This window comes from Pinus tabuliformis, chromosome 6, assembly GCF_031772625.1.
Source record: "Pinus tabuliformis cultivar Carrire ecotype Pingquan chromosome 6, CPIR1, whole genome shotgun sequence".
NCBI classification, from domain to species: Eukaryota; Viridiplantae; Streptophyta; class Pinopsida; order Pinales; family Pinaceae; genus Pinus; species Pinus tabuliformis.
In genome coordinates, this window is record NC_142292.1 from 1,234,969,272 (window position 1) to 1,235,113,450 (window position 144,179).

General features: G+C 38.0%; 1 protein-coding gene across 1 annotated transcript; it reads left to right on the top strand.

The window, feature by feature from the left end:
* The first annotated feature begins 18,877 nt into the window (after nt 1-18,877).
* Nucleotides 18,878-101,482, top strand: BUG22 (cilia/flagella-associated protein). The gene is made up of 6 exons (XM_089425835.1): nt 18,878-19,206; nt 40,044-40,119; nt 40,254-40,285; nt 48,803-49,044; nt 100,883-101,119; nt 101,205-101,482. Exons 2-6 carry the CDS (start codon nt 40,067-40,069, stop codon nt 101,211-101,213), a joined length of 573 nt encoding a protein of 190 aa, XP_089281961.1. The 5' UTR covers nt 18,878-19,206; nt 40,044-40,066; the 3' UTR covers nt 101,214-101,482.
* The last annotated feature ends 42,697 nt before the right edge of the window (nt 101,483-144,179 follow it).

The window sequence follows — 144,179 nt, forward strand, 5'->3', positions numbered from 1 at the left end:
TGGAGCCCAGCGGCAGCCGTTGGTTGAGTTACTAGTCCTGGAATCTGGGTTGGAACAAACACTCTAGAGCCCTAGAAGGCTTGGATGGACACCAATCTAATGATGGTTTTGTGATGTCCGACTGTGAGGTGGAATCACTGTTTGATGGGTTGAGGTGGATGGCCTCTGGAAGCTCTAGATGAGTTTTGATTGATGTGTTCTATGAGATATCACATTCATGCTTGGAATATGGCAGGAGGGTGAATGGTTGATGAGAGATTTGGCTCAACCATTCTACGGTCGGGTGGAACGTGGAAGTTCCATCTTGGATTGGATTTTGCATCATCAATAAGAGGTTATTTCTCCTTATATTTCTATGAGAATTATACTGGATTATATGAGGTTTATATGGTGGTGAGTTCATTGGTATTTTTATCCCTAGTTGGTTATGTATGTGTTGTATAACATCAGCTATGTATGGATTTCATCATGTTTTTACTTGTAATTGAATGATCAATGTATCTATGACCTAATGGATGGAATGACAGTTGATGTGTTGAGGCATCAATGGTCTTAGTGATTCTCAACTAAGTATGAGACCCTTATGCTCAGATCTGTTATTTATACTTGTAGTTTACATATTCATGATATGTTTGACCAAATGCTTATCATGGCTAGTAGGGGTCCAGTCAAGGTCTTAAATAAGTATTTTCTTTAGTACTGTCATTTCCATGTTATTTTCAATTTCGGGCAGTGACCTGGACTCTGGGCCTGAAAAAGTGGCTCAAATCCTGGGGACGCTAGCATAACACGGACAAAATGAGTCTCTAGACGCTGGCAGGCAAGCCTATGAGAGGGAGTGGAGGTTTCTGAACGATGTCATGCCTATGGCATGAGAGCGACTAAGGCTTAAGTTGTCCAAATCTTAGTGGGACCCAAGGGCAAGCTGTCTGGATTGGTTCCTAAGGGTCCCGAAGCTGATGTTGAATGTCTATATGGTGTGTTTCCATCGGTTCCAATTCCTTAACGTGACTTAAGAGTTCAAATCATATCATAGTGGCCTCTCGTCCCATGTTTACCCCGGCTGGCCGGTTGCTTGGGTAGATGTGGGAGGAGGGTGTTATAGGAAATAGGGTTATGTGATGTTAAGCCTACAAGTATTGTTCCAATATAAAGGAACCAAAGGGTAGGCAATGAAGGAATTTCAAAGAGTCTAGACAAATTTATGGTTTATAAAAAAAATAACGGAAGATTCAAGTAGATCTGGATCTGTTTCTTCAACTTGTCCTGACGATGAACCACACTAGTTGGTTCGAAACGCGTCGACAAATGTATGTCTACATGTGATTTACGCCGAAGTTTTTCTTGCAAATATTATGGATCACAGAAGCCTCAATTCTACTATAGATTCAAGTAGAGTTAGAATTTGGGTGGAAAATGGGGGCCTTTCATACCATTGTTCAAACTTTATCCATGTGGAGAAGAATAAATATGAGCCCACTCAACCTTTCAAATTCAACTCAATTTCACTGAAAGATATGAAGTTTTGTTAAATTGTAGAGGGATGAAGATATATCTCAATCTTTTCCAACGAGTTGGTGATGCTTCATTCTATAGAGAATTTAAGAAGAGTGAAAAAGAGAAACCTAGGAATGGTATAAAATAAAGTGTCGATCTTTAGAGGACAAATTGGTGAAGGTGGAAGGAATGCTATCTCAGATGTATGAGCTAAATGACATGTGGTATTTTTCTATTGAAGAAAATACACAAATCAAGTTGTACAAGGACAAAAAAACGATTTTTTTAGAGTGGGAAGACTCCAAGTGGAGGATGAAAGTAGAGCATTGTAGTTGGAACAATGGGATGATAACACTAAGGTCTTCCAATGTCTTTCTAAACATAGGAAAAATACCAACACCAAATGGGAAATGCAATTGGAAGATGGGATGGAAAATGGAATATTTAAAGAGATAATAGATCTATGAGTGTTCCACTTCAAAAGTTTATACAAGTAACTAGATAGAGAAAAATGCAGTTGTCTATAACGCGACTTTTTGAAAGCTTTTCCGGTCGGTTTTTCCGGTGAAAATCCGGCAGCAATTTATTGGAATCGCAAGTTTGATAGCTAGTTTCTGCACAATCAAAGTGTCCCAGGGGTTTTTCAGGGTGCTGAATCCGAATATGCAGTTAAAAAACCATTTTAACTGCAACAAATCATGATTTAATCTCAATTTCTTCCGCCGGATTCCGTCACCGGAATCTCCAAAAAGTCGCATTATAGACAACTCCGAGAAAAATAACATATATAATAAACTTGACCTCTTACTTCCCCAAATTTATACATGAGGAGACAAATGAGAATATGGAGTCTGAAACATCCAATATATAGTTAAAACTAGGGGTAGAGTCTTTTCAAAAGGATAAAAGCCATGATCCAAATGAATGATTGATCAATTTTTCCTTGGGATTTTATGATTCTTATAAGATATTCCTAAATTAGTTAAAGAGTCCATACTGTTAAGATAAGTACTTGAAAGCTTCAACTCTACAATCATGGCCCTTATCCCCAACACAGATTACCACAAATGTTTCATGGAATTCAAGCTCATATCATTATGTAATTATTTTCATAAAATCATTTCCAAAGTAATTGCCTCGAGATTGAAGGGAGATTTCCCAAGCCATTTTAGAAGAGAAATTTGGATTTATAAGGACTACACATATTGCTAATGATATAAAGGTAGCTACAAAAGATTGATACTCGGTCAATGCTAAGAAGACATGATCTATGGTGATCATAGTGGATCTCTCTAAAGCCTATGATATGGTAAGTTGGTTGTATATAAGGTTAATCCTCATTCATATAGGATGCAATGTTCCCTTTGTCAATTGGATAATGGATTGTCTCAATTCTACGTCCTTCCAAGTTTTGATCAACAGTGAGGTCTCTAGTGTTTTTGAACTTGCTAGAGATGTTCAATAGAGTTTCCCTTTGTCTCCACTCACGTTTCTTATAATATCAAAGGGTATGCACAAATTTTCATGGAGTATGTAAGGAATGGCTTGATTAGAAGTGTATGATTGGAGGGTAGTTGGCTATGTTGTTTGTTGATAATGTTTTTATTTTTTTTGGGAGTGGTACTCCGAGGGAAGCTCTCAAATTTATGGAGATTACGAATTTATATAGCAAAGCTATTGAGATGGAAATCAATACCCAAATATTTGTTATTTCTTCTAGTAGAGTTGAACAAGATTGAAAAAATATAATAGTAACTTTTTTCTTTATAAAGGATTTAATTTAATAAATGTTTCAAATATATAGGGTTTATGATTAAGCCTCATGATTATGATTTCAATGACTATATTTGGATACACCCAAAAATGGATAAAAAGGTTACTACTTGGTGCAATCATTGGTTGTCCAAGGGAGCAAGATTGAGACTAATCAAATCCATCCTTAAAATATATTCTTATTACTACGTCAAATGACATGTATCTTGGTAAACATGTCGGAAGAAAAACAAAGAAATGTTTTCACATTTTATGGACATGGAGAAGAAAGGAAAAGGATGGAATGGCACAATAAATTAGAAAAAATGACTAAACCAAAAGCAAGAGGAGGATGGTGGCTAAAAAATATACATTATGTTAGGAGGCTTGTTTTGCAAAACACATTTGGAGGTTTCTACATAGTGAGGACCTAAAGTGACCCTCTTGGTCACTTCATTTGAGAATTCATTATAACAAGGACAAACCCATATTCCCTAAGGGATAAATAATTATATTTGTTATTAATTGACATGTTCTTCAGATATATTGGGTATGCATATAAATATGCATAGGGGTGATAAATCATGTCCTTGGCAAAGGGCATGACTAATCATTATTACATATTAATGACTACATTACATAATAATTGTCCTATGATTATTATTACATTATATTTATAACATGATATTCATTACATTATGACAATAGATCTAATATACCTTAGGTATATTACAACCCCACCGCACCAAAATGATTTGTCCTTAAAAGATAGGCAACGAAAAACTTCTTCTAATACAAGGAAAAATCTTTTTATAAATGTTATTGATTATAAAGTTAAGAACACAACGTGAGATGACATTCAAAGCTTTGAGGAATATGGACTCATCAAAAAGTGATCAATCCATTCAAGGTGGATTCTTTCTATAACTTAATGATGATAATAAGTTGGATCCAATCTTCTTTGTTCTTGAGATTGAGGCACATAAATCTCTGAAAACTTCAATATGTAAATATGCTAATGACTTTTGTTAGGTACCTTTGAATATGGGTACATTAATTTTTCTAGATTGCTACAATTTCTGTGATTTGGGCGTTGATATGATGCCTTGATAAGACGATCATTATTATAATTTTCATGCTTTACTTGAGTCAACATGCTAATATGTGATATTTTCATATTTACCTATGCATCAATGGCTTCATTAATGATTGATGGAACGTTAATCAACACTAAATATGTAGATGTTGACTAGTTTTTAAATTATTTCTTTAACTCATTTTCGGATGCTCTTTCAATGATAAAATTTGTCAGTAATGCCACTTTTTTTATTAGTGTTAATAAATTTCATTGAGGCCTATTTATTTGTAATATCAACTTCTTAAAATTTCCTTGATACACTTGCATCCATGGATGTCTATTTTTCTTCTTTGAATATTTATATATCCCAATGTTTTAATTTTTTTTACATCCATAAGCAAGATTTGGAAATGATTCTTCAAATAGTTTCCTTATCTTCATGTAACCACCCTCCTCCCACACTTACCCAAGCTAACCGGTCCACCAGGGTAAATATGTGACGAAGAGTTACTATGATGACTCAACCTCCTAGATCACCTTAAGGAAGTGGAATCGACAATCCAAAACCTTACTGACCTTCCTCTAGAGCTATAGGAGCTAAACCACCCCTCGAGGTACCCAAACCTTGAGTCATATTGCTTTTTCACAAAAAAAACCCCCAGTTGCATGCACAAGCTTGCATCCATGCGACTATAGGCCTCCAGTCACTCCCATAAGCATGCAAGGGAGAGATTGCAATGTTTTTCAGCCAATTTTGTGCTTGCTACCGCGAGATTTGAGCCACTTTTTTAGGGCTAGTCTCTATACCATTGCCCAAAACTTGATGAGACTTTCCAAGACAATAAATAACACTAAGACAAAGCCTCTAACACAAAAATTGATCAAGGACTTGACCTAACCAAGCCTGACCATGACAAACATTCCATCAAATACATGATGAACATGAAATATACAAGTCATAAATACACATATGGGCATAGGGGTCTCACACTTATCTGGGAATCATCAAGAAGGTCTAATGCCCTACCATATTAGCTGCAATAAAATATATTAGGTCATGCATTCGATAATCAATCACTTATTCATATAACCAACATATACATCATATAACCAGCTAATAACCAACATATAAACCAACAATAACCAACATATAAACCATGGAAACTCAGCCATAATGTCACCATCATAATCAATACATATGCTCATAGATCACAATAGAAAATACCTCTTATTAACATATGAAAATTCCAACCAAGTTAGGGACTTCCACATACCACTCGACCATAGATTGGGCTGAACCAAATCTCTCTTTCAGCCAATCACCCTTGTGCCATATTCCAAGCATGAATGTGGGATCTCATGGAATAACCAAAACAAAACCAAACCAAGGCTTCCAGAGGCCAAAATACCTCAACCATCAACTAGTGATTCCACCTCACGGTCGAACATCACTAACCATCACCAAATTGGTCTCTACCCAAGCTATCCAGGGTTCCAAAGTGTTTATTCCAACCAAGGCTTCTAGGACTAGTAACTCAACCCATAACTGTTGTCAGACTCCAGAGCGTTTGTCTAACCAGGGCTTCCAAGACTAGTAACTCAACCCACGAAGGGCTCCAGAGCGTTTTTCCAACCAAGGCTTCCGGGACTAGTAACTCAACCCAAGTTGTTACAGGGCTTCTAGAGCATTTGTCCAACCAAGGCTCGAGGAACTAATAACTCAACCCACAGCCATAAGGAACATCAACACCAACCAAAAAACACAGATAAACCCACAACACCATGGTTATCCAAGAAATGGCAAGGCTAGGCAAGCCACTATCAATCTAGGCAATCCTCCATGCCAATGACAGATCATAACCAAGAAACCACATGCATGCCAAAACTAGCAAGGAAACCATACATGCAATTCGGTACTCGCAAAGAAATCTAGCTATAGTTGTTGATCCCACTATCCCCTTGCGCTTTCTTGCTTTTCCTTTGCCTTCTTGCTCCAAATCCCAAGTATGCCACACTCCTCCAAGAGTGCTCCAAGAAAACTCTAAGTGTTCAAGAGTATGAGAGAGAGAATAGAATAAAGAGCTCCAAACTAAAACTGACAAAACCCCATGAATTGATCCTAAGAAGCATTTTTATCATTGAGGCCTCTAATTTCTTCATTTTCCTTCATTTTTCCTTCAATTTACTCCTCACATGCAACATGTAACCTTTCACCTTCTTTTTCTCCTATTTTCCTTTATTTTCATAAATAAAATGTCAATTAATGCCTCTTTGCCTTTGCCAATTTCCTTATCCATTAATAAACCGAAGTGACACCCCACTTGGATGTTTTGCCCAACATTAAGCTTGGAATACATGTCCCATAACCTTGGTCTTATTTATTTTTTACAGGGAAAATCAACCAGGGTTGTTACACTTTATGTGGCAAGATTATATCAATTTTTCTCTTGGCACCTTTGTTATGAAACCAGCTCACAAAAAGATAGAAAAGATAGATCAACACCTTAGAATTCAGCCTCTTCGAGGGGGCAACCTCCTTTACATTACACAAATGAACAATTCTTGGATGATACAAATGAAAAGACCTCCTTTCTATATATAGGAGTCTAAGGGGTAATCATATAATCGGAGCCGACATGACAATAATAATGTAAGGGCACAATAATAACTATAGTGGGCTTCTATGGGGCACAATAGTAACAATATGGGGATTACATGGGTAAAACAATATAATAAGGGGGTTGTACCAATAACAATAAGGGGTTACACTAGTAGTATAGGGGCCTAACATGCCCCTCTCCTTCAAAAAGTGTTGTCCTCAACACTTGAGTAGTTTTTGATGCTTCTGTATAAAATTCTTGTCCTCCCATGTGTAATCTTCAGCGGGTAAGTTGTTCCACTTGATGAGATACTCTGAAATTGATCGATTTCGTAGCTGTCGGGTTCTTGTTTCTGTGACTGCTCCAAGTTCCAATATGATTTTTCCTTCCTCTTCAAGTTCTGGCAATATTGTTTGAATTGGGATCTTCTGCAACTTTTGAATGACTGGCCATACTTCTTTGTCCTTATTCCATTCATCCCTTGCTTCGTTTATACAATCTAGTTGGATAATAGAAATAGCACAAAAAAATGCTTCCACATCCTCATCCTTTCTTGAGAGTGCATCTGCAACAAAATTTTGCTTCCCTTTTCTATAGATGATGTCAAAGTCATAACCCAACATATTTGTGACCCATTTTTTTCGTTCTTCTAAAGATAATAGTTGTTCTAAAAAGTATTTAAGACTATCATGATCCATTTTTACCTTGAAGTGTCTTCCCATTCGGTGAGGTCGCCATTTCTTAAGTGCATGTAGTATTGCCAATATTTTCTTCTGATAAATAGCTTGCTTGAGATGTAGCAGTAAAAATACCCAATCACCTACATCAAAACATTTTTCACTACGATGTTGATCTACCTGTTGTTTCATTTGATTTTGCACCAAAGTGGAATTATCCTTTAAAAGTTGGAGAACTTGTTGTTGATGCTTGATTTGATCTTTCATTGCTTGAACTTTTTTCTTCTTGATATGTCCTTCTATCTTGATGGTTTCAGGAGTGGTAATTCCAGCCAATGCATTACAAGATATGCTAGGATTCATTTCTTCTTTCCCAATGTTATCTTTCACTTCTTGAGCATTTTTCTTCCTGATATGTTCGTCTATCTTGAGAGTTTGAGGCATGGTAATTTATTCCAATGCTTTACAAGATATGGTCAAATTCATTTCTTGATGCTCGATGTGATCTTTCACTTCTTGAACATTTTTCTTCTTGATATGTCCTTCTATCTTGATAGTTTGAGGAGTGGTAATTCCGGCCAATGCATTACAAGATATGGTCGGATTCATTTCTTCTTTCTCGATGTGATATCTCACTTCTTGAACCTTTTTCTTCTTGATATGTCCTTCTATCTTGAGAGTTTGAGGAGTGGTAATTTTTGCCAATGCTTTACAAGATATTATCGGATTCATTTCTTCTTTCTCTAGGGTTGGTTCCTGGTGTATATCCTCTTTTTTTGATGTTTCTTGATCCTTTTCTTCCTCCTCTTCATAATCTATGTAAAATATTTTCTTCTCAGTGCACTTATGACCTTTAGTGCATTTGTTATCACAATTGTAACAAAGCCCTTTTTCTCTTTTTTCTTCCAATTGTTGTGGTGTAAGCCTTGTAGGTTGTGGAAGGCTAGGAGAAGAAACACTTCCATAATTATAGTCATGAGTGGTGGGATTCCTTGTTTTCATAATTTCTCTTTCAATTTTTCTTGCCAACTCGAATGCCTCCTCCAATGAATCAGGTTCCCAAAAACGAACCTCATGTTGAACATTATCCTTTAAAGTCCCTATGAAGACATCAATCCTTTGCTTCTCTGGAATATAATTTACCCTTCTATTCAATTTTTGAAAGTCTTCAATGTGCTCTTCCATTGAACCCTTTTGTTTGAGATTTATCAATTGGCTAAAGAAGGAGTTTCTCTTTGTATCCTCATAATGTGCTATCATTTCCTCCGTGAAAATTGACCACGTGACAAGTGGTTTACAAGAACAAAGCCCTTTATACCATAAAAATTGATTCGGTTCTAAATAATTAGATGCAATACATACCTTTTGTAACAGTGGTACACCATGTAGATCAAAATATTTCTCCATCTGTAGTATCCAATTTACCGGATCCTTGCCATCAAACTTCTTCATCTTACTTTTTCTTGATTTTAGGAGCTCGATATTGAGATGACTATAACTCTGTAATTTCGGATCTTCCAGTTCTGAAATCGCGACCTGTAGTATCCCTCTATGTCCTCTTTCCAATGCCACCAGTCTGATCGAATCTAGATTCTCCAAGGTCGAGTTATGCACAATCTCCCAAGATGACTTGATTATAGACCTCTCCAGAAGAGCGAACTTGTATGAAGTGCCACGTGTCACTGTTTTGACCTTAGTAGCTGAAAAATGTACACAAGAAACTACAGTCCGTCCTTGTTCTGTAACTTCTGACGAAATTTCAATCTGATTCTCAAAACAAAATTTATGACTATTTTACCAAGGTCACCTGTTTGGAATGTAATTAAGGAGTTTACAAAAAGGCTAACTTCCTTAGATCATATCTCCACAAATATAGTGTGAAAAGTTTTGAAATTTGGACCCGAGGTTCATAACGATTTCAACACAAATGGGTTTTGTTCTTAGTGTTTGAAACGTCGCAAAAAGAAAGTTATAGCGCAAATGCCACGATGACCTATTTGGAGCAGCAAAACCCTAGAATTCAAAGCTCTGATACCAAATGTCATGAAACAAGCTCACAAAAAGATAGAAAAGATAGATCAATGCCTTAGAATTCAACCTCTTCGAGGGGGCAACCTCCTTTATATTACACAAATGAACAATTCTTGGATGATACAAATGAAAAGACCTCCTTTCTATATATAGGAGTCTAAGGGGTCATCATATAACCAGAGCTGACATAACAATAATAATGTAAGGGCACAATAATAACAATAGTGGGTTTCTATGGGGCACAATAGTAACAATATGGGGACTACATGGGTACAACAATATAATAAGGGTGTTGTACTAATAACAATAAGGGGTTACACTAGTAGTATAGGGGCCTAACAACCTTACTTCTTATGATATTATTAACCTCATTGAATTGCAACATCTTGTCAAATCAATAATTGGTTTTTTGCTTGTACATCATAATTATCTTTCTCTAATGGCTGTAATTATTTTTCAGCTCTTTTGTATTGTCAACATTATTGATAGACTATAGATTCTTTGACTTTTCCTCTTTTAACCTTTTGATTTCTTCATGCAGTCTTTGATTAAGGTTCCTTAAGCAAAAAAATTCTTCATATTTTTCTAACAGTTTCATTAAGATACATTGAACTTTCTACTAATCAATTCTTTCTCATTTTTCAATTCTTTGGTTCATGTTGTCAACTCTTGATTACAATTTTTTAGGTAAGAATTATCTTCTTTTATCAAACCATGTGAATGTGTGTTGGTATCAATAACAAGTTGTAATTTTTAATTGCTCTCCACTACTTTTTCTATTTGTAAAGGAATATCATGGATTTTGGGTGTCACTTTGATGATTGGAGGACCAATTTTCTCGATATATATTTTAAATCAATTAATGCTAAAATATTTCCACCTTTTTATATATTTTAATACTTCCACCCTTTTTTTAATATTTACATATTATTTACTTTTTATTTACATCTTTCCATGTTACTAAGCTATTAATATTTTCCCATTATTCAATTATCATTTACAACTTTCAAGGTTATTTAAGTTACTTATATTCTCACTTATTCACTTTTATTTGAAAACTTATTCTCTATGTAGAGAGAGATCCACACACACACACACACACACACTTTTATTCCTTCATGTAAAAAGATATTTATATTTTCGTATTATCGCTAAATGCAAAAGTTCATCCACTGTGAAATCTTTGTTTGTCTTATACTTCTTCATGTGCACTTTTAGATTGTACTTTGAAATTTTTCATTTTTAATTATGTTTTCTTATGAAGTACCTATTCCAACTTTACTTATTGCTAACTATGAAATATTTGTTTGACTTATACTTCTTTGTGTAGCACTTTAAAAATGCTTGGATATATATTTTTTAAACAAAGGCAAAAGCCACAAGCCTAAAAATTGTTTCTATAACCTCTCTCTCTCTCTCTCTCTCACACACATAAATGGAAAAATAAATGTGATCACGTAACAATGGAACGACTAAAAAAATATATATACTTGACCACAAGCCAATGGAAAAGAGATTTAATACTAATTGAAGTGAACCTCTTGGTCACTTCACCAAAGAATCCATTATAACAAGGATGGATCCCGTATATTCGTTGAGGGATAAATACTTGTTCTTCTTTATTAATTGGCATGTTCCTAAGATACAATGATGTGAATATAAATACACTTGGGATGATAAGTCAGGGTCTTGGCAAAGAGCATGACATTTTTATTGTATATTAATGATTATATTTTTTTTGAAGAAAAAATCATAATTTTATTCAACCTTAAAACAAGGAACAAAAGTACATTCAGTAGATGTTGTTAAGCATTCGATCATGTCAGCCTTTTGATTGATGAACAATAAAAAGGAAAAAACAATAAAAAATTACATTAGCATTGACAAGGTTAAGTGTGTAAAAATCACTTAACTTCCCCTTTTTGCCCTTCTTTTTCTGAACCTTTTGTCAAACCCCATGGGTGGGTTTAGTTGTTACTATTGCAAATTAATTTTTCAGCTGCCTGAGAAGGAACTTATTTGTTTGAGTTTGAACTCTCAAATACATGGGTTCTCTTTATACCCTCCATACCTGTTTTGTTGAGTGTTTCCTCTTTCTTATGCTTTGTTGCTTTTATATTTCCCAATTCAATACCCTTCTTAATGTGGGACTAAGTTCCTGACTGGTCAATGCCACCCCCATCTGCATGGTTATCATGTTGCACCCGTGCTTCCTTATTTGGATCGTCCTCCATGTTCTCTTCTTCTTTTTCTTTAACAAGGAGAGGGTCAAACACCTGCCATCCTTTAGGCTTTTGTGCCTGCCCATTTTACTTTTTAGGGTTATTTTTTGCTTGCGAGAAAGCGTTCTACAAGTGACCTATTTGAAAACACATTCGACATCTAAATGTCATGTTGTCATAATCTAAGACTTGGGTCCACTAAAAGTTTTTATGTTTTAGATGGATGCAATTAGGTAGACCTTTATCGAGGTTTATCTCTACACAAATTCTGGAAAAAGTGAAGATACCTTTTTCTGTTCGGTCAAGGTCCATCTTTTTGAATTTTCCTAGTGTATTTCCAATATCTTCTAGGACTTGATGATGCCGGAAAGGGAGGGGGATATTTGGTAATATCACCCAAACCAAAATTATTGTGACCACCATGCTTGTGGTATCGAAATCTGGGAACCATGGGTTATAAAGAGCCACGTCCTACCCCCAAAACCATGGCCCCTCATTTAGGACGTTCTCCATATCTTTTTTTGTATCAAATTGAATTATGAAGAAGCCTTTAGAACATAAGTATATGTCACAGTTGGGTGTCTATGAAGAAAAAAACCACTAGTGTAAATATTCATATCTTGGCCAAAATACATTAAACTTGCAAATTACAGCCTTAGATTGAAGATCAGAAAAAAGCAAGTCTGCCTCAGTTTTTTTTACTTCCATAGCTGGGGCTTGTTCTGTTTATTCGATAATGTAGGGTCCTAGAAAATTTTGGATTTGGTATGTAGGAATGGGAGCTTTCCCTTTCATGACATCCTTGAATGAGATTGTTCCATTAAGGTTCTAAAACATGAAGCTCCACCCATGAGGTTTCTAGATCCATCAACTTCCTTGTAAGATCTTGACGCTTCTGGTTTCCTAGTACTCCTGGCTCCACCACAAATCCTTGCAACCATGATAATCATGGAGTTCCTTGAAATTCCATAGTCGTGTAATGGATAAAAATCCATTAACTGCTTCCCTTCATGTAATAGATGTTGCATCAACATAGGAATACTAATCTAATTCTCTAGTTTTTATTTTGCATCCAAAATTCGATTAATTCTAGAAACCCAAAAAAGGAGTCTGTTCACATTTAGGGTTTTAACGAAGATCTAAAATCCCTCCTTTATATTCAATTTTTCCTTTTGACTTCCTTTGATTTGAGGGAAGAAAATCTATGTGAAACTCTACTTATGACGTAAAAAACCATCTTCGATACAATATGACATTGACATAAAATTTTCACTCCAAGGGAACCACCTTACTGTAGCAGTTGATTGGTCCCATAAAAATATGGAAGTGGGGAATCCCCCTTCTGATGGATATAGGGATATGACAGATGGCCTGAGAAAATTAGCCCAACCACACCAACCTTGATAACCAACGTTGCCCTCCACAAAACATGTTAGAAAAAACCATTCAACATCTTCTAGGTTATGAACAAACCAATGACTTGTCTAATTTACATAGTAGATTAATCACTTGCCCACAATAAATGCTTGTGATCTAAAAACAAAAATACTCATGATCCCCCATTTCTTATTTTTTGCAGAGATACAAAATATTGCGTCAACAAATCATTTGATGTCTATAAGGATCCAAGGATCTTCACCTTCACTCTAACACAAGCCCTTGAGCCATATTGCAGTCTCTGAATCATTGGCGCCTTAGATGGATGTAGAGATAAGCAAAACCCTAGCATTGCTCATGTACTCCATTTCGACTCCCTAATCTAATTCTTTGCATCAGTTTCCATATTAATGACCATATTACATAGTAATTGTCATATGATTATTATTACATGATATTTATTTAATACATTATAATAATAGATATAATATACCTTATGTATACTAAAGGGCCTTTGAAACAAGGTTATTTTACAAAAATGCACAAACCCTTTGTCTTTTGAAGACTGGATTATAACATTAGGAATAACATATACCAACGCCTCGATAACTAGAAAACATTGGTATCGTCCTTCCCTCTTGTAGGGAATAGACTAGCATGAAGGATTGGCTATGGAAAAAAGGTGAGGTTTGGCTTGTACCCTTGCATAGGTAGCATTGGACATCATCTTCTTCTTTGATACGATATTTAGAATGAGAATCCTCAACAATGTTGTTCTTTCCAATGCAATATATATTATGTACAACATTGTAAGGTGACATGGATGGAAAATGGAAAAGGCACATGGTTTAGAATGCAGGCTAAGAGGCTATCATAGGTTCATATTTAGTTTAGTATAGAAGAGGACTCACTAAACTGATCCAAGAAACTATCTCAGGATAAGTACACAGTGAGATTAGGGTATAAGGCCATGTTTTTGGAAGAAAACAAGGAAGAAGTTGGTGGTGGAGTAAAATTTGGAAATTAAAGGCATTGATGAAATCTAGAATCTTCATGTGGTTATCATTAGCTAGAAAAAAATTGACATGAATATACTTGGGAAATGGGAAAGGCACAAACTTAATATTTGCAACCTAAGTGCTCTCTTTTTAAATGGATATGAGTTCGAGATTCATTGGTTGAAAGGGAGATTTGGGTAATACATTGTGTTGTGTTGAGATCCAGAGAAAAAGAATATATAAAGGGCCAGTATCCTTCCTCTCCCTAAGGTTGAGCGTTAAATCACATCCTCACCCTTGCCCTTCTTAGGTCTCTTGAATGACTCCACCATACCTTGCACTCGACAATCAAGTAGCTTTGCAACATTGTATTATCAAGTAGAAGCATGTGGTGGCTTGGCTTGGGTACATATATTGAGATTTAAACAGGCAGGGGATAGATTAATATAACTAGGGCTACATCAAAAGAGTCTAAATAGACTAGCATGGGCTAGAAGGATTTGACTGGCAGCTAAGACATTGATCGCTTGTTGGTTTGTTGTGATTACACAAAGAAGGAATGAAGTTCTATATTGGGTTTGGTGGAGGTAAGGAAAGGTGGATGAGGGTTCGCTACTAGAATGCACAAATAAATGGTTTGAAGAAAAATGCCTCAAGTAGTTCATAGGTTTACCCTTAATTGTATATTAGCCACGTGGTTAGTCGTGAATGCAAGAATTTTTGAAGGCAATGAATCCTCTCCTTTCCAACTACATTGTCAAATAATGTTTGTTTTTGAAGGATCAAATAGGCACCCCAAATCAAATGTCCAAGTAAGTTAGGAAAATTGAAGGTAGATAAGAAGATGCCATGGGCTTTTTTGATGGTGCATGTGAAGGAGGCATGGTTTATGTGGTACTAGAGGAGTGATATATTTCTTAGAACCAAACACCATTTTTTGAGAGTAGGACTAGGGGAAGGTATTAATAACACTACATAATGGAAGGCATTGGCAATATTGTTCAGATTGGCTAAGGAAAGAGGCATTTCTCACATTCAAGTGATGGGAGACTCCTAGTTACTAAATTAAAATGATCCATTGGAACAAAAAACCTTAGCTCTAAGCATTTGTTTGACCAAAGGAAGGCAATAACTTCCTTCTCATCCATTTCAATTTCACACATCTACAAAGATTTTAATATGGAAGCAAACTCATCATCCAAAAAAGCTTCAAATTTTGCAAAGGGCACAAGGGAGATTAACGAAGAGGAGTTGGGGTAACTCTCTTAATTTATTTGAGATCCCCATATGCCTATAACACTTTACTTTTCTAGTGCGAATAAACCATTTTTTTCATATTCACTTGGGATCAAATTATGTATATGATGGTGAATGTGGCTCAAATCCCTATTTTAGTTTTTAGATATATAAATAATTCTATGTAACAACAGAATATGCTCATGGAATTTTAATTTTTTAATGATAACGTGAATATGAAGTTTCACTCCAACGCTGTGTGAGAGATGATGAATATAGAGACACAAGCTCTTTAAAGATGTAACCTTTTTAGATGGACATATAAGTTTATAAATAACTCCAAGGGAAAAAATGAAACATGGTTGTAGCTAAAAAAATAAATCAACACTCCTAGAAATTATCGAGCTAGTTGCATATTATTGCTTTTAATTAAAATTTTTAGAATCCAATAATAGATGGAGCCAAAATACTTTTATAGACATTGACCCAAATGGTGCACCTAAATTTCAATGCAAACTAGTTCTCAATGTCACTAAAACCATATAAAAAATATACTATATTTAGAATGAAATGTATATGTGCAAGAGCTCACAACACTTAAAAAACAAATTTATATCACAATAATGCACATATTTTCATTTGTATATCGTAGCATTGCATTGTTTTAAAGATCCATGAATTTGTAATTGAAATAATGGTTGTACAACAAAAATAACTTAAATGAATAAGCAATATTTCTATGTAAGTCTAAAAGCTAACCATGAAGTGTAAGTGAGTTATGGATCAAAACCATAGTTTAAAAGAAACCCAACTTTGGTGGTTTAAATGAAATAGGCTTCAAGTGCACAACAACATTTGATGTGATATGTAATGGCATGGATTTGGAGTAACAAAAAGAGTTTTGATTAACAATGCAACCAAGCTTGGATTACAAAGATTTCACTGGAGATTGTCATACATGATGATAAATCCTCCTCTATGCTTAAATAACAAATTACTCGCTTGGCAATGAAAGTCAAAATTATATAAATAAATTGTGTTGGTTATGGATGTAAAGGTTTATACACTAACCCTAACCTAAACTTCTTATTTCTTTCAGTCTTATGCAGAGAGAGTTAGCTTACAAACATATCCATGGGAATTTTAACTCAAAAGATTTTTGAAGATCCCTTTTTAGGCAAGTGGAATCTTGATATCATTATGACCTTGCTAATGAAATATTATTCTTGAACAATTCAGCTTTGCTTGATTATCTAACCAAAGAGAAATTCACTTCACGAATTAACCGTAGAAGTGTTCCCAATGCTAGGAATCATTAGACAATGACAAAACTTTGCTTAAATGTTAAAGTCAAGAGCCAAATGATTTTCACCTAGAAGTATATGTAGTTAGATAAACATGTAAGAAAATTGGTCACATCATTGTTGGAAGGATGAAATGGAATCTTAGCAAATAAAACTTCTCTCCACTAGAAAGGTTTTTCTCATGGCTAGAGTTTCTCATAGGTCTAGATCCATGGCGGGAAACTTACTTTCCTTAACACATTATCCACAACAAACATGAAATGCATGAGAGAGTGCTAGTTTGAATACCTTGCTTCCTTCTAATACCCAATAAGTGTGAGTAAATAACGCAAATGCATAATGATGTACCTTATCTCTATGTTATATCTATTATTGGATGATACACACCAATGTGGTTCATTACAAGTTGTCATCCTCAATATTTCTCTTCCACAAACAAAATGCCAAAATTTGGGGATTCACCTCTCTTTGCTTGCCCTCACAAATACATGAATAGACAATTGAAGTTGGAAACCTTGGATTTACATTAAAAAACAAGAAGGAAATTAGCCATGCACAATTGGAAATTATATTAAAATAACCAAAATGATCCCCCACAAGACACTCACCATAGGAAATAATAACCTTAAAAGATAAAAATTTAAACATGAACATAGAGTAGATACAACTACAAGAAACAAACAATAATCAAAGAATTCCACCAAGGCAACCTAACCTAAAGAAACAATAACCACAATGTTTCAACATGAACAAAAGTAGATCCAATCGACACAAGACAATGACCACATTCATTAGTGAACACAACTACAAAGCCAAGCTCCCTTATAACCAACTAGTGGGGCTCTGTGCTCACCCACAATGGAAGAGCCATCTCATAATCATCAGTGGCAATGCAGTATATAGAGGATGTTTGGTCTCCCTCTAACACCATGCCATATTTTCTCTAAGCCTCTACTCATGACATGTCTCTTGCTTGATTTCAAATGAATTTTATCAGCAAGAAGGTCACCTTTTGCCCCCCCCCCCGTCCCCTTCCCCTTCATTTTCCCTGCATTCTTCATTCTCACTACTTCGTTGTTCCATTGATTTGTATTTGTACATGTGCAACTCATAAAGATGGGGCTCAAGCTCATGAAAATGTTTAGGGAAGACTATGTGACCACGTGTGAAGAAATTATGGGATAATTTATGACTTTGGAAGAGGGGATGATGGTGATCCACTTAGAGAGGTTCTTCTTCTTTGGCGAAAGGTTGGTCTTACTAGATGTGCCACTTGTGTCCTTGGTCTCCTCGCTGCCCTCATTTGAAGCCTTCTAGGAGTTGGAGTTCCTTGGATGGTCAATGCCACTGCAAACACAAGTGGTTGGACACCATGCGAGAGAATCCTTAGATGGTTTCCTTCATTCCTATTGCTCATTGGATTTTCAAGTGCTTTGCAAATATGAATCAACATATTACAAACCATTATCGTATGGAGCTTCAAAAATTTAGAAAATGCCCACACTATTTCAAATATAATTATCACACTAAACTTTGATACAACAAATAAACTTTAAATACCACAGAGTAATGCTAAATGATTATTATTATAATGTTATTAATCATTTCGTGCCCATACCATTCCAAATCAAAGAAGTATGTACTACCACTATATAGATCCACATGAAATTGCACACAAAACATCCACTAAAATTTAAAACCCTACTTCCAATTCAAAATGTCTCTAAAATGAATAAAATTAGTTTCAAAAGAATAATAATAAAAAAGGGTAACTAAGACGAGCCCTCGTGACACAAAATCAAATCCACGAATCAATTATTTATAAACCCATAAACAATTAGCTCACGAGGACTACACATGTGACAAAGTGAGATCTAAATCTAAATAAAGAAAATGACAACTTTTTCCACCAATATATATATTTAAAACAAAAAACTACCCATAGGTTTTTTTCCTTTTCTTAAAAAACTGCACATGGGTTTCAAATTGGGGACCATCAACCTAACGTAAAGTACTTTAATAAAACATCCATTGACCAACTATCACTGCATAAAACTGCGCTATTATAAAATATATATTTTCGGAGTTTGATTTTGAATTAAATCAATTTATGGCTATTAAGAAAATCGGTCACGATTCACTGGTCTGCAGTACTGACTCCAATAGTCCCCGATGGTGGCGGCAGAGACTAAAATTTCAATAGATTATTAATTTATATGTAGAACATGTGTGAGTGAAAGTGGTATAACAGATCAAGATTTGCTCGGTAAGAGTCTTGTGGCTTCTGGTAGCCGGGGGGACGAATTCATCATCAATTAAAAGGATAGAGCTATAACAGGCAAAGCGTTGCTCGGTTGAGTCTTCTGGTAGCCGCGGAGGACGAATTCATCATCAATTAGAAGCCCTTCTTCTCAGAACCAAAATTTTCACGCAGGTACGCAAAAGAGACTAATTGTTTTTGTTGAGATTGATTCGTGTTCTGATGCCACATCTCTGGTGAATATTATTTCTGTTATTGCCAATTTCTTTGTCCTGTTGAATCTAAAGTAACACAGCAGTGAAATTATTCAGAAACCCTTGTTCTTATGCAATCCTCCATATAGACATCTCGGGAAAGCAACCTTCCAAAAATAAAGATTAGGCAATACTGCAAACAATTGTACATATACCTTGAAATGGTGATCTACTCCCTCTCTATTGTCATTCCAGATTAAATGGTGAAGCTGATCAAATAAGGTTATGCTGGTTTATTGATTGATTGATTTTCAGTCATGTATTTCTGCCGACAAGATGGCCTAGCTGCTAAATGAATGTCTATGCCTTGGAGTTATGCCTTTTATTTAATATTTTAATGCAATGACATCTTCAGTCTTTAGCGTTATTGTAGCTGTTTCTTCTTCTTCTCTTTTAGCTTTTTCTGATTTTATGTTTACAATTTGTTTGTAAATTGCTTGAATTTTCATTTAGGAGTCGATGCCAGGGTAGACTGCCCACCTGGTTCTATTCTTGCATTGGTCTACCCCATCCACATGGTATGAATATCAAAGGTACGAGTCTGTGTGCAAGTCCGCAGCAATTTTGGCAGAATAGATGCCCTCAGACTTGGTACATAGGCTGAAAGAACTCCACTGTTTGGTGGGAATCCCTTGGAGCATAGTAGCAAGATTTGAATATGAATACAAATTCAAATACAATTCTATATGGAAAAATACGTGAAAAAAATATCCTGTACTGGTCAAATACAGAAGAATACATCTCATTGATATGAAAATATGAATTTTGCCCCAAAATTTAGAATAATTCAGCCTAAAAAACGTTCAATGGATCAGGAAAAATAACTGATTTCTTGAAAACATTGTGCTTGGTTTATATTCATAGATGCATTTAAGGGTATTCCAAAATATTATTGAAGATTTTGGGTATATGAGTTTTCAGGTATCAATGAGTAAAATACACGAGTTATGTTTTTTTTCCATTAGGCTCAAGGCCGTAGAATAACCATGGTCAAGTCATGAGCTCAAAATGTCACTTGCGGGAATCGAACATAGATGCTATGCATACAGGAAAGCATATACCAGTTTGTTTGCCAACTACTATCAGTGAAATACTTTCCTCAACTCAAATTGAACCAACATTGCAGCTTAGCTAGGAAGTGTTCATTTGATGATGGCGCTCACAAATTTTCTGCCTGGGCGTGCCATTAGCCCGAGGATTCTGTTTTGAATGTCATATATCCAGAGATCCTGTCTGGAATGTAATCAGTTGAGATTAAAACTATCTGATGGAGTATGATGATTCTTTATAGGCCAATGTTGCATTGAAAGTTTGTTCAATGTCAGATTAGGAACCAAAATACACAATTTATTTTTAGTATTCTTAATTAACATGATGAAAGGCTTTTGAAGCCGCAGGATTGTACTTTGGTGCTTATAAGCATATCCAGTGGTCCTAAATGTCCCAAAAAGACTGAAATGAACAGATACAGCTGACATTTTATTCTTTTTGTATGTTGTCAAGTCACTGACCCAGTTAAGAGTAAAAAAGACAGATTTATATATATTCTGATTTCAACCTGTGAAATATCGAATATAAAGTGTTTTCAGGGAAAACAGATTTTAATCAACGTGATGGTTAATTTGGTGGGAAGAACACATTTCATGTTCATTGTGGAGTGTGGTTGTTATCTTGGGAAGGAAAAAATTAGAATCAATTAACACCCTATTCTCTACACAATTGTCTTCTTAAATGTTGCATTGGATTTTCCTGAAAACTTAGCACCCAACACTTAAGTCCTAGCAGATTGCAGATCTACTGATTAATTGCACAACTAGGTTCATTAACACAATAAATTCAGCGAAAGCAAAATATACCAATCTCAATCGCGATGACACAACAGATTCTACCCAATCACAGTTCTTTATTAACTTTCAGAAGTTACTTGGGCTCCCGTCATGGGAAAATGGTCCAATTGAGAAATATTATAGATTGCAAAAATGCCTTTGATCTGATACAGCAGATCAAGCCCTAGATCGGTGCTTGATCCCCTTGGTTGATTTGGATCGCCAAGCTCTTCTTCTGCACTCCATACTAGAGTATCACACTTCTCATTGAGATGCCTATGTCAATCTTGTGCTGCTGGATAGTGTTTCTTCTCCTTCTCCTTAGCCTTGCTTTTATAACATTACATTGAACTACATCCCTAACCCTAATCTCCAAAGTGATTGACAACTAAGATTAGATCTCACCTCACTTGAGATAAAGGAATGAGATTAAAACATAATAACTAAAGTAATTAGTTTACTTTTCCTAAGTTTACTTTAGCTCAATAAGCCAACATAATAATTATGTGCTTTTTCTAAGTTGAACTTAGGCTAAGTTACTAATGTAACTTGCTTACAATAGAGCAAGTGCCCAAGGAGACTTTAGGTGATTTTTGCATGCCCAGACACTTAGGCTTGTGCATAATTACCTTCCCGAGCTACGAACCTTGCTACTCCGTCTTAGCGAGTGAGGCACTTCTGCCACCTAGAACTGACCTCAATCCTGGAATTACATCTGCTGCCATGGCTGCCCCCTCTGAATTGAAAGCCTTCCTTGCCACTTGGTTTGAAAGCATCCTCAAAATCTTGCTCTCCTTAGCGTGGTTCCTAGAAGCCTCCTACTCCTAAAAATCCTGTAAGGTCATCTCATACTAAGAGACCTTGATAGATTTGGAGGAATTTGTCGACTGCTCCTCCCCTTCTAAATTTGAAGGCTAACTCCCTCTGAGTTGCTTAACCTTCAGAGCTACTTGCTTCTTTTTCTCTGTCACTGCTTTGCTTCATGCCATTGCTTGAATAGGTTAGCCCTTTAGTCTATACAAATTGCTCTTAACCTTCATAGCCACTTGCTCCTTTTTCTCTGTCATTGCTTTGCTTCATGCCATTGCTCAAATAGGTTGGCCCTTTAGTCTATACAAATTGCTCTCTCTAACTCCAATGACATGTCCCTCATTAGAGCTAGATCCCCTAGGTTCAATCAATACCTTTCCCTCCTGGAATGCTACAATGAACCCCATCTTGTCCATTGCAGAGACTGAGAGCAAACTTCACTTATGACAGGAAAAACACTTGACCTTAGTCAAGTCCTCCTTCTTGGGCTGTAATGTTTACTCCTCACCCCTACTACTTGAACCTTTGCTCCTCATTGCCCAATTTTTAAGAGTAAGAATCTCATCATCCCCATTCTTCTGCCATCCTTTAGATAATGATTTCTCCTAGATCTCCATTTGGGTGAAGTCATCCCATAGTCTGTTCCATTATGGTAGCTTTTCTCATGCTAGAAAACCCGCCACCAAGGTAGCCCAAGGTTTTGAGAACCCACTTAAAGCTGTCATTGCACGCTTATCATCCGGCAAGGCGATTCCAACAGCTTCGATCTTATCTTGAACTTGCTAAATCTTAGTGACGTATGATGCCACGATGTCTGATTTTGATTGTCATTTTGATATAGGTTCATTAGAGCAGTCCACATCTCCTGGGCACTATTCTTCCTTGAAATGTGAGGGATCACGTGATCCTTCAGCCCATCCATGATGGTACGTCTGGCATTCACATCTTACAATTTGTGGACTGCGAAAGCTGTAGTGTCTGAAGGAGTTGTAACCTAGGTGTTTACAAACTCCCATAGGTGGTTCTCCTTGAGAACAAACACTATTCTCTCCTTCTATGGACTAAAGTTGTAAGCGCCATCCAACTTGTCCTCGAGCCTTAGATTGGTTGATTCCATCTCAAAATTGGAAAATCAACTAAAAACTTTTGACTATTATGCCTTGATTGGTATTGTCTCCATTTGCTCCTTTGAAGGTTGACTTCCGCTAATCACGTTTGGTTTTGATCACACTTTTGGCTTTCTGCGTAGGTCTATCAATTGCCCACACCTCGATTGTCTCTCGTTTGGTTGCAATCTACTCTCAACACGTCTGCATGGTAGCATCTTTACCAACAATAGACCTACGAACCCTATGAATTGCTTGGTTGTGTTGAACCCTTGGCGACTTAGTCTCTTTTGTTGATGCCACCCTTGGTAGCAATGTTCATGAAAGTGGCAAGATTGATGCTGCATGACCTCTTACTTTGGGCACGCCCAAGCACCCATATGGCTCTCCTCGTGTTCGACAAGACTGTTTGCTTGACCTTGACACGACCCAATTTGTTGGCCATCTTGCAGTTGATTCGCCATGCTTAGCCTATGGGTCCTTGTATCCACCTCCTTGGTGGCTATAAATTATGCAACTACACTCTCACCTACTTGAGCCTATGACAACTGATACATTTGACTCATTGTCGTCGTCGCTATGAATTTTTTGGCCCCCCATGTATTGTTCCGATTGTGCAACTTCTCTTCTCGTGCCTACTCCTTGTCCAAGCACCCTGTGACTTGTTGTGACTTCTTTTTTGCTCTCAAGCAATGTTTGCGCCGTTTGCTGTTTACTAGTCTTGCCAATGATTGACTGTTGCACTGACCATTGTTTAGCAGTTGCCCCTCATCTGTTGGCATAACTAACCACTTTCTTTGTTTCCTGTCGCAACCCGTTTGTTTCCTGGATTTACACAAATATGCAAAGTATCTCATATATATAGCAAGGGTGCATATAACCAAAATTGCATGGAGTGCAATCCATCTCTGAACCAAAAATAATGCTATAACAAGGACCTGCATATCATCAAAATCATTGCCTATATCGGGATCCTCATCATCAATATCACCCTCTAAGCGTTAAAACATGTCAAATTGAAATTTTGTTTGAGTGATGGGTGCATTTTTACTAGGGTCATGACAGGGTAGTTCACTACCAATGCCACCAACACCGAGGTACATGGAGGGTTTGGTGCTCTTAATTAAATGTCAGTTCCAAACCCTCATACATGATAAAATATAATGGAAATGTTACAATCCCCCCATCCTGAAATCTGGAAAATTGTTAAAGTTTGCTGGATTTTGAGTGGAATCTAAAATATTACTTTCTCCATGTGAAATCCAATGAGATTGGAACCACTCTTAAACATCTGGAAAGAATTAATGGTAATGTTAAATTTTTTAAGTAAAAGTGACACTTTAAGCATTTAGCATTACCATCAATTACATAGCATTAGTAGGGCCTTAGGGTTGAATATTAGGCTATCACACTCATAAATTATGGCATAAATTACGTTTCGAGGGTCCTTAGTCGCATTGTACAAAATTGGCTGGTTCAATAGCAAATCAACCCTTTTCAGTTCTCTGCCATCGGTTAGACCAAATAGGGCTTGAAAACGGTCGAACTGGTTGGTTGAATGGGCTGGTCTAGTTCTGATAACACTGGCTTCGTTTTGTCCAATATTAATAAGGTGGGAATCTTAATTGCCTAGGTCCATGCCCTCCATCATTTAATGCATTGTCTTCTTCCTTGGTCTTCTTGTGCTGAGTTGACTAACATTCTATAATTAGAAGCAGCTGAGTCTTTACTCAAATTGCAGACCATGTTTCTTTAGCGTGGAACATTTGGCTTCTAATACTTGGATTTGTTGAAAAATGTAGCGAGAATGGGTTCCTTGTTTTGTGCCTTAATTCAAGGAGCCTCAACGAGTTTCTCTTTGAGCATGCACAAGTTCCTATGAGTTAGGAGCTAATTCCTAAAATTTAGGGTGAATTCCTAAAATTTAGGAAGTGTTCATGAAGTAGTTAACTGATGTGTCAAAGTGGAAGGCTGAGTTATCAATCTTCTAGTGCAAGTTAATTGAGGAAAAGAACTTGTGGTTGAGTCTCAAGAGATAGGACAAGTTGCATGAGTAGTTAACTCATGCTAACTCAAACAATCACAAAAGCAAACTCCTTAATTAGAAACTCACCAAATTTGGCCATTTGAATTGCTTTAAAAGGAGGAGCGAAGGCACATTGTTACTCATTGTTTTGTGAGCATGGGCTAGTGAGACAAAGCAATAAGAGTACACACAAGGTTGTGTGTGAGCTTGTGAGGAAGAGTGTGCAAGAGAAATTTGTGCATAAAATTATTTTGAGGAAGAGTTCCTAGGATTTAGGGAGCAGATCAGGCTACAACAAGTGCGTTTTTCAAGCCTAGGCGAGGCAAGGAGAAGGCTGTATTTTCTATTGAAAACAAAGTTGCATTGTAAGAGATCATTCCTCAGTTTCTATCAATAATATTCTCAACACGCATAGGGTTTTCCTAGTTGGGTTCCCTAGAAATTTTGTGTCTTGCAATGTGTGAATTGTGTTATGTTCCTCTTCCGCTACAAAGTTTAGTAGAGGAATTTTGTGTTTATATGAAAAGAAATTATATTTTTGAGATTGTTCATATTAGAAGATCAAAATTTCGTGGATTTTCTATAGGATTTGTTGCTTTTGTTGAATTGGAGTATTCATGGCCAAGGCATTCTAAGAGAGACACTGATGTTCATTTTCATGAACTTTGGTAGTTACTGAGAAAATTGAAGTTTTGTTGTTATTATTAGAATTCTCATATCAGCAGGGAACTTCATGAAATTCTTGGGATTCCTTGTAGTACATATTGAGACTGTTACCCACCACCTGTGGGTAGTGTATATAGGAGAATTTTTTTCTCTTAGATTGTCCTCAACCGACAACTAACAACCTCTTGCAGCCACCAGATAGCTCGATGTGCCATTTTCTTTGCCACCTGAGCCAACCATGTGGTCCTTCGCCCATCTATTATGAATGTATGTTTAAAGGTGGGCCTCCTGACTTCGAGGGTATGACTTTTCATTGGTTTAGTTGAGTAATTTTGTTTACTTTTCATGGACACTTTTGGGCATGGATTAGTGGGGGGATTCAACAGAAAAAGTGGGCTAGGTCTGTGCTCTTGTTTCTTCTGCTTGATTTGGTGTTTAGCCTTGTATCCTAGTCCCATGCGATCTCCTTTACTGACCACTAGCTTTAGGGTTGGCACTATATGAGAAATCCCGATTTTGGTTGCGTGGTCTTGCTTCCCGACACCATATACATACCCCCTTTCTGCTCATTTGTACCCCATTCATCATTTATCCCGTCCAGGTCCACATGTGTCTGTTGGGTCCACATAGGGTTAGCCTTCCCTTCCCCTTGCCCACACCTTGAGTCGGGCCTGGAACGATGCCCCGAAGGTTGATGCAGCTAAAAAGAAAAGAAAAAACATAATTTGGCCACTCTCAACAGGAAAATGTACCACAAAATGCCAAAAATGGTTGGGACATACAAATTTAACATGTGGGCAAAAGCCAAACATAAGCTCTACCCCTCATATATGGCCATCGCCCTAGTTCTTATGGGCCTAGATGAGCCCCCTCCACATTAAGGAACCCATGATTGTCCTAACCCTTGGTGGGTAATGAAATGCCCCACCTTAAAAGGGGGTACCTACTGCAATATACCACGCATCATGCTCTCATCCCCTGGAGCCTCGAGCAGTTACGAAGAAAAACAATAAAATGCAAAAGGAATATGAAGAAGGGTGGAAAAACAAAGGCTGGGGTAACTTATGTACCACGATTTCTCCCTCCTACACTCATATACCCAAGTGCGGGCTTCCCTCATTATAGCTACACTTTCTCCCGTCACATGTGGCTTGGATCATTCCCTTGGCCCCCACTCCATTCCATTATTATGTCACTTGCCACCTTCCAGTTGATGGATGTACCATGGACATGTCACCCCCTTTAAAGGCTGAAACCACCTAATAGGGTCCTTGGCTACCCCCTTATTGAGCTTGGAGACACTTGTACATGCCATAGCCCACCATGGAAGGGCGTGCCACCATGAAGTGCCTCATTGATTCCATGATTTGTAAACTCTTTTACTTGATTATTCTAATGATTTGTTGTATTGGAAGGCAAGGGGATGCATTGGATCTTATGCAGGATTGTAGGTGGGTTTTCATTTGGGGTTTGGTTTCCATATACGGGGTCCCAGCCCTTGAGAGGGCCACATGGAACTTGTAGGGTGAGCATTGAGAGCCATGGGCCTCCACCATAATAAAGATTACTTCATGGATCCCCAACATGTTGAATTTCCACGACCTTGGGTCTAGGTTAGAGTCTTAAAATCACTGACACTACCAAACCAAGAATCTCAACCATAAACTACTTTGCACAGGGGAAATATAAAGCAGTAAATCACATATGCACAATATACATAGTTTTAAACAAAATTGTACAATAATGTACAATCACCAATCTTCGTTATATTAAACCAAATTTGAATAATACAACATTCTATGGTATACAAGATATAATGACAAATGTCGCTGCAGCTTCAATGTCGTATCTTGTCCTGTCGGTCCTTCGCTCTCGTACTTCTCACTAGTAGTGTCTTAGTCCTCTTATCACTGCTGCAAGTCACGTCTGCTACAATGAACACGAGCTCATCAAATTGCTCTCCAGGTTGGCCAATTCCTGAGCTCCAATCTGCCTTCTAGTAGCCTCTTTTGTCCATCAAAGAGCTACTCATAAGGCTACAATCCTTGACCCAATCATGCATCAACAATGTCCTTTTTGTCTGTTGCTCTAGGGCTACTTTAGGTAGCCAACACGTTGCCCTCCAACAGAACTATGACACCCAATCCACTCACTGTTGAATCTGCTCCTGGTATGACAATTCACCACCTCGGAATGTCATACACATGTCATCAACAGGCTGCTCAATAAACTGATCCAATCTGGTCACACCTTGACCCAATACACATCTCCAAACACTGCTGTTTCACCTTGTTGCACTGCTGCACCACTAGTTAGGGCACACCACGCTGCCCTCCACCCAACACATAGTCAGCTATACAAGCCTCTAAAGGCTGCGATTCACCCTAGAAGAAGCCTCCTTGTGCCACACTGTCCCTTTCTTGCCCTGTCCACCTAGACGCAACCCTTAAGGGCCTCCAACTGCTGGCTATGGCCTACGGCCTAGCCCAGTAGTTGACTGTAGCTTCGGTCCTCCTCAAATAGTGCCACAACTGCCTTCCTAACAGCAGTCCCTTGCTCCTTTAGACTGCGGCCTTCTCTGCCCAACAACCCGCATTAAAACAACCCTTAAACATGCCCTTAGACAACCTCTAATCCACCTCGCTGTCACCTACAACAGCTCAGTCTCCCCACAACTGTACCTCGGCCTCCTCACGCTGTCTTCTAGCTCCTTTGCTGCGACTAAGCCTCACGAAAAATTCAGAGCTCCCTTTGGTGTGTATTGCCCAAACTTTGGATTCTTTAAAACACATCACTTCACCTCATATTTATACACACATGAGGGCTTCAACGAACCTTGAAGAGACACATCTATTGGAGTTGTTTTACACCAAGCCTACATGACTTGGTAACCAATAATTATCTTGTCAACTTCAAAAAATCATTTCTCGCTAACAACAAGTCGGATTTGGATGATTCTTGATGTGTTGGAATTGTATCGCCGAGCACTATCATCCTCATCCATCACATGTCGTACCTCCATCATGATTTTGGGCCAAATCACGATGGGTGCAAAGCCCCACACTTGGGTTCCAAGCCCACAGGTGCTTTTCCCCCCAAACCCTAAACCTTAGGGCTTGGATTACCTCCCAAGCTACACAAATGAACACAACACTGGTCATTGATTGCTTATGTTCCACCTTTTGGATGAGGATGATGCACCTGGTTCATTATGCCCAGTTGGCTCCACACTTGCACCATACACTTGGCAGATGGTCCAGGATCCAGAGGAATTCTCTCACTACAGTGGGAGGGCTTATGTCATCATGCTAGCACTTACATATGGTCTACAGGCACTTTCGGTCCACTTGGAGACCCATGAGGATGTCCTTGTGCACCCACACCCACTTGGGAGCACCACAGGTTCTTGCTTGAAAAACAAGGGGCCAACCCCTTGTCCATTATGTTTGGAGTGCATTCTCTCATCATGGCACACTTTGGTCTTCATTTGGCCTTCTCAATGGCCCAATTATGTGTAGTATTCCTAGTGGAAATTACAATGATAAACAAAGCAAACATACAAAAACACACATGAAAATTTACAGCACATTAAACAACCAAAAATCTCCATAAACTGCGTTGAGCTGAGCCATTTTATTGATATAATTGCTGGGTACAAAGGTAAGATCAGAAAGCATGCACCTAGGCTTGCCCAAGGCAAGCTAACAATGTTCAGGTGATGAAATCAGCATGCCCTAACATGCAATGTGGCCGCCCCCAACAATCTCTATGCTATCCCAGTGAAAATTGCATTGATGGTTGCAAACAATAGTTGCTAGGGCCTCCTCCGGTGCTCATAAAATTTTGGGAAATTAACCTCGGGCTCTCCACCAATAACCCACAAAAACCCACGAAGTAATTGGCCAAATGTTGACCTTGGAAATTCGGCCCAATTTCCCCTAGCTCCTCCAACTACTAGGTATTTCGACCCATCTGTGAATAATGTTGCCAAAGGCTCCCAAAATGACTGAGAAACTCAGCGAAACTCCCTCCCATGATGCTCCCATGATCTTAGCCCCAAAATCGAACTCCTCTAAGTGTCCCATGTGTGGCAAGTGAAGGGACTATGCAAGCCTACGTTGTCTCTGCTGAAGCTGCTCCAAGAACATGCTGAAATGCCCCTGGATCGATCTGAAGCTGAATGGAATTCCCTCTTAGGGCTGGCACTCAAAGTCCACTGAAGCAAGGGGTGAGATTCTCGCCTGAAAATCTCTTGTGCTCAACATCACATGCAGACTTGGCCTCCAACTCAAGCGTGCTAGTCAAGGTAAATGCTCAAATGATCAAGAATGCCAAAAATGAGTGCTTTCTCCTCTTTTGTCAATGTGCTTGCCCAATTGCTCATGTGGGCCCAACCATTCGACTCCCCATCAATTTCCCTCTAAGGAGTGTGTATTTCCTAGGGGGGCTGTATTTCTCCATGAGTGGTCACCATCTCTCACTAGCACTTCGATTTTCTTCCCTTACTCTAATGTTTGGGCCTTTCCTTAGTTTCAAAATTAAAGTGGAGCTCCACAACCCACTTTTCTTAAGTACAAAATGGTCAAAATTGATATTTCCCCTTAACAATATTGCTAAGTGGGAATATCATAGTCCTCCCCACCAAAATGTTGCTTGTCCTCAAGCAACTGCGATGAAGGATGCTAAAGTATCTGCTCTCCCTTCCAAGTGGCATCCTCATTAGGTAAACTCCTCCCCCTGATAAAAAATTCATTGATGACGTGGTTCCACAAATGTCTCTCATGGGTATCCAAAATAGCCTCAGGCTCTAGAACCAAGTGCCCCTCATCGTCCATGGGTGGTAGCTCTGTAGCTGCTGTCACTCGCTGACCCAGTGCCTTTTTCAGGCAAGACACATGGAAAATGTTATGAACTCGGCTCCCCTGGGGTAGCTTCAACTCATATGCCACCTCCGCTGGTTCTGCATAGTCTATAGGTTATCTTTGAGAGCCCATAAGATATCTTGGCTCTCCTGAATCCAATCCTTGGTCCTAGGGCCTTGCTGTCTCCAAACATCACGTCAGCAAAAGATAATGCATCATAACCGTATAAATCTCTAAATAGGGACATACCTATGGACATGTGGTACATTGTGTTATAGCAGTACTTGCCCAAACGCAACCACCATATCCATGCATGTTGATGGCCCATCACATAGTTACGTAGGTAGCCCACTAGCCATTTGTTGACTATCTCTGTCTGCACATCAGTCTGGGGATGGTAACTAGTACTTGGATTGAGCTCTGTGCTCGCCAATCGAAACAACTCCTGCCAAAATCCCCCCATGAACCTGTTGTCCCTATCATTGACAATGGTCTTTGGAAGACCATGAAGCCGAAATACCTCCCTGAAAAACAGTTCAGCCACCTGTGAGGTTGAAGACCAGGCTAAAATAGCGAAGAAGTGGGCAAACTTCATCAATCTGTCTACCACCACGTATATGCAGTCCTTGCCTTGGACTGTGGGCAACCCGGTAATAAAATCCATCGATATGCTCTCCCATTTCCCCTCAGGGATAGGAAGAGGCTGTAGCAACCCAACAGGGTGTGTCTGCTCACCCTTGTTCCTTTGGCACGTATCACACTCTCGAACATGCCTCAGAACATCATCCTTAAGGCCCCTCCATGCAAAGCGCTCCCTGATAGCCCTGTATGTCTTGGTAAACCCCTGATGCCTTGCTAACGATGAGTCATGGGCAACCTGCATGATCTTCTCCCTCAACTGGGAGTTGGGCACTAAATAAATTTGGTCTCGAAAGTAAATCACCTCGTTCATCACCCTATACCGATCATCTGTCACTGCACCATCAAGGACCTCACATGCAAATCAGTCCTTGGAATACTCCACTAGCAACTGCGCCCTCCAATCTGGCGCAATGCTCATCAATGAAATGGTGGCTGACCTCTTGGACAACGCATCAGCTACCACATTGTGTTTACCCTTGACATACTCAATGTCAAAGTCGTATGCTTGAAGCTTGCTCACCCACTTCTATTGCCTCTCCTGTAGCTGCTTCTGCTTAAGAAGAATGAGAGGCTGTTGTGATCTGTCTGCATCCGGAACCTATTTCCCACCAAGTACTGCTTGAACTTGGTTAGCGCACGCATGATGGCTAGCATCTCTTTGTTGTAGATGGAGTACAATCTCTCGTGGGGTAGTAGCTTCCGGCTCTCAAAAGCTATCAGGTGCCCCCCTGCATCAATACTGCTCCTATGCCCTCCCCTAATGCATCGTACTCAAGTACAAAGGGCTGCGCGAAATCTGGAAGTGCCAACACTAGGCAACTGCTCATAACCTGTTTGAGGCACTCAAAAGTCTCCTGTGCCCCATCTATCCACTCAAACGCCCCTTTCTTCGTCAAATCAGTGAGTGGAGCCACCAACTTAGAGAAGCCCTTCACGAACTTCCAGTAGAAGGTACAGATACCTACGAAGCCCCTCAACTCTGTCACATTCCGGGGCACTGGCTAGTCTCAGATGGCCCTGATCTTCTCCTCATTTACTCTCACGCCATCCTCCCCAATAATATGCCCCAAATAGAGCATTTCTGTCAACTCGAACTCACACTTGGACAACTTGGCGTAAAAATGTTTCTCCTCCAAAACACACAACACCGTCTCCAAGTGCTGCAAGTGCTCCTCTTGTGTTCGGCTATAGATCAAAATATCATCAAAGAACACCAACGCAAATTTCCGCAATTGCCCACGAAACACATGGTTCATGCAGGCAGCAGGACTGGAAAGTGGCTGGTTCGTTGGTTAGCTCGAAGGGCATGACCAAGAACTCGAAGTGCCCATAGTGACACCTAAAGGTTGCCTTAGGGACTTCCTGATCCCTCACTCTGATCTGGTGGTACTTTGAATGCAATTCGATCTTGGAGAAGAACTTAGCCCCTCTTAGCTCGTCCATCAACTCATCTATGTGTGGGATGGGGTAACAGTTCTTCAGGGTCTTCTTGTTGAGGGCCTGGTAGTCTATGCACATGCGTAAGGTCCCATCCTTCTTCTTCACCAGGACAACTGATGAAGCAAAAGGGCTGGAGCTAGGCCTAATATGCCCAAGTGCCAACAACTCAGGAATGGCCCTCTCAATCTCATCCCTGTAAGCCTAGGGATGTCTCTATGGGGTGGTAATCACGACCTGTACTCTTGGCTCTAACTCAATCGTGAGCTCAAACCTTTGATCAGGTGGCTGCCCTGGCGGTTCGTCTTTAGACACTACTGGGTACCTATCTAAGATGGCTTGTACATCAGGATGTAGTGGCTTGGGCTGACCCCCACCCTCAGAAATCCTCAACTACACTGTCCACTCAATATCACTATGCCTCAGGTCAACCTCCATCCTGTGTGCTGAAACTGTCTGTGGTGGGTAAGAGGGCATGCCCCTAAGGACCACCAAGTTGCCATCTAGCCCTATAAAGTCCATCTCCAATTTTCTCCAATCAGTGGTGACCCGACCAAGGGAATATAGCCACTGGACATGCATCACCACATTGGTGTCCAGTACATCCACCACGAAGAAATGATCAGTGACTGAATAGTTCCCCATAGTCACTGTTAGAGCTGGAGCATAGCGTGTACGCTGCATGGTCTTGTCCCTTGACACAAGGATTGTGAACCCCTCAAACTCCTCGGTCGTGATCCCTCTCCTCTTCACCATCTGCACATTAATGAAGTTGTGGGTGGCCCCACTGTCCACCAAAACTGAGACACGCTGCCCCTGTACTGTGCCTTTGATCCTCATCGTCAAAAACTTCGGTATCCCACATAAGGACGCAAGGACCCCTCCTATTGGTGTGAAAGGGGCTCTCGCTGGCGGCGGTGGTGGTGGTCCCCTCTCCACGTGTGCCACACTGTCATCTCCACCTGCCTCCAACTCTACATCGTCCTCATGGTCATTGTCAGAGTAGACCTCAATGTAGTGGGCCTTGCCCACTGTGCATCTATGCCCTAGTGCCCACGGTTCCTGACAAGTGAAGCATAACTTCCTCCTCCAGAGATCTCTCCGGGTCTCCTCATCCAACTATCCTCGCCCCTGGTTGGCTCTCGGTGGTGGAGCCCTAGTGTCTCTCCCCCTCTGCTGGAACCCCTGTCTAGGTGGTACTGGCGCTCTGGTCTTGGGTAGGGCATCCTGCAAGTCTCGTGCTCTCCAAATGCGTCTTATAAGGTGGTGGGCTTGTTGGACTTCACCAATCCCCTCAGTGGCTCTGCTAGCCCCTCTACGAACATGAAAACCCTCCTGGCCTTTGATAGGTTAGGCACAACACTCCTGTCTGCTTGGGCCTTGTCAACTCCTCAAAATGCTCCTCTGGGTCTCTCCTCTCAAATCGCTCCAACACCCTCCTAATGAAATCCTCATAAGCTGTAACCCCTACATGCCCCATCGTGGTTAGCCCATGGAACCACCAGTGGTGGGCTTCTCCCTCTAAATGCAACGTGGCAATCTTAATTGCCTCCCCCTTCGTCATTTGGTTGAGTTGGAAGTAAACATATAACTTCTCAACCCATGCTTTCGCTGAGCTCTTGGACAAACCATCGAATGTTGGGAGGAACAATCTCCCCATGGTGCACTGCAAATCGGTACCATGCGTGTAGCTTCCTTCGCCTTGCCCTTTTCCCTTGTTATTACCTTTCTACTCACAAAAGTCCCTGAAGGTAATGTCCTCTCTAAAGTCAGGCCCATATGACTGATACTCCACAAAATAGTCCCCCATGAGCATCTCCTCTTGCCCTTGCGGCCCTCCAGCACCAGATGCTATAAATGTGGGAATAGTGGACCTGGGTGGTGTGCTGGGAATGAGGGGTGCATTGGGGCCATGACCCCCTTGGTGATGCAAAGTATCAAAGCCCTCGCCAATTTGGAATTCCCCTTGAATCCCTTTGCCCCTGTTGTTACTGCAATTTTGCTACCTCAACTCCTCAATACCCTTAGACAAATCCTGAACGGCCTTGAGAAGATGTTGGGAAAACTCCTCCTCTTTACTCCTTTTGTCTCCCTCATTATCCCCCATGTTTGGCCTTTCAACCTCTGGTTCAACTATCACTGGATCTAGGGTAATTTGTAGCTGCCTCTCTCTGCTCCTGTACCTCTGCCTCTGGTAAGTCACGTTCTGTTGGTCTTCTGGTGTCATAGACTGATGCTGCTCCCACAGGCTGAGCCAAGACTATGAGCTCTGATACCACTGTAATATTCCTAGTGGAAATTTACAATGATAAACAAAACAAACATAACAAAAACACACATGAAAATTTACAACACGTTAAACAACCAGAAATCTCCAATAACTGTGTTGAGCTGAGCCATTTTATTGATAAAATTGTTGGGTACAAAGGTAAGATCAGAAAGCATGCACCTAGTCTTGCCCAAGGCAAGCTAACAATGTCCAGGTGATGAAATTAGTTGCTCTAACATGCAATGTGGCTGCCCCCAACAATCTCTGTGCTGTCCCAGTGAAAACTGCACTGATGGTTGCAAATAATAGCTGCTAGGCCCGCATCCGGTGCTCAAAAAATTCCAGGAAATTAACCTCGGGCTCTCCACCAATAACCCACAAAAACCCACGAAGGAATTGGTTAAATGTTGACCTTGGAAATTCGGCCCAATTTCCCCTAGCTCTTCCAACTATTGGGTATTTCGATCCACCTATGAATAATGTTGCCAAAGGCTCCCAAAATGGCTGAGAAACTCAACAAAACTCCCTCTTGGGCTGCTCCCAAGATCTCAACCCCAAAACCGACCTCCTCTAAGTGTCCCATGTGTGGCAAGTGAAGGGATTGCGCAGGCCTACGTTGTCTCTGCTGAAGCTGCTCCAAGAACACGTTGAAATGCCCTTGGATCGATCTGAAGCTAAATGGAATTCCCTCCTAGGGTTGGCACTCGAAGTCCATCGAAGCAAGGGGTGAGATTCTCGCCTGAAAATCTCTTGTGCTCAACAGCACATGCAGACTTGGCCTCCAACTCAAGCGTGCTAGTCAAGGTAAATGCTCAAATGATCAAGAATGCCAAAAATGAGTGCCTTCTCCTCTTTTGTCAATTTGCTTCCCCAATTACCCATGTGGGCCCAACCATTCAAACTCCCTTTAAATTTCCCTCCAAGGAGTGCATATTTCCTAGGGGGGCCGTATTTCTCCATGAGTGGTCCCCACCTCCCACTAGCACTTCGATTTTCTTCCCTTTCTCTAATGTTTGGGCCTTTCCTTAGCTTCAAAATTAAAGTGGAGCTCCATAACCCACTTTTCCTAAGTACAAATGCAAAATAAGACAAATTGGCCAAAATTGACATTTCCCCTTAGCAATATTGCTAAGTGGGAATATAACATTATGTTGATCATTCTGCCCTCTTGAGAGGGTTATCTTTATGTTATTGAGCTATTTGGTGGGCTTGTCACCAAAAGTATTGTTATTATGCACATTATTTTATTTTAGGGGCATTATTAGTCCAAATTAGGCCATTCGAATTCATTAGAGATTGTATAAATAGATGAGAGGTGATTCATTCTCTCATCATCACTTGGATTGGATTAGTATCTCTTATGAGATTTTCGCACTTTTTGCTGGGATGAATTTTTGGAGCTTTTCTTGATGCACTATGATGTTTGGATTTCGCTATTGTCTTTGGAGCTTCTCTAATGCAAAGTTGATAAATGGATATACTCTCTCTCTCATGTAAGTCGAAATTTTGATGCTATTCTTGTTATCTTATTGGTTAACTGCATGTATGTTGTTATCTTTATTCTTGTATGGGTTAAATGTAATGTGAAATTCTTCTGGGACCTTGAATAAGTGATTAAATGCATGCGTTGACCTTTGAGGGATTGGGCAAATGTTCCTAGAGGCACCTCTTAGGTTAAAGACCTCGAAACTTTGTCTCCTTCACAAATTTGAAGTATAAATCTCTATTGATCTAGTTGCTTCCCTTGGAGAGGCTGGTGCGTGCCACCCTTTGGGGTTGTCCATAGTCTTAATCAGTGTTGTTTTCACCTATGAATCTGAAATTTAACATGTAAAAAACAGCAAAGTAATGGCTGTTTGACCAGCAAGTTAGTGGCCAAACAAGTTTGTAAAATTCTTGACATTTTAATAAGTGGAATGATCTTTAACAATTAGCTTTTATATGGAAAATAAATAGGTAGAAAGCATATTTAAATGACAGATTTCACCAATGAAAATATCTCAAAAACTTTTACCAAATTGCATAAGATACCATTGAGACATCGAACAAACCCAAAGAGATAGAATAGATCATAACCAAACTTTATTTTACAAAGGCTAAAAGGCTAGCTGCACCAAGATGACTATTACAGAATTGATGACAATGATATTCTATCACAACAAAGTAGAAGCTAGAAGAGAGAAGAAAGAAAGAATATGGAGATGAGTAATGCTGCTGCTTGCTGAAGACATTTCGAGTTATGAGCTTGGCCTCCACCTGTATTTATAAGACTTCTCCTCCTCTTATTCCTCTAATTCGCATAGGCAAATTAGGAGGTCAAATTTAAAAAAAAATGGCACTTGAAAAAAGCATGTAGAGTCAACTGAACTTGGATTGGATTAGAAAATTGAGTGAAGTGGCACATCCTTGAGTTTAACTGAAGTATCTTTGAGCACAATTTTAGATAGTTTGACTTGGGTAAAAGTATCTTGGACTATTTTTAGTAAATTCCATTTATGATAAAAATATCCTCAAAGCAATTTTGGTTAATTCGACTTGGCATATTTCTAGGGAATTTGAGTTAGGCCAAAAAATATATACTTTTTTTGTGGAAGTAAAATAGGAGACCAATTGTGCACTAGGAGAGAAAACAGGGTGGAGGAAAAATAAATTGCCATTATTTCCATGTCACACCTCCAAAATAATTTACCCATGTTCTTTGCCATGTTATTGATGACTCATTTGTAAAAATCTTGCCGCTTGTCCATTCCATGAATTGCCACATGTCAACCTCAGACTGCCAGATGTCACCTTGCTATAAATAGACATGCCAAAAATAGTAGCATCCCTCAAAAATAGGAAAACATAAAAATGTTTGGATTAGATAAGGGAACCTTACCATATATAGCATGCATAAAAAAGGCACTGCTAAAATAGAAATATGTATGCATGTCCACAGTGTTATATTCATTAGACTTAGAATCTCATGGAGAACCAAAATATGCTTAGAATCTCATGGAGAACCAAAATATGCTGTCAACATTCCCATGCAAAGATTGCTAAAACTAGAAATGTTTCGGATTCTGATGAAATCATCTTCTTCAAATGACTTAGAACTCAGTGGGGAGTTTAAATATGCTACTAGATCTGACACGTGACCATTGCGAAAAATAGAAATGTCTCAGATGTCCATGAAACCATACTCATTGGATTCATCTTTCAGCTAGGAATTTGAATACTCAATCAGAATCAATGTGCAAGTATTGCCAAAAATAGAAAGTGTTGGCATGTTACCCATAAGTAGCTCATCAAATTTAGAATCTCACCAGAATTCTAAATGTACCCTATCTCTGACATGCAAGTATTGGGACAAAACACTCTAAAAATAGTAAGTGCCATGCATGTCATCTAGAGAAGCCTCATTGAAACCCCAAGTTCATAAGGAGTCCAAATATGTAATCAGTACCACCTTGCAGGCCTCAGGATTCTGTCTCCTACTTAAAGTAGGGGACCTACTAAAAATAGTAACACTCCTAAACATGGTAACACTCTCCAATCTGTGCAAAATCTGTGTCTGAATCATCACTATATCCATCTTGCAACTAGTCTCCTTGGGAAGCAACTCCCAACTTAAGCAAAATTGTATCTCTGAACCTCCAGCCTGACTAAATGTGTTGGTCTTTTGTTGGTATTAACCCTCCAAATTTGCAAGGGGCAAATTTAGGGGCTAACAGGAGCCCTTCTTTTAACTTGACTGTGTCGTTTGCAATGCTATCAACTTGTTGATTGAGGTCCCTTAGGACCTGGAAGAAGAAAACATCCTGAAATCTGAGAGTCTCTTTTTAAATCCTTGCTGAGTGATGCTAGCTTGCCGTTAGAAGCAATCTTCTTAGAATTCATTGGAGTGATGATAATACTTGAATCACTGAGGATGATTAGAGTCCTTAATTTGACTGCATTCACTGCAATTAGATCTTGAAGGAGGGCATATGCTTTGGCTTGGTTATTTTTGGATGTCCATAAACCATATGCATAAGTCAATTTTTGTTTTTCCTTGTGATCAAGGATAAAACCCCCCAATGGCCACCACAATTCTCTGAGCAAGCATATTACTCTTTACTGATCAAAGTTGAAGACTAAGCCCACATAAAACCTCACAAGTCATGCCTGAAGTATGAGGATTTTTAACTAGTCTTTTCACAGCATTAGATAATTCTATAGTGTATGATTATGACAGAGATATCAGCAATAGAGCGGGCCATATGTGACTCAAGTTGTATTGTATAACATGATGTCATTACAGGTCCAGCTCAAGATGATGCTATGATTATGAAATTCTGCTAGACTTTGTGAGATTTTACAGTCACAAACAATGAAGAGAGCATTTCATTCTTGACTATATGTATAGTAAAATAGCCGTTGTAGCTTATATGAAATTCTGAGCGATTTCATGCCTTGTTGAATTTCAGTGATTTAGGCCCTTAATATAGATTGTATTTTTAGCTTTAGGATGGAAATGTCTAATGCACCTCCTCTTTCACTTTTTGATCACTAATTATGTACAGCTGCAACCTTTCATCTTTCATAAACATTGATAAACTCTTTATATCTTTTTGAAGTCTTAAAACAGTCGGTTGATGTAAATGTGTCAATTAAGGCCGGATTAATTTTATCTTTTCTTCATTGAATATTGGCCTCATACATATGCAGTTTGATTATGTTTCTAGGTCAATTGATCGGGACATCTTTGTCTAGACATCATGACTCTCAGCTACATCCCACATGTTCTAATTTTCCATTCTTTTATGGACATGTCCTTTTATTCCTTAGTCTTTTTGAATGCTACCATACCTACCCCATTATTACCTAGATTAACAAAATCAAGGTTTCATTCCGTTTTTAATTTAGTCTTTTCATCCTCCACAATTCATACTGAGCAGCATTTTAGAAAGTATAACATTAGACATATGATAAAAAATCTGAGATGGATATAGATCTACGTAGTACCATATCTTGATATTTTATGTGAATACTTTCGCTGCAAGACCACCCACAAGAGACGGCAATTATATTGGTCTAAAAGCTTGGCTTGGGTATACAATTACAAAGTAAATATTGTTTTGCCTTTCTACAGGAAGAGATGAACTGATTGTCAAGATGTTCAAGAATACTTTCCAGTCCGGTTTTCTTTCAATCCTCTACAGCCTTGGGTAAGCTGATTTCCAATGATTTATTTTTTGGTTGATTGGCTGGACTGCAAGCTTTGGTTTGTTACGTCATCTTGTTTATCCTTTTCGTGCTATAATATGTTGGGGAATTGATACCCTTGTGTGCTTTCTAACAGGAGCAAACCATTGCAAATATGGGACAAAGAAGGTCAGTGTTAAAAACTTAAAAAGGCCTGACATCACAATTCTGCATATAATTTTATTGTAGTAATTGATTGTTATCAGTATACGGAGGCTCTGATCTGGTTGTTCTGCACCATGTTGTTGCATTAATAGGATGTTATCAATGGCACTGAATTTGATGAAGAAAATTAATCCCTAGCAAGCTGTCTTCTTAACTCTTTTTGTTTTTCCTTTCCATGCCTTACCTACATGAGCATTGGTTTCTCAAATTATTGTTTTCCTTTTTAAGATTTGTTATTTTTACAAGAATATATTCACCGTAGAAAGTTTAATGCTTCTGCAAGTATATTTTATAGCAATTTGCACCCTTTTCAATTACAATAATCAAAAGTTAACTGATATGTATGAAATGCATACATGTTTCTCACAGTATCATTGTCTTTATCTGGAATTTTAACCTTGTTTCATTTATGTATTGTACACAAATAATGTAAAGTGATATTATTTGGATGTATTTTGTGGGAGTTTATATGGGGGAAAGTGCTTTGAGTGCTTACCCAAGATCAACATAGGGTTTTGGTGATCTAGGTGGATATTGGTGGCCACCCGCCAATTCCACTTGGACCCCCACCATTGTTTCTTTCAGCTTTTCAGTTTTCTTAATTGTAGCACAGTTTACTATTTTTCGTAGTTTTTCGGGTGCTAAACTTCTGGAGCTGTTTTGAGGCCCTAAACGACGTTTTTTGGCAATCTACGGCCAGCAATTTTCTGTCTAAAATCGTCTTTTCTGTCGTAGTCCTCGGAGAGATCTTTCCAATGAGTTATCATGCGTGTCAAACGGAGATAATATGACCAAGTCGCGACCCTGGAAAGTTGGCTGTCCAACTCACCCCAACGGGGCCCATAAAATCTTGGTGTTACATCTCCTCGGGTTAGGGTTTTGGTTGTTTAGGGTTTGCTCTTTTTGTTCAATAATAAAAAGACCCTTGAGCCTCATTGTAACACAGTTAAGAGGCATGTAGCCACCACATCTCTTCTCAAAGATAAGCTACCATCGCCTGAAGTGGTCTTATCTTGATTCTGTTTGTAAGCATATTTCAGTATTTGATATTAATGAAATGAAGTGTTATTTCTACTGCATCTTTGTATTTATGATTATATTTGTAATTTGTTGCGTTCTTGTTTAAATCCGGATCAGTGGTATTAGAGCGGTTTGCTCTTTCTCTGTTTTTCTTTGCATGTCCCCAATGAGGTCGGGATATAAGGAGTTAGGTCTTGAACTGGTCGAACCTTTGCAAGACCAACCTCGCAAATCCCGATGGCCTCCCATGGCGGATGAAAAGAAAGATGGTGGGGCAGGAGATCCTATCAAAATCTTGCTCAAGGAAGCCCTCGAGCGACAAAGGAACGCGATGATGGACAACTTTGTCCAGATCCTTCAGCGGCTACCCAGGGGCGACGCATCTACTTCCGGAAGCTACTCTGGAAGCACCACACCCTTTAAGGTACAAGTTAACTTTGACATTCCCATATTTGAGGGTCAGATAGATGCAGACGCTGTAGATAAATGGTTAAATTTGCTAGAAGGATATTTTTCCGTTCATGATTTTTCCAGCCGGGAAAAGATCACCTTTGCACTTCTCAAAGTAGCCCCCCACGTCAAGGACTGGTGGGAAACCTACTGTGAGCAAAAGGATGAAAGTACGAACTCACTGTTTTCAGCCGCACCCACTTGGAACTCGTTCCGGGATGCCATTAAGGAGCAGTACGGATAAATACATAAAGTGGACAACGCTGTGACAGGGAAGGGACCAAGATGTGTTGGAGTTTACCAATGTTTTTCATACCCTTCGCACGAAGTTGGGTATCAAGGATTCTGAGAAGCATTTGGTTCTCAAGTACCTCGGCTGCCTGCACAGGTACATCCAGGACGAGATGGAATTCCTGGACATCTCCTCGCTCGGCACGGCATACTGATATGCGGTCAAGATCGAGCAAAAGTTTAAACAAAAGAAGCGAGACTTTGGATCTGTGAATCCGAAGCAAGGGAAAGGTGCCCCCTAACCGCAGAACAAAGGACGGGCGACCCAGGACAACCCACCAAAGACGCAAACAAAGAACAACACCGCGAAGCCGAAGGAGGACACGGGAAAGTGGTGTGAGTTCCATAAGAGCTCCACTTACAACACAAGTGAGTGTCGGGCCAAGCAGTCACTGGTGGTAGAGCTAAAGGCTTCAGAATTAGATGCATGTTCCGACTCCGAGTTATAACCCGACAAGGGGAATGACAAAGGGAAGTAGATGAAGACTCAACGCCACCGTTGCCGCCATGAAGATCTAGAAGGATGAACTCGAAGATCCAGAGGAGCGCCTCTTCCACTCCCAGATGTGGGTAAAGGGTTCCTCGCTACAGTTCATTGTCGACAACGGGAGCCAAAAGAACCTCATTTCGGCAGAGGTCATAAAGTAGCTAGGCTTACTGACCACAACACATCCCTAACCGTACACTATCGGGTGGCTTCACCAAGGACAAGATCTTTGCGTGAGCCAACAATGTTGCCTTCCATACAACGTCAAGCCCTTCACGGATGAGGTATTATGAGATGTTGCTTCCCTTGATGTTTGTGATGTATTATTAGGCCAACCATACTTGTGGAAGCGACATGCTGTGTATGAGTCAAGGCCTCGTGCTTTTATTGTTATTTTGGGAAATAAGTTGTACATGATACCAGAGGTAGCACTGCCTATCCCCATCTCTTTGGTTACTACAAAACAATGTAGTAAGCTCATTTCCGAAACCGGGAAATTTGTTTTCCTGATGATATGACCTCAGGGAAAGAAGAAGACGGTGGCCACGACCTCCAGATAGGGCCCCTCCGCACGGCAACAACAAATGGACAAGGTCGTGGAGGAGTACGAGGACATCTTCACCTCCCCCACAGGGGTGCCTCTGCATTGTCAGGTCAAGCACTCCATCGATTTGACCCCATGTGCGCCGCTACCCAATGGACCAATCTATCGGTGCTCCATTCTAGAGAGCGACAAAATCAAGACGCAGATTCAGGAGTTGCTGCAGAAAGGTCACATCCGTCCGAGTTCATCGCCCTGTGGGAGCCCAATCGTGTTGGTACAGAAGAAGGATGGGACTTGGAGACTCTATATTGACTACCGGGCGCTGAACAAGATCACTGTCCGGAATAGGTACCCGATCCCACGGATTGATGACCTTCTGGACCAACTGAAGGGGGCAAAATATTTTAGCAAGATCGACTTGAAGTCCGACTATCACCAGGTACCAATCGAACCCTTTGATGTGTGGAAGACTACCTTCAAAGCCAAGGAGGGCCTTTTCGAATGGTTGGTTATGCCTTTTGGGTTGACGAATGCTCCTGCAACCTTCATGAGGCTGATGAGTAACATCTTGCGGCCATTCACCAACTCATTTATAGTGGTATACTTGGATGACATCCTGATCTTCAGCGAGAGTTGGGAAGAGCACCTCCATCACATCCGACAGGTTCTCCAAACACTTTGGCAACACAAGTTGTGTGCGAATTTGGAGAAATGCACTTTTGGCATGACCCAGGTTTAGTATCTGGGATAAATTATTGATGAACGAGGGGTGCAAGTGGATCCAGACAAGATCCAAGTCATTCGGGATTGGCCAGCCCCAACCACTCTGATAGAGTTTCGTAGCTTTCTGGGTCTTGCCAATTTCTACGGCAGGTTCGTGTTGGGATTTTCTCATATCACTTGGCCCTTGAGTCAAGTCACCAAGGGAGGAGCAAAGGCAAAATTCTTTTGGTCTGAATCTCAACAGAAGGCATTCGTAGAGTTGAAACATCGCCTCTGCTTTGCACCAATCCTCACTTTACCAAACTTGCAACAACCATTTGAGATCGAGACAGATGCCTTTGACTATGCTATTGGGGCAGTCCTTACTCAATAGGGGCATCCAATGGGATATCACAGTGAGACACTTTCAGACACAGTCTGGAAGTATCCCACTTATGACAAAGAGATGTATTCCATTGTGTAGGCTTGCCGACAATGGAAGCATTACATTTTGGGGAAGGAAATGGTCATCCACACAGACCACCGACCCCTACAGTTCATACAGACGCAAGGGAAGTTGCAGAATGATCGCCATCAAAAGTGGTCCACATACCTGCAGCAGTTCCATTTGAATATCAAGTATAAGAAGGGTAGCACCAATAATGTTGTAGATTGCCTCAGCCGACCACCGATCATGGCGTTAACCACCGTGCTCAACTCTTGTGGGCACGAGACTTCTGATTGGCCACTTCTCTACAAAAGCGACCCAGAGTTCGGCCACACATACCAGATGCTCTTAGAGGGTCAGCAAGTTCTAGATTTTCACCTCCAGGATGCCCTACTATGCCACTTGGGACACCTTTGTGTTCCTTCAAGCGAGCGAGCCAAGATGATTTGGGAAGCACACTACAGTCGGGCAGTTGGACATTTCAGGGTCGAGAAAACGATGGCAGTACTGCAAAAGTATTTCTACTGACCGAATCTTCGACAGGATGTTGGGAAGTACATCAGATCCTACACTGCCTGCGCCATTGCCAAACCGACCATAAAGAAGCAAGGCCTCTATACGAAGCTGCCTACCCCTAGTCGACCTTGGGAATCCATCTCCATGGATTACATGTCGGGCCTTCCTTCTACTGAGCATGGCAACAATTGTGTTTTTTGGTCATCGATAGATTCTTGAAGATGGCCATTCTGGTGGCCTGCAAGAAGAATATCACAGCAGAAGCCACTGCTAAACTCTTCTTTGAACGAGTGTGGGTACACTTTGGGATCCCACAGTCTATCATCTCAGATCGGGACAACAGGTTCCTCAGTACATTTTGGTCCAGTCTCTGGTCGATGCTGGACACCAAGCTCACTAAGTCCACAACTTTCCATCCCCAAACTGATGGCCAGACAGAGGTCGTCAACAGGATGATCGTACACATTCTGCGCATGTACAACTCAAAGCATCCATGCACATGGGATGAGAACCTTCCTGATGTCTAGGATAGCGATAATCGGGCTCTCCACAGCTCGACTAGCCACAACCCTTTTCAGGTGGGCTTGGGATTCCAGCCACTATGTCCCATTGATGTGGCCATACCATTTGCAGCTACTCAGGCAGATTCGGCTCATGTCTAGTCGGAAGTCGATAAGGCAAACAACTTCATTAAGCACATCCAACATATTCGCCAGCAGGTCCATGACATTCTGGAGAAATCAAATGCCAAGTACAAGCAGCGACATGATCAACATCGGGTGCCACACAAGTTTCGGGTGGGCGACAAAGTCTGGTTGCATTTGCAGAAGGAACGCCTTACTGGAGCCTATCGTAAACTCAGACCACTCCAATATGGTCCTTACACCATTACCAAGGCTGTGGGCGACAATGCATTTGAGCTCAACATTCCCCCATTCCTTGGCCTGCACCCAGTGTTCAATGTGGACTGCCTTCGACCATACTTCCCACCATTGCTGGACACATCAGACATTGCAGAACAACTCACACCTACAGAGTTAAATCCAGATTGCATGGAGCAAGCCACAATTGATCGGATCATGGACACACAGATCAAGAACACTCGCCAGCAGAAGATCCAACTGTATTGAGTTGTCAAAGCAGGCCAACTCCTTCACCAAGGCAAGTGGCTCACCAGGGACCAAGTTCAACAAAAGTTTCCTCATCTCATGGAGGAACTCAACGCAATGGGGACCATTGCTTCCTAAGGGGGGAGGAATGATCTAGGTGGATATTGGTGGCCACCCGCCAATTCCACTTGGACCCCCACCATTGTTTCTTTCAGTTTTTCAGTTTCCTTAATTGTAGCACAATTTACTATTTTTAGCAGTTTTTCGGGTCCTAAACTTTCGGAGCCGTTTTGAGGCCCTAAACGACGTTTTTTGGCAATATACTGCCAACGATTTTGTGTAAAATCGTCTTTTCCTTCGTAGTCCTTGGAGAGGTCTTTCCAATGGGTTATCATGCGCGTCAAACGGAGATAATATGACCAAGTCGCGACCCTGGGAAGTTGGCTGTCCAACTCACCCCAACAGGGCCCATAAACTCTTGGTGTTACATCTCCTCGGGTTAGGGTTTTGGTTGTTTAGGGTTTGCTCTTATTGTTCAATAATAAAAATGCCCTTGAGCCTCATTGTAATGCAGTTCAAAGGCATTTAGCCGCCACATCTCTTCTCAGATATAAGCTACCATCGCCCGAGCTAGTCTTATTTCCATTCTGTTTGTAAGCATATTTCAGTGTTTGATATCAATGAAATGAAGTGTTATTTCTACTGCACCTTTGTATTTATGGTTATATTTGTAATTTGTTGCGTTATTGTTTAAATCTAGATCATTTGGTGTGGTCTACTTAATTTTTTTTTTTGCAATTGCTCATAAGGTTCAAAAGATTTCATATAAAATTAATGCAATACTGATAGGAGATATCTAAAAAAGAAAATAGGAACTGTTTGGTTAGAGGTTACTTTTAATAAATTCGCTGCCCCCCCACATTTAATGCTGTCATTGCATCTTGCTTATGAAATTGATGTATTATAACTTCTGAAAACAGATAGAATGGAATACTAACTGCTACCTACTAAAGTCCGGGGTTAGCTACCTACGAATGCTCATCAAGTTATCAATGAAGTGAAGGAAGGTAATGGTTGGGTTACTACTATTGGAAAATACAATGTGGCAGCTATTAATTCAGATTTTCCTTATTCCTTAAAACTTGCTCGTAAACTTTATTTATCTTCTTGTGTTTCTTTATTAGATCTTTTCATCAAACAAGTATCAAGATCAATACAATAAAGACAATGGACAAAGATATTAGGCTCCAAGCCAGGGCAAAACCCCTCCAAGGGGAAAATTCAGAAAATCTTTTCTCTTCTTATAGAACCTGAGCCAACAAAGATCCAAACCATAGACCTAGTCCTCTTCCCAGCTCCAAGTCAACCCTCCAAAGAGACCCTTCAATTAGGTCAAAGTCAAACCAAGTCAACCAGAGACAAAACCTTTCAGAACTGCACCGATCTTAGAATTTTCGGCCCCCTTGCGACAGAATTTTGGACCTGCAGTTACTGCGGAAATTTCAGCCCTTGCAATTGCTCCAGAAACTCGCACATGTGAGAGAAGATGCTCAAAAACTCGACTTCTTTTCTTTGTTAGGATTTTCTCCTTTATTCCTGGTCTTTCACTCTTCTTTCTTTGTCCTATTGCAGATCGAACTTGTTGGTGATATATTTCAAGTGAGGTTGAAGTGCTTCTATTTATACTCTTCTGTGTAGGTCGAATACCCCTTTATGGGCCAACTTGTTTCTGCCAGGGCTGATTTGTGCTTAGGAGGCTTCCAGGACCTTCTAGATTCGAAAATAAATTCTTCTACAAGATACATTTTGCCCGGAAGGGTCTTATAATCGAGATGTTGACTCTCTTGACTCATGACAATAAATCGTATGACCTAACAAACCCTTGAAGCATGAAGAACATGCTTTTACCAAGAAGACCATAATAAAGAGCATGAAACCCATGCTTTAAAATAATAACTTTTTTTTTCTTCTTCTTTTGTTTGTTACATAAGATACATATTGAAATGAGTACAATAACAATTATGAAAACCGAAACTAGTTACATTTCCAACAACTACTAATGAAGGGTTACTAATAGAAGGATGTACATGTCTAATAGATAAGGATAGCCATTAGATTCAGGCAGCTGGCACACCTCACCTCGTTCCATCGACTGGTGTTGGCTCAAAGAGCATAAACCTATTCTCCTTTTTAAGCTGGAAACCTGCCTGACTCGACCTCAGCTCTTTTTTCAAGCTTGCTTTGCTTGATCTCCACCCCGACTATTGGGTTGGTGAGAGGGAGAATAACCGGGAGGAGAGCTCAAGGATGTACATGTCTAATAGATAAGGATAGCTCCTATCAACTGCCATATGCAGCACAACTACACTATCAATGAAGGGAAGGTAATGGTTGGGTTACTACTAATGAAAGGTTACTAATAGAAGGATGTACATGTCTAATAGATAAGGATAGCTCCTACCAACTGCCTTATGCAGAACAACTACACTATTCAATGAAGGAAATGATTTTTTCATAGCGTAAATTTGGTCCCCAGGTAATTAGTTGCTATTCAATGTCTACTAAGTTTAATTTACTTAGTTGATTAAATTTCAGGGCTTATGATTTTCTATTGAGCCATTCAGTGAAACTCTTTACCAGTGATGCTTCCCTATGAATCTATTAATTCTTATCTTTTGTTTAATTACTAAAAAATCAGTTTCAATATTTTTCTCTCTAAATTTCTATTTATTCTAATTTTTATTTCCTTCCCCAATAGTTTGGGATTCCATTTTCTGGATGATAGAATATGGGATCTGTAAATTTTAAAGGAGAATTATGAAATTGCTCTTTTATTTGTAACTTTGCGGATGCCATAATATCAGTGATTTAAAAACATGGTTAATATGTATTGAAACTATTGTCTTGTTTCCAGTTGTAAATGGACAGATTAAAAGGTTACAAGATGAGGATATTCAGTCAAATGTCCTGGAAATTGTTGGCCCAAATGTGAACACAACATACATCACATGCCCTGCAGATCCTGCTGCGACACTTGGTATTAAACTGCCATTTTTGGTGATGATTGTCAAGAATCTGAAGAAATATTTCACATTTGAGATTCAAATCCTGGATGACAAGAATGTTCGTCGCCGATTTAGAGCTTCCAACTATCAAGTAAGTAGAATGCCTGAACATACTTCAATAAGAAAACTGTGGGAGATATTATATTTCTATTGGGAGTATATTTATGCAATACTGCTTTATTTCCTTCCTGTAAAATTTCTGGCCTATATCCATGACCAAAAACAGAAATTATCCACTTTCCTCAATTACAATCTTCTCCCTCTTTTTAGTGAGAGATAATGGATATTTTTTAGAGAAATAGTATGGATTTTTTATGCCAAAGAGCATTACATTCAAGACCTGCACTTATTTTAATGAATATCTCAGGCTTATTGTCTAGATCTTCTGAATAGAGCTGAGACCTCTCATTCCTTTACATATTGGAACAAAAAGTTTTCGATCTGCAGTGTTAAAAATAAGCACCTCTCACGCTGATGCCAGGCGGAAAATATAGAATTATTCGACCATTGAATCAAACATCTTTGCAACAAGGGTGAAAGTTGAAACACTTTTTTTTACAGATTTAACAACTAAAAGACAACAAATAAATTCCATTTCCCAAAGTTGATATGTCCCAGCTTATTGTTAAGAAGTACATCTACGCGTGGCATTATGGCCTACTGACTTACATATCATAAGTTTCAACAAGGTGGATTGCTGATGAGCAGCTGGTGGATGCCACTGCTTGGTTTGTTTGTTGATTTCCGCCCATGTATATGTAGAGCTTTCTTTGTTGATTTCTTTGATTTTCATTTTCTCTTTCTAGCTGTAATTCCATTTGGAAGCATTATGAATTTATTATAATAAATCAGTGCCCAACTAAAGAGGACCATCTTCAACTTTTTTCTTTCCTCTTCTCTTCTTAAAGTAAAAGAGTCTCTCCATGATTCTCTGTTGCTGGTACCAAATGTTAAACCCTGTGCTCCCCCAAAATCTTATTTTGTTTTTAAACTTCTGTTTGTTGATGATAATAGCATCAGACAGGTACTTCCGCACAGGTCTAAGTGTCTAGACGTGTGGAAGTTGTCCAAAGGACCCTTAACCTTAGCAATTACTTTACTTAATGGAATTATTAAAGTAATTGACTTTTATATGAAAAAGTATTAATATGATGAAATGCAAAGGTTATTTGCATTAGTGAATTAGATGGATTCCAATTATTGATGTTGAGATCTGATCTCAACCGTCAATCACTTTGGAGATTAGGGTTGTGGATTTGGTCAATAACTCAAGTCTCAAACACATCTAGTTAGCACAAGATAGTGAAATAGTGAGATCTCAGTGATTGGGTGGAGAAGGACATTCATCCAAGTGTGCAGAATCCGAGGAAGAGTGCAAAGGGTAAGAAGGGAGAAGGATCCAGATAAGCCAATCAAGGTCGAATGACAGATCTGTAGAGGGTTTGATCAGCTGGAATAACTCTGTTTTTGCTGTATTTCTGTTTTTCCTGAGAGGGCCATATTCTCAGGATGGGAGCCCATGTATGTTGAAGAATACATTAATGAAACAACAGATTTGAAGGGCAGAAATCTGTGTGCATGTGTTTGAAATTGGTGTATTATTTTGCTTCCACTTATCTTTTTATTTGTGTTAAAATCTCAGCAGTGCTTTTTATTCAGTAGATTTGCAGTAAATTAATTTACAGCAAGGTACTTACTATTTTAATAAATTGCTGATGATTGGGGTTAAAGAAATTAACACTGTTTTGGTCCAGATCGGACAATTCCTTTTGTTAGCCATTTGCTGTTCCTTAGGTTGTTCTTTTGGTACTAGTTTGTTCTGTTTCCTTCCTCTTCTAGTTGTATGGCTAGGCTGAATGCTGTCCTTTGATTGCTCTTCAGTAGTCTGGACTCTGGGTGTACTCCTGCATTGCTGCCTTCCTTCTGCCCTCTACTTTTTGCTACTTTCTTCTATTTCAGTTTACTTGTCTTTAAGGCCTCTTGCTTTTTCTTTGTTAAGAGTTTTGACAAGGTTTCCAAATATATTCTGCATGTCGATATGTTTCATAGTCTACTGCTTGCATCTAGGAATGATCATGATGATATAAGTTAAGAGGCAAGTTGAAAGCCCCTTCTCTTAGAATATGTGCACAATTACTAGCATAATGAGCTATCTTGTCTTTATTGAATTTTAAAACCTCTAGAAAACAATCTTCCTAAGGTATTTCACATGGTTTCAAAATCTCACGGCTCACCCATGCCATAATTCTCAGGGCATGTTTGGTGTACTCTCCTAAGCAGAGGTTGTGAGACTCTTCCAATGGGTTGAATTCTAAAACAACCTTTCTCCTCTAGTGAATCTTGGGAACCCCTTTAACGACTGTGCCTTTATCTTTTGAATTGGAAAAGCAAAACGAAGTACCCTCTAGCAAGCATGGTTACCAACTTATCGCAGTTAAATCTTGGAGGTTCCAAACTTTTGAAGCCAGCTAACTAAGGTTATGTGTTGTGAGTCATAAATCCTTCATGGTAGTTATCCATGAGAGGTGGTTGCTGCTAATAAATTGATTGGCCTGAGATGAGGGAAGCCACCAGAATTGAAAATAAGAAAGCGTATGGAGCATTTGAAGAGTAGCAGTTTGAGAATGCTAGATCCTTGAAGGAAGAAATCCAATACTTATGGTGATATTGTGCACACAACACATATCTAGGATGTTGTCAACAAATCTCGACTCAACACATATCTAGGGTGTTGTCAACAAATCTCGACTGTCTATTGTTGCAACCTGTGCCAAATCAAGGTTTTTCAGCAGTTCTGCCCAATGCATGCTACAAGATCACATCAATTCTTATATTTGAATCAAATTGGTGTTGCAGTTCAGAGTCGCGATGAGTTTTATCAGAACCATGGTGAAGAGAGCATTTAGGATTGTTAAATTTCTAATATTGGCCAGATTTATTTTCTCACGGCAAATTAATTTATCCCCAACAATTTATTTATTTACCCACATAAACACCGATTTGCTGAAAAATAAAATTACTTGAATTTTTAACTTCTAGGAAAAAAATATGCTGCGGAAATAAACCAGAGAGATCAATCACATTGCAAAAGTAATTAACCCATAACAATTCTCCGTCATTTCATTATTTGGAAAATCTGGGTTTTTGGGCCCACAGAGATACAAGGAAAAATACAAATCTGGAACCTGCAACTTGGCTCCCTCAGAATAAATTCGACTTAGGTAAATCAGCCTCAAGGAATTCTGCCTCCGATTGAAATCGGCTTGAAGAAGTCGACCTCCAACAAGTCGATCTGCACCCTCCAACAAGTCGATTTGTGCTCTCCAACAACTTGGTCTGCGCCCTGCCACTAATGCACATTTGGAAAACCCCAGCACTCCGACAACTCGACTTGCTCCAAATAAATACAATCTCCCTATGGTAACGTGGTTTTGCAATCTCCTCCTACTGGGCCTCCCGAATTCGCATGAACCCACTCACACTTCTTCTTAGTGCATTGGTCCACTGAGCCACTTGCACTTTAGAGAAAATCACTCTTTCTTCATGATGACTCGCTCACACAACTTGTGCTCTTTGTCTTGTGTCTTCACCTCTTCGCTAGGCTCTCTTTATTGTTGAGAAATCTATAGGGCAATAGTTAGGATGATTTCTCTTATACTAGGTAATTGCTTGTGATGTCTTTTTACTTTTCTTACTTATTAGCTTCTTCTTGTATTCTTATGTTATTCTTATCATAAAACAACTATCAAAACAAGAAGATCAACAATATACAAGAACACAGGATATAGGCTGCAAGCCAGGGCCAAAACCTCTCCACTTGAGAGGAAAACCCACAAATCTCTTATCTTCTTATAGATTCTTCAATTAACGAATTCCAAGATCTCTAGACCAAGACCAATACCCTTCCAAGGCCAAGTCCTACCTTCTTGATGATGTGCTTCCTTTGTCCAAGTCAAACCTAGTCAAATCTCTTCCAGCAACACTACTTCGACTCCCAACTACAGAATTTCGGCCTCTACTGTAGGTATGAAATTTTATGCCCTTCTAGCAACAACTGCTTCCACAAGTGTGAGGTAATTTAGGGCTTCCAAGGCTTCATGACAGCTTTGCTTGAGTTTCTCCTTCTTCCAAGGCTTGAGGATGACCTAATTACCCTTCCTTGGACCTTCTTTTTGCACTTTCTCCAAGTTCGATCCTGCAGCAGCAAAACCCTAACCCAACAACAGAAACCCTAGTCTCCTTCCTTCACATGTGTGATGAGAGAGAGAGAAATAACCTAATCTCTTAATCTTCGTCCTTCTTCTTCCTTCACTAGCCTTTTTCTTCTCCTTCACTTGCTTGATGAGAGAGTGAATTGTGTCCATAGGAGGTCGAGTTCCCTCCTATATATAGGCTTCCAAGGTGGACGAAGTACCTCAAATTGGACCGACTTGGTCTTGGAGGGTATTTTGACACTTTTAAATACAATAATAATTCTTTTTACAGGTTACAACGTGCTCGATGGGGTCTTCATCATATGACAATGACTCTTTTGACTTTTTGACCTAGGACAAACCCTAGAAGCACTAAATGGGTGCTTGACCTCTAAAATAAAGGACCTTGAGCATGAAGCCCATGCTTCAAAACAACAACAATAATTTTTCTTTCATTTTACAATATACAAGAAACAAAACTACATTTCAAATTTATGAAGATCGAACCTAGTTACACATTTTTCAACAACTCCCTCTTAACTAGGGAGGTATTCATAAATGGTACATGTACATTCTCAATCTGAAGAGATCTCACAAGAAGGGTCGGATTGGTAAACCATTTGTTTAGCATCATACCAACTAGCAATGTCACATAGCAAGGCCTTGACTAACAACTCTATTTCTCCACAAGATCATAACTCAATGCTGGCGAGTCCAATCACTGATAGACACCATCATCATTGTCTGTCAAGGCACATACCCCATCCGGGTGTTCACAGGGTATGTCCTTCTAGGACTATTCTTATCTTGGGTTCCCAATCCTCAAAGAATATCGGTCCTCTACAACTTCGCTTATCTTGGATGCCCTACCTCATCCTCATAGAGTATCAGATGCCAGATGCTTACCCAATCCTCCATTCTTTCTTCCCGAAGTGAAGATAAGAATGATGTGTCTATCTCTCCCTCTCAACTAGGGAGGATATATCAATCAGTCCAAGCTTGTCTCTCAGGTACACAAGCTTCTTGTTAGGAAGAGATTTTGTCAAAATGTGAACTACCTGTTCATCAGTGGAGATATATTGTAGCTGCAACACTCCATCCTGCACCAGCGTCTGAATGTAGTGATACTTGTTATTTATGTGTTTTGTCTTTCCATGAAACACTGGGTCTTCAGACAACCTTATATAGCTGGTGTTGTCATAATGTGTCACTGTAGGGTCCATTGGTCCTTCAAACAAGTCGGACAACAACTTCCTCAACTAGACAACTTCTTTGCTTACTTCATAGGCTGCAATATATTCAGCCTCAACACTACTCAAAGCAATCGATTCTTGCTTTTTGCTCATCCAGGAGACCATGGAGGATCCCAAACTAAAACATCCTCTAGTAGTGCTTCTTCCATCCTGCTCACTACCTCCCTAGTCAGAATCTGTATATCCAATCAAGTGGACATCATTCCTCTTATCATACTTCAGGCAGTAGTGGATTGTTCCTTGCAAATATCTTAGTATATGCTTGGCTGCTATCCAATGATCATGCTTGGGCTCTACCTGGAACTGACTGAGAACATTCACTGCAAAACAAATGTCTGGTCGAGTATTTACCAAGTACATCAGTGAGCCAATCAATTGTCTATACCTGGTTGGATCCACTAGGCTTGATTCAGAACTTCTTAGCCTTTTCAAGTTTGTGATCATGGGAGTTGTCATAGGTTTGCAATCCATCATGTCAAACCTCTTCAGCATCTCGATCACATACTTTCCTTGACCTAGATAAATCTCATCAGGTCCCTGCCAAACTTCTAGTCCCAAGTAATAGTGCATCAGCCCTAGATCCTTCATGTCAAATTTTGCTGCCAGTTGCTTCTTGCACTCTTGAATATGACCTTCCACACCTGTCATGAGAAGATCATCCACATATAGAAGAATGATTATGGGCTCATCCTTCACAACCTTGATATAGAGATTCAGATCAACAAAACTCTTCAAGAAGCCCAATCTTTGTAGGTATGCATCCGTCCTTGCATACCATGCCCTTGGTGCTTGCTTAAGGCCATACGATGCCTTTAACCTACAAACATACATAAGTTTCTCTATCTTTTATCTCAAATCCCAAGGGCTGCTCTATATAGACTTCTTTGTCAATAGTGCCATTTAGGAACACAGTCTTGACATCCATTTGATGGATGTTCCATCCCATCGATGCTGCCAAAGAGACCAATGAACATATTGTCGTATACCTTGTTGTAGGTGCAAATGTCTCTTCATAATCAATGCCTTCCTGTTGGGAGAAGCCCCTAGCCACAAATTTTGCCTTATATTTATCAATACCTCCATCTGTTGCATGTTTAATCTTGTAGAGCCACTTGGAAGTTACCACAAATTTGTCTTCAAGCCTAGGCACAATCTCCCAAACTCCATTTTTCATTATTGGTTGATACTTTTCATTCATGGCATCTTTCCATTCTTGATGTTTGACAACCTCTTCAAAGGTCGATGGTTCTAACTTCTGCTTCTATTAACTTTGTCATATAGGATGCATACCCAAAATATCTTTTGGGCTTCTTACTTTCCCTAAATGTGCCTTTGGCCGTTCCATGTCCCTATGCATCTAAAAGAGTAGATTTCAACCAGTTAGGTCTCTTTCTATTTTCAGGGATGACCATAGGTTGCACGGGTTCACTGGAACCTTCATTTTCATGATTTGAATCTTCTTCCTCCTTGGTACATTCCTCTTCAAATATAGGAAGTTCTTCGTCATCAGAGTCCATTGGGAGGTCTTTTGATTTCTTAAATGCAATACTTTCATCAAATATCACATCTCAATTAACTTCTATTTGGTGCCCTTCCTTTATGTAGATCCTATATGCCTTTGAAGTATTACTATAGCCAACAAATGTTCCTTTTATGCTTGTAGGATCCAATTTCTTTCTTTTATCCTTCGGTATGTGAATATAGACAGGACAACCAAATATTCGGAGATGGTCCACGCTTGATTTCTTTCCAGTGAATGCTTCTTCAAGAGTCTTGTTGTCTAGTGATTTGTGAGCACTTCGATTTTGAATATATACGAAAGTCTTTGTTGCTTCACCCCACATAAATTTTAGCAAATCTTGATCATGTAACATGACTCTTACACTTTCTTCAATAGATAAATTCTTTCGTTCTGCAGCTCCATTTTGTTCGGGATTGTATGGGACTATCAACTCCACCTTAATCCTAGACTCCTTACAGAAAGCTATGATTTCCTTTGAAGTATATTCTCCTCCATTATCGAACCTTAAAATCTTTATTCTTCTTTCTGTAAGGTTCTCCACTTTAGCTTTAAATTCTTGGAATTTGATGAATACTTCATCCTTGGATTTCAACAAGTAAACCCAAGTTTTCCTTGAATGGTCATTAATAAATGTCACATAGTTTAGATGACCTCCAAGAGACTTTGTAGACATAGGACCACAGGCATCGAAATGAATGAGATCCAGAATTTCTTTTGACCTTGAAGCACTGCTTCCAAATTGTCTCTTGACATTTTTTCCTAATGCACATCCCTTTCATACTCCTTGATCCTCCTTGAGTTCGGGGATGCCATTCACCATTGAATTTAGAATTGGTAAGATTTTGTAGTGAAGGTGACCAACCTTCTATGCCAAAGTTCACATGGGCTTACTTCAATGTGAACCAAAGCTTGAGAGAAAGGAGTTAGTAATCTGTAGAGTCTTCCTTCATGAATCCCAATCATCTTTGCATTTTCGATGCTAGAGTTTTTATCCCATACTACAACCTTTCCATTTATAAAAGCGACTCTATCTCCCTTATCTTCTAGACATGAAATAGAAATTAGATTCTTTTGCAAACCTGGAACAAATAGAATGTTGTTGAGATGAATACTTCCTCCATTTTCTAGTTCCAATGAGGTTGATCCAATTCCTCTTATAGGATAACTCTTCTTGTCACCAAGCTCAACGAAGTAAGATGATTTTCCTCTTGATAAGGTCTTTAGTTGCTTGTGCTCACCTGTCATATATAGTGATGCTCCACTGTTGATTAACCAAATATTCTCGTCTTCAAATGTGCCAGTGAGTGCTGAGAATAAGGCTTCACCTTTCATCTTGATCATACTCTTCTTGATGGATAATATGAGATTCCACAATGCCTTGATACCTTTCTTGAGATGACTTGCTACCTCATAACACTTCTTCAAAGACTTCTTCAAGGATGTAGTGATCTTCATCATGCCCTTAGCCAACCTTAGCTCTGATACCATGTTGAGAAATCTATAGGGCAATAGTTAGGATGATTTCTCTTATACTAGATAATTGCTTGTGATGTCTTTTTTCTTTTCCTACTTATTAACTTCTTCTTGTATTCTTATGCTATTCTTATCATCAAACAAGTATCAAAACAAGAAGATCAATAGTACACAAGAACACAAGATATAGGTTGCAAACCAGGGCCAAAACCTCTCCACTTGAGAGGAAAACCCACAAATCTCTTCTCTTCTTATAGATTCTTCAATTGACGAATTCCAAGACCTCTAGATCAAGACCAATACCCTTCCAATACCAAGTCCGACCTTCTTGATGATGTGCTTCCTTTGTCCAAGTCAAACCTAGTCAAATCTCTTCCATTAGCACAACTTTGACCCCCAACTACAAAATTTTGGCCTCCACTGTAGGTTTGAAATTTTCGGCCCTTTTAGCAACAGCTGCTTCCACATGTGTGAGGTAATTTAGGGCTTCCAAGGCTTCTTGAGACCACCTCTTGAGTTTCTCCTTCTTCTAGGGCTTGAGGATGACCTAATGAGCCTTCCTTGGACCTTCTTTATGCACTTTCTCCAAGTTCGATCCTACAATAACAAAACCTTAACCCAACAACAGAAACCCTAGTCTCCTTTCTTCTCACGTGTGATGAGAGAGAGAAATAACCCAATCGCTTGATCTCCATCCTTCTTCTTTCACTAGCCTTTTTCTTCTTCTCCTTCGCTTGCATGATGAGAGAGTGAATTGTGTCCATAGGAGGTCGAGTTCCCTCCTATATATAGGCTTCCAAGGTGGACGAAGTACCTCAAATTAGGCCAACTTCTTAGCTGGCAGACCGACTTGGTCTTGGAGGGTATTTTGACACTTTTAAATACAAAAATATTTCTTCTACAAGTTACAATGTGCCCGATGGGGTCTTCATCATATGACAATGACTCTTTTGACTTCTTGACATAGGACAAACCATAGAAGCACTCAATGGGTTTCTGACGTCTAAAATAAAAGACCTTGAGCATGAAACCCATGCTTCAAAACAGCAATAATAATTTTTCTTTCATTTTACAATATACAAGAATCAAAGTACATTTCATATTTATGAAGACCGAACCTAGTTACACATTTTTCAACATTTATAATCTTCATTGAGTCCAAATTCCTAACCCCAATCTCCCTTCTAGAACCACCTTGGAGATCAACGGTTGAGATTATTTCTAAGTCACTTAAACAATTAAATTATTTATCCTTAGAAAATAACCCAATAGTCCACAATAATTAATTTACTTTAATTATTGTACTAGAGGAGGCAAATAATGTCTTCCACTTGCTAAGACACCAAGCCGATGTAGAGAACCTTTTGAGGCTACCACTCACATCAATAAGGAGGGCATGCTTGACCCATAAATTTGTAAGATGAAGATTGCTTAATTTGCTGGTAATTATGTATTGAGTAGATCCAAATTAGTTTATTTGTTACTTGTCTATTATATGCTTGAAATCTTAAGAGAGCATGTATGTAGTTACAAGTGTGGGCAATTGAAAAAGGATCAGTTGTTAAGAACTTTGCAGTATGAAGAATATGAGTGCACACCTATGAAAATATTTAGATGAAAGATATCCCATGGGCCCATAGATCTAAAATCTAATGATTCTCCCAACATCAATGATTTGCATTGGGACCAAAATTTATTTGAGAAAATAGTTTTGAATATCGATCCGATATCTATATTGTCAATTGTTTCATGCATATATATATATATATATCTCTTGTCGATTTAGTCTATTTGGTCTATATCTTGCAATGATCTATTATAGTGAGTTATTGTTCTAACTTCTATTCACTTGGGCACATATTTGAGATACAACATTGTTCTGTCTTCTAACATTGCTAGCAATCGGCCTATGTGTTTCAAAATTGATACAATTGCTTCTTCAAGCAATATCACTGACTGAGTTGAGTTTCATCCCCTGGCATCTTAGTGATGTCGATGGATGATGTCAAGAAATTGTTGTGATTCATCTAGTTGAAGGCTCTCAAAATAGACTATACCGGATCCACATTGACTACTTCTCTTATGAGGAATCCCATTGAATGATTGTGGTTTGGGCATACATGAAACCCTCTGTCATTTTGGTAGCTGATGAAGTGTTTGGGTGGCTTCTTAAGCAAGATTGCTTTTCTTCGAGTCATGTGTAGAATACAAGACTCTACTCTTTCTCTTCTCCCTTCATCCCAAAACAAGTGAAAAACTAGTCATTAAAATCACTGAAACGAATGAATGATGGCATTCGAGGGCCTTTGTTGATTTGTAGTAACTTCTACGAGACCGCAAACCAATATAACTTCTACACACTAGCTATAAAAGGAGAGAGTAGTCTCCAAATTGAACCACATACCCCATGCACATTTGAGAAAAAGAGTTGTAAAGTAGAAAATGAAGGGCTCAATTATTTATGGTTAATGAGAGACTAAAGGGATCAAAAGCTTTGTCAAAGTAGTATGAAAGTAAAAGGAGAAGTGTGACAAGTAATTTTTTCTTTCCATATGATAATTTTGTCATTATGCAAAATTTTAATTTCATGTCATGAAATTTGATTTCATGCCTTGGGTGGCATAATAAAGGTGAAGTGAGGTCTTGGAAAATATTAATAAATGCTTTAATGTGCCAGGGTGATTAGAAACTTTTGATTCAGGAGGAGAAATATTGTAATCATGGAAAGCCCATAAATAAAATGTTTTTTTTTTAGTGGTAGTAGCATCCTAGACCACCTTGAAATGGATTAAAATGGTCTAAGGACATTTTCCGTTGTGCTTTGGATGTGTGATACTCTATTTTGTATTTGGTTCTAGCACATACTTGGAGCAACAAGATAATAAAATCAAATTGATTATTTACATGCAGCAAGAGGTTAGAAAGTTGCTAGGAGCATCGACAAAATATAAGTAACAATAGTCTTTTGAAGCATTAAATTCAACATAGCATTGTAAAGATTGAAGGATAAATCATAGAATTTGAGTATTAAAAAGGGGAAAGTTGAAAACCTTTTCATTGTAATCACTCTTTTGGGTGCATGATCGATAGTACTTGATACCCTAAAGTGACGTAAAATCAAGTGAGCGTGATACAAGAGGAGCGAGTGTAAGTGAGCGAGTACAAGCGAGCATGAGAATAATTAAATAATGGGTAAAATATGATAGCATTTACAAAATGCATTACAGAAAGGAATTACAAGATTATAAAAATGAATTGCACAATTGGCTTATTTATCTTCAAGATCAAATAAATATGAAGGATCAATTCATTGATGCACTTAATATAAAATTAAGAGAAAAAAAGAATTAAATTGATGACATGCTCGATGCAACATTTGCAGCTAATAACCTCATACAAAGGATTGATACAATTTGTGATATAGAGGATGTAATACATAAAACTAATGCAACTTGTGATGCAGATGAACTCATTCAAAAGGTTGATATAAGTTGTCATAAAGAGGAACTTATCCAATAGATTGATTCAACATGTGATACAAAGGATCTTATGTAATACTTTGATGCAATATGCGATAAATATGAGACCATGCAAAACGTTGATGCAACTTTTGACAAGGCATATTGTAGATTGTTGATGCTAATTGTGATATGGAGAAATTGATGGTTGATATAGAGGAAAGAGAAGATATGATTGTGATGGAATCATGTAGTCAAGAGATGAAGGAAACAATGATTGAAGATGAGTGACAAGTACAGAATGATGGTAGCAGTAATAGCAAAAGTGAATTTCAAAAAGCAAAAGAGCAACATGAAGAGTACGTAATGATCTTTCCATGATGTTTGTTAGAGATTGGAAGAATTATTGCTCAATAGAAATCAAAATGGCTTAGGATCAATGTTGTGAAAATCGTGATCAGGATTAAATCGGTGCGGGGAACAAATCGGAAAAAATCGGAATTATCAGGGAAAAATCGGAAAAAATCGGGAAAAAATCGTTTGGTACAAAAATATTCATTTTTTTTCATTTTTTTTAATATCTAAACCATCTACAACATAAAATAAATACATTGACACATAAATATGATAAAAAAACTAATATATAAGATGTTTAATATCATTTCTAGCGCTAAAATCACACATAACATTGAATCATGTTCTGAATAGTAAGTCCTGACTCCTGAGTCCCAACTTAGCCTCAAAATATCAACAAAAAATATGATAATGTATCTCATCATGTCATAATGTCTTATACATTAAAATGAAAGTCTAATCCTATTGATTTCCTTTGCCCCTCTTGCGAGAAAATGCCACGGCTTTCCCTTTCCCTCTAGATGTAGATGCTGGTGCCTGTGCTGGTGGAGATGCCAGATGGCAGTGGACTCTGATGTGCTATAGAAGCTGAAGAACTGGAAGTAGGAGCTATAGGAGGTAGACCACGTCCTCTACTGGTGGCAGGGGTAGCCCGGGCAGGTGGTGTCACCTGGAAACATTACAATCTCCCAATCCTGAAATCCTGAAAAACTGATAAGTCTGCTGGATTTTAAATGAAATCTAAAATTCTACTTTCTCTATATGAAATCCATTGAGGCTGGAACCACTCTCAAACATCCTGAGTCATTTCATGGTAATGTTAAAAATTTAAGTAAAAGGATGAAAATGAAGATTAAGGAGAATGTCACTTTTACTTTAAAAATTTAACATTACCATGAATAGCATATCCATACTAGGGCCTAGACTTGATCATTAAGCTGCCCCACTCAAAAATTATTTGTTTCTTTCAAAAAAATTGCATGAAAAAACCAAAAAAAACGTTATAAAACTATGCTATCGCGACCCCCGATGATTTTTTAAGTTTTTATCGCGATTTTTTCAATAAAAATCGGCAAAAAAAAATCTGGCGATTTTTTCTTTTAATTATCACGATTTTATCGGCAGATGGAAAAAATCGCGATTTTTTCATTTTATCGCGATTTTCACAACACTGCTTAGGATATGATAAAGGAAATAGTTTGCATATCCTAGATTATGCCAAACAAGTTTAGTTTGTACGTGTGGGCTTTCTTGAAGATGTTCACAGTCTTGGTAATAAATGCCAACATTGTTAAATAGTTCACAATACTCCAAATTATGCCAAACCTTCATAAATACTGTCAATACTTTTGATTTGCATGAATGCTTTGTGTATGTTGTTTCCTATCTATAGTTATGGGGTGTTAGCACTAAATTTTATGCAATGGAGTGTGTGCAGTAAGGTTGGTTTTGTGGCATATAAACTTTTAACAAATGGAGTCATTGAAACAATGAGATAGATGCGCCCCCTAGTAGAGAGGAAGTTTGAGGTGAAGATGGAGTAGCTTAATTCGGTGGAGAACATGATCCTTGCAAAGAGGGATTATTAGTTTTGGTTGTTTCAACTTTTTCTTCATTTTGGGTGAGGAGCATTTTGCTTGGATGGATAGCACTTCATGGGAGACAATCTCAACGATGGGCATTTTGTCTCAAAGCCTCTTTTTATCTACTTTTGCCACATGGACAAGTGGGGTGCACCTAGTTGGAGATGCTTGGCTAGGAGGGTGCCCATGTTGTATGAAAATGTGGAGTGGTTGATTTGACACGTGGGCATATGCATATCCTCCTTGGCACATGTGGGATGTTGAAAATGTAGCGAGGAAGGTCTTCTAGCTTGTGCCTTAGCCAGAAAGACCACGGGTTTGTCTTTCTCTTGGCATGGGTGCAAGCTCACGAGTTAGACTTCAGTGATGATGAGTTTTTACAGTTTACTGGAATAATCACCAAGATTACATGTGTAGAGTTGGAGCTTCAGTTAAGTGGACTCTTCATCAATTTGACTACATGATGACGTGGCAGTTACAGGTTGAGTTAGAGCAAATTAGTCTCCAATGTTGATTAGAGAGAGAACGAGTTAACAACTCCAGTGATGATTGGAGGGAGAGTTAGTAACACTCTCAATTAACTCGCAATCAGAACCCAAGTTCTAAATTACGTTGGGCCTCCTTTCATGGATTGAAGTTTACCTATAAAGAGAACGACAAAGGCATAATTCATCACAAGTTTGTGAGAGAATCTTTGTTGTGTGTGCGCATAATTGATCCTCAATTATGCGCAAGAGAATAGGAGCAATTGCGCTAAAGAATAGGAGCCCAAGTGTACATAGAAATAGGGGCCTAGTGCGCTAGAAAATAGGAGATCTGGTGCGCAAGGAAATAGGCCCAAGTGCGTAAGGAAATAGGGGCTGTTGGTGTGCAAGGATTTAGGAGTTGGGATCAGGGGCTTGCAGGGAAAGTCGAGGCTAGTTCATCAATAAAATACCACAACAAAGAAAGCAGGTTTTCCCATTTGGGTTTCTTGGGTAAACAAGCATGTCAATTTGTGTGATGTGTTTTTATCTCTGGTGTTTTATTCTGCTGCTTATAAGTTGTTAAGAAACTCTATATCTTGATGAAAGTAAATTTGGTTTCAGTATTTGGTTGCCTTGTTTTTAGTTATTCATCTTGGTACTTGCAGAGTTTCATGGAAATTTAACATGGGCCCCTGTATGAAGGTGCTTGACACATGTCAATTTGTGCCCCCTTAACTTTGTGGACACAGTTTGAGGAATGCTAGGCATGGGGAGGTAGGGTGCTAGGCCTTAAGGGTGATGCAACCACTCGTCGTATAGATAGAAGAGGAGTGCTTGCCACAAAGACCATCTTGCTCGGTGGGGGGGGGGGAGGTTGAATACCATCTAAGGGTTGAGACAATTGTCGTGTTGACACTTGGACACCTTAATTAAAGGAGTGCCACAATTGGGGTTGTTCACTTAGAATAAGATTCTTGTTGGCCTATGTTGATTTGTTTTTCATGTTCTTTGTATTTTAACCCATCAACAACTTCAATTTGCTTAAAGCAACAATTTAAAACCTCTTCTTGACCCTTATAAATACCTTTACTTGTCTTGTTGATATAAAAGGATAATTGGAATTATAAAGCTTTTGGTCACGAAAAATATGTGTTGCTAAATATAGAGAGTGGGAAGCTTCTTTCACATAAGAAGCCTCCATGTTTTGTTGTCATGCTTTGCAAGCTAAATTGGTATTGTTAACCCTCATATTAAGATTGCTTTAAGGGAGAGGTCAAAACACTATGAGAAGATGACAACAGGAAGAAATATGTTGTGTATTAAATGTCCTTGATTTTGCATAGAAGGAGAAAATATGTGGCCCCAAGATGTTGATATTATGGAGTAATTGGACTAGCAAACATTAGGCTCTATTTTGAATGCAGTAACTATCATGGAGATCATGAGAATTACCCATGAGGAGATGGCATACATGGTTGTCATATTTTCATTAGGTGGTCACAATGAGTAATATCCATTAGACAATGTGATTTTGGAATCATTGGTAGTTAAGGTGATAAGATTGATGCCATTATAGTTTCTTACACTCACATTGATTGCAAAGCAACCCCAACAATCATGATTTTTAAAGTAGATTTGACCATTTGCATATCCCTTATTCAATTCCATGTGTTTTTGATGGTTTAGTGGTTGCAAGGAGGCTAGCATTATCAATGAAGAGAATGCGTTATAGGGGTGTGTGGATGATGCCATGGGGAAGATTCATTAGGAAGATCATAGACTCACTTGAACAAGACTAGATTTAGATGTTAGGTAGATATATAATCAAGTGACTCATCGTATGGTTGTGTAAAGTTGTTTAGTGGTCTTACTTCTGTTACAGGATGAGACCATGCTAGTCATTGTGAGATTCAGTGGTGAAGAGGAATTGAGTTATGAGAATTGGTGGCGTTGACAAGGTGCATGAAGAAACTCATGTTCCTAAAGATGAATGAGTTGTAGTTGGGGACACTCGACGTACCCTAGTCATGAAGATCTAAGTTTAAACTAGGTGCTAGAAAGGGTTGCTTTCTATAAATGATGGCCTCAACAAGACATAGATTGGGTTGCCTAATTGCCCAAGAAACCTATTTACATGTGATGGCAATGTTACAATAAAATCTAGCACCTAATGTAAGGCTTCACATGAGAGTGTTAGTGCCGTCACTTCATTTAATACTCCTCTCTGTTTCGTGAAGGACACAATCGAACATAAGGGAGGCTTCTCTGGCAAGGCGTAGGGATCAAGTAACCCAAGGATCTCAGGCTAAATGCCCCCCAAGGATCCTACAAAATCCATTGGACAATGATATGACAAACTAGGGTTTGCAATGGATGGAGTAAGTTCAAGACTCGACGTCAAAGGAATTATGGGTCAATTTAAAGGCTAGGGTTAGCGTAAAGGGCAAGGTTACCTGGGAGCGGGAGCGACATTTTCAGAAACTCCCAGTTTAGGGAGCGAATTTTTATATAATATATATATTTTTTATATTAAATGGATGGAGATGATGACAATGAAGAAGATCCTCTTGGATTTCCCATTCAAGATATTGATATCAGTGTTCATATGAAGAACATCCCTCCATCTTTCCTTTCCAACTTCCATGGTATGAGGTTATAAGATCTGAAAACCTTTCTCTTTGAATTTGAAATAATTTGTAGATCTTATGGTTAGTTATTAAACGCTCAAAATTGAGATTGTTTCCGACAACATTGAAGGATAGAGCTCTTAAACAGTTCATGAGTTTAGGGACTAATTCAATAAGGTCATGGAATGATATGCAAATCTGTTATCTTCATCAAGAAATAACCAGTGATCTAATGGTAATACTAGTAATACATGCTTATAGAGATATAGGTGTAATTGATTTACTTATCCTAACCAATCAGTTTAAGCAAATCCGTAATCAAATATGAGAAGTGGTCTGTACACAAGCTAATCAATAGCAACACTAATGAGTGATCAAAGCTTACTAGTATAACTAAGCATATGAGTGAGTGCAATAGATATGGAGATCACTATGAGTGCAATCAGTATAAGCAGTTTTACGTACAAGTAATAACAAGGTATTAGTTATGGGAATGCTTACACTGGTAAAACTTTAAAACATATACCAATATAGTGAATCAGTCTTAGTTCAATGGTATTTAAACTACTAGATACTCTGAATACTGGTGGTTAATCATATATGAAGCTTAGCTTAGTTGAAGCTGCTTGGTTATCTAAGCTCATACCTAATACTCATATTAAACATGATGAAACGTCTTATCACAGCTGCTAGTAACTAAGTGTGATTACAGATATGTTGTTTCCATAATTCAAATTAATGATAGATTTAGCCTAGTATGCACACTATCTCTGTTTATTCAGGTTACTGTGTTTACATAGATTAGACTCTCTTAAATCATTATGCTTACTTCTACTACTTATGTTGGAATAGATGTAAAGTAATGGTAAACTAAGAGCAGATCACGTATTACTACTAGTGCTAAGCTCATCTTAAACAATAAGCTCAAAGCAGATGAATAAGCCATAACCTAGCATAAGTAATACAAGTACAAACTGTCATATCATGTATGTCATAAGTAGAACCAACTTCCTTTGTGATAAGATGAATTCGATACACGAGATATGGTATTCATACTAACAAGTAACACTTACCTGCTACCATTGTAATCTCAAAGGAACTCTAGTAGAAGGGAATGTAAATCAACAACTAACCCATGGATGACAAGGACATGCAATGATGATCAAGTGGAGGAATATAATGTCCCTAGAGAGACATGTAATTTAGAGGACATTATAATCTAGGGGATTACTAAGATCTTGAATATAGTAAAAATTATAACAATAATTAATGAAGAGATGAAGCAATAGAAGAGAACATAATGGCAAAAAATGTAGACATCAAGTAAATTGATCCTATTTGAGAAAAACCATGAGTTTTCATGGATTTGCATAGTAAGGGGAAAGTGTATAATAATGGACAAATATTGTTTTTCATAACGATTTGATAATTTTGATGTTGCTTTAATGAAATCATGAATTTCAATTTATTGATATTACATCATCTAAGTGCTTTAGAAGAATTTTGGTGCCTCTTAATCAATTTATGTAATAAAAAATATTTATTCACAAAAAGTAGAATTCTCACCTTGATGTATTCCATTGGGATCAATATACGAAGATGATAAATTCTTCTTTCTATGTATGTAGCAAAGCACATAATTCACAATGAAAGACACATATACAAAGAGTTGTTACATTACCCACCATCGCACTTTTTGTAGTGGAATTATGCTCAAGCTTCTTGTATGTATATATAAGAAAACATAAAATTCACAATGACAAACATATACAGAGTTGATAGAATTCACACCTTGATATATTACAATGACCTCAATATTCAAGGAGTTGATAGAACACCCACCCTATGCACTTCTTCCAATGCAATACAACTATTTCAAAGTTGAGAATATATATGGAGTAGATCGTGCAATTCTTCAAGCCTTTGCTAACACAAGAATCAAGTTACTTGTAGGTATTAGTAATGACCAAATCCCATCTTTGAACCACCTAGCTGTAGCACATAATTGAGTTAAGAACAACATTGTTCCTTTTGTTCCTGCCACCTACGACTTTACCCTCGGGTACCTCTTCCCATCTGAGTCAGAATTCGGATAAGAATCAGAAGCCGGATTCGACTCGTAAGGTGCATGGTAAACCTCCGGTTAACAAGTTGAACAAGAAAGATAAGAATCCGGACAACGACCAATTGCTGCTGACCAACTTTGAACAACCTCAACGACTACCACAAGCGACCAGTAGCTATCATGTTTTGTATCGTTATTGTTGGTTTGAGATAGAGTAGTAGTGTGTTTATCGGTTTCCCACAGTTGCTACTATCGCGGTGGTAAACTCAACAATGTAGCTACTAGTTGTGTGAATCGTGAACTTGATGGAGCAGTTCGATATTTTGAAAGCCCATTTCGAGAGAGAGCAGCTACGGTAAAGCACACTGGCTACGCTGGTATATACAATGGTTACTCAACCTCACTGTCCGGGCTATATACGTAAACTACTCTACATCGGTTGATACATATAATCTCGAACATTATCTCCTTCTATAGCAACAAGTTATATATTTAACCATTGTGATCTCAAAAGTGAACTTTTTTTGCCCTTTGTTTTCTCTTTTCACATCTTAATTTCGATTGTTTCTCACCGGTGTAATCACCAAAGTAAAATGTATGGTACATTCATATTAAAATATTTAGTACATCGTAATAGAATCACGTATTTGATTTGTGTATCAATTTTGTCTAAACAAAGAAAATAGGTTGTCCGTAATTCGGCTCTGAATGGACTTACTTCATGATCTATATCTTTTTTTTGTCCAGGGAAGGGAGAAGAGATCATAAAAATCGATCCGTTGAAACATTCAATCAACAACCAAATAGGGAGTTCGATCAACTCAATAAGATCGAATAATTTCTGATAGGAAAGGTCCACTTTCCAAATCTCCATCAAATTTCAATACCAGAGTAGCCGATATATTCATAATCCAATGGATTAGGTTAACTTGCCAGTGGAGTCACCAAAATGTAGCAAACAAATATATTTGTTCTTCCACATGTAGCTTTAAGGTAGGGATGGATAACCACCCAGACACATACACACTATTAAGAGGGTAAGAGAGGAGAGTGAACTTTTAGGGCTAAATTGAGAAACCCTAGGGTAAAACAAGATATGATTAAAGAAGAGGGAAAGCCACTATGTTAATTAGGATCTTAGGGTCTTGTTATTGTTAACCTAGGGTTGTAGATGATTACGATACTTCACTTAGGTTTCAAATTAAGTGTTACTAGCAAATTATAGGAGGAAAGGGAGCCAACTAACTAGGATTAGTTAATTGGCAATTCCTTAAATGAGCTAAAACCCTGTTGATGGTGCTGGACTCGCTAGCATTCAGGGGATCTCCTTGATGTGAAGTCCCAATTAGACCTCACACTGTTTGGTGTAGGAGTCCCATTTGGTATAAAGGCCCTGCTGCCGAATTCTTAAAGATTTGCCTTGGCTCTAACTGACAGCAAGAGAGGGGTGCAAAGGTATCTTCAAAAAAGCAAGGGGGTGTGCCTGGTGAGTGTTCAATTGCAACTGTGTCAAGGTTTTTCTACTGCGGAGAGGGGAGAAAAGTGAGCCTCTAAGTGAAAGGTAATAGTACCACCCAAGAAAAGAGACACATGAACTAGAAAGATCCGTCTAACATCCAGCGAAATAGTCCACAACGGGTGCGACGACCGCTACAACCAACAAATAGAGAAAGATATGTCTAATATCCCGTAGAATAGTCCACAAGGATGGGACAACGATAACAACCATCACAACACATTCTCAATAAAATAAGTACTAAAATAACCGAAACAGTTCAACTATCTTAGCACATGTGAAAGCAAACATGAAATACAAACATCTGCAGAATAGTCTTACAAACATTCATAGTCCATGCATGAAGAACGTGCTGGCCTTGAAGGCTTCTGTTATTAAGTAAAAGTTCCAAGACACATGTTTACAATGTACATCACTAGCCCCAATAGTGGAGCATTGGAGTCACTCTTTGTTGCTCAAAGAACTAGCTGATCTCTCTAATGCCTTGCGAGAGGAGCCAAGGTGAAAAGCCCTTTGCTCATACAATGAGGGAGTATATATAACCAAGGGTGACTCTTTGACTACCCTCATGATTGTTTGACTTCCTATGACTTTCCAACTTACACGACTCTTTACATTCCATGTGTGTCCTTTGGACTTCCACTTTACAATACATTTGAATACAATATACATGGTCCACAATAGTGATGTGGCATATGACCACTCATGACATGACACTGCTGACATGGATTGCTTGATGATGTGGCAATGTCATAAGTCATTGTTGCTGCTAAGTAAAAGTTCCAAGACACATGTTTACAATGTACATCACTAGCCCCAATAGTGGAGCATTGGAGTCACTCCTTGCTCCTCAAAGAACTAGCTGATCTCTCTAATGCCTTGTGAGAGGAGCCAAGGTGAAAAGCCCTTTGCTCATACAATGAGGGAGTATATATAACCAAGGGTGACTCTTTGACTACCCTCATGACTGTTTGACTTCCTATGACTTTCCAACTTACATGACTCTTTACATCCATGTGTGTCCTTTGGACTTCCACTTTACAATACATTTGAATACAATATACATGGTCCACAATAGTGATGTGGCATATGACCACTCATGACATGACACTGCTGACATGGATTGCTTGATGATGTGGCAATGTCAAGTCATTGTTGCTGCTAAGTGTTGGATGTCTTCTTGAATATGCTTTCTCTTCACCTCCGCATGGCTTGGTGATGCAGAATCTTCAATGATCTTTAGTCTTGAATGTGTTGAAGAATCTAGGGCAATTAGTATTAGTAGGATTCTTCTAGACTTGATAACAATTTGTGAAATGCTTTTACAATTTATTTTAGCTTGATCTTCTTCTTATTATTAGTCTGTGTGTTTGCTTCATCAAACTACTACCAGATCAAAGAGACAAGAACACAAGATGTTCAGCTTTTTGCCAGGGCCAAAACCTCTCCCTCTTGGAAAGGTAAACCTGCACAAAATTCTTCTTATAGAGATTTCAATTGACGAACACCAAGACCTTGACCCTTGACCTATTATGCCACTCCAAGACCAAGACACCAATCCTCTTCTTTGTTACTGTTGGGTTCTTCATCATCACTGCTGCTTCATCGAGGTAATCATTGTTGCAACATTGAGGTTATTACAACTGCACCATTGCTGCCTCTTCACTTATATCCTTGTTGCTTCTTTACTGAGACCGAGATCATGATTGTGTTCAGTATGCCGAGAGTGCATTACGGTGTGACCACCGAGCTTCTTCTTGTCACAAATATGTAGAGACAAAATGTATCACAGTATGTCAAGACTGTGACTCGAGTCAGTATGCCGAGACAGTGATATCATCACTATGAAATCATTTCACCATAATTATGTTGAGGCTGTGTGTACTACTGTGTGATCCTGAGATCATCTCCATCACCGAGATCATGACTGTGTCTTCTTCTTGTACTAATACCTTGTGACTGTGTTCTCCTTGCATCGAGAACTTTATTGTCATATTTATGCCGAGATTGATACCACCAAGAAGGTTACACTGTCCACTGAAATCTCCATTGATATTTGAGAGGTATGTCCGAAAACCTCAGACAAGTCCGAGTTTTTTGCATTGTTGTGTTGCAGATACCCTAGTTGGGTATTTATAGTGGTTCGTCCTCCATAATTAGCCGACATGATAGTGTGAAGAGGTGTGTCCATTGATGCAAGCCGACATGACTTATATTTAATTTGCAGGCCGACATGACTGTGTTTGTACATTATTTATCTTGCAGACTTCTTTGTTGAAGAATGGTGCTTGTCTTGGAGGGCTTCTTGACACTAGGTTGACCTATGTACATTACATAAATGCTCATAAAGAGATCTTTAACATAATCTTGACTCTTTGACTTTCCTAGACCTATGGAATGAGCAAGAAACTCATTCATATAATATTATAAAAATAATTTTTCTTTTTCTTGTCAAGTACAAAGATCAAAATTACATTGACAAATACCGAACCTAGTTACACTTTTCTTCAACAGGATGGTGTTTGCAAACTTGTGTCCCTTTGCTTTCTCTCGATTGATCAACTTGTGAGTTCAACTACAAGAGAGTCTTTATGCATGCTTCCCTCCTCCTCCATCATCTTGCCATGACATGATAGTGTACCTGTTCTTGCAATTCACTCATGACGAGATGACATCAATCCGAAAACCCCCTAGTCTAAGATGATGCATTCTGATCCAACAATTGAGCTTGGGACAAGTGACAGGCTGGAAAGAGGGACTCAGTGACTGTGCAATGTGCAGTTCAAGTAGTCAGGGGGAAGAGCTTGAGCTCTGAGATTGCGCAGTGCGCAATTCAGGGAAGCTTGAAGGACAAGACTGCGCAGTTTTTGGAGATAGTGGGGTCAAGGTGAGGGAATGGACATTGAGAAATCCAACTGTGCAGTTTTGGATGTCAAGGGATGCTGGGCTTCTGCGCATTGCACAGTTCAAGTAGCCAGGGGAAGAACCCGAGGCTTGAAGATGCGAAGTGCACAATTCAAGTCAGGCTGGGGAACATAATTGCGAGAACACGGGTGGGGTATGTTCCGAGAGAGACAATGATGAGGGTGTCTATAAATCATTGGTCTCGCCAGCACTGTGCTTGATCTTGTGGAGAGATAGAGTTGTTAGTCAAGGCCTTGCTATGTGACAATGCTGGATGATATGACACTGTATAGATGGGTTACCAATCCGACGACTCTTATGAGAATTCTTCAGATTGAGAATGTCCAAGTACCTTGTATAAGTAATGAATACCTCCCTAGTTAAGAGGAAGTGTTGAAATATGTAACTAGGTTCGGTCTTCATAATGACATGTGTAATCATGATTTTATGTAATTGATGTAAAGAAGAAAAATAAAATTATTTTGTTATGCTTGAGACATGGGTTTCATGCTCAAGGAATTTTATTTTAGTTGAAGCTCCCATTGTGAGCTATTAGGTTTGGTCATCAAGTCATAAAGTCTATTGAGTCAATGTCAAGTATTGAAGACCCATTTGGGCATGTTACACATTGTAAAAAGAGAAGTTATTTGTATCACAAACCCTCCAAGACCTTGTCACAAGCACTCCCTCATGTCGGCCTTCAAAAGAGATGAAGATCATTCTAGACAAGCATGTCGGCCTAGTCACAAGGTGAAGTCGGCTTATTTTGATGGACAATCCTCTATATATAGTGAGGACTCGACCTCCATTGAGACACCATTTGATCAAGCATCAAGGATAGAAAAGAAGTGCGAAGAACACAAGAGAAGAGGCTCATCACCAAGCAAAGGAAGGAGAAAAGGAAACTGAGCTAGTTTCGACTTGTTTTTGGGCAAATATACTTCACACGTGCGGGGAATTGGTGCTATTTACTATAGGAGGAGCCGAGATATCACAGTCACATTAGAAGGACAAATCAAGGGAGAAAATCAAGTTGGTTCTCAAGCTGAATTGCAAAAGAAAGAGTCTCCACCTAAAGCGAAGGGAATTAAGGGACAAATCTCTCACACATGCTGCAACTAGGGTTTTTGAGGAGGCCGAGAGTTGCAAGTCTGATACAAAAGGCCGAAATATGAAGGGTAGTTGAAATCCAAAAGAAGGCAAGTAGTTTGACTAGTGTTGACTTGGGCAAGAAGAAGAAGCAGTGAAGAAGGATCTTGTCACTTGGTCTTGGAGAGGTTGTTGTGTCAAGGGTCTTGGTCTTGCTATTCGTCACTTGAAGTTTCCATAAGAAGAAGAATTTGTTTAGGTTTTCCTCTCAAGTTGGAGAGGTTTTAGCCCTGGCTGATCGCCTACATCTTGTGTCTTGTCTCACTATTGTTTATGGTTTGGTAGCTATTTGATGAAGAACACTATAATAATCTAAGTCAAAAGAAGAACCTAATCTAAAGAAATAAAAAGTATTCACATGCAATTATCTTGAAAGAGAAATCACCTAATTTTCATGCCCTAAATTTCTCAACAATACCTACATATCATCGAAATCATTTTGCCTATTGGATTACAATCATCAAGATCACCCTCTAAGTGCATTAAAATAAGATAGAAAAAACTTAACATGTCAATTCGAGATTTTGTTTGAGTCATGGGTATATTTTTACTAGGGTCATGACAAAGGAGTTCAACAATCAATGGCTCTAACATCAAGGTACATAGAGGGCTTGGTGCTCTTGATTAAATGCTAGTTCCATACCAGCATACACTATAGAATCCAATAGTTTAAAATTAGTTTGAGCTGGACCTAAAATTCTACTTTCTCCATATGAAATCCAATGAGGTTGGAACCATTGTCAAACATCTTGAAATAATTAATGGTAATGTTTGAAGAATTTAACATTGCCATTAATTACATAACATTAGTAGGGCCCTAGGGTTGAATATTAGGTTGCTCCACTTATAAATTATTATTATTATTATTATTATTTTAAAATTGGTGTTCAGAGGGGAACTGATCGATTTCGTATAGAACCACCCAGTTTGGTAAAGAAAGACCAGTTTGGTGATATCGATTGGACATGCTGGTTCCACTGGTTTAGATAATCTCTGTTTGAATACACTTTTACTAAGTAAATTCATATGTGAAGTTGTGAAATCACAATGATATGATGGACTTGTTGCATTGATACTGTTGAGAAATCTAAGGGGCAACAAGTGTAGGTGATTTCTCTTACTTTGATAATTGCTTGTGATGTATTTTTACTTTACTTGATTAACTTCTTCTTTCCTTTATTATTAGTGTTCTTTATCATCAAACAACTACCAAATCATAAAGAACAATGAGACAATAGGACACAAGATATAGGTGATCAACCAGGGCCAAAACCTCTCCAATTGAGAGGAAAACCCACCAGAATCCTTCTCTTCTTATAGAACTTCAATTGACAAATTCCAAGACCTATGACCCTTGACCAAGACCCTCCAAGACCAAGTCATCCTTCCTTCTTGATGAACTTTCCTTACACAACTTCCAACAACAAACTTCGACCTTCCAACAACTTCAACCCCAACAACAATTTCTGCAACTTCGACCTAGTAGCTTCAACAACTTCGACCTAGCAACTTCACAACTTCGACCTTGATGCAGCTTCAACAGTTTCGATCTAGCAACTTCACAACTTCGATCTAGAGGCAGCTTCACAGTTTCGGCCTTACATCTTCACAACTTCGACCTTACAGCTTCACAACTTCGACCTTGTGGCTTCATAGCTTCGATGGAGCGCCAACATTTTGTCTAGCCCATAAATTGTAGAAACCCTAACAAGAGAGAGAGAGAGGCCCAAAAACATTGATCTTGATATTCTTCTTCTTCTTCGTCCTTTTGCAACTTATATCTTGAGGAGATCTAACTTGCTTGAGTGGGTGTGCAAATGAGGTCAAATTCCTTCTTATTTATAGTGTTGTGAGGGGTATGAATTGCTATCTTGAGGCTGACTTGTCCCTTCATGTAGGCCGACTTGATCTTTGGCCATGACAAGGTCTTGGAGGGTCTTTTAACTCTTTATTGACCAGTGTTTTACGAAATGGCCGGCTCGAAGCTGAAACGGTTCGGCTGCCCAGGTTGTTACTGAGTCGGTGACCAACTCGACTGGCTCGGTCATCATGGCTGAAAAGCGACCTGCAAATTTTTTTTTTTTGGGGGGGGGGGAAGGACCCCACAACCAAATTCCAATTTGGCTTAGGGTTATTTTGAGGTCCATTTACCTCTCTCAAACCCTATAAAAGTTACCCAACCGCTCTCATTTTCTGACAGCTATCTGATTGCATTTGTGTGAGAATTTGTGAGGAGTTTGTGAAGAGTTGTGGAGTTTGTTTTTGGAGCAACAGTGAGGAGTCTTGGGCAAGCATTGGAGTAGTAGTGAGGAGTTTCTTGGGCAGCCATTGGAGCAACATTGAGGAGTTGGTTTGTTGGAGCAGCATTGAGGAGGCGGTTTGTGCCTAGAGGTATTTTTTTTTTCACTTCTAAAACCTTTTTTTGTTTATTTATATTTTTGTGCAAATCTGGAAATTGAAAAGAGTGTTTTTTGTAAAAGAAATGAACATTGAAGCAATACTATTTTTTTGTTTTCATTTTCAAATTTTTTTCCTTTCATTTCCAAGTCAAAAAATGGCTCCTAGAGTGAAAGACGTTGCTTGGGCATATGTTGAAATGGTTGATAATCAAATGCATTGGAAATTTTGCCATAGAAAAATTAAGGAGGGTCTTGGGGGCATTCATAGGCTGAAACAACACCTGGCAGGTATTAGAGGCCAAATTACTCCATGTGAATTCCTACAAATTAGGGAGACTAGGAAGGAGTTGTTAAATAGCTTTGAGAAGTTTCAGGAAGAAAAAGCTAGGCAAAAAGAAATAGAGGCTGAAATTGGGAGGAAGAGGAGTATACAACAAATGATGGCTACCAACCCCCATTTTGATTTCGAGGGCTTTTCTTCTATCCCTTGTAATGATGCATCCAACCCCTTCTGCTATGTTTCTCCCTCTTTGGAGTCCATGCAAGAAAAAAGGGTAAGGGTAAAATGAAAAAGAAGGGTGATATGAATATCAAAAGTTATTTCACTCTCACACCCTCCTCTCCATCAGATGCACATGGTCCTCAAGCTAGTAGAACTTTGCAGCCCACTTTAGATGACCAATGGAAGAAAGAATTAAGGGAGACTACTTGTGATTACATATCTAGATGGTGGTATGATGTTGATATCCCCTTTAATGCTTCCCGTTCACCATATTATGAGCCTATGTTTGATGCCATATTTGCTGTTGGAAAGGGCTTCAAAGGCCTTACTTTGCATGAGTTAAGGGGGCCTCATTTGCAGAAGGAAATTTCCTCCATTAATGAGTATATGAAAGATTTCAAGAACTCATGGGCAAAAACAAGATGTACCATCATGTCAAATGGATGGACTGATCAAAGGAACTGTACCATCATAAACTTTCTTATCTTTTGCCCACAGGGAAACATGTTTCTAAAACCTGTTGATGCATCTGATAGGGTGTGTTGACCACTACCGGTCAACTACCCATGCAGTACACCCCCTTTTCTTGGCAAAAAGGGTTAGCACCTGATCGACGTGTCCGTGCCATCCTGCAGTCATCAACAGCTTTATCGATTTAATTGTAAACCCAGTCTGCATGTATGAATTGTAAATAATCTTAGCAGATATGAGTCGTGTATGTAAATTGCCTAGGTGGACCTAACTTTCTAATGATAATCTACGTCCCGAAAGGTTTTTCGTCTCACCGATCTACGATCGGCAGAGTTTTCCTTCAACCTGACCCCAAAGCCGGGATGCATTTTGTTATTAGAACTTTAGGAGAATCCTAGTGTGTTAATCTGCTAGATTATAGTTGTGTCGCAGAACTGGGTGGTTTATGAGGGTCTATGTTAAAGTGGGTTTGTCCCCTTAAGATGTAAATTGTAAAAGTCATGATGTAATGTGTCTTGAGGGTTGAAAAATGTTTTAGTCCCCTCATGAGTCCTAAGTCCTAGGTCCTAGGTGATGTTTCCAAAGGCTTAGTTCGATGATCCATTTAAGAAAATAAATAAAATAATAAAATAAATAAAAATTAAAAAATTAAAAAATGAAATAAATAAAAAATAATAAAAAAATTATAAAATAAAGCAAAAACCCTAAATAATAAAATAATAATATTTTTTGTGAATGCATGCAAAATATCATTTTTTAATAAATCGACGGATGAGATTAAGAGATGTCTTGATCCTCATCGACGGTCGAGATCATTTCAACATGGATCACTCGAACTAGCCGTTGGGATCATTTCCTTTAAATAGGGTGCTAGGGGTCATTTCAGATCATTGGATCTGTGAGTCTGGTACTGAAGAAGCTCTCTTGTAATCTGTTTTCTGGTTAATAAAAGAAGACTTTGGGGTCCAAATCTTGCTGGTGTTACTCTCTGGAAATGCTGTGAGATTGTTTAATTTTCTGCATATGTTATTTTCAGCCATTAATAATAGCTTAATGTAGAGTATTGTGAGCACAAGTATCTTGTTCACTTGCTAGGGTTTGAGTGTTGTTAGGGTTTTTGAAGTAATGGCAGGTATCTCCATTACTTTTGGGATCTAGCAGCATTTTTGCCCTCTTTACTGATGGTTGTTCTGAGCTGTGCAGGAAACCCTTACTGAAGAAGATTGGTGGGCGTTTGGGGAAGTTCTCCGCTGAACCAGCCAACTCCCGCAAGCATTTTTTGCTGAGCCCAGTTGGATTTGATCCTGGGTCTATCATTCAGTTTATTTTTCTGATTTGCATGAGAGATTTTCTGAAGTTCTTCACAGTGAAAACCTTAAATTTTTATTCTTTAAAATATTTCCGTGCTTATTGCTGAATCTGGCTGTTAAGGGGCCAAAAACCTGTACATTAATCAGCTGTTCTAGGGTTTCAAATTTTGCTTACATACAGATTTAAAATTAGGGTTTTGTTTTCTTGTGTTTGCAGCTGCGAGGTTTTCAGTGACGGCTTAACGAAATCGTGCATACTTCGTTCATTTTCACTTCCTGCCGTCCTTGATCCTCACTGTATTGAGCATTATCAAGTGAATTTCGAATTTGTGTTATCCTGTGAGCATCAAGTGGAGAAATCTGATTCAAACCAGTTGCCGCCTCAGCTTTATTGCTGCCTTTCCATTTCCCTCCTTCGCGTTTATCGTTATCATCCGGCTGTTGGAGACTTCACGTGTCAAAAAGTGGCATGGGGTGGATTTGAATGTGTATGCAGGGATTGTTTTTAACCTCCGCTATCTTTGCGTTTGTCTGCGCAATTCGATTCATTTCTTAGCGTGAGCAGGAAGGTTATGTTTTTCGTTTCGATTTTTTTTTGAGCTCGTGGTCTTGAACGGTATACGGAGTTTAATCACCGTGGGTCCATCTGCAATCGATCCAAACGCCAGAATGTCTAAACCGATCTGCTAAGCTGTCAATACATCATCATGATCTTCTCAACCTGCATATTTCTTTTTGTTGTTGCTGCCCAGGTAAATCACCCCGCCGTCGAGAGCTGGAAACTGCATTCTGCGTCCAAGTGAAAATGGTGGCTATTCGGCGTGGAAGCTCTAGGGTTCAACAGCCTTTGACGTGATTCGTCATTTCGATCAGGCAGCAAATCCGATTCAAAACGAAATCATTCGCTGCAGAATTTCTCAGATTTGATCTCAGTCGAAACCGTTCCAAGCACAAACGCTCAGGTTAATCTTCACGCGAATTTATTATTCAGACGCTAGGTAAATCGTGTTATTATTTGCAGTCGTCGCGTTTGGCCAGCGTTTTTTTTTTGCCTTAAGTTCCAATCGAAATTCTTTTGTTAGGGTAATGTAATTTTTTTTGGGTTTCATGTTAGAGTTAAAATTTTCATTCTTTACATATTCGTTAGCCTATGTTTTAATTTAGACTTTTGATTAAATTTTAAATTTTAAAGTTTTGTTATATAAAATATAAAAATTTCCTTATTTTTTTGGTTTTAGTTTAAAGTTAGATTAGATTGTTTTAAAAAAAAAAAAAAAAGGTTTTGTCTTAGTTTAAGCTTAGATTTTAATTTAGTTTTAAATTTTGCTTTTAATATAAAAATAAAAATTCATAAAAAGGGACTTTTTAGGGTTTTATTTTTAGATTTAGATTTTAATCCAAAATTTGGATTTTAGTTTCGTTTTCTTTTAAATTTATTAAAAAAAAAAAAAAAAATAAAAAAATATTGTGGGATATTTTTTGCCAGTTTCAGTCTTAGCTCGGGAATTACCTATGTTTCATCTTTTATGCTGAGGTTGAAAATTTTAATGTGGGAATTGGTGTTTAATCTGATTCAAATTTTCATCTGATGGTTAATTGCATGAATGTGGTCTCTCGTTATTATTTTACATGATTATTCAAGCACTTTATCTTTCGAGATCTTAATTGCTAAAATATCGTTGTTGAGCTTTTGTCATTATAAGAGCGTTGTCGTTTTAACTTGTATTTTGCATCGTTCTAGCCTTGATGATAAATGCCTGTTCTGCATGGTTTATATTGTTACAACATCTGATAATTAAGCAATTAAACATTTACTCCACAAGGCACTGGTCTTTTAACTTCTAAGTCATTTTAGTGCTTTTCATATCGTGTCTCCCAACCAACTGGTCGACAGTTGGTCTTCATCATTTCGAAGGGTCTACCCCCCTTAGCCGCGGGAGACAGGCTTAAACGGAGGGATCGGGGATCAGAGTGACAGCCCCCGGTCTGAGGGTTGTCGTGTCAATCCGCGCGACAACATTTTTTGGCGCTGTTGTCGGGGACACTTTGTTCTCGGTGTTTCAACGACAATCATCCTTCTCATTTCTTATCTTTTCATCTGGCCTGGCAACGCCAACATTTTTTGGCGCCGTTGCCGGGGAAAGAGTTTTTCTGTTCCTGGAGTTTCATCGACATTCATTTTCTCATCTTTCTCATCTCTCATTTTGAGCTGGCAGATTCAACCTTTGAGGTTATCATTTGGATCTTTTATTGCCTTATTTTTCGCCATATCAGTAGCATCTCTTCGGTTTGTTTCTTGTTTGGGTGGCGACTCCATTTTCTCATTTTTCCCAGACAAGAAGCTTTCCTCATATCTTCTTGTGGTTACTTTTTGGATCCTAGAATCAGATTCATTGTTCAAGTGGCGACTCCACTTCTCTCATCTCTTAATTTTCTTGAGCAGAAATCTCTTTCTATCATCCATTTGATCCCTTATTGTTCATCATGGATTATTCATTTAAACCATGTCATTTTACTGATAATCTCCATGATCTTCCGAAAGAGGCCATTTCTAAATTATTTAAGTTCTCGGGTGGTGATTCGGTCGCTGTTAGACAACATTTAAACAGGTTTACTTGTGTAATGATCATATATTGTAGACTTCCTCAATATAATCATGAAGATTTCAAGATACGTCTATTTGTCCATTCTTTAGAGGGTGATGCCTTGAATTGGTTTAATAATTTTCCTAATGATTTTTTCACTTCTTTACAAGACATTCTCAATGCTTTTAAAGATAGATATGATAGTCCAAACAGCTTGCCTTCTACCTCTAAATTTGTGCAAAAGAAAGAAAGTAATCTTATAAAAGGTCCAGCGGTTGAAGAAAGCTTTCAAGATCAGAATGTGTCATCCACCGGAAATATCGCAGACCAAGTTCATGATAGTGGAAAATCAGGGATAAACGACAACGAAAAGGAAGAACAAAGGCAAATTATACAAGATCTAATGATGCTGGTGAAAAATATGGAGAGCAATCAAAATAATTACGTTAATGATGTCAAAACTTTATGCACCCACCTGGAAAAACGTAATAGGGAGATGTAGATCATGCAAAATCAGCATACTAAAGAAATTGAGGCCATGAAGACTAATCATGAAACAGAAATTAGATTCATGCAAAGCAAGATGTCAGGCTTAGAAGAAAATATGGCGACCATGAAAGCTGATCATGATAGGGAAATTGATTCTATGCAAAACAAGTTATTAATTATGGATGAAGAAATGACTATCATGACGTTTGATCATAATAATCAGTTGGCCACCATGCAAGCAAATCATAAAGAAGAAATAAACTCTATGCAGTATTTCTTGATGAACTTAAAGGAAAAGACCGATAAAGTAATAAAAGATATGGAAGAACATGCCAGGCAAATCAGTGATTCAAAGGTTGAACACTCTAGTCAGATGGATGCCATTAAAATACAGGTTCAAAAGTTTCAACAATGGTCAAAGGATGAGAGAGACCAGGGGACATCAACAGATCAGGAGCCTTCTCATTTGTTGCAACAAGTTCCATCTTATTATGAGAAGGTCATTGGTTCGATTGAAATATGGTTAATTGAAGGTGATCCAGATAGACTTAAAAATGATAAAGATCAGATGCAAGATAAAGAAAGACATGTCACGCATATCTTACATACTTCATCTGATAGCTTTGAAACAGAAAGTTCCATGTCATCAGTGATACAGCCTGCCACAAAGAAAAAGCGCAAGAGAAAGAGAATGAGAAGAAGATTTCATGCATCAGACGGCCGTGAGCAGCTTGATTTTCGGATAGGAAAAAGTCCTACCATATGCAGAATTGGACATGGCACATCCGACAAGCAGCCGACAGATTTGCCTGAAAGCAGGCAAATGCTCAGTATACACTATATTGAACACATCTGATGCCATGGGGCATCCTTTGTATTGTATTTCTAACCCTACTCCTTGTTTTTTCTGCATTTTTTCTGTTAGATTTACTTTTCTAGATAGTTAATAAATGAAGAGCTTTTATCTTTCCTGTGCTTAATGTATATGATGATTTTTGGATGGACGCTACTTATTTTTGTGTTGTATGGATGCAGATTCTGGATTCTCACATTCCTACAGAGCAGCAACGTGTCCCCAAGTAGAGCCAGATGTTGACCACTACCGGTCAACTACCCATGCAGTACACCCCCTTTTCTTGGCAAAAAGGGGTAGCACTTGATCGACGTGTCCGTGCCATCCTGCAGTCATCAGCAGCTTTATCGATTTAATTGTAAACCCAGTCTGCATGTATGAATTGTAAATAATCTTAGCAGATATGAGTCGTGTATGTAAATTGCCTAGGTGGACCTAACTTTCTAATGATAATCTACGTCCCGGAAGGTTTTTCGTCTCACCGATCTACGATCGGCAGAGTTTTCCTTCAACCTGACCCCAAAGCCGGGATGCATTTTGTTATTAGAACTTTAGGAGAATCCTAGTGTGTTAATCTGCTAGATTATAGTTGTGTCGCAGAACTGGGTGGTTTATGAGGGTCTATGTTAAAGTGGGTTTGTCCCCTTAAGATGTAAATTGTAAAAGTTACGATGTAATGTGTCTTGAGGGTTGAAAAATGTTTTAGTCCCCTCATGAGTCCTAAGTCCTAGGTCCTAGGTGATGTTTCCAAAGGCTTAGTTCGATGATCCATTTAAGAAAATAAATAAAATAATAAAATAATAAAATAAATAAAAATTAAAAAATTAAAAAATGAAATAAATAAAAAATAATAAAAAAATTATAAAATAAAGCAAAAACCCTAAATAATAAAATAATAATATTTTTGTGAATGCATGCAAAATATCATTTTTTAATAAATCGATGGATGAGATTAAGAGATGTCTTGATCCTCATCGACGGTCGAGATCATTTCGACATGGATCACTCGAACTAGCCGTTGGGATCATTTCCTTTAAATAGGGTGCTAGGGGTCATTTCAGATCATTGGATCTGTGAGTCTGGTACTGAAGAAGCTCTCTTGTAATCTGTTTTCTGGTTAATAAAAGAAGACTTTGGGGTCCAAATCTTGCTGGTGTTACTCTCTGGAAATGCTGTGAGATTGTTTAATTTTCTGCATATGTTATTTTCAGCCATTAATAATAGCTTATTGTAGAGTATTGTGAGCACAGGTATCTTGTTCACTTGCTAGGGTTTGAGTGTTGTTAGGGTTTTTGAAGTAATGGCAGGTATCTCCATTACTTTTGGGATCTAGCAACATTTTTGCCCTCTTTACTGATGGTTGTTCTGAGCTGTGCAGGAAACCCTTACTGAAGAAGATTGGTGGGCGTTTGGGGAAGTTCTCGGCTGAACCAGCCAACTCCCGCAAGCATTTTTTGCTGAGCCCAGTTGGATTTGATCCTGGGTCTATCATTCAGTTTATTTTTCTGATTTGCATGAGAGATTTTCTGAAGTTCTTCACAGTGAAAACCTTAAATTTTTATTCTTTAAAATATTTCCGTGCTTATTGCTGAATCTAGCTGTTAAGGGGCCAAAAACCTGTACATTAATCAGCTGTTCTAGGGTTTCAAATTTTGCTTACATACAGATTTAAAATTAGGGTTTTGTTTTCTTGTGTTTGCAGCTGCGAGGTTTTCAGTGACGGCTTAACGAAATCGTGCATACTTCGTTCATTTTCACTTCCTGCCGTCCTTGATCCTCACTGTATTGAGCATTATCAAGTGAATTTCGAATTTGTGTTATCCTGTGAGCATCAAGTGGAGAAATCTGATTCAAACCAGTTGCCGCCTCATCTTTATTGCTGCCTTTCCATTTCCCTCCTTCGCGTTTATCGTTATCATCCGGCTGTTGGAGACTTCACGTGTCAAAAAGTGGCATGGGGTGGATTTGAATGTGTATGCAGGGATTGTTTTTAACCTCCGTTGTCTTCGCGTTTGTCTGCGCAATTCGATTCATTTCTTAGCGTGAGCAGGGAGGTTATGTTTTTTGTTTCGATTTTTTTTTGAGCTCGTGGTCTTGAACGGTATACGGAGTTTAATCGCCGTGGGTCCATCTGCAATCGATCCAAACGCCAGAATGTCTAAACCGATCTGCTAAGCCGTCAATACATCATCATGATCTTCTCAGCCTGCATATTTCTTTTTGTCGTTGCTGCCCAGGTAAATCACCCCGCCATCGAGAGTTGGAAACTGCATTCTGCGTCCAAGAGAAAATGGTGGCTATTCGGCGTGGAAGCTCCAGGGTTCAGCAGCGTTTGACGTGATTCGTCATTTCGATCAGGCAGCAAATCCGATTCAAAACGAAATCATTCGCTGCAGAATTTCTCAGATTTGATCTCAGTCGAAACCGTTCCAAGCACAAACGCTCAGGTTAATCTTCACGCGAATTTATTCTTCAGACGCTAGGTAAATCGTGTTATTATTTGCAGTCGTTGCGTTTGGTCAACGTTTTTTTTTTTGCCTTAAGTTCCAATCAAAATTCTTTTGTTAGGGTAACGTAATTTTTTTTGGGTTTTGTGTTAGAGTTAAAATTTTCATTCTTTACATATTCGTTAGCCTATGTTTTAATTTAGACTTTTGATTAAATTTTAAATTTTAAAGTTTTGTTATATAAAATATAAAAAGTTCCTTATTTTTTTGGTTTTAGTTTAAAGTTAGATTAGATTGTTTTAAAAAAAAAAAAAAAGGTTTTGTCTTAGTTTAAGCTTAGATTTTAATTTAGTTTTAAATTTTGCTTTTAATATAAAAATAAAAATTCATAAAAAGGGACTTTTTAGGGTTTTATTTTTAGATTTAGATTTTAATCCAAAATTTGGATTTTAGTTTCGTTTTCTTTTAAATTTATTAAAAAAAAAAAAAAAAAAAAGATAAAAAAATATTGTGGGATATTTTTTGCCAGTTTCAGTCTTAGCTCGGGAATTACCTATGTTTCATCTTTTATGCTGAGGTTGAAAATTTTAATGTGGGAATTGGTGTTTAATCTGATTCAAATTTTCATCTGATGGTTAATTGCATGAATGTGGTCTCTCGTTATTATTTTACATGATTATTCAAGCACTTTATCTTTCGAGATCTTAATTGCTAAAATATCGTTGTTGAGCTTTTGTCATTATAAGAGCGTTGTCGTTTTAACTTGTATTTTGCATCGTTCTAGCTTTGATGATAAATGCCTGTTCTGCATGGTTTATATTGTTACAACATCTGATAATTAAGCAATTAAACATTTACTCCACAAGGCACTGGTCTTTTAACTTCTAAGTCATTTTAGTGCTTTTCATATCGTGTCTCCCAACCAACTGGTCGACAGTTGGTCTTCATCATTTCGAAGGGTCTACCCCCCTTAGCCGCGGGAGACAAGGCTTAAACGGAGGGATCGGGGATCAGAGTGACAGCCCCCGGTCTGAGGGTTGTCGTGTCAATCCGCGCGACAACAGGGTGAATGTTAAAATTGGCAACTAGGGCCAAACTCCATGTGGGTCATCTTATTTATGGCAGCTGATATTTTTCTTGGATCCCTCTCATTGAGAGGTGTAGGATTGATCTAAAGATCATCCGATTCCGATAAGTATTCATGGAGTTATGAATTTATTTGTGTTATAAGACAAATTGTCAAGTCGGCTAGCAACTTGCGTAGGCTCAGAAGCCCAATAGTCATGTCTATTCATCATCTATGTTTTAGTATAAATAGGAGAGGACTTGAAGTCATTTGAGATACACACTCTTCATGTGATTTCCTCCCTCCACGTCTTTGGGTTTTTGGTGAAGGAGAGAGACACTAAGAGTACGCTGATGATGCCCTAGCCGCAATAGAAGGTGCCCTAGCTGCAGGTCAAAGAGGAGGCTTAATCCGCTCTTAAGGAAGGCTCTAATCTGCTAAAATAAGAGCTTTAATCCACACTTAATGGAGGCCCTTATCCGCTGTCCAAGACGCTCTTATACGCAGTCAAGGAGGAGCCTTAATACGCTGACTGAAGAAGCCCTAGAAGCTGTAATGGAGAAGTCTATACGCAGCAAGAAGAAGGCTCATCATTTGGTCTACAATTGATGCAAAGGAGACTGTGCTTGGGGGCAAAGAAAAGGAGACAAAGGTAGCTGCAGAGAAGTCTGTCCATAACTGCAGTGATGCCATAACCACAGTGATGCCCTAGCCGCAGTAAGCCGTAGGCAGACGAATCTGTCTGTTCAACAAATGGATAAGCAGCTGTCTAGTAATGCCATGAGCTGCAGTAAGGAACCTTATACAGCTACCCAGTTGCTGTCACCTAAGCCACTGACATAATGCCACATTGCTGACAGCATGGCCATGATCAAGCTGAGCTACAGTCCACTGTTAGTTGGAAGTACAGGTAAGAAGCCCTATGCAACGTATCACTGTATCAGTAATCAAGTGAACTGTTATGCTCTCAGAGTTTGTGCCCGAACAAATGACCAGGTCTGCCATGCACCCGTCCTTATGAAAGGTACCAGATTAGCAGCCTTGACATGATCAGTAAAGCAGCAAAGGAAGGAGAGTCTTATGGAAAGAAAGCTTCAGTAATCTGGGTAATTGACTGAGCTGTTCATCTGCTGCATATCTTCAGTCCTTGGGATCAGATCTGCACCTTCATTTTGTGTTATCTTCATGGTGAAGATCTTTGATCACTGATCTCTTATCTTGTCAAGTCAAAGTATTGACTTCTGATGTATATGTACTATCTCTCTCTCTGCTGAACCATTGAAGAACATAGAAGAAGAATTTATCAAGGGTTTCCCCACATTGGGGTTTGTCCCTGGCTAGCGCCACATTTTGTGTCCTGTTGTCTTGGCTTGTCTTCTACGATTTATATTTATGTTCTATCTGCAGTTTACTTTAATGCTGATATGATTGCTAATTTGGAAAAGATATTGAGCTAACTGTGAAAATTGAAATAAATTGCTCTAGCATAGAACATACCTAAAATTATCATGGTATCAGAGCTGAGGTGAAGACAATGCCCAAGCAAGAGTGAAAGAGCAATCACCGAAGACAGTTGGAAAGAACAAAAGGATCAAACTCACCAAGGGTGAAGTCGAAGCAAAGAATATTATCAGAATGGCGTAGTTGAAGTTGTTGATGGCCTACCTAAAGATCACTTCATTGGGAAGTTCGGCTCTAAGGGTGGAAGGAAAGGAGGATGCCTTGGTTGCAATAAGTTCAGCCATTATGTGAAGGAGTGTCCGAACGGCAGAGACACATCTCTTGATGAAGATAACAATCATTCCAGGGACATCTTCCATGCTCAAGGGAATGACAGGTAATGCAGGTCATCAAGGAAATGGTAGACTCTTCGAAGAAAGCAAGGAACCCTAGGTATGAAGAATCAAATGTTGTTTCTGATAAGATAAAGAAGCGTTATCTTGTATTGGCCCTCTCCTTCAGATTCTTTGGGAATCTGGCTTATCGATTGTAGTGCTCCAAGGCACTTCATCGGATAGATGGGTGCACTCTCTAATTTGGTAGAGTTGGAAACAATCGTGGGATTATACTTGGAGCCGATGCCACCTATCCCAGAAAGGGTGTACGGAATGTTACCCCTCAATTGAATGAGGGTAACTCGATTCATTTACAGAATCTCTTTTATGTACTTGATCGCAAGAAGAACCTGGTGTCCATTTCAGCATGGAAGTCAAAGGTTTCAAGGTGGCATTTATCGATGGAAAGGTACGTGTTTGAAAATAGAATTTTCAATTTTGAGTTACAGGAAGTCCATTGGGGACCATGTCCATTGACACATAGCACCGAAGGTCTGTGAGTTAGATGGTGATGTCTGAATTCAAGTAGAGCATGAAGGTACATGTCTGAGATGTACCAAAGCAAAGTCTTATAAGGGGACCATTCCCCTCATGCAGCAGGTCCACAAGATTGGAACAACCCGAGGAGTTTGAGATTCATGATCGGGAATCTCATGTATACAGGTGGAAGAAAGCCCTCTATGGTTTGAAGCAAAACACCCCGGGCATAGTATGAGAGGATTGATAGCTGTCTGAAGAAGTTGAGATTCACTAGGAGTGAAACCGATCCAAACCATTACCGAAGGTTGTGGATGATAGACCTCTCATATCGGCACCTTATGAGGACGACCTATTTCTGACAGGTGCAGACCCTCTCATTTGCAGAAGTAAGAGGGAGTTGGATTCCGGATGTGGAATGATAAATTGCAAGCCCGTGACTACCTCGAGGATCTTAACTTTCAGAAGTTATATGGTAGTGATGTCAGACCAGATTTGGGAAATGCCTCTGAGTTTCATAAACTCATTCGCGTTGATGTTCTTGGTGAACTTCCGTTCGGACATATGTTTTGCAGTTAGCATGGTGAGCTCATATTTGGTTGAGCCTCACTGGATTGGTGCCAAGAATCTTCTGAGATATCTTTGGGGCACAATCTCTCATGGATTGAGATACACTGCCGGAAATATGAAACTGCATAATTATTCGAATGCTGACTGGGCAGGCAGTGTGGAGGAACATTAGAGCACTTCTCAGTGCTGGTTCTCTTTGGATTCTACTTCGATATCATGGATAAGCAGGAAGCAGAAGTCGAGACTGAATACATAGCTATGAGTATGATCTCGTATGAAGCTGCTTGGTTGAGGAAGCTCTTCAGTGAGCTATTTGTGCACATGATGAATACCACTGAGATACTTTGTGACAACCAGAGGTGGGATTCGATTATTGAGGAATCCCGTATTCGATGATTGCTCCAGCAGATAGACATCAGATATTGCCTTATCTGGGATATGGTAAGTCGATGAGCAAGGAGGCTCCATCACATTGAGATGATGTACAGGTTGCCACACTTTGACAAAGCCCCAGGGAAAGATCAAATTTGTGATTTTCCTGAACAACTTGGAGTCGTCGAGAGACCCTTGTAAAAGGGTCCTGCATGTTGCATACATTGAGCTGTGGGAGCTTTGGGGGCTTAGGGTTCTTACTGGAGCAACATACGACCACAGGGTGACTCACCCTCCCCTGGTGGTGCGCACTGAACAGGATGATTAGTCTCCTGTGGGCCAGGATGATTCTTTCTCCGTGGCGATTGTGGAACAGGATGATTCGTTCTCCTGTGGGCCAGGATGATTCGTTCTCCGTGGCGATTGTGGAACAGGATGATTAGTTCTCCTATGGGCCATGATGATTAGTTCTCCGTGGCATCCACTGGACAGGATGATTCGCTCTCCTGTGGACAGGATGATTAGTTCTCTTGTTGAGGCATCCTACCCATGCAGTCTGGGACTCATGGGAAGTACCTCTCATCTGATCAATGAGCAGGGAAATGAGGATAGGGACCATAGCAGTACGGATGGACGCATCGTTGTATCTACTGTACTCCCTATGCTAGGGTGACCTTCATTGGTCTGGGATCAATGATACTGGTTTGGGACCAGTGAGAGTGGTACACCCTCTGAAACTGACTTCGGGTCAGTAGAGGACTGGTCTGGGACCAGTGAAAGTGGTACACACTCTGTGACTGACTTCGGGTCAGTGGAGGATGGTATGATACATCCTCGATCACTTCTTCTTCTTCATAGTTCGAGCAGAGCTAAGCAGTGCAAGGCACTGATGGCAAAGATAGTACAGTTGGACATATGGATCAACGGATGGAGTTCTCCCTAGTTGAAAGGGAGTGTTAAAATTGGCAACTAGGGCCAAACTCCATGTGGGTCATCTTATTTATGGCAGCTAATATTTTTCTTGGATTCCTCTCATCAAGAGGTGTAGGATTGATCTAAAGATCATCCGATTCTGATAAGTATTCATGGAGTTATGAATTTATTTGTGTTATAAGACAAATTGTCAAGTCGGCCAGCAACTTCCGTAGGCTCAGAAGCCCAATAGTCATGTCTATTCATCATCTACGTTTTAGTATAAATAGGAGAGGACTTGAAGTCATTTGAGGACACACTCTTCATGTGATCTCCTCCTCTCCATGTCTTTGGGTTTTTGGTGAAGGAGAGAGACACTAAGAGTACGCTGATGATGCCCTAGCCGCAGTAGAAGGTGCCCTAGCTGCAGGTCAAAGAGGAGCCTTAATCCGCTCTTAAGGAAGGCTCTAATCTGTTGAAAAAAGAGCTTTAATCCACACTTAATGGAGGCCCTTATCTGTTGTCCAAGAGGCTCTTATGCGCAGTCAAGGAGGAGCCTTAATACGCTAACTGAAGAAGCCCTAGAAGCTGTAATGGAGAAGTCTATACGCAGCAAGAAGAAGGCTCATCATTCGGTCTACAATTGATGCAAAGGAGACTGTGCTTGGGGGCAAAGAAAAGGAGACAAAGGTAGCTGCAGAGAAGTCTGTCCATAACCGCAGTGATGCCATAACCGCAGTGATGCCTTAGTCGCAGTGATGCCCTAGCCGCAGTAAGCCGCAGGCTTATGAGGAGACCTACACGAATCTGCCTTAGCCGCAGTCAAAGAAGGAGGTTCCAGCCACAACAAATGGAGGCCTTAAGTAGCTGTCTAGTAATGCCCTTAGCCGCAGTAAGGGAAGCCCTTATACGCAGCTCCAAGAGACCCAGTTGCTGTCACCTAAGTCGCTGACATAATGCCACATTGCTATAGGTGACAACATGGCCTATTTCAGGATTGTTTGGGCATGATCAAGCTGTTCTTGATCTCGGTATGCTAGGCAGAAGAATCCGCAAAAAGGAGGAGCTAGGGACAGTTGTTTAAAGGGCTATTTAGATCACTGTTTGAAGAGACTAAAACTACAGTCCACTGCTGGGCTAGGCCGGAGGCCATAGCCAACAGTTGGAGGCTTTTTTAGTAGCTGCGTTCAGAAGGTAAGCAGCCCTATAAGGCAACGTATCACTGGAGGATTGTATGAAGGCTAGCCACAGTAATAAGGGGAACTGTGTGGTATGTTTAAGGTGTTATGGCTCTCAGAGTTTGTGTCCAAACAAGTGACCAGGTCTGCCATGCACCCGTCCTTATGAAAGGTACCAGATTAGCAGCGTTGACATGATTAGTAAAGCAACAAAGGAAGGAGAGTCTTATGGAAAGAAAGCTTCAGTAATCTGGGTAATTGACCGAGCTGTTCATCTGCTGCATATCTTCAGTCCTTGGGATCATATCTGCAACCTCATTTTGTGTTATCTTCATGGTGAAGATCTTTGATGACTGATCTCTTGTCTTGTCAAGTCAAAGTATTGACTTCTGATGTATATGTACTATCTCCCTCTCTGCTGAACCATTGAAGAACATAGAAGAAGAATTTATCAAGGGTTTCCCCACATTGGGGTTTATCCCTGGCTGGCGCCACATCTTGTGTCCTCTTGTCTTGGCTTGTCTTCTGCGATTTATATTTATGTTCTATCTGCAGTTTACTTTAATGCTGCTATGATTTTTAATCTGGAAAAGTTATTGAGCTAACTGTGAAAATTGAAATAAATTTCTCTAGCATAGAACATACCTAAAATTAACAGTGAAAGATGGAGAATTGTTGTTTCAACTATTGGGTGAGGTTGTTGAGGAGGTGGGGGTGGCTAATGTTGTTCAAGTCATCACAGATAATGCCTCTAACTATGTTCTTGCTGGTAAACTGTTAGAGGAAAAACACAAAACCATCTTTGGGACCCCATGTGCTGCACATTGCATAGACCTCATGCTTGAGGATATTGGCAAATTAGATTGGGTCAAGAACACTGTATATCATGCTAAAAGCATAACAAAATTTATCTACAACCATTCATGGATTTTGAGCCTGATGAGGAGACACACAGGGTGCAGAGATATTATTAGGCTTGCCATCACTAGATTTGCAACTCATTTTTTGAGATTGCAATCTATGCTTTCCCAACATAGAAACTTGCAAAAGATGTTTTCCAGTGATGATTGGAATCAAAGTCAGTTGTCTAACAAATAGGAAGGCAAAGATTTGAAAAAGAAAGTTATTGAAGAATTTTTTTTGGAAAAAGGCAGCAGAGATTGTGAAGGTTGTTGAGCCACTGGTTAAGGTGTTGCGGTTGGTGGATGGGAAAGATTGGCTATGGGCTTCATTTATGAGGCTATGGATCAAGCAAATGAGCAAATAAAGAGGGTATACAACGATGGAGTGGCTAAGTATGGGCCCATTTGGGAAATCATTGATGAAAGATGGAACAATCAACTCCATCGCCCTATACATGTAGCTGGGTATTTTTTGAACCCACGGTATCATTATAAAGCTCTGGAGGCAAGAGCTTTGGGTGGGGAGGTTAGAGATGGATTGATTGACTGCATTGATCGCATGATCCCGTTGGAGAGTGATCAACTGGAGATACACCAATAGGTCATTTGTTTCAGCGAAGCCACAGGTACCTTTGGCAAGAACCTAGCAAAGATTGCAAGGGAAGCAGATGAGCCAGGTAAACAAAAAGTTCAATTTTCAAATTCTTATTTTGTTAAATTGTTTATAATTTGAAAGTTGGATATAATTTGTTGAGCTAACTCATTACAATACTATGTTTTTTGCAGCACAATGGTGGGAGGCTTTTGGTAGCCATTGTCCTCAATTGTAGAAGTTTGCAATTCGTATTTTGAGTCAAACTTGCAGTGCTACTGGGTGTGAGCGCAATTGGTTTGTCTTTGAGAGGATTCACACGAAGAAGAGAAACCGTTTGGATAAAAAACGGTTAAATGATCTAGTCTATGTCCAATACAACCTCCGACTCAGACACAACCAATTGCTGAACAAAAGACGTGTTTCAGATCCCATTATGTTGGAAGATATTGATCCAACATTAGATTGGGTAGTGGAGAGTCATCCAACAGAGTTTGATTATGATGAAGATCTTGATTTTGATTTACAGGCGGAGGCATCACTTGAACAAAATGTTCAGTTGAATGCATATCCACTTGTACCAGCCTCAGGCCCATCCCCAAGTCCTCCAGTTGTAGGCGCTTCCTCTGCTCAGCCATGACGGAAGCGCATATTTCGTCTATCTCAGTGTGCAGCTTCTGCACAGCCTGCTAGTGCTACCACTTCTATAGTTGCAGTTGGAGATGATGATGATGTGGAGCCATGGGTTTGCCTATCTGACTCTGGTTCAGAGTCTGAGCCAGATGATGTTGGCTTCTCTAGCAGTAGCCAATAGTACTGGTGACTAGTGATGTTTCACAGTTTACTTTTGTTGTAGAGGCCATTTCTAGCTAACTTGGTTATGTGTTTTTGTTTTGATCTCTATATCATTATTCGTGTATGTATTGGACAATGCACTGGGTGCCATTTTGATATAATGGATATATTCACGAGCCTACTTTGATCGTATGTTGTCTTCTCTCTATATTCTAAAGCTTTGTGTTTGGAAACATGAATGAAAATCTTTAAAATTATGTTTTTTTATAAAAAAAAATATTTAATGTATTTTTTACAACGACCGAGTCATTGAAATCAAACCGGCTGAGTCGATATTGAGTCGGAGTTGGAGTCAGAGCCGACCCTCGGCCGTTTCCGAACCAGAGTCGGAGTTTTAAAACATTGATTTTGACTCAATAAAATTTTCTTTACAATATGTAACATGCCCAAATGGGTCTTCAATACATGACAATGACTCAATTGACTTTATGACAAACCTAAAAGCACTCAATGGGTACTTGACCTAAAAAATAAATAAATTTCCCTTGAGCATGAAACCCATGCCTCAAGAACACAAATAATAAATCTATTTTTCTCTTTTCATTAATTACATAAAATCATGATTACATATGCTATTATGAAGACCGGACCGAGATACATATTTCAACACTCGTCTTAACTAGAGAGATATTCATAATCCATACAAGGTACTTGGACATTCTCAATCTGAAGAATTCTCATAAGAAGAATCGGATTGGCAACCCATCTGTATAGGATCATATCATCCAACATTGTCACATAGCAAGGCCTTGACTAATAACTCTATCTCTCCACAAGATTAGAGCACAATGTTGGTGAGACCAATGATTTATAGATACCTTCATCATTGTCTCTCTCGGAACATACCCCTCCCAGGTTCTCTCAGACTATGTTCCACCAGGACTACTCTTATCTTGGATTCCCATTCCTCAAAGAATATTGGTCCTCTATGGCTACTTTGATCTTGGATGCCCTACCACATGCTCAAAGAGTATTGGATGCCAGATGCTTACCCAATCCTCCATTCTTTCTTCTCAAGTGAAGGCAAGAATGATTTGTCTACCTCTCCCTCTCAACTACGGAGGATATGCCCATTCCAATGAAGGAATGCACCCATTCCTATAAAAGAAATGTACTCAAGCTCCCTCTTAACTAGGAACTTGACCAAACCTCCCCTTAATCAGGGACTTGCTTCCAGCAGCTCTCTAAGTGGAGATCATGGGACAACCAGCTGCTTGTTGGACTCCCTCTTTCAATGTCATGAATTCTTCTTTGTAATGGAGCCTACATCTTTTGGGACTTCTTCGTAGGGCATCAACCATCCATCACTTTCATTCATGAATCATGTTAGTCATGTCATCCTTTCTTTCATCGGAAAGTGATTCACTAATCCATATCTGGCTTTCCTTCATACAACTACCTTCTCCACATCATGTTTTCTTCAGGATCTTATCATCCCACCACATGAGTATCAGTTGTAGATGACATCTACAACTCTTACTTTGGTAGCCCTGCATTAGCCCACCCAGATATAGTTCAAAACTAAAAAATGAACATCAAATTACCTTTATGATGGTCTTACATCATGACATTTTCTTGTTGTATCAACATCCTGCATTCATATTAACACATCTCCAAAAAGATATTAAATGTCAAGGGTCATCTTCCTTTCCAAACTTCTTTGGAGTCTTCATACCTTTTCCATGGAGATGTCACGGTCAATTCTTCTAGATGTCGATTTCCTTTTCTATGTGACAATAGTCGCATCTTTTGCGATCTGTCCTTACTTTCTTCACATATTGCTTCTTAGGAACTTCCATTCATAGTTCCTTCATTTTTATCAACCACCTCATATTCCATATGAGGACTTATTATGTTGATTTCATCTAGTCAATATGTGAACCATGCCTTTATGCATCCTTCCAAAGGAGGAGATCCCTTTCTCTTGATTATGCTCATGAGGTGGAGCATTTATCCATGCTATCTGCAACTATATGATAGGACTCAATTTTATCAAATACAAGCATACATACCTCATCTCTTCCTTTTGGTCATCTAGACTTCCTTTAGCAGTTTCCTTGATTGAAAGAACTTCAATCACCTTGACTTGATTCACTTCTTTTGACATCATACCATCATTCCATGAATCCCATACAAGGTGGAATTCTTGGTGAGACACTTGCTTCTTCTAGTAGGTGAACCTTCCGATGAAGATTCCAACAGAGGATCTTAATCATCCTCATCCTACAAATGCTCCTTTTTGAATGATGTATGATGAGCTCTATACTAGATAACTTTCTTTTTCCCGTAAGTACTATTTATGCTTCTAATGAGGTTACTAAGAGCTACATCCTTCTATAGGTGACATCCATAGATTTCTATTTCAGCTATCTTTCATGCTTCTTTATGATGATGCCACGAGCTCTTGCTTTCAATCATATGCTTCGATGATGCCATCTCCTAACATGCTTCCAATGATTCCTACCATGATAGTTATACTTTACAACATAAAACTTGAAACAGAAACTTGAAAAGAACTAGGTGAGGAAGACTATCTCAATCATAGTAGAGATCTTTTACTTCCTCTTTCTTGGATTTATTCTTTTCAGCTTCTTCCACTTTTTCAGTGATATGGGCTTCTTCCCTTTCTCTTTTCATGTCCTTCTTGAGATTTTTACAATCTCTCTTGCAGTGCGCATATTCATAGCATTGAACCTTAGACATGTTCTTCTTCTTTTTTCGGAGGACCAAGCTTCCCTTTTCTTCTAGCCATGGCAGCAAATTCTTGAGCTTGCTTGCTTGATCCTACATCGATTTTTGCCTTCAGCCTAGTTTCTTGGATTTTGCACAATGACCATAGTTCATTGAATGGATTAGCTTCCTTCTTCTCGTAGATGCATGCTTGATGTGAAGTTGCCCCATTCCTCTGGTAGTGCATTTCGCACTATGGTAGTCATTTCCTTGTCGGACATTATTTCTCCCAACTCTTGGAGTTGGTCTCTTATTTCTGACACCCTCATAAAGTATGAGGCTATTCCTTCTTTTGATATCTTCATCTTGTAGAGCTTGAGCTTCTTCTTTCGACGGTTCGACAATTAAACCCTTAACATGACCAACGACTTCATTTTCTATGAGGATCAAATCTATCCTCTTCTTCCATGCAAGAAAGTTTGACGACCCAACCAATTTGTTGCTCTCCTTGCAATATGAAGTCATTTTGACATATTCAAATATAGATATAAAAATACTTACTTGTCAAGTGAAGATACTCCTAGATGATGAAATCTTCAACTTGATGCCTTCTTGATTTTGATGATGATGTAGATAATAGATGTCTTTCTTCAAAAGTGATCCTTGGCTCAAAGGGAGATCACATTGATTCCTTGATGATGATGACAACACTTTTTCTTGCTTTTCTTCCTTCAAGGCAACGCTAGTTAAACTTGTTTCACAACCTCAAATTTCAGCCCTTCAGAATTTCGGCTTGATGTAGCAGTTTTGCAATTTCGGCCTTTTCTGCAATAACCCTAGTTCACACGTGTGGCTAGAAGATGGACAAATTTGCCTCCTTTCTACTTTGCTTGACTTGACTTATTTTTCTTGTTATTTCGGCTTGCAAAGGAGACATTTCTTAGCATAAAACTTGATCCTTGATGGCGGCTGCAATTCTATACTTGTTGCTGCAAAAGGATGTCTTAATACTTCGCATGTGTGGAGAATATAGCCCAAAAAAACAAAACCAAAAGTGCTTTGCTCTTCCTTGTGATAATGATTTTAGAATGTGAGTTTCCCAAGAACGCTTCAAGTGTGGAACCCTTCTTTGGATGAGCTAGGGTTTTGAGGTCTTCATTGATGCTCTTAATTATTCCCTTTCAATATGATGAGAGGGTTAGTCCTTCTCAGGGTTGTGGGGGAGCGCCCCCTCTCCTTGCTCTCGCTCCTGCTCCCAATTCGCGCTCCGAGCGGGAGCGGCTCCAGAGCGCGCTCCCTAAAAAAAACACTCCCTGCCTTTTTGGGAGTGTTTAGCTTTTTTTGCAAATTTTTTTTTGCAGTAATGTTCCAAATGCAATTTTTTTCAAAGAAACAAATGAGCTTTGAGTGGGGCAACTTAATGATCAAGCCTATGGCCCTAGTATTGATATGCGATTCATGGTAATGTTAAATTCTTAAAGTAAAAGTGACATTCTCTTTAATCTTCATTTTCATCCTTTTACTTAAATTTTTAACATAACCATGAAATGACTCAGGATGTTTGAGAGTGGCTCCGGCCTCATTGGATTTCATATGGAGAAAGTAGAATTTTAGATTTCATTCAAAATCCAGTAGACTTATCAGTTTTTTCTGGATTTCATGATTGGGTGATTGCAACGCATCCATTGAATTTTGTCATGTATTAGGGTATGGAACTCGTATTTAATCAAGAGCATTAATCCCTCTATGTACCTTGATGTTAGTGACATTGGTTGTTGAACTCCTCTATCATGACCCTCCTCAAAATGTACGCATCACTCAAACAAAATCTTGACTTGACATGCTATGCTTTTTCTATCTTATGTTAATGCTTAGAGTCTGATATTAATGACAAAGATCCCTATACAGATACAGAGGTAATGACAAAGAAACCTCTGGATATTAATGCTTAGAGGGTCATATTAATGACAAAGATCCTGATTTTCGAACAAGACTAAAAAATTAGACATTTCTCGTGGTGGCAAGAGGCCCAAGCATAAGCAATAAATCATAGATTTACTTGTCTTTTCTAGTTTCTAGTAGTTTTTATAACTATTGACTCTTTCATATTTATTATGATATTGTTTTAAACAATATATGACAATTTAAGTTTGAAGTTGACAATTATAACTCATTAGTAATGAATTATGAATATGATGTTTCATGAAAGTTGAAAGTTGTTTCATTTCTTTTCATTTTATAACATTTCATTTCATGTTAGATATTATTTGTTGTAATGGTTACACTTAGCTTACAAGTACAACTTTGGTGATCAATGATGATAAATGTTATATATTGAATTTTGAAAGCTTGAAACTTTAATATGGATGAATCATGAGACTCAATATGTTGTATGTTACTATGTTACTAACTTGTGGACGTGTTTGATGAAGATTATAACTTTTAGATGATTGTTGTTATACGGTTCAATCTATGTTTTTTTATATCTAATTCATCATTCAACATGTTTTTGTTGACATATATGTATCAAAATATAAAAAATATAATATATATAAAACGCTCCGGGATTCGCTCCCAAACCGGGAGCCTCAGAAAATGTCGCTCCTGCACCCGTTTTCGCTCCCGCTCCCAAGTAACATTGGTCTTTCTTGATGATTGATGCTCTCGACGTTTCCAATATGATCTCTTTATACTTCGACCCTAGAGTATCCTTCTTTGTGTTGCCCTTCCTTGATGTAGTCACCTTAGCTCTGATACCATGTTGAGAAATCTAGGGGGCAACAAGTGTAGGTGATTTCTCGTACTTTGATAACTGCTTATGATGTATTTTTACTTTCCTTGATTAACTTCTTCTTTCCTTTATTATTATTAGTGTTCTCTGTCATCAAACAACTACGAAATCATAAAGAACAATAAGACAATAGGACACAAGATATAGGAGATCAGCCAGGGCCGAACTGAGACGAAAACCCACCAGAATCCTCTTCTTATAGAACTTCAATTGACGAATTCCAAGACCTATGACCCTTGACCAAGACCCTGCAAGACCAAGACATCCTTCCTTCCTGATGAGCTTTCCTTACATAGCTTTCAGCGACAAACTTCGACCTTCCATCTACTTCGACCCCAACAACAATTTCTGCAACGTTGACCTAGCAGCTTCAACAACTTCGACCTAACAACTTTACGACTTCGACATTGATGCAACTTCAACAGTTTCGACCTAGCAGCTTCACAACTTCGATCTAGAGGCAACTTCACAGCTTCATAGTTTCGACCTCACAACTTCACAACTTTGATCTTGCAGCTTCACAACTTCAACATTGCAGCTTCACAGGTTCGATGTAGCTTCAAAATTTCGTCTAGCCCAGAAACTATAGAAACCCTAACGAGAGAGAGAGAGGCCCGAAAACTTCGATCTTGATCTTCTTCTTCTTCGTCCTTTTCCAACTTCTATCTTGAGGAGATCGAACTTGCTTGAGTGAGTGTGCAAATGAGGTCGAATTCCTTCTTATTTATAGGCTTGTGAAGGGTACAAATTGCTATCTTGAGGCCGACTTGATCTTTGTGCCATTACGAGGCCTTGGTGGCTCTTTTGACTCAATAAATTCTTTTTACAATATGTAACATGCCCAAATGGGTCTTCAATACATGACAATGACTCAATTGACTTTATGACAAACCTAAAAGCATTCAGTGGGTGATTGACCTAAAATAAATAAATTTCCCTTGAGCATAAAACCCATGCCTCAAGAACACAAATAATAAATTTATTTTTCTCTTTTCATTAAATACATAAAATCATGATTACATATGCTATTATGAAGACCGAACCTAGTTACATATTTCAACAAATACGAGAGTTCTTCAAATTTTCTTTCTTATGTAATCATTATAGAGATATTTTTGTGAACAAAAACTAAATGCAAAAGGATGCCATTGTTTGATATGAGATTGAATTTACAGAGAAGCAACATGTCCATATGAGAGGTGAATTGTCTTTAAAGTCTGAAGTGACCTCTGGTCCAAGAAATTGCTGCCATTGTTTGATATGGGATTGAATAGACAGAGAAGCAACATGTCCATATGGGAGGTGAATTGTCTTTAAAGTCCAAAGTTACCACTGGTCCAAGAAATTGCTGCTTAATCAATAATGCATTTGGCCCATGGTTTGTATGATATGGTATCGAATTGGCAGGGAAGCAACATGCCCATATGAGAGGTGAATTGTCTTTAAAGTCCCAAGTTACCTCTGGTCCAAGAAATTGCTGCTTAATCAATAATGCATTTGGCCCATGGTTTACTGCATATTGAAAGAGTTGGAGAGAAGGTTAGAACATGTCTAACATAAAAGTTGGAGTGGATTTGGATTCTGTCGAAAACCCTGTAGCTGTCTATGGTAAACAATCCCAATCCTTAATGCCATACTAAGATATTCATTGTTTGCAAACACTAGAAAAATGAGCCTATCAGGGTGATTCCTGATAAACACAAGCAAAATTTTCATTTTTGTTGTTGTTGCCAAAAGCATCTTTATATTTGATCACAAGTAGCATTTTTAAATCTTTTTATTTTGCCAATTTTTGCTTATCAATGTAAAGATTGTTTAAGACCTTACCGTGAATTCAGTTATTGGTTAGAAATCTACTTGATAGACAAATATTTCTTGGTTGGTCTATTTGCAGTTCTTTTATGTTCAGTTCTGCCACTCCTTGCAAGTCATTTCTCATTTTACAACTAGCTGACTGTAGAATTTGTAAGATAATGTAGACTTTCCTACTGATAAAACTTGTCAAATCAAAATAATTTCATTTAAAATGGAATTTCAATTAGCAAGTTAAGTTTTGATCTGACAGCAAATGCTATTTTTTTTCTCTTAGGCTATAACCCGTGTGAAACCATACATCTGTACGATGCCTTTGAGGTTGGATGACGGATGGAACCAGATTCAGTTCAACCTCACTGATTTTACTAGGCGTGCATATGGGACAAATTATGTTGAAACACTTCGGGTCCAGGTTCATGCCAATTGTCGAATCCGTAGAATATACTTTTCTGATCGGCTTTATTCAGAAGAGGAGCTTCCACCAGAATTCAAACTTTATTTGCCTATACAGGTATTGTATATCTCATTATGTCTGTTGCAGCCCCTCTGAGAAACAACTTTCAAGCTACTGAGTCATTCATCTTAACTTGTTGCAGAAGTCGTGAGATTGCATTTCCGTTTCTTGAAGTAGCAACGGAGCAGAATACATCATTTCAAACTTGCGGGTCAAACATGCAGTGACTGTAGTGCTTAGATATACGTACCCAGACACATTAGTAGATTCAGTTGTGTTTTATAATATATCCATCATATCGTGTAGTAGTATTCTAATAACGAACCATTTTAGTACTGTTCTTATACTAGCCTAAAGATACATTCTACTTTTAGTGATTACAAGGTGTACGTTTCCTCAAATCAAGTTTCCAAAGAACAATGTCTGTGCAGTGGTGGGTGTTTATTTATTTTTCTCTTTATTTTCTTTAAATCATGTTAGTTGTATCTGCAAAACTAATCTATATATAGTCAATCGACAATGTCTTTCAACACTAATAAGGTTCAGTAGAGTTGAAATCCGTGCTGTTGTCCATAACTTAAAAAAACATCAACTCTTACATTCAAGAAATTAGTGCAACTATCTCTTTTTCATTAAACTTTTATGCCGTTATCATTTACAATGTTGTTACAATGCTGTTAAACTCGTGGCTATTTTTCCTCTTTCTAAGCATAAAGAATATTATCGATGTGAACAAGCTTTGCAATGAATAGTATTAGCATATTTTATTGATCTTGTTTTGGCATGAAAAAAACAATCAAAATCCAAATTGAAAGAACTCCTATATTATATTATGTTTTCAAGCTTAGAAAGACTTTTGGACACAATGGAGAAGTATGTAATGAAGATGAATTCAATCTCTTAAAATGAATAGCTAAGAGATCCATCTCGTGGCTATTTTTCCTCTCTCTAAGCATAAAGAATATTATCGAAGTGAACAAGCTTTGCAGTGAATAATAGCATATTTTATTGATCTTGTTTTGGCATGAAAAAAACAATCAAAATCCAAATTGAAAGAACTTCTATATTATATTATGTTTTCAAGCTTAGAAAGACTTTTGGACACAATGGAGAAGTATGTAATGAAGATGAATTCAATCTCTTAAAATGAATAGCTAAGAGATCCATCCCACAGTACTTGGAAACAATAAGGCAAATATGACTTGCCCATGACAACTCCATTTTTAACATTGGTAAATGTTGAAATATGACAACAAAATGTAATTATGGGTAAAATTTGTAAATTACTGTCAGTTAGTTTTGGTATGAATATTGATAACGAGGAGTTATGTAACAAAGTGCCCATATTAATTGTGATGGCCCAAGAAGCTTGTATGATGGAGATTCATTCTAATAGAAGTTTCCAATCCCTTGTCTCGTGGATGTTTCTTTGACACATTGTCAAGGTTTTACCACGTAAAACCGCCTTGTGTTAATGTGTGATTTAATTTGCCAGTTTTGTGTATTTCTTGCATTTCTTGCCGTGTATGTTTGAATGTTGAATAACTTTTGCAAACTCAACAAGTGGTATCAAAGCCTGAGGATCAGAGCCTGAGGGACGCACTGTGTGTTGGTTGTCCATTGCCGGAGGGAAAAGATCGATAAGAGCCGCCACTGCCGCTGTTAAGGAAAAGGGACACTATGTGTGGAAAACCGTTTGGTTGTCCACCATCAACTGCTCATTTTTTGAACGAGAAGAGGGACACTTGCTGCTACTGCCGAGAAAGGAAGGCCAAAGCCACTTGAAGCCTGCCGTTGCTGAAGAGGGAGATTAGAGAACGCTGCCGGCCTTGCGTGTGAAGAAAAGTGCTCTGAACCACTGTTATTCCAAAGCTAAAGCCCCTGTCGCCGTTGTGAAGGGAACGCCGATTTTATAAAGGGAATTCAAAGGGACCCTGCATAGAGTCCCTGTTGTTGGAAAAGGAAGAATGCTCTCATTTTTTGAAGAAATGTAGGCTCAAAATGAATTTGTCAGAGCCGTAAAAGAAGGAAGCACAACAGTTGGAGATCCTACCGCTGCAAAAGGAAGAATGCAAGTCGTACTGTAAAATCCAAGTAATTTTTATAGCAAAATAATTTTTTGAAAGCAATTTTTTTTTTTTTTTTGGTTGTGCAGAATTTTTTGCGCTAAAAAACATTGGAAATTTTCAGAAAATTGTTAAATTGATGGGACAAGAGTAGGGTTGGAAGTTTTCATAAAATTGTTAAATTGATGGGAGAAGAGTAGGGTTTCATTAATTGAAGGAAATAAAACAATTTCTTTTTGGGAAAGGAACAAAATTATGAAATTCATGAAAATTGAAGTAACAAAAATTGGAGTATGTTTTTTTGTTCAGCTTTTTTTCTCTTAAATTATAAAAGGGAATTCGAAGGGATCTTGCATAGAGTCCCTGCCGCTAGAAAAGGAAGAACACTCTCATTTTTTGAAGAAGTGTAGGCTTAGACTGAATTTGTCAGAGCCGTAAAAGAAGGAAGCACAACAGCTAGAGACCCTGCGCTGGAAAAGGAAGAATGCAAGTCGTACTGTAAAGTCCGGGTAATTTTTATAGCAAAATAATTTTTTGAAAGCAATTTTTTTCAGACATGTTTGGGCTCAAAAACAGTGGAAATTTTCAGAAAACTGTTAAATTGATGAGAGAAGAGTAGGGTTGGAAGTTTTCAAAAAACTGTTAAATTGATGGGAGAAGAGTAGGGTTTCATTAATTGAAGGAAATAAAAACAATTTTTTTTTGGGAAGGAACAAAATTATGAAATTCATGAAAATAAACTTTGGAATTTTTTTGAAGTAACAAAAATTGGAGTAGGTTTTTTTGTTTAGTTTTTTTTCTCTGAAATTAAAAAAGGAGAAACCCAAGAAACCAGAAATTTGAAAACCCTAGCTGGAAGAAGGGAAATCAGAATATTTTAAGAAACCCTAGTTGAAAGAAGGAAACCCTAAGATGAAGGATTTGTAGGAAAGAAATGGAAAAAATGACGAATGCAAAGTTCGAGGTGGAGAAATTCACCGGCAAGAACAACTTTGTTTTATGGAAACTGAAAGTTAGGGATTTTCTTGTGCAACAAGGGTTGCACAAAGCATTAGACGGGGTGAAGAAGAAACCTGCTAACATGACAAATTTGGACTGGGAGGACTTGGATGCCCGAGCTCTACCATCAAGTTATGCCTGGTGGATGAAGTTCTCTTCAATATTGTTGAAGAAACTTCAGCGACAAGTTTGTGGGGAAAACTGGAAACATTGTATATGACCAAATCGTTAACCAACCAAATTTATCGAAAAAGACAATTGTACAGTCTTTGGATGAAGGATTGCAAAACATCTAAATGTTTTTAATACACTTATTTGCTAATTGTCGGATATGGAAGTTAAATTTTAGGAAGAAGATACCGCTATCACCTTGCTCTGTTATCTGCTTGAGTCATGGGACCACTTCGTTACCTCTATCAGTTTGAGCACAATTGAGTCCTTGGAATTTGATCCAGTTGTGGGAGCTCTATTAGTTGAAGTAGTAAGGAAGAAGTCCAATGTTGAAACCTCTGCATCAGAAGCCATGGTAGCCAGAGGACGGTCAAAGGAAAGAGGGGAGAAAACAAGGGGCTCTTTCAGGTCTAAATCAAAGGGTAAAAAGTGTAAGGCAAAATGATGGTACTGCAACAAAATTGGACATCTCAAGAAACATTGTTGGAAACGAAAGGAGTCGGAAAACCGAAAGAAGGAAGCAAATCAAGTTGATTCAGGTATGATTGATGAAGTTTTATTCGCTGATGAATTAGGTATGGTAGATGAAACTTTACCTATATGTAATGTCTCTTAGAATTTTGAAAATTGTTGTTAGACTCTGCTGCTTCTCATCACGAGTCTGCACAAAAATTGGTTTACTACATGTGAAGCAGTGAATGGTAGTTCTGTGTTTATGGGAAATAATGTATCTTGCCAGACTGTTGGGATGGGAAATATCAAGATTAAAATGTATGATAATACAATTAGAACATTAACTAATGTTAGACATGTACCTGAATTGAAGAGAAATTTGATTTCTTTGGGAGTGTTGGACTTGGATGGTTACAAGTTTATAGGTCAGAATGGAGTGCAGAAAGTCTCAAAAGGCACCCTAGTTGTTATGAAGGCAAAAAAGGTTGGAAATCTTTACACGCTCAAAGGAAGTACTTGGGTTAGTGAGGCAACGACTATGTTAAAGAAAGAAGAAGAAGGTGCCTATGGCATCAATGATTGGGTCACATGAGCAAGAAAGGTCTTCAGGTACTGATGAACTAAAAATTGCTTCTTGATTTGAAATCCTTGAAGTTGGATTTCTGTAAACATTTTGTGTATGGAAAACAATGTAAACAGAAGTTTAAAACTGGAAATCACAATAATAAAGAAATTTTGGACTATATTCATTTTGATATGTGGGGACCATCTCCTATTGTATCTTATGGAGGTGCTTTATATTTCTTAACATTTATTGATGATTTCTCCTAGAAAGTTTGGGTCTATATATTGAAAAGGAAAACCGATGTATTTAATGTTCTTAAACAATTTAAAGCAATGGTGGAAAAGAAATCAGGCAAATCAATTAAATGTTTGAGAACTGGTGAATTTACTTCTCTTGAATTTGAACAACACTATAAAGATAAAGGAATTGTTAGACATAAAATTGCTGTTTATACTCAACAAAATGGTGTTGTTGAATGTATGAATCATACTCTTATGGAAAGAGCCAAAAGCATGATCAACAATGCTAACCCGCAAAAGGAGTTGTGGGCAGAAGCAATATCTACTGCTTATTATTTAGTTAACAGATCACATTCAATTGCAATTAATTGGAAAATCCCTAAAGAAGTTTGTTTGGGTCAATCTTGTGATTATTCACATTTAAGGATTTCTGGTTGTGATGCCTATGCTCTTATTCCTAAAATTCAATGCTCAAAATTAGATCCAAAATCAAAATGTTATGTCTTTGTTGGGTATGACTATGCAGTGAAAGGATACAAGTTGTGGATCCTACTTCATGGATGATAGTCATTAGTAGAGATGTAACATTTGATGAATCTTCTTTTTTAAAAATCAGATGTTGAAAACATTGAGCAGGAACAAGTATTGCCAAATCAACAAATTCAGTTGGAGGCTAGACCTTTTTCAAAAAGTCGAAAGGAAGGAGAGACTTCTGGAGGAAAAGGTGAAGAAGATGCAAAGGAAACTGTTGAAGTTTCAGAACCAGTTTAACAACCAGTCACTCTAAGAAGGTCTACAAGGGAAAGAAAAACACCCAAAAGGTATGAAGATTCCGCTTCATCTTTTGCATTGATTACTAAAGATGGGGAACCATCTTATTATCAGGAAGTAGTGGATGATGCGGATAGCAGAAAATGGAAAAAGGCTATGGAAGAGTGTGTTGGATGCAAATGGGTTTTCAAATTGAAACAAAAGGTTGATGGAAGTATCGAAATGTATAAGGCGAGGTTGGTAGCAAAAGGGTATTCTCAGGTTGAAGGTATTGACTTTCATGAGATTTTTTCACCAGTGGTGAAACTTGTTCCTATTCGTACTGTATTGGCACTAATTGCATTACTTGGCCTTGAGTTAGAATAGTTAGATGTTAAAACAACTTTTCTACATGGTGATTTGAATGAAGAGATATATATGGAACAACCAGAGGTTTTGTACAAGGTCGCAACAAAAGATTAGTTTGCAAGCTCATGAAATCATTGTATGGCCTGAGGTAGTCTCCCAAGCAATGGTACAAGAAGTTTGACTCCTTCATGTCGAGCCAAAACTTTATTAGAAGTGAGTATGATCATTATGTATACTTCAAGAATTTCAATGGCATATTCATTATCTTGGTTTTGTATGTTGATGATATGCTTATTGCAAGCAAAAGCATGGAAGAGATCAACAAGTTAAAGTATCAACTTTCTAGGACATTTGATATGAAGGAACTTGGAGCGGAAAAACATATCTTGGGCATGGAGATACACAAAGACAGAAAAAATGGAAAGCTTTGGCTATCAAAATAGAAGTATGTGGAAAGAGTACTTGAAAAGTTTGATATGAACAATGTGAAACTTGTTAATGTTCCATTAGCTTTCCATTTTAAACTTTCTTCGATTTTGAGTCCTAGAACTGATGAAGAAAAGAAGTATATGTCTCCTATACCATATGCAAATGCTGTAGGCAACTTAATGTATGTGATGAAATCTACAAGACCTAACATTTCACATGCAGTTGGAGTTGTCGGCAGGTTCATGGCAAATCCAGGTGAAGAACATTGACGAGCAGTGAAATGGGTGCTTCGGTATTTAAGAGGCACAAGTGACCATTGCATCATCTTTAATGGTAGTGAAGAACCAGTTTACAAATATGTGGATGCTGATTATGCAGGTGATTTGGACAAAAGGAGATCTATTACAGGTTATGTCTTTACTCTTGTAGGTGGAGCAATTCGCTGGATGTCAAAGCTTCAAGAAACAATTGCTTTGTCCACCACCGAAGCAGAGTGTATAGCTGCTTCAGATGCCAGTAAAGAAGCACCCTGGTTAAAGGGTCCACTTTATGAGATTGGAAGGACGCAAGGGAAAATGTATGTATTCTGTGACAATTAGAGTGCTATTCATTTGGCTACAAATCCAACTTATCACAACAAAGAACAAACACATTGATGTAAGGTATCATTTTCTGAGATGTGATCGATGGTGGAAAAGTAGTTCTCCACAAGGTCCATACATGGGAGAATTGTGTAGACATATTCACGAAGCCAGTTATAGTAGAGAAGCTGCGATGGTGTTTGGCTTCTCTTGGCTTGCAGAAGAGATGATAAATAGGCATGGGCAAGGGATTATGAAAATTGTTGTCAAGGTGGAGTTTGTTCAAATATGACAACAAAATCTAATTATGGGTAAAATTTGTAAATAACTGTCAGTGAGTTTTGTAACGAGATTCATAACGAGAAGGAGTTATGTGACAAAGTGCCCATATTAATTGTGATGGTCTGAGAAGCTTGTATGATGGAGATTCATTATTGATTAATAGAAGTTTCCAATCCCTTGCCCCGTGGATGTTTCCTTGACACTATCAAGGTTTTACCACGTAAAATCGCCTTGTGTTAATGTGTGATTTAATTTGCTAGTTTTGTGTATTTCTTGCATTTCTTGCCGTGTATGTTTGAATGTTGAATAACTCCCGCAAACTCAACAGTAAAGATAAAACAAGTTGACATTATGGAGATGAGAAATAATAAAATTGATCTATCTCCCTTTCCTACCATAAACTACAATTTCTTATCATATTTTGGAACTATGACTAGTTAGAGAAGTTGAAATTCAAGAGGTGACTAGAAAGGATTGTGCACATTGTGAACTATGGCTTATGAATAAATCAAAACATTTCAAAGGATTCATCATTATACAAAGATGCATGCTAAATGATTCAAATCAAAACAAAGATAACAATTTTAAGAACTACACACAAAATGTGTCTTTGTGCATATCGTTTAGTAGAATACACATCTATAACTAAAACAAACTATTTATAAGTCACCTTGCTTATAGTACCTATTGCAATAGACATGATGGTAGGGTCAACCTTTGGCTGATCACCACCAATATATTTGAAAATGAATGCTTAATCCATAACAACATCTTCATGTTTTTGCAATAATATTTATAGCTATTTTGTAATCCATAAAACCTAATCTCGTTTATAATTAATCATTCAAAATATATTAAACTTAATTACTAATGTCATTGATAGTTAAAGTATTATGTGCCTTGCCTCCTCTAGGGATTATATCCTTTGTTAAGGTGAGTTTTAGATCCTTGTTGTTAGAGACACTATAGTCAGTTGATTACATTTTATAACAACACAATTTTGTAATGAGAACTTTTAAATTATAGTTGAACAAATCAATAATGAAAGATTTTAAATTTAGCACTTACATATCTCCCTTTTATTTTGAGCTGCCCAACCTTGCCTAATCTATTGTTTGTGGACTTCGAAATGTCTTTGAGCTTACAAAAAGTTTGAAGTTTATGCTAATGTGATTTAGTCAATCACGCCAAACGTATCACTACATGTTCAATGTATATTACATTAAATTTACGTTTTTTGCTCCAACTTTTCACAAGACTCCCTCTTTTTGCATTAAACAAATCTTTTCCTTAGCATTCTATATTGGTGCATGACTCTAATATTTACAGTAGTGTAGTATGTTAGTGCGGTAATTGTTCTACACTGCTTTCAAATACTTTCTCGCCGTAGAATCAACCATCTTTTGGTTGAATACTCGACCAAAAAGCTTTGTCATTGTTTTATCCACTCTTTTTTGAAACGCTGGATTTGGTATTTATAATAAGTTCTTCTTCTTGGTTGGAAAAGAGCAAATGCCTTTTCATGCAACTATTGATGAAATAAGTTATTCCCTATCATTGCAGTCATATATTATGATTAGACTTATAAGATCAACACAAAATTATTCATCATTGAATGAATTGAAAATATTCTTTGTTGTCATTACCATGGATTTATAATCCTTTCAATTGGGCCAAATGCTTTGCCTAAGTGTAAAGAAATAGGTAATTCCCCATTGCTTTTGACAAAAATGCCTAATGAGGGAGTTATCCCAACATCTAATGCATGATGATGATGATAAGGGTTAGTAGAGGCTAGAGTAGTACTAGGTGTCATGGTAGATGAGGCACCAATAGTAGGCCTAAGAATAGACACACTAGTAGTGGCACTAGGAATAGATGCACTATTAACAACACCAGGAGTATAGGTCGTATCTGTAGATGCAAGTGTCTTACTCCCAATGCCCAGGGCATCCAATCTTAATAACATCTACAAAAAACCACTGTGTTATGTATTTTAATTCTTATTAAAGCAATTGATCAAATCAAATTTCAATATTTCATATGTCTTACTAATTGATTTTTGCATTAAGTATTCTTGTATTTTCATGCTTTCTTTAGAGGCATCATCTATCAAATGATTAAATTCTTTTGTTCAATTCTTAAACCTTTTTCCTAATATAATACGAAGGGTCAGAATTATTAGAGCAATCTTCATCATCACGGCTATGACGAGATGATGTCCAGTTTACAAACAACCAAAACTTAAAATAGATTACAACATCAATAAATATCGATCAAAACATATAAATGATATATTAGATTCCTTGCTCTACATCAATATTTATCCCATGATCAACCTGTAACATAAACCCAATATTATAATAATAATAATAATAAAATTAATGCAAGTCATATTCAAACACAATATTCATAAATGACAACCATAAATTATAAAACAAAAATACCTTTTTCTTAATTTGATTTAAGTAGTAATTGATTAATGTGTCATTTTAAAATGACTTGCCTTGAATACTATGGCCATATTTCCATAACAAACACTTGCTTAGAAAACTTCCTCAAGAGGCCAGACATTAATGCATGATAATTGAACAAGTTTTGAAATAGCATGTTTTGACATTAACCTCATTTGCAAATTAATTGATTTACTTAGGAATGAATTCAAAAAATAATTAAATGTTTATATTTGATATAAATTTTAAAGCACATTCATGCACAAAATAAATAAATGTGTACTTTATTATAATCATCAAAGAAGTATCTTTATTACATTCCTATTCATTAAAACATATGCATTCATCAACACTACAGGCCCACCTCAATGGTTGATCATATTCTCTATCATCTGACACATGATTAAATAATGTATCTTCAAAATATTTTATAGTAATTGATGATTGAGTCATTTTTAATTTGGGTTGAGTGGTTAGGCTAAAATGATGCCATGGGACACCTATAGTTTGCTTAGCCACAAACATTTTTTTTAGTGTTTTTTCCTAGCATGTTATTCTAGTCATAGTTTATAGAAGAGTAGGTGTCAAGGAGGCCAATAAGGATTTATTTTTGGGTTTGACAAATCTGTCAATGATGAATATTCTGTGGAAAATGTAGCGAAGTAAGGCCTTCTGACTTGTGTCTTATCCAATGAAGATTTCAATTTGTATTTCTCTAGCATACATGTGAGATCATGAGATAGACTTTAGTCGTGATGAGTTGATTTTTAATTCACTAGAATGCTCATATGTACAATGCATGCGTAGCGTTGGAGCTTTAATGCATTAGAGTCTTCTTTAGTTAAACTACAGGATGAGTGGGATGAAATAAGTTTAGTTATGACGAGTTAAGACTTCAGAGACAAGTGAAGATGGGACGAGTTATCCTCAACTAACTCGGTTCGTAACTAGAGAAAATCAAGGAGCAACTCGAGCCATTTAATTGAGATCTAGTCTAGGTGTAACTGGGACTTGCTCCAGTTAACTGGCAAAAGAAACTCGTTGCAATAGTGTGAAAAACCTTTTGAACTTGGCCTTTTTCATGCACCAAAATTCTGTTAAGGTAGAGAAGGACAAAGGCACAAAGATTGATTATTATTTGTTGACGGTATAATGCATTGATTGAGGAGCGAAAATCAAGAATTTGAAGAGCAAGCCAAGACTAGGTTTAACAAGAAACGATTGTGTGAGAGCCGAGATCAAGAGGCAGGGCTGAGAGCAATTTCTCAAGGCCAAGAGCAGTGTCAGCCCGAGAATAATTTGTGGCACTGAGATTAGTGAGAAGAAAGCCGGGAGATTTCTCATAGGTTATTTGCTAGTTGCAGTGGTAGTGAATTGAATTGTAAAATATTTATTTTCTCAAAGAACAATCACTAAGAAGACCGCAACAATGGAAGCATGTTTTCCCATTTGGGTTTCCCGGGTAAAACATGGGTGTAAAATTTATCTGAGCATGTGTTTTTATTACAAGTATTTTCCGCTGCATGTTGAATGTTAAGAAACTCTGTATCTCAGTGAAGTTAAACTTGGTTTCAAATTTTAGTTGGCTTGATTTTTTCAGTAAATTCATCTAAGTAGTTGCAGAGTTTCAAGAAAATTAACATGGTATCAGAGCCACGTTCTGTATAAAAACCAACACCAGGATTGTTCAGTTAGTGAAGACCGCAATTCAGTCAGTAGGCATGTGCTAGAGTTTGAAGAGCAGTATGTCGTTCCAAGGACTAAGGGAAGATCATAGTTTAGTGGTAGCCTCTAATTTTTGCTCATGGAGGGAATGGATTTCAGTGGTGTTGGAAGATAATGGGGTGCTAGAATTTGCGAAGAACCCACAAACTACACCTATAGATGCTAAATAGTTGATCCAACATAACAAGAATGACACCAAGGCCAGGAGGATCATTTGTGAGGGGGCCAAAGACTAAACTACTCCTCATCTCCAAGGGAAGAAGACAACAAACGATATGTGGACAACCATCTTGGCTTTGTATCAGAAATCCAATGATGCTAGGAAGCTTGCCTTGAAGGACAAGCTAAGAAATATCCGGATGGGCAAAGGAGAGCCCATCATTACGAACCTTTCCAAGTTCACCTAGGCTCGAGATGAGCTAGCTAGAGTGGGAGAGACTGTAGTAGAAAAATACCTTGTGAGTCTTGCAATACTGGGACTTCATAAGTCTTGGGAGAATTTCTAGGATGCATTCATTGGCAGAGAGAATTTTCCAAACTAGGAAAAGTTGCAGGGAGACTGCATCCAAGATGGAATCTGGAGGGGGACAAGAGTTGGAATTTCAATGAAGGTAAAGGATGAGGAGAACTTTGCCTTAGAAGGAAAAAGGAGCAAGGCTAAGGGAAAAAGGAGTGAAGGCAAGGCCGATTCTAGTCGGAAGGGCGAGAAGAAGAAGAAAAATCCGAGCAAGATAAAATGCTTCTCTTGCCACTAGTTCAGGCACTATGCCACTAAGTGTCCTAATTGGAAGAAGGGGTCCAATAGGGACCATGTGGCAACATCACCCTAGGTAGATGAGTTTACTTTTCAGTGTGAGAAGGATTTCTCATTGATAGTTTTCATGGAAATTTCAGTGGCCAACAATGTGTGGTATGTTGATAGTGGAGCATCATTTCACATGATCGGGAACAAGAGTTACTTCAACCAATTGACAGAGAAGGACATGCACTTTCATATAGAGATGGGAGATGATAGAAGGTACCTAGCGCAGGGCATGGGTACAATGAAGTTTGAGAGGGAGTCCGAAAAATATATCTACCTAAAGATGTCATATATGTCCCAGGGTCGAAGGTAAACCTTGTTTCAGTCTCAACCTTGGAGAACAAGGGTATGATGTTATCTTCAACAAAGGGAAGGCGTTTATCAAGCTTCTCAAATATGGAGCAATTAAGCAGATTGGAGTTAGACTAAGGAACCTATACTGCTATAGTTTGAGACCATTGTAGCCTTGAACAACAAGGCAAGCCATGAGCATGACAGAGATGTGGGGGAGTTTTGGCACATATCCATGGGACATTTGCACCATGGGGCACTGAACATCCTTTAGTAGATAGCCAAATGGCTACCACAGTGCAACATTGACCAACATGTAGTGTGCAAGGATTGCACGCTTGGCAAGTATGCTAAGTCATCTTTTCAAGGTCGAGACAATAGAGCCAAAGGGAGTTTGGAGCTGGTACATTCAAGCATATGTGGGCCCTTATCCATCCCTCATGAGTTACAAGTACCATGTCACCTTCATAGATGACTATTCTTAGAGGACATGGATCTTCTTTATGAAGAAGGAGGAGGTCTTCTCCAAGTTCATGGAGTCTAAGGCCTTGGTAGAAAACTAGACCGAGAAGAAGATCAAAGCATTGTGGAGTAACAACGGTAGGAAATTTGTCTCCAATGCTTTCAGGGATGTGTGTGCCAAGGACGACATTAGGAGAGAGCTTACATCACCCCATAACCCTTAACTTAATGGGTTGGACGCGAGGAAGAACCAAAACATAGTTGGAGCAGCCAAGGCCATGTTGCATTACTAGGAGATGCCCATGTTCTTGTGGGAAAATGCGTGCAACACTACAATATTTCTACAAAACATGAGTCCACACAGGGTGCTTGGATGAGTTACATTGGAGGAGGATTTCAAAGGAAAGAAGCATAATGTTTCTCACTTCCACATCTTTGGGACAAGAATTTACTACCATGTGCCCAAAGAGAGCGGGAAGAAGCTGGAGCCCACAACTGAAAATAAAATTTTTGTGGGTTACTATGAGACACCTCAGGTATACAAGGTGTACGTATCGTCACTAAGGAAGACAATTATCAGGTGGGACATGAGGTTTATGGAGGAAAAAGCTCTGAGGGTGTCCTTGGAGCGAGAACATGTTGGAGTGCTTGATGAGGAGCTTCTTCCTCCCAAGTAGGAGCCTCAACCAGTACCACAGGTTAAGTCTTAGTTAGGTGGAAAGTAGGCCGTACATCAGGATGAGGAGGACTCATTGCAGGACGAGGAGGAGAGACCAAGATGAGTGGAGGCAACCACTCAGTTAGTGACTCCCAGCACAGGGAGGAAGAGAGCCAAGTGGGCTGAGAGGTTGATTTAGGAGGCCCAAGAGCAAGTTGAGACTCCCAACTCTACATTCAGGTAGAGCAAGCAACCACAAAGGTACACCAGGTACATGGCATTGATGATTGAGTTGTTAGACTCAAAACCTTCTTGTTACGAGGAGGCATCCTCTTAGCAGGTTTGGTGGGATGTCATGATGACAAAATATTCCTACATCATCATTAGAGAATTTGAGGTAAAAAATGGGTATCAAAACAAAAATGTACAACAAAAATCAACTTTATAAGAACCAATAGGATTCAATATGATGATGTCAACCATAGGGATGATTCACCATTTTTGGAGTAAAAAATAAAAAAATAAAAAATATGAGTGATTACGCAATGCTATTCCAGAAATCTCCAACAAAATAAAAAAATAGTTTTTTCAACTCGTATTTTCAACTTATTTCCCTACGATTTTCCTCAAATTTCGAGCAAGAGCACTCGTTGGATGTGAAATTTAATTTTGCATCTAAGGAGTACCCATGTTGCATCCTTTTGATGGACCCTACTACACGAACAATGTGAAACAGATGAAAAAACGTGATTGCAATCACGTTTTTTAATGTATTTTACATTTTTCGTGTAGTAGGGTCCATCGAAAGTATGCAACATGGTTACTCCTTGGATGCAAAATTCGATTCCACATCCAACTAGTGCTCCTGCTCAAAATTTGAGGAAAATCATTGGGAGATATATTGAAAATATGAGTTAAAAAAGTAGTTTTTTTTTTTACTCCAAAACTTGATGAGGTAATTTAATCTTATTTTATTATTTCCACTATTATTTAGAATATTCCTTAGGAGGCCCATTTTAGACCTCAAAATTTCTCTAATGGGAGAATGATGTCTGGGAGATCGTGCCATGTCCAAAGGGAAAATCAGCGGTAGGATCACGCTGAGTGTACAAGGTGAAGCATGGAACAAATGGGAGTGTGGAGAAGTATAAGGCCAGGTTTGTGGCCAGGGGCTTCTCGTAGGTTGAGGGCATTGACTATGATGGGACATTTGCCCCATTGGCTTGTTATTCATCCATAAGGACGATTCTAGCACTTGCATCGTAGATGGGGTGGATGATCCACTAGATGGATGTGAATACAAAATTCCTCAACAGAGTGGTTGAGGAAGGGATTTGTATGGAGAAACCAAAGGGGTTTGAGACTTTCAACAGAGACTCATGTCTGTATGCTTAAGATATCTCTTTACTGTTTCAACTAGGCACAAAGAGCAAGGTACACTCACATAGACAACTACCTTAAGGGACTGGGCTTCACTAAGAGTGAGGTAGATGCCAACCTATACTACATCAGAATTGGAGGGATTCCGCTCATTCTAGTGCTCTATTTTGACGATCTTATCTAGTTATCTGGAGCAGGAAACTTCATTCAAGACTGCAAGGCAAATCTTACAAGAGAGTTTGAGATGAAGGACATAGGGATTATGCACTATTTCCTTGGGTTGGAGGTATGGAAGGGTGATGGGGAAATCTTCTTGGGGTAGGTGAAGTACACTACATAGATCCTCAGGAGGTTTCTTATGTAGGATTGCAAGCCCATGACCAAGACTCTAGTCATAAACTAGAGGAAGGTGGACGTTAGCAAAGCAAAGCGAGTAGATGCCACATTATACAAATAACTCATTGATTCATTGATGTACTTAGTCAACACACGACCAGGAACCAGTTGATCTAGTTCTTGATGGATGCCACCAGAGTTCTATGGGTTGCTGCCAACCATGCCTTGAGGTATCTCAAAGGCACAACAAATTATGGGTTATGGTACATACAAGTTGATGGAGTGAGGCTTGAGGGATTCACAAAATCAAATTGGACAGGGAGCTTTATAGATCAGAAGAGTACTTCAACATTGGGTCAACAACTATTCCCTAGTTCAGTAGGAAGCAAAGGTAATTTGAACTCAACTCAGCAGAGGCCGAGTATATCACTACCAGCTTGGTGGCATGTGAAGCCATATTGATGAGGAAGTTTCTTGTGATTCTTTTCAGGCAGGAGTTGTAGCCCTTAGTGATTCACTGTGACAATCATAATTGCATTAAGCTCTCTAAGAATCTAGTGTTTCATGACTGCTCAAGCACACCGAGATCAGGTACCATCATCTCATGGACTGTGTGCAGAAATGGATAGTAAAGCTACCATACATTCCCATAGATAAGTTGGGAGTTGTACAAAATCCTTTCCTCACTAAGAGGGAGTGTTGAAATTGTAGCAAAGGTCTTATGTCTTGTGCCTTAGCCAGTGAAGACTTAGATTTGTATTTCTCTAGCATACACGCGAGATCATGACATGACTTCAATTGTGATGAGTTGATTTTCAGTTCACTGGAATGATCATTAGTAGATTGCATGCATAGTGTTGGAGTCTTCTTCAATTAAACTATAGGATGAGTGGGACGAGAGAAGTTTAGTTAGGATGAGTTAAGGCTTTAGAGACAAGTGAAGATGGGATGAGTTAAGTCTTCAGTTTACTTGGTTCATAAATAGAGAAAATCAAGGAGCAACTCGAGCTAGTCTAGGTGTAACTAAGACTTTCTCCAGTTAACTAGAAAAATCAACTTGTTGCACTAGTGTGAACAACCATTCGAACATGGCCTCTTGCATGCACCAAAAGTATATTAAGGCAAAGAAGGACAAAGGCACAAAGATTGGCGATTCTTTGTTGATGGTATAACGCAGTGATTGAGGAGTGAATATAAAAAATGCTAAGAGAAATCTGACACTAGGTTCAATAGGGAACGATTGTGTGAGGTTTGCGATCAAGAGGCAAGGCTGAGAGCAGTGACATGATGAGAAAAAGTTGTGGAGTTAAGATTAGTGAGAAGAAAATAGGGAGCTTTCTAAGAGGCTATCACTAGATGTAGTAGCAGAGAATTGAATTGTAAAATATATATTTGGTAAAGGAAAAATCAATAAGAAGAACACAACAATGAAAGCAGGTTTTCCCATTTGGGTTTCCTGGGTAAAACAAAAGTGTCAAATTTATGTGTACATATGTTTTTCTTTCAAGTATTTTCTGCTGCATGTTGAATGTTAAAAAACCCTGTATCTTGGTGAAAGTTAAACTTGGTTTTAGTTTTTAGTTGCCTTCATTTTTTCAGTACATTCATCTAAGTAGTTGTAGAGCTTCACGAAAATTAAGATGTTCTAGTGGACGGGGCATTCAATATTTGCAATCATAATAGTTTTTTGTTCACACTGGCCATGGTTGATGATAACTGCAAAAAGTTGCGTCGAATCAACATAAACATCACAAGGAGGAAAACATTTTGTAATAGAAATCTGATGGGAATTCATTCATGATGGCTTGTAATATTCTTTTTTCTTTTAATGTGTAAATATTTTTTTTGCAAATCTTGCTTAATACATAAATAATTTTCAATCTACAACTTATAAATTGAGAGTGTGTTAATTAGGTAAAAAATGCATAAGATAAAACTATTGTAAATGATCACATTCAAACAAAATCAGTAAATAATAAATATGAGCTATGAAATATGATTATTAGTTTCACTTCTATTGAAATTGTAATCAATCAACAATTCTTTCCTCACAACTATTAGTTTTTTGCACAAACCACAACTTTATTCCTGTTACCTTCTTCAAATAAACAATTTAGTAGCTTGTACAAGCATCTTGGACATGAATAGCTATTAAACCCCACAACATTTCTCGAAGCTTTGGGCCTCCCTTGGAGAATAAATAGATTTTCCTTTATTTTTATTGTTTTAATTGATTTTGTTATAATTTGGAAAAAAATTATATCTCCACTTACTTGGTAGACATTGGTTCAATCATATCCATTTTTTATAAACATACATTGGGACAACATAGTGCATCAATTCAATTCATGAAATCTGATGGGAAAATATGTGTAATAGAAATATGATGGGAATTCATTCATGATGGCTTGTAATATTCTTTTTTTCTTTTAATGTGTAAATTTTTTTTTTTTTGCAAATCTTGTTTAATACGTAGAGCATTTTCAATTTACAACTTATAAAATGAGAGTGTGCTAATTAGGTAAAAATGCATAAGATAAAACTACTGCAAATGATCACATTCAAACAAAATCAGTAAATAATAAATATGAGCTATGAAATATAATTATTAGTTTCATTTCTATTGAAATTGTAATCAATGAACAATTCTTTCCTCACAACTATTAGTTTTATTGCACAAACCACCACTTTATTTCCATTCCATTCTTCAAATAAAAAATTAAGTAGCTTGTAGATGCATCTTGGACATGAATTGCTATTAAACCCCACAACATTTCTCGAAGCTTTGGGCCTCCCTTGGAGAATATATAGATTTTCCTTTATTTTTATTGTTTTATTTGATTTTGTTATAATTTGCAAAAAAAATATATCTCCACTTACTTGGTAGACATTGGTTCAATCATATCCATTTTTTTATAAACATATATTGGGACAACATAGTGCATCAATTCAATTGCATTGTTGTATGGAACACTTACACCATATAAAGAAAAGAGCCCTAGTCCTTCTAAATCAAATGAAACAATTCAATATGTTCTCCCATTGATATGTAAATTAATGTCCAACTTAGGAAGTGGGTTTGGTTCCTAACTCATTACATAATGCTTGTATCTCAATGGTACTTGCTCATCTAAGTCAATTTCATTTTCATAAGAGCACATCTCTTCTTCAACAAGAAACAAATCCATGCATTTTTTAAAATTGTTCTTTTGATATTACCACTTCTAGTGGTTCTTAACAACTTACTTGACATTTCTCTTTCCTTTTTTGTTTAAAAATGCCATTTCTATTGGAATCAATATCTAATAGATATCTATTTGGTTGTCCCTACTTATCCATAATTTAAAATTAACAATGAATAACAACATTCAAGTTGCAGTAAGGTTGTTCTAATCATATTAATATGTTGCATATATCTCTAAAGCATAATCTAAGCAAGTTCCCATAGTTCATGATCAAAGAAGTCACAAAAAATAGAGGAAGTGTATGATAAGGCATAGTGGTTTTTCATCCATTTCAAGTCTAAACCTTTGAGATTTGGGCCTTTATATGTTAGAACAACTGACACTATATTTTGTTGGAGTTTTAACATGCCCTTCCATTAATCAATGCAAATGAAGTAGTTACTTTGTTCCACTCTATCTATTAAGGATTACTTTGTTCCACTCTATCTATTAAGGATGCTCCCTTGGAATCACCTTGAATATAATAGGTTTCAAACCCTTAATAATAGGAATTAATGGTTGCGTGGAAGGATACTTCTAAAGAAAAAGTGAGAATTGGATTTGTTTCAAGAAGCAAGCATGCAAATACTTTAGAGTTGTAAATCCCACATGGTCAATGCCAATATTTTGTCATCCCAGAGCTTTCAATTAGAATTAGCATGGAATTCTTATTGTCTAGACCAATGGAAATTATGTGAGGCTTCCTCATTGATAGTTTGTTGCTCAATCAATAGGGGTGCCTACAAAAGTTAAGTTTTGATAGATTTTTTTTACCAATCTTTACTTGAAAATAGTATCATAAAACTATTTAAAAATGTAAACAAAACTTCAAATACCTAAATGTAGCTTCCACTTTCAAAAGAAGTAATATATAGCCTCAAATAATTATATAGCCATTTTTTAATAATAGATAGTATTATCCACATGTTTGTAAAAATAAATTAACTAGTCACTAACATTTAAAACAAGATAATATAATTTTATTAATGTCCAAGAAATGACAAAAAATTCAAGCCAATGGGAGTAGAAAAGTATAGACAATAATAAGAATGAGTAGGTGTGTGCAAGACTAATTTTAAGCCACAGTAAGAATTGGATTTGTTTTCAAGAAGAAAACATGTATATACTCTAGAGTTGTAAATCCCACATAGCCAACACTAAACTTTTGCCATATTAGAGCTTGTTCTCACAACTATTATGGATCTTTTATTTCTTAGACCAATTATTTTAGGCATTCTCATTGCTAGCTCATTACTCAATTAGTGGAGGTGCCTACCTAAGAGAAACCTTAATAAGTATATGGATGTAGTTGGGAAGAGAGTAGATTCAGAGCACAAGGCTTTAGGAGCCTTGTGAAGCATATTTTTCTTCAAGTAATAATGAAAGAAGTATTACCCTGCACATTGTAGTTAAGACATTCAATGCAAGTGGTTTCAAGAGCCTTAACAAGCATATGGGTGTAACTAAATATTCATAAATTTGGATCTTATGCTTTGTTGACAAGCATATCTTTCCTTAAAGCGAGGATGGAAAAAACAATATCTTGCACTTGGAAATTGATAGATTCAACTAATATCATTTCAAGTGTGTTAACAAGAATACAAATGCAACTAGTAACTTGTAGATTTGAATCTTGTAGTTTGAGGAGTCTTGACAAGCATATTTTGCATCTTCTCTTTCTCCTACTATAACCATTATATCTACTTTATTTTCTTTATCTACAACCTTTACATAATATACTTATGTTGTTCAACGAGTCCACCACCTAGTATTACCCCATCTCATTTATATTTGTTAACTATGTCAACAAGGAAAAGCGTCTTTCAAGTATTTTTCCTTTGCACTTGTCATTTTATAATAGAAGCTATAGATTTATATAGTTTAGTCACAACCAAAAAACCAACATACAATGAGATCTTCGTGCCAATAAGACAAAAAAGGTAGCATGATTATATTGTGTTATTGTAGGCTGGAATTACATCAAGACATAAACAGAACGAAAGTTAGTAGATTAAACTTTCCATGTAAGGAAACAAATAAGTGAACAAAAATTAGCAAAATCCCATAGATTTTTTTTTACCAACCTTTACTTGATGTTACTAGACCCTAAAATTGTGTTAAATTATGAAAACTAATTCAAATCCTTAAGTGTAGCTTTCCACTTTCGAATGGATTGATATAACCTCAAATCATATAATTTTTATTTATTTATTTATTTTTAAATTTTTTACTTTTTTTTTTTTTTTTAAATTAATAGGAATATTATCCACACATTGGTAAAAATTTAACTGGTTGCTCGAATTCAAACAAGATACAATAAGATAATTTACTTTTATTAATGTCCAAAATGACAGAAAAAGGTAAGTCATTGGGAGTAAAAAGTATAAACAATAATAAGACTTGGTGTGTGCAAGGATGATTTTATAGCACAAAGTGAGAATTAGTTTTCTTTTCAAGAAACAATCATGTAAGTACTTTAAAGTTGCAGATCCCACATGACCAATGATAAATATTTGTTATACTGCTTTCTCTCACAATTTGCATGGAACTCTCATTATCTAGACCATTGGAAATTATGTTAGGCTTCTTAATTGCTAGGTCATTGCTTGATCAATGGCATGGATGTAGCATGGAAACTAGTATATTCAAATCACGGGGTCTTGAGAGCCTTATGAAGCATATTTTTGTTGCAAGTGACAATGTCTAAAATATTACCTTTCACTTTGTAGTTGATATATTAAATGCATGTGGTTTCAACTGCCTTCCTAAGCATATGGATATCATTAGAAATTGGTAGATTTATATATTGTAGTTTGAGGAAGCATGAAAAGCATATTGTTTCTTGAAGTAACAATGGGTGAAACATACTCTTGCACTTGGAAATGGATAAATTTAGAGACTATGATTATAGGTCTCAACACGAATGTGGATGTAACTAGGAGCTTGTAGATTTGAACCTTGTTGTTTTAGGAGCCTTTACAAGCATATTTTTCCTTCCTTTTCTTGTCTTTCTGCTACTATAACCTTTATCTATGCCTTTATTTTCTCTCTACAACCTCAATGCAATTTACTTAGGTTGTTTCAGTGAGTTCACCAATGATCGAATTTCCTCTAGTAGTACCAAATCTAATTTATCTTTATTAACTCTTGTAATATGATTTTTTTTTTCTCATGTGATTTTCCTTTGTAGTTGTCATTTTATCTCAACCATGCCCATATACAATGAAACTTTGTGCCCATAAGTTAAAGAAAATATCATGACTAAAATATGTTGCAATTAATTTGAATTACATTATGTGTGAATAAAAATAAATATAAAAATAAATAGTCTTAACCTTTCTACCTAAGCAAATAAACAAATGAACTAAAAAGTAGTAAAGCCTAGTTTCGATAGAAGTTTCGACCACTATTTAGCTAAAAATACTAAACCCTAAATTATATAAAAGTATGAAAAGTGCTTCAAATATCTACATGTAGCTTTTCCCTTTCAAATAATTTATACACTAGGAGGTGAATACAAGGGAAGCAAGCAACATTTATATAAGAAAATTTACCCACTAATTCATTGACAAAATTGACAAATGTACAAGGGAAGCTAGTAGCATTTACCTAAAAATTTAGTAGTAAATTCACCCATGGATTTGATACGGTTTTAGAGGCCTACTCGAACGCTAAGATACAAGGGAGTAATATTTACACATGAATTTACTATCAAATTTACAACGGAAGTTAGTAGCATTTACCCACACATTTAGTGGCAAATCTACCCATGAATTGGTAAGGTTTTTGGAGGCCCACTTGAACACTACCTTAAAAAGTATTTATGAGGCATGGCATGTGAATATGCATTCACGCTCCCTCAAAATCATTTTTTATTTCGTCCTCTAGGCGAGGTGGGTTTAGATGACAACGAAGTTTTAGAACTTGCTATTGTATTTTTCAACCAGTTGCACGAGAGAGGTTTGTAGGAGGATGCAAGTGCATAATTTGGAATAGCATTATTTATTTATTATTTTTTTTATTTGGTATTTATACCATACGTTTATATATATATATATATTATATATATATATATAAATAAATGCATATTTTAATACATATGTATTAACATATATTAAAATTACAAATAGCTATTAAAAATAATATGTTTTGATATATATATAAGAACATATAGTAATATAATAATTTTTGATTAATGATATTGAGTATGATAACAATGATGAGGATGACAATGAGAATGGTGATAACAAGTATGATGATGATGATAATGAACAATTTTGATTATGAAACAAGCACTTAGCTCAATCATGGAGTAGCTCACTATGTAGGGGAAATGTTAAGTTCAATTCTTAGACATAGGTTTAATTAATTCCTAGCATAAGCATGGCTAGGTGCTTTAAAGATACTCCTAAACATGATATTTAAAATACAAATTGATGAGTCAATATAGATAATATTAGAGAGCATATTGACCTTTGAACCGACATGCGAAATTTTCCATGCACTCCATACAAGGTTGCTTGTCATGAAAAAAATGTTTAACTCAATAATAGAACAACCCACCATCTAGGGACAAATTTGGACTTCCATTCCTAGTCATGGCCACTGGTTTGATTCCTAACATAAGCATGGTTTGGTGGCACTTAAGGGTGTTCCTAGGAATAATTACCTTTTAATTCAATAGTTAAACAAATTATCTACGAAAAATCCTTGATTTCCATTACTAGCCATGGTCACGGGTTTGATTCCTAACATAAGCATGACTTAGTGCTTTAAGGATATTCCTAGGAATGACTTAATCCAAAATATATGTAGTTGCATTAAGAGTTGCTAATACCAGAGAGTCCAAGGATGGAATTATTGCAAAGGGATTTAAGGTACATTTGGGCATGTCTTAGGTTTTAATCCTAGCCATCAACATGGATTTGATTTCGAACGTAAGTGTGGCTTGGTGTTTTCCAGATGGGCCTAGGTATGATATTCACAAGAAACGTTAGTTAGTTAGCATAACTAATATTAGAGGGACTAGACATTGAATTATTGTAAGTGGATTTGAGGATGTCCTTAGGCATGATATTAAAAGATATGTTATTGGGTTAAAATGGTTAGTAGTAAACTTTGCATTCACCAAATTATCACAAGTGGATTATGGGTTGTCCCTAGACATCGAACTCAAAATATAGGCCACTAAGTTAAATTGATCAACATTAGAGGCCGCTTGCAAAAGAATGTTTGTAATGGAGTTGAGGATGCCTTTAGGCATGAGACGCAAAATATAGGTCATTAGTTGTCAATTATTATAAGTGTATTTGAAGAGGATTAGCTTCATATGATTTTGATGGTGCCAAGTGTCATATAGCAAGTGCAGTTAATGAGGAAGTAGAGTTTACTTGAAAAATATTGACCTCAAATTCTTTAGGATATTGAGTTATCAACTATCATGTGTGGTAGTCATAAGGATGGGCCTTGAGAATGGGTATTTTCCCCTTTAGATTTTGTTTTGTTTTGTTACCTATATATATATATATATATATATATATATATATATATATATATATATATGATGTCGATGATGACCATTAGGGAAATTTTCAGGTCATAAATGGGCCTCAAACAAAAAAACGCGATCTAAAATCAAATTTAAAAGAACCAGTAGGATTCAAGTTGACGATGTCAAACATAAGGGAAAATATTTCTTTGAAGGAAATGAAGAAAACTACCATTTTTAGTCATATTGTTTACTTATCTCCTTATAGGTTTACTCAAATTTAAACTGTAGGCACTAGTTGGATGAGGAATTGAATTTCACATGTAATGAATACCCACTTTGCATATTTTTGATAGACCCACAATAAGATAAATGCATGAAAGAAACACATTCTTTTTGTGTATTTCCAATTTATCTCATTATGGGTTTATCAAAAGTATGCAGAGTGGGTACTTGTTGGATACATAAACATACTTTTTCATGTATTTTTAGTTTATCTCACTGTGGATCTATCAAAAGTGGGTAGAGTGGGTACTCGTTGGATACAGAATTTAATCTGCATCATTGATTGAACACTTGAAATTTAGGTAAACCTGTAAGGAGATAAGTCAAAAATGCGCTTAACAATGTATTTTCTTTCTTAGCCTTTGAAAATTCATAATTGTTATTTTTTATTTTAAGTTTTATTTTATTATTTTTTCTTAGGAGGGTCATTTTAGACCTCAAAGGTTCCCTTTTCGATGATGATGATGATGATGATGATGATGATGGTGACAATGAATATGATGACAATGATGATGATGATGATGAAGGTGATGGAGATGATTACGACAACAATTATGATAATCCAATGTCCTTTTCATCATTGTTATTAGTACATTCATCGCTTATCATCATTCTGAGTGAGTGAAAAACCATTTTCATCATCATCATCATCATAATATATATCATATATTCATCACCATCAATTTCATCATTAACGTCATCATTTTCATTGTTGTCATTAACATTGGTACAATCATCATTGTCATCATCATTAGTATAGTTAATAGTCATCGTTATTGTATTTGATCTCTTTCTTTCCCTCTTCTCCAACTCTTTCTCATTGTTGTCATTGCACATTATGTTTACATTCATCATCAACATTATATATCACATCATCAATATCATCATTGTCATAATTGTCATCATTGTAATATAATCAAATCATTGTCATCATCCTCATCCTCATCATCATTGTTATCATCATCGTCATCACCATTGTCATTGTAATATAGTAACGTTGTTTTCTTCGTCATATGTCATTATAAGATGTTTACTTGTGTGGATTTTGTTAATGAATTCTTAGATTTATCATTATTCCTAGCTTTAATTGTTGGTTGATAGTGTGCTTTTGTGTTCAATTCCTCAATTTTCTAGCGTTGTTCCACCACGACTTCAAATTGGGGTTGTGCCCCAAGTACCAATCCTAGGGGCATTTGAAGAACTTAGAGCTATCTAGTCCATAATTCTCTAGTTCATAAAAACTAATACTTTTTGGGAGAAAATAAAAACCATAACTATGATAAGAACATGCACCTAAGAAAAAAGAGACATACAAAAAGAACTATATAATCATTTTTATCAAAAATAATGTTTATGTCATTGTCCAAACAATGAACTGAGTTCCATTATTGCATTATACAACAAAATGGTGATTGGATTACAATGTATTCCTTTGGAAAATGTGATTATAAGGTGAAAAGAGATATCTTGAGTATGTTGAAGATGTTAATTATATCCTCATGTGATTAAATGAAAATGACAATGACAACAATGATGATAATCATCATTGTCAACATTGCCATCGTCATCAATATAGTCATTGTCTTCATTGTCATCGTCATGAATATATTCATCATTCTTGGACCCTACATTGTGTTTTAATGGAATGACATTTTGTATTTGCTAGAATTCAAGATATGTGATTTAGACCTATATGTTTTGGATCAATTGTATTATACATCCTATGATTTGACACATGATAATTCCATGTGCATGTTCCTAATGGGATTGCTATTGATGCCAATGTTCATTGACATGGATTTGTTGATATGGTTAAAGGTTATTTATGACAATATATGAAATTGAGGAAGTATATTTTGAACAACATATGAATTTTTGTATATATAAAATGGCCACACAACATGGGGAATATATCACCATGCATGCTTGCAACTCCAAAACTCCCAATCGCTCACATCAACCTATAACAACGTGCTAAAAAAGTCCTAGTTACTCTTATCTTTAATCAATGATGGCTCCCAAGTTTCAAATTGTATTTGAAATATCTTGATAAGTTAATGTATTCAACATGCCCAAGGCACTGTTGTGATATTTATATTTTACAATTAAAATTGTTAAGAGTATGTTAGTGATAATAAGGGATATGAGTCATAGTGGTTATGTTTCAATATGTGTAATAGGTTAATTTCATGGTTAATGTGTTTATGACCATAGTGTGTGTTGTGAGACAATTGTATTAGGGGCCATACTATGTCTACTGACATAATGATACAATAGTGGTTAATAATTAAGGTATGCAAAGGGATCTAAGGTACCTCAATGCCAAAATAATCAAAGGAAAATGTTCCCTATATATATTATTATTATTATTTTTAAATTAAACTTACAATGGGAGTAAATACCTATATTAGGGAAAACAACCTAGTAACATGGGCCATGTGCCCTCATGTATTCAGGCGTGCAGTGGATAAAACAACCTAGTAACCTTCCATGTTCTATCATGTGTTTAGGGGCATAGTGGATAGGGTTATAATTTATTAGGGTATTAGTTTTTTTGCAGTCAAAATTTGTTAAGGGAATACTGTGTCATGGATTACATGGATTGTGGGTCTTAGTGGTTAGGGCGTGAGTGTTTTTGGGGTCAAATTTTGTGGTGAATTATTTTTTTTAGTGGTGATAAGGGATATAGGCTAATTTTTATGGATTAAGGTGTGATAGTGGGTTAGGATGTTAGGGATTAAGGCATTTTTCAATTCCATCACCCTTACCATCTCTACTATGAATTGTGGTATTTGTAATTTTAACTATTGGCATTCTTCTCTTTGTAATTACAAATAAATACATATAATAAGCACCAAAATATTTAAATATTTAAAACTATTGAAATAACATAAAACATTTGCGCTATCTGACCAAGGGATGATATTGTTTCCCCCCTTCCAGGTGCCCATGCTCTAAACATTTTTTCCTAGCTATTAGCTTGTTAATTCTTATTATCTTTATGTTACATTGTGTTTAAGGGAAAAAAAACATTTCCTACACAAGTATTAGGAGAGTTGGGATGATTTTAAGATGGTATCTCACGATTTCTAGTCTATGCAAAAGAAGTGCATTCATTAAGATCAATATATGCAGTGAAAGCCAATGCTTCATTAATAAGAGATTGTATATAAGCCCATTGGTTGGATACACCAGTGCTTAAGTTAGGGTAATCTAATATTATTTTCTATTTCAACAAAATATCCAGCCCATTCATTTGTACAATAAGAATACATTCAAAAAATTTCACAATTAAAGAATTAAAATGGTGCTAACAAATTTTAACAAAATGAAATTTTGATTATGGGTATCAAAATTTTACCTTGTTCCAACTCTTTACAAGAAATGGGTTGTTTTCTTTTGTTGGTTTTAACCCTATACATTCAGTTTATACAAATAGTTTTTTACTTAAAATAGGAAATATGAAATGGTGCACACATACTTTTAACACATTTTTCCTTGAAAACTCAAATTGAGAAAACTATATTTTTTTTGGTAAATTATGCCTTTACAATATTACAATAAAACATGTATATCTTGGGGCGCATCCATAAATTCCCAATCCATTAACTCTATATTAGAATACAACCCTATTTCTTAAGCCGTAATTACAAAACCATGTGCTCTAGTATGCACTACAAAACTTGTATGAGCAAAAACCATGTTCCAAAAACCGTAAAAAATAGAAGCAAAAAATTACCCTTTTTTTTGCCCCGGGGGGCGGGGTGTGGAGGGGCTCCATCACTGAACCTACGTGATTTGGATTTATGAAGGGAATGAAATGAAATACATATTTATAACAACAACACAAATATACACTAAACTTGACTTCTATTAGTAAATGGAATGTGCTGAAACTGTAAACAATGCAAAATGAAAAAACTCACTCCAATGGTGGTATATTATCTTTGAGAAGAGATGTTATGGCTACGTGCATTCACTAGAGCGCCTAACAATGAAGCATAAATAAATTTCTTAACATAGAGAAACAATGAGGAAACTATAAAATCCAAAAACCTAACCCTAGGAGATGAAATGCAAAAAAAATTGGGCATTGATGGCGTTAGTTGGTACATCAACTCCTCGAGGTTGTGATTTTTGCATACAATTTCCATTTTGCATGCTAGGTTTCCCATTGGAAAGGTCTAGACAATAAGTACACATTTCATGGCTATCAATTGTGCCCTTTCCACATCAAAAAAAATTCGTTAGGGCACCAAAATGGCCTTGGAAGTTCAAGATCCAAAAAACTATATAAAAGCTACTAAGATGGCAAATTGTGCTTTGAGCCAGTGGAATGGGTGGGTGGCTAGGAATATCCACCTAGATAAATCCTCTCCTCTTAGAAAGCAATGGTATCCATTGTGTTGATTCCCCCCATTAGACGATGAAGTTTCTTTTAAACTTGGCCTCGAGTGAACCACTTGCCTTGGTGTAGGAGTTCCCTGCTTTAACAACTTGAAAAAGCTAGATCCTCTCAGTTGGTGAGTGCCTTTAACCAATGTGTCCATGATATAATCAATAGTTTCCTTTTCCATATAGTCAAGGTTGAGATCTTTCGGTATCAACTGCTTTGCTATCTTTGATGTGTTTAATAATGGTGTAAAGTATGGATGAAGGAGGTCCACATTGAACATTGGGTGTAAGCCAAGGAAAAGGGGAATACTTAGCTCGAAAGAACTGTCACCCACAACCTCGGTGATGGTGTAAGGTCCATAGTGAAGTGGAAAATGATTCCAATGGGGTCATGTAAGGTGTTCTTTCTACAAATGCAACCAAACCTTGTCTCCCATTTGGAATTCATGTGGCACCCGATGTTGATCATGGTAATTCTTGTACCTAACATTTACTTTATGTAAAATATCTTGAAAATATTGATGAATGTGCTAAATCCATTCAAATAATTTGGTGGCTTTTTCAGCCTCAGAGTGAGCATTGGAATATTCTTCCTATGTGGATACAAGGGTAGTTCTACATCAATAGGACCCAATGATTGAAATCCTAGGCCAACCGAAAAAGGGTTGTGGCTGGTTGAGCTATTGAGGGCTATGTTGTAGTTGTGATGAACATAGGGGAGACTTTCATCCTAGGTGCGTGGATGCATGGATTTGTGCATGTGCAAGATATGCACAATCATCTTGTTGAGGACCTCTATTTGACCATCAATGTGGGGGTGGAAGGTAGTGGAATTTGTGAGCTTGGTGTCCAACAATGACCAAAGGCTTTACCAGAATGTTCTTAAGAACCTATTGCCTAGATTTGATATGATGGTTTATGGTCTCCCAAAATGTACCCACACCCGTTCAAATGGCCATCTCAGAAAATCGATTAACAACCAAGAATACAAATTCATTTCTCTAATTGGTTAAAGGAAGACTATACATGTAGCCCATCGAGATGGATTCCCAAGACCTTTTAGAAGTAGGAAGAGGGATGTATAGGCCTTTCTTGTTAACATCTGGTTTGGAAATGATTTAGGTAGTGCAATAGTGCATAACCTAATATAATTACTAACATCCTATAAAATTTTCATCTAATAGAAACACTTTTGTAGCATATACACTCTATTTTCCATGCCAAAGTGTCCTACCGTTCGACTGTAGTGAGCTTATCAAATCAGGTTTGCATGCTTGCTTGAAGGAACATAGAGATGGCCCAAATAGCATAACAATCTATCTGGAAGATGAAAGTTAGTGACGACTATTCTTGTGCTCAACATTTGGTAGATTCTATGTGGCACTTACCAAACTTAGAGTGCCACATGGCACCATTCGATTGGTCCATGTGTCACTCCCTCATTGGTACACAACACACAATCAACTACCACATGAAGTGCCATGTTAGGTGCTATGCCACCTGTCATGTCACAACAGTGCCATCTCTCTACCACATCAGCTTCATATTTCCACATGTCACCTTTTCCATGTGGAACCCCATGGTGCTTCCACATGGCAACCATGTAGATGTTTTTTCCTTGTTTGGCATAAACTTCAGAATGCCATAACTTTTGCATACAGACTTCGTTTGATGCGATCCAAGTGGAATTTGAATCATCTCATTGAGATATTCAACACGGAATTGTTTCCAATAGGTTTTGAACACTTTGAATTTTAGGCCTTTTCATGATCTTCTCAGATTAATAGGTGGGGTATTTACGAACAACATCTAATAGTGCCTCACTATTGTAGGTCACTGGATGACCATGCTAAGTGATAATTGTGCCCACAATATAGTTTGAAGCATATGTCATTATCTCAAAAGGTTTTTGCAGATTGGGTAAGGAGAGTGGTAAGGATGAGTAGAGGTGGTGTTTTAGATCATTGGAAGTGTTCTATTGCGACTTTCCCCACCAGAAATTTTATTTGCCACCACCCTTGGTCACTTGGATGAATATCCATGCAATGTGGGAGAATCCCAACATGAACCTACGATAGAAGTTGGTAAGGTGTAAAATTCCCCTTATGAAAAAGACCCAAAATTATCACTGCTTTTTTTAATGATTTTTTTTTTTTTTTTTTTTCATTTTTTTTTTAAATTTTTAATTTTTTATATTTTATTATATATATATATATATATATATATATATATATATATATATATATTATTTATTATTATTTTCCGGTGGTTTTCTTTTTCAAGCGGTTTATGAACAAATGCTATAGGTGTAGTTTTTTGTTTTGGGAAATTGTAACAAACCTCGTTAAAATTCCATGTAATAAAAGTTAAGAAAGAAAAAATAATATCCACGGTTGATGGGACACTTATTCCAAGTTAAATGGTGGGCAAGACATCCTAGTGTGGGTGTTCATTTAGCTATTAATGGCTAAGGAAATTGGCAAAGGCAAAGGCTATGGAAAGACAAAATGACATTTTTGGCACATTTATTTATGAAAATAATGGAAATTAGGAGAAAAGGGAGGTGAAATGTCACAGGTTGCACGTCAGGAGGAAAATGAAGGAAAATAATGGAAAATGAAGAAAATAGAGGCCTCATTCATAAAAAGGCTTCCGAGGATCAGTATACAGACTTTTTTCACTTTAGTTTTGTAGCTCTTTCATTATTCTCTCTCTCTCTCTCTCTCATTATTGGATACTTAAAGTTTCTTGGAGCACTCTTGGAGAGTGGGCATGCTTGGATTTTTGGAGCAAGAAGGCAAAGGAAGACCAGGAAAGCACAAGAGGACATCAGGATCAACAACTACAATGGGTTTTGCTTGCAGGTACCGAGTTGCATGTATGTTTCCTCATTAGTTTTTGGCATGCATGACATATGCATATGGTTTGTTGGTCATGATATGTCAATGAAATGGAGGATGGCCGAGATTGACAGTGGATTTTCTTAGCCTTGCCATTTCCTAGATAGCCATGGTGATTGTGGATTTATTTACTTGTTTTGTTTTGGGTTGGTTCTCATGTTTCCTTAGCTTGGGTTGAGTTACTAGTTCCTGGAGCCTTGGTTGGACAAACACTCTAGAGCCCTATATCAGCTTGAGTTGAATTAGTAGTCCTGGAGCCTTGGTTGGACAAATGCTCTAGATCTCTTAGTGGGTTGAGTTACTAGTCCTGAAGCCTTGGTTGGACAAACGCTCCGAAGCTCGGTATAAGCTGTGGGTTGAGTTACTAGTCCTGGAGCCTCGGTTGGAACAAACTCTCTAGAGCCTTGGAAGGCTTGGATAGATACCAATTTGATGATGGTTTTGTGATGTCCAACCGTGAGGTGGAATTAATATTTGATGGGTTGAGGTGGTTTCCCTCTGGAAGCCCTGGATGGTTTTGGATTGATGTGTTCTATGCGATACCACATTCATGCTTGGAATATGGCATGGGGGTGAATGGTTGAAGAGAGATTTGGCTTAGCCATTCTATGGTTAGGTGGAACGTGGAAGTCCCATCCCGGGTTTTGATTTTGCATCATCAATATGAGGTTATTTCTCATATTTCTGAGTATTATACTGGCTTATGTGTGGATTATATGGCTATGATTTCCTTGGTATTTTTGTTGCTATAATGTTGGTTATGTATATGTTTTGTGATAGTAGCTATGTATGGCTCTCATCATGTTTTTACTTGTAAATGAATGAACAATGTATCTATAACCTAATGGATGAAATGGCAGTTAATGTGTTGAGGCATCAATGCCTCTTAGCGATTCTCAGCTAGGTATGAGACCCCTATGCTCAGATATGCTATTTACACCTGCAGATTACATATTCGTGATATGTTTGAAGAAATGCCTGTCATGGCTATTAGGGGTCCAGTTAAAGTCTGTACTGTCACTTCCCTGTTATCTTACTATTTTGAAGGTGTCATTCAATTCTGGGTAGTGACTTGGGCTTTGGGCCTGAAAAAGTGGCTCAAATCTTTGGGGACGCTGACACATCACTGAGAAAATAGTCCCTGGATGCTGTCATGCCTTGTCATGAGAGTGTCTAGAGTCCTAGATGATAGCAGGCCTATAGGATGGGAGCGTCTGGGGGTCAAGTGGTCCAAAATATTAATGGGACCCAGGGGATGGTTGGAAGGAAGGTTGGGACAGTTCTTGAGGGTCATAATGTTGGTGTTGAAGGTATGTATGGTGTGTTTCTGTCGATTCCATTTCATTAACGTGTCTTAGGAGGTCAAATCATGTCATCGGGAAAAAAACCGACCGAAAAACTAGCCAGTTACTTGGGTAGATGTGGGAGGAGGGTGTTATAGAGTGGTCTCAGAGCATGGTTCACCCCTCATACTAGATGGGATGTGTGTGTTGTTCATGCCTTCATGTCAGTTGCATGTGTGTCTCTGATTCTTGTATTCCATGTTGTTGTTTCATTTGCATGGTGTTGATCATGATTGTAGTGATGCCTCCATGTGGAAGTTGATGGTGTTGTTTTGGGATGCATTGTCAAGAGTGTATGGCTAGTTACATGGTGTTTTATGTTGCTTACATGTATCATTCTTACATTCTTGGTTACATTCTTGTATTCTTGGTTACATGTATCATTCTTGTAGGCTTGGTTACAAGTATTGTTTATTTATGCTTGATTATATGTGCTTATGCGTGTGTGTGGTGGATTATGCATTGCTTATGCATGTTAATGTTTGCATGTGCTCAAGTATAAAATGATGTAATGGTGGTTTTCATGCATGAGGTCATGGTATGCGTTGTTGATAAGGTCATGAATTCATGAATGGACCCTAGCTAGAGTGATGGTTGCATGGTTATATGGTTATGTGTTATGTTCTATATGCTGTCATGATTATATTATACATGTATTACACTAATTTTTTGATCTTTCAAACAAGGTATCTTCCCCGAACTATACTAAGGTGCGTTGGTTTATTTTGATTTGGTTTAGATGACATGATATACCTTGCAGGAAGAAATATCCAATGGCTAACAAGATGGTAGAATACAAAGACTCTCCCTATGAATCAATGAGCAGTATAGTGTTGGAATTCTTTCGATTCGGCAAATACACTGAGAATCTTAAAGGAAGAAATAAGGAGTTGTAAGGAAGATAATGACATAATCATATAAGCATAGGAGAATCTAGCAAAGGTAAATGCAATGATACTTCAGAGTTTGTCATATTTGCAATGACAAGGGCCACTTCAGATCAACCATGAGAAGGAGGAAAAAACTAATGGGTCATATAGTAGTAGGTCACATGGTGGTCACAAGTCAAATAGAGATGACACAGTCAGAGATGGAAGATCATTGGACACTTTGAATAGGAGAGGGGATAAACAAAGGAACCATTCTAGTTCTGGTTCTTATAGGCATAATGACCAAGTTCGTTATCATCCGTACAGGAGGATTGATAGAGTATACTTTCCAGATGAGTTTAAGAAAGTGATGGCACCAACATTTGATGGAGAGATGAAGAAATCACAGGATGAAGAGGCATGGTTTCTTGGTATGAGGAAGTTCTTTAGGTTGCATGAATATTTAGAGAACATGAAATCCAGAGTAGCTACCTTCAGTCTCAAAGGTAAAGCAGACATTTGGTGGGAAGATGTGAAGAATGTCGGAGGTATACATGAGGAATACTTGACTTGGAGTGAGTTTGAGCGGCTATTCAAGAAAAAGTATCTATCAGAGAGATACTTTGATGACATGGAAAAAGAATTCTATGAGCTAAAGATGGGATCAATGACATATGAGAAGTACACTAGCAAGTTTTTGGAGCTACTAAGGTATGTTCCTTACCTCAAGGAGGAGAAGACCAAGATACAAAGATTCACTAGTGGGTTACCGATGGCATTCAAAGACAAAGTTGAATTTGATGAGCCTAGATCATTGGAGGAGGCCATCCGAAAGCTAAAACATTGCTACAAACAATCGAAGTGCAAGTATGAGACTAAGCCGAACTGGAAAGGTAATGAAAAAGAACAAGGGAAAATGGGACAAGAAGTGAGTAAGACCATAAGATTTAGGTAACAAAGAGAATGTTGCACCACCCAAGAGGTTCAATGCATCTGACAAAGGATAGGGACATCGATCTGAGGAGAAGAATAAGGAGCCCATGCAGTGTTGGAATTGTGGAGGGGATCATCACAAGAGAGATTGTCCACATTATTAGGGTGGTAGGCCTAAGATATATAGTGCATAGGAGGCGCAGGCTGTTGGGGATGTTGGTCAAAGCATTCCTCGTATTTATGCAGCATTGGATAACAAACAAGAAGACCATCATGAATCTATCATTGAGATGGATGGTAAGTTTTGTGATCAAGTTATTTCTATTTTGATTGACCCTGGATCTAATTATAGCTATGTTAGTCCTGACTTGGTGGATAAGTGTGGTTTGAGTAAGGAATTGCATGCAAGATCTTCATTAATTTAGTTGGCTACAAGTACAAAGAAGCGAGTTCACCATTGGGTAAGTTCTTGTGCATTTTATTTGAATGGTATGCCTACTGTAGCACATTTCAATGTATTACCATTTGGACAATACAATATGTTGTTGGGCATGGATTGGTTGTACCTTCGTAGAACCAAGGTGTATTGTTATGACAAGACCATTGAGTCCTTGGATTGTTGAAGGAAATGTAACTAGGATCAGTCTTCATAAATGTACTTCTGATATTTTTATTTATTCAAGAAAATAACTATTATTTTTATAATATATGTCAATGAGTTTCTTGCTCATTGAAATAGGTCTAGCACATGTTAAAGTGCTATAGGTGAGTGAAAGAGTCAAAAGGATTATTTATATTACCTTAAGGGTATGTTACTATAGGTATACTTATGTATTAGAGTAAAAGAAGTCACCTCCAAGCATGTGGCACCATCAAAAGAAGCAATCCGAATTAAATAAGACAAGTCGGTCTTCAAGTCAGCCTAAAGGAGGGACACTCGTCTATATATAAAGGTTGTCAACTCCTCTAAAGAAAACAAAATCCATCTCTCTGAAATCAGCGAAGGTAGAAGGCAAGAAAAGGGTGAAGAAAGGACGAAGAAAGGGCCTCCAAGTGCAGCGAGGAAGAAGGGTACACAACCTAGTCTAAGAGGACCATTTATAGGGAAGCTACAGTCACACGTGTGAGAAAAAGGAAGGATGACTATGGTAATAACAATAGTAGTATATCAACATGACCTATCTCATCGTTTGGGATATAAATATAGGCCTAAAGGTCCTCCCACTCAAGCGAGAAAACAAGGAAGAAAATCGAAGGTAATAGGGATGTTCTAAAGCCTATTACAGTCACACATGTGAGGACCAGGAGGCTGTCTTTGCTGTCATAAAAACCCTCCCATTACAGTCATACAAGTTCATTGGTTGGTGAAGAGAAGGAAGTGATCATCATAAGGAAAAGGTCTCATCTAAGGTATATATTCTAGAGTAAGTGCAACAAGATCTTACAATAGTTGGAAGGAGGATGAAGTGCCGAAAGAAGGAAGTGCTAGGGAACAAAGTGTAGAAAGGAGGAAGGACTTGGATTGTGCTTGGAGGACATTCTAGTTAGGGGTCTAGGGTTTGAATTAATCAATAAGAAGATTCAATAAGAGAAATTTACCAAAGGGTTTTCCTCTCAAGAGAAGAGAGGTTTTGGACCTGGCAGTGAGCCAACATCTTGTGTTCTTGTTCTTATGTTTTTGGTAGAAGTTTGATGAAGTACACACACATGCATTAATATTAAGAAGAAGAAGATTAAGCTAACAAGAAAAGTAAAAAGACTCCACAAATTGTTATCAAGTCAAGGAGAATCACACTACACCTGATTTCCCTTGATTCTTCAACATGGTATTAGAGCTAAGGTGACACATCAAGAAAAGGGCATCTCAATAACACTCATCAAGGAAGGACATCTACAAAAGTTGAAGCATCTAGCCAAGAAGTCTCAATCACTTCAAGGACAAGAAGGTCTACCATCTATCTTTAATCAAGGAAGACCATAAAGAAATAATAGCCTCACATAAACGAATCTACAAGAAGAGAAAATCAAAGAAGGACCTACATCAAGCTACAAGTCATCAAGCAAATCTCAAGCAAGTCTACTTGGAGAAAACAACTTGAAAAACATCAAGATCTAAGGAAGGAAAGCCATCAAATCTTCAAGGGGAAATCAATTCCACTACATCTCAAAATATATCAAGTAAGTTTATGTCCCCTTATGAATATACATCAATGTATTTTTGTAAGGAAAGAAACAAATTGGTAGGTGCCAATAACTTTCTTGCATGGAAGAAGAGGACTGATTTACTTCTCAAGGAGAATGAACTCCTAGAACACATGTTAAAATTGGCAACCAGGGAAAAACTTCATGTGAGTCATCTTATTCATGGCTAATAATATTTTTATTAGATTCCTCTCATCGAGAGGTGTAGGATTGATATAAAGATCATCCAATTCCGATAAGTATTCATGGAGATATGAATTTATTTTGATTATGGAATTATTATCAAGCCGACCTACAACTCATGTAGGCTCAGAAGCCCAACAGTCGCATCTATTCACCCACCAACGTTGTGTATAAATATAAGAGGAATTTTCCCCATTTAGACTCACTCATCTCATCACATCTCTCTCTCTCTACTGCGCAAATATGAGTCTCTTCTCTACTGCGCTAAAATGGGTCTCTCTCTCTCACACATGTGACGCAGGACGCTGTTGAATTTGAAGCTGCAACTGCAGAAGTAAAGATTGACTTGCGTGACCTAGAAGATCTCCTCTTTGGAACTGCGCTGTAGGTTCATCTGAACCTCCTTTGAAAGCCACAACTTTTGGTGGTGGAATGAAGTCAATCCGACGAACGGTTTGCAAGATATCGACTGCCCTAGTTTGAAGCCGGAAACTGCTGAAACTGAAGCTGCAACTGCAGAAGTAAAGATTGACTTGCGTGGTCTAGAAGATCTCCTCATCTAAACTACACTATAGGTTCATCTGAACCTCCTCTGGAAGCTGAAACTTTTGGTGGTGGAATGAAGTCAATCCGATTGTCGGTTTGTGAGATATGGTCTGCCCTAGTTTGATAATGAAGCCGCTAATGCTGATGCTACTGATCTAGGGTTTGCTACTGCTGATATGAATCAGATTTATCGTACTATTTCTCTCTGCTGAATTATTGAAGATAAAAGAATATTTGATCAAAGGGTTTCCCCACACATTGTGGGGTTTGTCCCTGGCTAGCCGCCACATCTTGTGTCTCTTATCTTGGCTTGTTTTTTGTCGATCGTTTAATGTTCTATCTGCACTTTACTTTATGTACATGTGATTGCTAATCGGTGGAATATAATAAGAAAAAGAAGTAAACTGTTATAAGCATAGAACATACCATAACTTAACAACACATCAAAGGAATGTCACTATTCCTGCTAAGGAACAAAAGCAAGACTTAGCCAAGAATAATAAGGATGAGACAAGAGCACAAAGGATTCTAATAGAATCCATAAAAGACTCTCTCATTCCTTGTGTCTCCAAACTTGAAACATCAAAATAAATATATGATAAACTAGTAGAGCTATTCTCGGTAAGCACAAATAGAGAAGTGATATCTCTTCGAAATGAATTGTACAAGATGAAGATATCAAAGGAAGTAATATCTACCTACTCCATTAATATCTCTGAGATGAGGTATCAACTTCAAGAGCTAGGGGAAGTCATGTCTAACAGAGAAATCAAAACTGTAGTACTCAATGCTCTACCCGAGGATTGGGGCAACTTCACATCAAGCCTTTATGCCAAGAAAGAAGCCACCCCACTAAGTGAAATTTGGTCTCTATGAAAGATATAGGAAACAAGACTCAAAGCAAAGGAAGATGTGGGATCAAATGAGCAAGCATATGCTACCATAGCCAAGAGAAAGGGAAAATTTGGTCCATGAAGAACAAATAAGAAAGATATGTCCAATATCCAATGCTATGGATGCCAATAATAGTGAACTACAAAAGGAATTGTCCTAAACTAAATAAGGACAACAAAAACAAAATAAAAAGGGAAGAAGCTCATATGACTCAAGAAATGAAAGAAGAAGACAAGATGCAAAAGAAGGAAGATCCTTTGGATCTCTACTATGACTAAGTCTACCTCTTTACTTAAAGACTTATTTCAAAGTTTTGAGTAGGATGGGAGCATCTAGGAATAGAATAAAATTGCATCTTCTAGAATCTAGAAGCATGACATACATAGAGTTCAAAATACTCATGTAGAAGGAGTATTTATAAATAGAACAAAATGCATGGTTAGAAATATCTTCTAGAATATAAGAGCATGGTAGATATAGCTCAAAATATTCATGTAGAAGGAGCATACCTAGTATAGGTCCTCATCCATAATGAAAGAAAATTGATCATGATTAAGAATCTTAGAAGACCTCCATCATCAAAAGGAAAGAAACATTTCCAGGGTAAGGGTCTTCAAGATATTATGATATAATATTCAAAATAATATTCATAAACAAAATAAGATGTATCATTGGGAATCCAATTCATAGGATTCAAGAAAAGGTTGATATGCAGGAAAGCTAAGATGAAGCAAGAAGGGCCACACCAAGGACAACCAAATGAAGCTAAGATGATCAAAGGAGAATCAAGATGAGGTATGTATGCATCAAAGTTTAGTCATGTTATCAGATGTATATTATTGAGTCATGGAAATAGTTCTATAACTTGATCAAGTCGGAGAGGATCTCTTTCACCAATGACATGCATGAAGGAATTTACTACAATAAAATGAAGGTCAACAAAAGAAATACTCACACAAGGAGTATAATATTGTTGACTAAGAAGCAAGTGAAGAAGGAATGTTGACTAGTCCGAGAAGCAAGCAATGAAGAAGTGCTCTCACAAGGAGAATAAGGTGGTTGAACAATCTATCCAAGAAGAAGCAAGTGAAGAAAGAGATCAAGCATGGGAAGAACACCATGATCACAAAGAATCACTATCTGACTAGATACTTTGAAAACATCTCCCGAAAGAAGGCAGGAAAACTCTTACTAATAAAGGAAAAGATAAAAGAACCCTTGACACCTATAAATTCTTTGGAGATAAGAAAGGTGCAGATAACTGATTCTACTCTACGAAGATGTCATGATAAAGAAGCCATCTAGAAAAAAGAACCATTTAATGTTGAAGCAATATCAGGATGAATTCATAAAGGGATATTACTAGATCAAAGCATGGGAATAAGCAAGTACAAAGAAGCATCCATGTGAAGAGTAGTCTAAAGCATAGACAAGAAGACAATGAATAATAAGATAACAAGAGAACCTAATATGTGACAAGAATGCTACTTTCCATAAAGAAAGAAATGACATGCCAAAGAAGGAAGGAAAGTGATAGACGGATGGTGCCCTACCAAGAATACGTTCGAACAAAGACTTCATAACAACAAAGGAAGGAAGGAGATCAAGCAGCTGGAGGACCCACAAAGAAGAAGTTGCTGATGAATGGAAAAGTCCCTAGCTAAGAGGGAGTTATAACAAGTTCCCAATTACAAAGGAACTTGGACAAGTACCTTGTTAGAGGATACTTGGGCATGTCTTCCTCAATTGAGAGGAAATTATAGGCACACCATTCTTGTCTTCACTTGGGAAGAAAGAATGGGGGGATTGGGTAATCATTTGGCATACAATACTCTTTGAGGATGTGTAGGGCATTCAAGACAAGAGTAGGCAAGAGGACCGATATTATTTGAGGGCTGGGAACCCAAGATAAGAATAGTCCTAGAAGGTCATACTCAGTGAATAGCCGGGTGGGTATGTACCTTGAGAGACAATGATGAAGCTGTCTATAAATAATTGGTCTCACTAACAATGTAGCTCATGGTCTCATGGAGAGATGGAGATGTTAGTCAAGGCCTTGCACCATGACAATGATGATTGATATGATGCTATAACAAATGGATTACACATCTAGTTTCTCTTATGTTAATTCTTCAAGATTGAAACATAGCCAAACACCTTGTAATGTTATATGAATACCTCCCTAGTTAAGAGGGAGTGTTGAAGGAAATGTAACTAGGATCAGTCCTCATAAATGTACTTTTAATATTTGTATTTATTTATTTAACAAATATTATTTTTATAACATATGTCAATGAGTTTCTTGCTCATTGAAATAGGTCTAACACATGTTAAAGTGCTATAGGTGAGTCAAAGAGTCAAAAGGATTATGTTGAAGACCTTAAGGGCATGTTACTATAGGTATACTTATGTATTAGAGTCAAAGAAGTCACCTCCAAGAAAAGTCAAGTCTCCTCCAAGCATGTGGTACCATCAAAAGAAGCAACCCAAATTAAATAAGACAAGTCGGCCTGTAATCTAAAAATCAACCTTCAAGTTAGCCTAAAGGAGGGCAATCCTCTATATATAGAGGCTGTCCACTCCTCTAAAGAAAATGTAATCCATCTCTCTAAAATTAGCGAAGGTCGAAGTCAAGAAAAGGGTGAACAAAGGACGAAGAAAGGGTCTCCAAGTGCAGCAAGGAAGAAGGGTACATAACCGAGTCTAAGAGGACCATTTCTAGGTAGTAGCAGTCACACGTGAGAGAAAAAGGAAGGCTGTATGCGGTCATAACAACAATAGTATATCAACATCATCTCTCTCATCGTTTGGGCTATAAATATAGGCCTAAAGGGCCTCCCACTCAAGTGAAGAAACAAGGAAGAAAATCGAAGGTAATAGGGCTGTTCTAAAGCCTATTACAGTCACACGTGCGAGGAGAAGGAGGCTATCTCTACTATCATAACAAACCTCCCATTACAGTCTACAAGTGATGAGCACTAGTATTACAACAAGGATGTTGCAACTCCTGGGTCAATCGACTTTACTTCATCAACCCGAGGTTCGTACAAACTTGGAGGTGACAGTGCTGTATACACAAATAGATGTAATTGGTCTACTCTTGTCACTGCTTAGCTGGGGCGATAGACCACTAGGGTTTCTAAAACCAGTCTTCTATTGACTAGAAGAAGTCTGATTACCAACTGGAGAGGGGAAATTTACCCTAAATGAGAGAAAAGAAATGCTGCCTAATTGCAAGAATGAAAGACTAAAAAAATGCTTGCAAAGTAACATGAAATCCTCTATCTACTTGTTAACACACTTTTCTTGCAAAAGAACCCTACTTTAACCCTACTTTAACCCTACTTGTCACATGTGAGGTTTTAACTAATCTAAGCATGAAATCTGATCTAGAGAGTACTAACTGCCGTGTGCATGTGTAAATATAAAAGAACTCCTTTTTTTTTAATATTTTTGCTTTATAAATGTAAATGCTAATCTTTCCTTGTTCTTTGGTAGGGAAGACAGTTGTGGAGGAAGAGAGGTACACTGGTTTTGATTGCTTGGAGGTCAAGTAGGGACCTAATCCTAGTTTCGGTGATGATTTTTCTCAATTTGGGCTCAAAATAGGTTGCTACAGGATTTCCTATAGGATGTACTAGTTCTCCTACAGGATCCCCTGTTTTACTACAGGAACAAGCCAAAAGATTAGGAAGTGGTCTAGAAGGTGGAATGGAGATTGGGAAAGGTGAATAAGGAGGGAATAAGGCATGGAAGTGGCAGACACTACTTAGAACTCAAGCAAAGGCTTTAAGATGGTTGGATTTTCTCAATGGAAATGAAATTTTTTCCTTATAAAACAAGAATTCGAATTGAGACCTTAGTGACTTTTGGTAACATGGGTGGATATGGCTTGGATGAGGCTAATGAGATGAGGTCTCCCTGCAATGTAGAAGCTCCTGCAACAACACACATCATTGTTTTCATTTATACATAAATTCATCTATAAACAAGAAGGGTTTATTCAATAGAAGAAAACAGAGTTGTTACCATTTATTTGCTAAGTTCATGAATGGAAGTGCTTGAAATCAATACAAAAGTGCTGTGAAATCAATAAAAAACCTAAGAGATCAGAAATTCCAATTGCAACTTATCCTACGAAACTGAAAGATAATGACCTAATTATCAAGAAACCCTAGATTATGTAGAAAATCAAGAATTCTATTTTTTTTGGGCTGTATGGGAAGTGTTCCTCAAATCATGATCCCCGAAAGGGAGAAATGAGGTGGAAACCACTTGATGACAACATTTTTGGATTGTCTTCTTGTCACTATGATGCTACTATTAGAACTATTCACAAATGGAAGCAAACTAATTAACCCTACCAATACTTGCAAATTAACAACACCAAAATCAGTTCAGTAGTTAACTATGAGTATAATCTAAGCATACATATAAAAAAGAGGAACCTATACTGATAGGGTTGGGCCCTAACCCAAGAGCTTCAGCCCTCTGAGTCAACTCAGTGTTGGATCAAGGGAATGCTTCTCATTTTCATTAAAATATCAAAAATACACAAGAGTGCTCAGTTACAATGCTTCAACTCGAAAATGCTTCTTAGCTATCTTGAACAAAAAATCTGAATCCTAATGAGGCTCTAGGCCTCTTTATTTATACAATTGAAGTTACCAACAACTTCCTTAAATTTAGGGAGGCTTGGCTCCCAATATTGAGATCAACTGGTCTTCAACTGTCACTGGCTTGGTTGCCAATGATCCTCATGACTCGGCTGCTTGCAACTCCGAGATGATGAGATTTGATTGAGGAATCTTCGAGTGAGTGAGGAGTTAAGGAGGGAGATCCTA

Coding starts and splice junctions, on each gene's coding strand:
- BUG22 (XM_089425835.1), top strand. CDS start 40,067: ATGTTCAAGAATACTTTCCAGTCCGGTTTTCTTTCAATCCTCTACAGC. Junction 40,120..40,253: donor TCAATCCTCTACAGCCTTGG/GTAAGCTGATTT, acceptor GCTTTCTAACAG/GAGCAAACCATTGCAAATAT. Junction 40,286..48,802: donor GCAAATATGGGACAAAGAAG/GTCAGTGTTAAA, acceptor TCTTGTTTCCAG/TTGTAAATGGACAGATTAAA.